The sequence below is a fragment of the Rhineura floridana genome, chromosome 3 (assembly GCF_030035675.1).
Source record: "Rhineura floridana isolate rRhiFlo1 chromosome 3, rRhiFlo1.hap2, whole genome shotgun sequence".
Taxonomy (NCBI): domain Eukaryota; kingdom Metazoa; phylum Chordata; class Lepidosauria; order Squamata; family Rhineuridae; genus Rhineura; species Rhineura floridana.
The window spans coordinates 7221009-7365187 of NC_084482.1; the positions used below are offsets into that span (position 1 = coordinate 7221009).

A 144179-nucleotide genomic window follows, 5' to 3' on the forward strand; every position below is an offset into this window, starting at 1 on the left:
TAATGGAAATGATGCACTCCCAAAGGATGTTTCAGACCACCCAGTGGATCAAAGTAACTGCAACCACACATGAATTGAACAATCTGTATGAGGATGTCCAGGGAGAATCTAGGATATTTCCTGTGCTCCTGGTTGTGTTGCAGCACTCCACTGGAGGCCTGGATAGAATTTCCAAGCTGAAACCCAAAGATTCCCCTTTTACCTTTAAATTCGCAGTTGAGGCAGTTGTTGGTTCTCCCATTCATTTTTTTACCTGTTCCTGCCATTTCTCTCTCTCTCCCCCTACCCCAATGCTTGGTGAAGAAGTTTGTGGATGACAGAACCAGAGGAAAAACAGGCAGGAGAAACCCAATTGTCAGATTTAAATGTTAAAGGGCAAAACACTGGATTGCAACCTGACAACCAAGTCAGCGTATGAATGTTCCCTAGCGTTCAGCAAAATGTTGAAACCAACCAGAGGCTGCCTAGGGTAAATGCCATGTATTTTTCTTATGTATAGTGCCATCAGTGTACATGGTGCTTTACAGAGTACAAAAGAACAAGTCCCTGTCCCCAAGGAGCTCACGATCTAATATTTATAACAAAGCAAGGGGAGTGAAGTGGAGACGGAGAGTAAACAGAGAAGCAATATGTTTATTGATTCAGTTGCATGTGCTTAGGCTTAGTTACCTACTAAGTTATAGAGTCTCCTGCTGTTAAGTTTTTACTTGCTCAGCACAATCCTGTTTACTCGGAGAAGTAAATCCCACTGCATTCAGTGGGGCTGACTCCTTAGTAATATGTGTTTAGGACTGCAGCCTAAGTCAGACCATTCATTCTAGCTGAATTTTGAACTAACACCCTCTAGTGGGGAACCATTTTAGAACACATTTCACAATTCTTTTCCATTATGGGCAAGCTGCAGAGCCTGGTTCTTCTCAGTGAGGTAGTAAACCTGTATTTGGACTACAGCTGAGCTAAAAATGTCTCAGGAGACTTGTGTGTGTGGGGAGGGGATTCTGAGGTCCCACCACCACCACATCCTCTAGAAAAATAAGTCCACTTTGCAAAATGTTTTCTAAATATTCTCCACCATTTTTTGTGTGTGTGGTGGCTGTCATTCCTTCCCCTACTCTTCACAATGCTTGGGATGGAGCAGTGCTAGGTCTGGGTCATTGTGGGGGATGCAAGATGGTGCCAGTGCTGCTGCCATTTGCAGTTTCCCAGTGGCCAACCAGATGCCTCTGGGAAGCCCACTAGCAGGGCATGAACAGAATAGCCCTCTCCCACATATGTTCCTAAGCAATTTTCATTCAGAGGCCTACTACTGCTGATTCTGGAAGTAGCATATATAACCATCATGAATAGTAGCCATTGATAGCTATGCCCTGCCCTATCCCCATCAAGGTAAGATTTTCAGTGGTTGCTCCCACTTGCGGAACACAGTCATTGCTGTATGTTTTTAGGCTGCAGGCAAAAACATTTTTAATTACCCAGGCCTATGTCTGTGGCCTCTTTTTGTGCATATCCTTTTAAGTGGGGTGGGAAGGGTTTGTTACTTTTACATATGTTTTTCGATGATCACATTAGGTCTTGTTTTATTGCTGTTTTATATTTGGCTTTAATTATTTGTTTTTATTATGTAAGCCTCTTTGAGAACGCTCCGTGTAAAAAGCAATAAATAATAATAGTTGTGAGTTTGGGCTACTTTATTTATATTATTTAGTTACTGAAATATTTATAGACCACACTTTCCTAAAAATACAGCAAGGTACTATACAGCATATAACCATTACAATAAAATAATTGGTAAATCAGTTGGTAAAAAGAAAGAGGCCTGTCTAAATAATACCGTTTTTAGGCGATCTCTAAGTTGCAGAAGAGGTTGCTGCGACGACCCTCCGACTTCATCCATCCAGTGTCAGACACAGTCATGAGGGGAGGAAAAGTCCCCTCCCAGATGAGGGAGGAGAAAGGGAAGGAGGAGAGGCGGGCCAGAGGAAGAGAGAAACAGAGAAGGGTGATAGAGAGACGGAGAAGGAAAGAAAGGAAAAGCGTGCACTAGGCGATGGGGGGGAGGAGGGGAGCCCCAGAAAGCACCGGGGGGGGGGTTAAAGAGAAAGTCCTGAGGGAGGAGCCCGATTAAAGCGCGGGGTTTTTCCTGTGCTGGAAACGAAGGGACAGAAAGCCTTTCTTTAGGAATGGCGGAAACGGAGCTTCTGGTAAACCTCTCCGCGTAGATAGAAGAAAGCACTCCTCAGCTGCAGCGTGCGCCACTCAAGGCTCTGCCAGGTTTCACGTGATGCGCCGCTGGGCCGCTCAGCACACCGCGCTCGCTCCCTGGTTGCACAGCCCCCTCAGTTGGCTCTCCTTCGGCAGGGCAGGACGCGCCGGGGCTGCCTTTGGCCTCCCTCCTCCTGGCGCAGCTTCAGCGCTTGCCCGGGCCGAGCGCTGCACGGCCGGCAGCTAGTTTCCTGGCTAGCTGGCTTTCTCGAGTGGAGCTGCGGGTGGCTCACGGAGGCGAGCGAGAAGACCGGGTGGGTGGCTGCGTAGACTGGGATGAGGAATGAGGGCGGCCGGGGAATAATCCGGCGGGGGAGGCTGCTCCTTGCCCTTCCGCTCCTGGGGTCCGCTGCCTCCTTATCTGTGAGGCTCCCAGGGCGGGATGAGCATCGGTGTGCAATGATGTCACCGGGCCTCTGGCCCTGGAAAGTGATTGCGGTAAACAGTGACCTTACGGACTCTGCTGCGTAAGGCCCGCAACTCTGGAAATACGTGTACTTGTTATAGAGACTGTACTGCCATAACTCTGGGACAGGCATGGTGTGCCCCCCTTTAGGCCTGGACTACAACTCTCATTATCACTGACCATTGCACATACTGGCTGGGACTGATGGCAGTTGGAGACCAATAACATTTAGGGGGCCACCTCCAGCTCTGTCTTAAACAGTTATGGCATAACTAATTGATGGGCACTGATTCTGAGTGTGCACGCTTTCCAGACAGCTGGAAAAGGAAAATGTAACCTGTACTAGCGGTGGGAAACTCCCTCAGCCACCCTTCAGAGCTGGATTCTTTTGGAGGTAACCTGTCGGGCTGAATGTTGCCAAGTGGGTAGGCCAGTGTTCTGATCCCTCCCCCAGTAAGAGAGGCATGCCCCATCCCCCCCTACATACAGAGGCATCATCAGGGTGGAGGAAGGACAGGTTTAACCCTTCCCCCTTCCGAAATCCCAATAATCATTACTCTCATACACTGTTATTAGCTGTTCCAAAGCATAAAAGCAGTGTGGGAGATGGGGCAGTTCTCATTGGATGGGGAAGAGAAAGGTTAAAATTCCCCTACCCCAGCAATCCTGGTGAACATTGCACACATAACCTGCCTCGGCTGACCTGTGAGGAACAGCTGTGGAGGGATGAGTTGCAGATGAAGGTTTCCGTGTTCTCAGATATTTGTTGGGCTGTGGTGGAAGGAGAAGGTATGGGGTCTTAGCAGAGGTGCTGTGGGCAAGATCTGTCCTGTAGTCTAGTGGTTCCCCATGCCTGGCCTTCTCTGATGTATGTATTTTATTACTTAGGGTCGGGAAGCATAAAGTGTTGTATTACCATATGCTAGGAACAATCATGTTCTTGAAGTGTGGCATCACAGGAGTGATGGGGCATTACAAGGTTGGGATGCTGTTTCCATTTAACCCTGGCTTTGTTATGCCACAACTGCAGTGAGTTATAGTGTTGAATGCCATGTGTCTCCTCCTGACAGGAGTTATAACAGTGCTGTAGCTCCTGCCAAAACAACCTAATTTATAGGGGTTTTTTTGGGGGGGGGCGAATATGGACTTTCTTCATATCTGTCTTTAATTCTGTGCATTGTGAGCATGCAGCTCTTGCTAGACTTCCACGGCCTTGGGGTGGAAGGAGGCAGGGGCAGCTAGTAGCTGAGTTTTGGTCAAAGAAATGGGACCAAAGAGAGATAACTGAGGAGCATTCTACAGGAATTGTGGAAGAAGAGCCCTGCTTGTATTAGGAGCAATGGGGGTTGCCTAGCCAAAGTGAGTTTTCTGAAATGAGTTTTAAGTTCTTTTTTGCTCCTGCAGATGCGTTAGAATACATCAACATTCATGGATTCTCCTGGGTTGCAGGAGGCCAGTCAGGCATCTGTGTATGCCAGAACACACTTCAAAGTCTGCAGGTTCATCATGGAGGCAGGTGAGAGGGAGCCTAGACTTCTCATTTTGGTACATCTGAGGAACCCTTGGCCAGTAATGCCCCAAATCCTGTGAGAAAGGAGGATTTTGTTGGTAGGGGAAGGGCATGACTTGAGGAGACATGGGACCGGGTGTACCAATCTGTGAGGGATTTGGAGGGTAAAGGGTCCTTCCTAATGGGTTGGAGGTGGGCCAAGAGCCACAGAATGTGCAGTGGGAAGATATGGAAGAGGCTGGTGGGTATCAGTGAAAGTCAATGGGAAACAGCAAAATTTTAAATTCAACAGTCCACTCTTTTTAAATTAGTTTTCAGATTGTTAGCTTACTGTAATATTTTAATTTCAGTAACATTTTGTTTTTAAAAATAAATGACTCTCTCAGTGCATTTGCATTTACTGATGAGAATACTAGAAAGCAGGAACATGTTAGGGTAAAAAAATACCTGTATAGTTTTTCTTGTAACTCTGAAAGGAAAAGGCTAGAGTAGCCTTCTGTGTCCTGGTGCCTTACATACATTTTGGACTACAACTCTCATAATCCCTGACTATTGGCATTGCAGGCTGCAGCTGATGGGGATGATGGTTTAGCAGAATCTGGAGGGCACCAGGATGGGGAAGGCTGGGCCAGGGGTTCCTTTTGGAATAGAAGCTGAAAATTCTAGGGGTAGCCATGGGATATCTCTTTGGAGGAGAGCCTCCTTCAGCCCCCCTTGACTGGCTGAAGGGGGACCCATGGGAATGATGAGGACAACAGTGACACTTAAGTGTCCAAAAGCCCCTCATTTCCGTTAATTAACATGGGACACCGTTTGCTGGAAACTTTCCTGCACAGGCATCCTTGAAATGAATGGGATCTGTGCAAGAGCCCATGCTCTTGTGCAGCTCCCATTCATTTCAGTGAGGTTTGCTTAGGAGAACTTCCCAGGGGTCTTATCAACCCTGTTGGTCATCCCTCATCATATCTCATTCTCCTGCACCCTGCTTTCCTGGTCAAGCCACCTCTGAGCCAAGGGGGATTGCATCTTGCTTTCCCGCTCCCCACTCACCACCTTGTTGCATCTCCTTTCCACTGACAGGTGTGAAACTAGGCTTGCGCTCCATCCCCATTGCTACAGCATGCACTATTTATCACCGCTTCTTTACGGAGGTGCCTCTGGAACCTTATGATCCCTACCTGGTAGCTATGGCTTCCCTTTACCTGGCTGGGAAAGTGGAAGAGCAGCATCTGCGAACAAGGGACATCATCAATGTGAGCCACAGGTAATGGGGATTGGGTTTGTGGGTGTGAATCCTGGACTGGATGTATTAGAAGCGTAGACGTAGACACAGAATAAGGCATACAGTTCAATTTCTTTAATTTTTTACTTGATTCCATCCCAGAGGATTTTTGAACACTTGAGCCTTTGGTTGTAACGGGGACATGCCCCCCTTAATTTCAAAGGCACTTTCTTCTAAGGTTCAAGAACTTAAAAATAGCTCTGCTGAGTGAGAACCAAGAGTCCATCCAGTCCATTATTTTGCCAGATGCTTCTAGGAAGGCAACCACATTCCCTTCATTTGCTCACCCCCCACCCCGGGGCAATAACTTTTGGAGTTGTTAAAGAGTGTGATAATTTATTAGGTGTGGTTAGGAAAGGGCATTTGTTTATTTATTTTCATTCTCTATTATAGCAGGCAACCTAGAGCCAAAACAGTAAAAAAGAGAAACAAGTCTGCTCTACCAATTGCACGTTCTCCTTGCTGATTACAAGTGGCCCCCACCAGTGAATCAACCAACACCTTTAGTTGGTGAATCTAGTGATTACAGTGATCAAAGATTGCAGTCCTATTCAAATTTCTAGGCAGGGAATTTGGCTTCTCCTTAAGATGGCCACAGAAAATTGTGAGGTCGCTGTTTAGGCTTGGATTGAATAGCAGCCTGTATAAGACCTGCACATGACTGTTTTTGCACGTTCAGAGAAAGAGCCAAGTCAGTTTAGTTGTAACCTGCAAGAAGGAACACTGTAAACATCCAGCATTTTTCTCTTGCTCACACACAGGTACTTGCACCCACGGAGTGACCCCCTGGAGCTGGACACGCACTTCTGGGAGCTTAGAGACAGCATTGTCCAGTGTGAGCTGCTCATGCTGCGGGTGCTCTGCTTCCGCGTCTCCTTCCAGCACCCCCATAAGGTCCAGGCTGCACAGCATGGGGGCTCAGGGTGAAAACAGGATGCATGATTTGCTTGGGAGGCAAAGGGTTAAGCCTTCACTACTCGTCTTGCAGCCTACAGGGACTGGTACTTGCATCCCAAGCCTCTGGTTCTACTTCTACCTTCCAGATGGAAATAGACTCCAGAGGGTTAGAATAGTGGCAACAGAATAAAAGTCAAGATTTTAGCCCAGAAAGGAAGATGCACAGGAAGAAAAGACAGAACCCAGGAGCAAGTCCTCATGTGGTGGTGGAATAAACCCAGGCAGGCTGGGAGCCAGCACTCCTGCTGTTTGATTCTTTGTTCTTGGTGGAGACTGGGTACAGTAGGATTGGATGGCTAGGGCAGCAAGATCTAGGAATGTAAAAGCTAGTGTGGTGGAGGTGGTGGAGTGGCTAAAGTACCGAGTTTGCTTGTGGGAGGCCTGAGTTCAAATCTCTGAAAAGCCATGCTGTTCACTGGTCATGTTACTCTGTCAACTTCTACTTTCCATTGTTGTTGTGAAAGTAAATGTAATACCCCTTACTCATTGAAGAGTTGTATAGAGATTGTTCCACTGCCGAGTGGCTAGGTAGTTTTCGGCAAGGCTGGAGAGCCTGAGGCCCACCACGTGTTGTTGGACTGCAAACTCCCTTCATTCTTGACCATTGATCATACTGGATTGGGGCTGATGGGAACTGCAGTCGAGCAACATCTGGAGGGCCACAGCTTCCTCACCTCACCCTCATCTTTAGGATTCATCAGGGCTTTTTTTTCCAAACCAAGGTGACCTCATGCTGGAGAGCCATGTGCATTCTGCTCTTGCAAGTGTTCCAATACATTTCCACGCTGTCAGAGAGTGTAGTGTAGGGGCTGCAGAGTGTTAGACTTGGACCAGAGACATCTGGGTTCAGAACCTCTGTCAGCCATGAAATACAGTAGGTGGCCTTGGTCAAGTCAGACTGACCTACCTTGCAGGGTTGTTGTGAGGATAAATGGGGTAGGGGTTAGGAAGGAAGAAAATAGATGTGAGATTCTGTCATCAGCTCCAAGGGGTCGGAACAATTGACAGGAACCTGGAGGCCCTTTGAAGACCATCTGCTATGGACTTGCCACGAGCCCTTTTTGATATAAATGGGATTTGTGCAAGATACGTTGCTAAGAAATTGTGCCCCCCCCCATGTTTTGAACCATGCTGATGGCTGCTGTCTTCTTTATGCAGTATCTTCTCCACTACTTGTTGTCCCTGAAACACTGGATGAACCGGCACAGTTGGGATCGGACTCCAGTGGCAGTAGCAGCATGGGCCCTGTTGCGGGACAGCTACCACGGGCCACTGTGCCTGCAACACACCCCACAGCATATTGCTGTGACTGTCCTTTACCTTGCTCTCCAATGTTATGGGGTGGAGGTGCCGGCCGATGCTGAAGCTGAGCGGCCTTGGTGGCAGGTAAGGATGTGGTAGTGAGAAGTGGGCAGGCCACTGGCTGGGGGCAATGAATTATGCATCCCTTTTCAGCCTGAATTGGACCAGGACTTTTCCTTGGAGTAGGTCCATTCCTACATTGTTAATGCACAGCCTTGGCATTGAATTAGAAGTATGGAAATGCCATACCTGAGCTGTTAAGCCACTGTGGATGCATGGACTACATGCTCCACACGAGCCATGGGGCTATTTTGCTGCCTGATACGCAGGGACATGCTAGGTAGCCACACAGGGGCAGGCTGCAGGTCTCTACCTATTACTCATCAGACCATCCTTCAAATCTGGACATGCCTGTAAGGGATGCTCAAAATTCAGAGGCCAAATGAGACATGATGTGGGAGGTCTGCGTTGGGGGTCTCCCTTTTTATTTTAAATTTAAAAAAGAAAAAGGCAAATGCAGATGAAGGGCCATTGAACTGGTTTGGGACTGTGGCACTGGGGAGGATTTTTAAAAAATCTTTTCCCACACATTGTGCCCTTGGTTGAAGGGTCTCCAGCTGCTATTTAAATTGTGGGTTTGCGGGCAGAGGGCATCCCTTGTTTGTAGTGATATGTAAGACACCTTGGGAACCTTTTTTAAAAAAACTGAACGGGAATAAAAATCTTTGAATAAATAAATAAAATCTGACCCACCTAGCAAAACTTTCAAGTATTATATGAGGGGCTGGGGAATAGCATGGCAATTTCAACTGGGAAAATCACATTGGAGGGGGAGGTTAATTTCCCCTCGCAGTCCAATGGAACTACCCCATGCATTTGCCGTTTCGAGAACCCATGAGAGACTCAAACACAGATCTCCTGCCATTTCATCTAGTTGCATGTCCTTACTCCTTTGGTGATAGGAATGGTTGTCTCAGCTCCTCACTTGGGCCTTTTATTAGAGTCCAACGTGTAGAACACAAGAATCCTGTCTCCTGGTTTTCCTTAAAGGGGAAACATCACTGATACTCATCACCCTAACAGGGAACAGGACCTGCTGCTTGTTCAGCTTTCCCTATTTGGATGAGGATTTCCATAGCACTGGCATAGCTATTAGGGTGGAAAGGATACTCTCAACTTCCAAGTTTTGAAGGACTGGTTTGCCACCTGTCAGACCTTAGGAGGGACTTCTCAAGAGCCACAGATGTAGGAAATGTACTCGGATAAAGATCTGCTGGCATTTTAACATGCCTTTAACTTGGTTGATGCCATTAAGTGACTTCTCTTGGAGTTGGGACTCCTTTCCTATTCAGGAACTGGAGTCTCTGTGAATTCAGGGAGATGGAGCACAGTAGGCCAGGCCCAGGAGCCAGCACTCTGGTTGATGATCCAGGCTGGTGACAGAAAATAATTTACAAGGCAGCTGAAAGAGGATTGGGAGAGGCTTTGCTTTCCCATGGTATGCACACATTTGTTTTGTCCCTTTGTCGCCTGTGGTCAAAACAGGTTGTTTCCAAATCCTCCAAGGCCTGTTTCAGAGAGGAAAATAGGAGGAATGCACACACCACAAGCAGTAACACCTCTTTCCAATCACTGTAAGGTGCCTGGAAGAAACCCCCCCCACCTGTTTCCACCTTATTTACGTCCTTGCTCTGCAGATCCTTTTTCCTCCTTCCTGTTTTTCTGTCCTTTTAGGTGTTCAGTGAAGATCTCTCCAAGAGTGTCATTGACCAGATTGTCTTGGACTTAATACAGATCTACACGTTGGATACAGAAATCTCTTAAGTGCACCTGGGCAGTAAGGAGAAAGCTTCATGCCCTGTGTCCCTAGTGGTCTGGCCACTTCAAATGGGGTTGAAGTGATAGTAGTGCCCCCCCCCCATCTAAAGGACAAGGCACCAGATTTATATCCTCTCCCTTTGAGCCAGAACTGGATTAGCATCAGTGCCTTGACGGATGAGGAAAGTTTGTGATTGTGCCCTGTGGTCCCTCTGAATTGCTTTATAGCCTGAAGTTAAACTGCAGCCTTCCATCTCATGCAAAAGGAGGTTTTCTATCCCATCAAACTTGGTGCTAGATCAGAATTCATGAGAGAAGAAATAAGTGGGGAAAGGCCCTGTTCCCCACCTGTTGACCCCTAGTACAACTAAAGTGTGCTGCAAAGATATTTCCCCCACACGTGTTTCCGGTATGATTCCCCAAAGCCTCAACATGCTTTGCTCTGACTCCATTGTGGAACCAGTTGGCTGTTAGTTGGGAGTGTGACATACCAGTCTTCAGTCTTGGATGTTGTACTGTGTATCTGTGGGGTTTCTGACAAAAAACCACTGCTCCACAGTGACAGCTCCACAGCTGTGAATTCCTGAGTTCTAGAGTAAAAAATGGAACCATGAACCAGGCTTTTCGTTTCGCTGGGATATGGTGGTTGTTCCTTAGGAGTTTCTAGTGGTGCTACATATACAGAGGAATGTTTGGGTTGTTTCAAGGGGGTGTGAATGGATAAAACTCCTGAATTTGGGCTTCTTTCTGATCTAAGATTATAGAAATGCTTCTTCAAAAATTAGACTGGGGGAGGGGGCAGGGGCAGTCATAGACCTGGAGTCAAAAAAGTAGGTGAGGAAGGGAAAAAAAGGAGGGGAGAAAAGGGATGGCACAGAGAGAGAGAGAGAGAAGGGGGTGCCCACTCATGTTTAGCTTTGTCTCTGCTGGCGTGCAGCCCCCAACAAATTACCCCTGAGGGAATGCAGTCCTCAACAGAGAAAAAGATTTCCCCCCCACCCTGGCTTAGACTGTTAGTTTCTATTGTCCATTCTACAAAAAAGATGATGTAGCCAACTCCGCCTCATCTTGCCTCTTGACTTCCCAATTGCTGTGTGCCTACTTTGTTAGCTCATCCCTACCAGTAGGTCAGGTTTCCTTTTAAAGTTGTGCCCACCAGTACCATCTGATGTTTCTAAATGGTTAAAATAGAAACTGTCCTCATGCTTTCCTTTGTAATCATGGGGGCTGCTAGAAACATATTCTTTTCCCAGATACTCATGATTCCATGGGAGCTATTGTACAGAAACTCCTGAATAGCTGTACACCTCTGTGACTGGAATAAAATTGGATAAATGTACTCCCACCCAGAAATGTATTTCACTTGCATGGATTAAACCATTGCTATGGCTTGGGTTGAGGTCTGTTTTTCCATGTAAAGTTTGGAATGTTGTATGTGTTTTTCATGTTTCAGGGAGTAGGGCTGAGACTAGGGAAGGAAGGCTTTCAGCTTGAAGGATGGAAAAAATGTATGGGGAAGAACTGCAGGGGGCATGATGAAGTTTGGAACATTGTTCTGAGTGATGTCATTTCCTCTACTCTTTGGAAGTCATGCCAAGACTCTTACTTCCTAAAATGTAATGTGTGGATGAGGCAAATGTGTGTCACCGATAGTCTTATCGGAGAATCAGGATAGATTGCCACTTCCCATTAAATGGACACTTGGTGGTAAACCTGGGTAATGTGTGGAATGGCCTTGGGCTTTTACCAGAGCAGTCAATGTATTTTCAAATGTCTAATCACAAGAGGTAGATCAAACACTCTCAATATTTTTGGAATACCTTGCAATGTCCTGGACACTGCACAAGAGATTACGGTTTCAATCTGCTATGCGATAAAGCTTGCCTGTGCCTGGTAAACTTGTGACACTAATACATGTTCCTCAGAGTTAAACCCAGGGTTGTGTGTACTTCGTGCTAAAGAAATGAAAGTTAGACACCCAAGCAATCCTAATTCTGTGCCAAGGAAAGGACTGCACAACTTGTAGAACATTTCTGAACCTTGTAGAAATATGCAAATTGAGCAAAAAAAATGGAAATTGACTGCCTTCAAGTTGATTGTGACTTATGGGTGCCCTATGAATCGGGTTTTCATGGTAAGCAGTATTCAGAGGTGGTTTACCGTTGCCTGAGGCTGAGGGGCAGTGGCTTGCCCAAGGTCACCCAGTGAGCTTCATGGCTGTGTGGGAATTCGAACCCTGGTTACTTTGTATAGCTAGTTAAGGGAAGGGGGTCAATGAGATATACATGGCACTGAAGCCATAACCTCAGTCATCTTAGGGCCAAATTAGATATAACATGAAGTTAAATGTTTCTTTGAATTTAAAGAAAGCATATTAAAAATGGAAATAGCTGTGTGTGTGAGAGAGAGAATTAACGGGAACAATAAAAAACCTGTATACGTTGTGTCTACGCTGGCCTTTATTCAGCAATCCTTGTGGCTTCTGAAATTATCAGGTATCCGCCACATTTTTAAAGTGTTTCTTTATAACTACAAGGTCTAGCAATGTCCTTTGTCATAAACCATATTTTCTCCATGTTTCTGTGGAATTTGGCACACACATAGCCCCAATTTTCCAAATACATTCCTAACTCTGGTGACAACTGCCAACAGTGGTCAGGGGTTGGACTTGATGGCCTTATAGGCTTCTTCCAACTGCTATTCTGTGATTCTACCAGCTGACTTGAGCTCCTTGGACCTAGTTCCAGTACAGAAGTTTCAGCTCAGGATCTTGGCTGCCCCTGGTCAGGGAGCTGAATTTACTCACCTTTCCCTCCTCTAGTCTGTGTCCAAAGGAGATGCAGAGTGTATTAAAAAGATCCACTAAGATGATCAGGGAGTTGGAGCATTTTCTTCCGGCAGTGATGGAGTAACTTAGGAAGTCCTTTATTGCACTATAAAAGTACCAACTTCCTAAGTTACTCCATCACTGCCTGAAGAAAATGCTCCAACTCCTTGATCATGTTAGTGGATCTTTTTAATCCTGAGGGTCTTGGTGAACTACTTAATGATTTTTCTGCCTGCTGTAGCAATTATAATGCCTTGTATTAGGTGCTGTATGATTTTAATTGTATTTGTATTGCTTCTGTTATTTCTTATTTTCATTGTCTTACAATTTGCATTCCATAGCATTCAAATTGTAATGCGGGATAAGAAATAAAATAAAAATACAATTAAAGATCAATGTGAATATTTAATGTAGACATGCTGTGGACCACCTGAATGAAGTTTGTGGACCACCCACAGACCAGTTTGGGAACCCATGAGCTACATTCCCCAGGCACTTCTGGATTGACCTGTTGAGGCCAGGCATTTGCAATTTAGCTCTTGCATGCCTGCCCCATTTGGAAAGAAGCTGAGCTGTGCGCAGCCTGAACTTCTAGTGAAGATTGAAAGCAGCCATTGGCCTCATTCTCTGTGGATGCAAAAATGGTATTTCTCTATTTCTTGGGATCTCTGTGGTGAAAATCCTTTGTACTTTGTATTAGAAGTCAGAATGGAAAACCAGTTCAGTTTTAAGAACAGAAATGTAAATAAGAACTGTGATGATGTGTGACTCTAGTCTTTCCCTCTCTCTCAATGGTGTGTCCCCTCCCTTTTCCAGATCTGGCAATATGGCTAGCCTGCATAATCCCCTAGAGATGCTCATCATGGGCCTCTTTCATGATTTAATCCACCTAAGACACCATCCATAGACTATGTCAAGTGGAGAGGATGCTGGTAGAGCTGTGATAAAAGAAGAAGGTGTGTGCTATTAGTCAAAACAAGTTGGACCAGCAACAAAATATTGTAGCATAGAGCACTCCTGCTCAGGAGGGCAAGCCATGCACTCTTCCATCCCCTCTTCCTGCCATAGTCAGTCAGCATTCTGTACCCACTGGGCATGCTTAGGTTTCATTAGGGTGTTTGTGGGCGCCCTCGTCCTTTTCAGCTTTTTTCTCCATTTTTTTTAAACTGATGTAAATCTCTGGTTTCCCTCAAGTAGGCTAATACCTCATTTTTGTGTGTGGATGATGCTGGATGCATTCATCAGCGCCGGGTGAATGAGTTCACTATTAGTATATATTTCAGGATGGAGGAGAGTGTGATAAAAAGGTTACAAAACCTGTCCAAAGTGCAAGTCCCTTAGGGATGGTCCCTAATGTGGTCCATTTGCCACTAATACAGTTTTGGTAGCACACCAAAGAAAAGGAGGGTGGGGGAGGAAGAAACTTCATGTACTACAAAATATTTATTATAAGCCTAACGCATTTTGGAAAGATTCCTTTATCAAGGGCACTGTAAATGTATGAAACAAATAAGAAAAAAGATAATTTGTACAAAATATAATAGAAAATTATTTATTACCCGCCCTTTACCCTGAGGTTCCAGGGTGAGTTAAAACAACTGTATGTCCTCATAAACATTAACAGACCAATCCAACTCGGGGGTAGCCAGCAGAAGGGGTGCTGGTGGAGGAGGAGCTGGCAGGAAGTTCCACGGCATCCATTTGCCATTCAGGAGCTGCCGGGCTGGCAGAACATTGGCTCAGCTGGCAGCTGCGCATATGAACGGAAAAGCAAAAGGCAGCTCTCACGAATAGCCCTACCGGCAAGTAAGCACTCCCCATTGACTTCCATTAAAATTATTTCTTAGACCGACCTTTTTCTGGGTATAACATTGGCCCAGATTGGGACCTGCAGGAGTGCTACAAATGTGAGTTGGATGTTGCGTAAGCTCCAACTTGGCCCCTCCTCCAACATGCCCCTGGAACAGCCCCCCTCTTTGGTCCTTATGCTGGCTTCTGCGGGGCTGGGCTTCCCTGATGGACTCCTGGCTGAGCCAGGTCCCTGCTGGTTCAGCTGGGGATCTGCCACATCCAACTCCCCTAAGCCCAGCGTAAATACAAGTTGGATTGCACTCTAAACCAATAATATTTACCCAGTGTTTGTATCTATATTATATGTACCGTTACTGTGCCTTTGATAAAAGGATTCTTCCAAAATGCATTAAGCTTAAAATAAACAATATTTATTTACTTATTTTCAGAGGAAGGCAAGTGTAAACCATCTCTGAATACTGCTTACCATGAAAACCCTATTCATAGGGTCGCCATAAGTCAGAATTGACTTGGAAGGCAGTCCATTTCCTTATTTAATTTATTTATTAAATTTATATCCCAACCTTCCTCCCAGTAGGAGCTCAGGGTGGCATTTTGTAGCACCTGAAGTTTCTCCCCTCCACTTTTTTTTTTTTTGCTTGATAGTTGTGCTACCACCGTGGTTCTGTGACTGGTTTTCTGCTTTTGCTTTGGGTAGCAGCCTGGTCTTGTATTAATAACTGAGTCCAACTCAGTAAAGCAATTTAGTAGTTCTGGATGCTTTTTAGCTTGATGGTTTTGTGACTTCTGGATGATCCCTTCCATTTGGACAAATGTACAAGCAGTTTTTTTACTTATTTATTATTTTCTTTAGAAAACCCTTCTCCCCTTTTTACTATGGTTTAGGGGAAAAAATGTCCCCAGTAAGAACGGAATCTTCCCACTCTCCCTTAGAAGGAATGCCCGTACCTTCCCCCAGTTGTGAAATAGCAGAACTCACTGATAAATGGCTGGCAAATTGTACAGCAGCAAAGTAACCTTTTGTTGTTGTTGTCTGAATGTGTTTTTTTTTAATATATATATATATATAAGATAGTTTTGAAAGCAACAAACAGAACTTCACTCAAGCTTGCTCTGGATCCCTATAAGGATTCCGTTAATCACCTAAAATATATATATGAACGTAATTGTGATTAACCAAACAGAGGTTTTTATTATATTAACAAAACGTTTCAGCTTCCGCCTTCATCAGCTGCCAACATACAAAATTAATGTTTTGTTAATATAATAAAAACCTCTGTTTGGTTAATCACAATTACGTTCATATATATATATTATTTCTTTCTATCAATAATATCTACAATGAAAAGAAGCCCAGGCTGGGACTAAAGCTTTCCTTTGGCCCATTCCCTTTACTTGAAAATTAAACACTTAAGATTTCCGATTTTATTTTTTTTCCTTTAAACACTCAGATGATGAAAAAGAAACTTTTTTGTTTTTGTTTTTCTTGGAAAGAAAAGATGGCAACAAAAAGATTTACAGATGGGTTTGGCATTTGCCCTTCCGAGGAAGGGATGGCTTTTCTGACAGTGCTGCAGCTGGTATTTTCAAGCAGGTTTGGCCTGGGAAAATGCAGAATATGTCCCACAGTTTATAAATATTATGGTTTTATATGTGGAGAAAGCTGAGACTGCAGGGGGTTGAGGGCAACTCATCTCTGCAGCTGAAGATAAACAGTCTGGTTAGGGACAGCATAGCACCCATGTATCCTGACTTCTGCCCCACCTAGGCCTAATCACTAAGTAGAACTCCCTTGTCATCATGTGTGACAGAACTGGGAATAGTTTCTTGTGTAGTCCCATATTTGGAAACTATCTGTGCAGGCCACAGCAGTAGAAACTTCTAGGGAACCGTTGGCAACCTTAAAAGGGCTTTGACCCCTCATTTAAGCTCATACACAATTACTGGTCCTGGTTGGGACAATGGCTTCACTCTTTGCCCAGGTCCATGTGAACTGCAATGGAGAGCCAGTAGCAGTTTAGACTTTTTGCTGGTTCTTTCTTACAGGAATGTTGTATAACCTGGTTAAGTTTGGAAGAAGATGAACACAAGCTTAATTTGGTGGAAGCCATTCTCCCCTCTGGGCAATAAAGGTGTTTTTGTAACCATATGTCATGAAATCCAGCCATAGGCTCTATCCTGAATTTCAGTAACTGTGTGGCCCAATTGGCCCTAGCTGCTGCTGTGCCATAAACTTCAATAAAGCTCTCTCTAGACTTTCTCTGCCCTGCTAGGTTGAAGGGCCTCAAAACATGTGGGCTGTATATAAGAGCCAAAATGGTGTTTCTATCCAATGGTGTTTCAGACTTAGACTAGGGAGTTCACACTTAGCCATGAAAGTTACGTGGTGGCCTCAGATAAATCATTCTCCATCTCCTTCTGCCCTGACAGGATTGTTGTTAGAATAACAACGAATAACCCATTGTAGGCTGCCCTAAACTACTGAGAGGAAGAGTGGGATATAAATGAATAAACATTACTTTTCCCCGGCCTCATGGCAGTTGTCTACTCATAAGATCGTGTAACGTGAGCCAGGAATACACACAGTTCAGCAGCAGCAATTCCTGTCAACTTCAAATTGTAATCTCGACAATTTTAGTGCATGAAGCAGAAATATGTACTCATGGTATACATTCTCCTGAGCAAGCTTAATGGAAATATACGGGTGCTGCACAAAAGGACAGTCGTGCTCTCTTTTTTCAGTGACAGCAATTTTCTAGTGGGTTGTGCCTCATGGGTCACATCTGTCTTATCTCCCACTCTTAAGCACACCCCAGTCCTCTGTAAAGTGGTTGCCTGATCTTAATCTCATAGTAGGACCTCCTCTGTCTCCAAGGTACATTTTGGATCTTCCCTGTTTGCAGGAATTGCTGAGGCTGAATTTCATGAGTTCATGACTCCCATGTTAATAGAACTGTGTGAAGGAAAAAATAGTTAAGTAGAATGTAAATGTGTGAAGGACTAGTCCCAAGGTAAATCTCCTTAAGGCAAAGTGGAATTCTTCCAGAGTCTTGTTCCTCCCAACCCAGAATGTGTGATTGGGTTGGGAGATACACAGTCCTCCAAATCAGTGTAAAAGGGGTTGTTTGAAGACATGATGACCATGACTGAACTCTGGAATAAAGCTGAATATAAATCAATATTAAGTTAAAATTAATGGAAGCCAGAACTACATGATGAATAGCCATTAACTGCTGGGCACTGAGCCTTTTGCAGACACTGCCTGCATGTTTTCAAATGTCTCTCCACAATCACGAGGGCTAGAAACCTATTCCTTCATTTTGGACATGAAAAATACAATTTTCAGAAATACAGTTCCTTTGCCAGACTGATCAGTGCTCTGATTAAGTAACCTTAAATGTTGGGAAAGTTGTTGCTCTCTTATTGGATTAAAAGAGAATAGTCCAATCTTTTATCTTTTTTTTACACAGTCTTTCTCGCTCATGTATTTCTTGGAAGCTGGTTAAAATGACCAGCTACAGGAAGCATTTGGATTGTGAAAACTTCTGGGGAGGTGAGAGGGCTTAGGGGCAGTGCCCCATTTAAATGAGACTCCACGTTTGGTCACTGTTTCTGCCTAACTGCCTGAAAAGGCCCAAATTTGTATCACTGCAACCAAACCATAATTTCAGTCACTCTGCATCTGTGCAGCACCGAGCCCAACAGATCTTCAATTTCTCTGTTTACTCAGCAACTGTCCCACAATTCATTCCCCCTCCCAACAGGAAATAATCCATTTTCTTTTCCCATCAAACCCTATATAAAATACAAGCTACAGCGAGCAATGATTTTTAAAAAACAAAACAAAAAACAAAAACAAATTTGCCCCAGTCTGAAATTCCATTGGGAGAGGGGGGAAGGAGAAAAGAGGGTTTGATAACAGGCATGCGTTATGGTCAGAAGATCCGTTAATACATCTGTCGGTTGGTATCATATATATATATATTTAGGATAATAGATGTCTAGATTATTCCTCTTTTCCCTTTTTTTGTTCTTTTTTTCGGTGCAAATATAGTTCCTTTTTTTAACTTTGAAAAAAAAACAAACCCTGAAAAGAGGTCCCAGAAATAAATCAAAGCAACCCCCAAATGGGGGATTATTGTGGGTTCGGTGAGTATGTTTTGTGTCCAAAGAGAAACTAAGAACAGACTAGAGAAATGGGTGGTTTTTTCTGTACACCCTCCGGGACTCAGCCCAAACCCCTCGTGGGTGACTGTGAAGAAAACTCATCTCCCCCTCCACAGTACGTCTTATCGCTTTCGTTGCACCAGTTCAGTTTCTTGTCTTCATTTGACTGAGCCATCCAGTGGCGGAAATCGTGTCCATTTCCACCCTGTTAAGAGAAAAAACCTCCAGTGTCAAGAGGAGAAACTCCATCTCCTGCCTGCTTTTCTTACTGACTCACTCAGCTAGTCCTTATCTCCTAGGAGGAACTGAACACCCCTGCTGTGTGCAAAGTCATTTTGACTGGTTGCATGGTGGGGTTGTGTTAGAGGGAAGTTTCCATGCTGTGGAGTGGGCTAACTGGGCTGGACGAGGAGGTAGGTGTCTTGCTGACATCGGTGCTTAGGTAGATGCCGCTGTCAATGGCGTTGTTGTTCTTGTTGGGGGATGGTGGGGGGCTGGCCCGGAAGCGCCGTCTCAGGGGACCCTCACTCTCTTCCACGTCTGTGTCATCAATGAGGGGGATGTTGTGGATGTAGTCGTTGATCAAGAACTCTGGCGTCGTCATGAAGTTATGGATGGAAGTCTTCGTATCTGGCTTCTCCAGCCCTTCGTAGAGGGAGCTACGGAACGCTTTCACTACGCGGATCTGCAGAGAAGGCCAAAAGGAAGGAGAAGAGAGAGAATGAGAGCTTGACTCTTGATAGATGAACCCAATGCCAGGCCACACTTTTGGTTCTTGCTAACTATCTTCTGTCATCCTAGCCTGGTCAAGGGGAGATAGGACCTCATTCCAGCCCACTGGATATATATGTCTGTGCTTACCAGGCGCTGATAGTGGCTCTCCAGGGGTTTCATAAATATCTCCAGTGAATTAGTTTCTAGACCTGCTAACTAATGAAGGGTACACCAATATACCAGTTTAACTGTCATGGTTTCCCCCAGGGAATTATTTATTTATTTGATTTATATCCCGCCCTTCCAGTAGGAGCCCAGGGCTGCAAACAAAGCACTAAAAACACTTTAAAACATCATAAAAACAGACTTTAAAATATATTAAAACAAAACATCTTTAAAAACATTTTTTTTAAAAAGGTTTAAAAGCATCTTTTAAAAAAAGGTTTAAAAACATCTATTTTTTTTAAAAAGGGTTAAAAACATTAAAAAGCAATTGCAACTTAGTAGGAGGGGAGGGGCTAAGAATTTGCTGGATGTCCCTAGTCCTGATTAAAGAGCTACAACTTATGGACAGGGAATGACTATTAACCCCTATAACTGATGTCAGTATATTTTAAGGCGATAGTAAAGTCTGAACCTAGACCTCATCTATACAAATGTTGTGTGCTAGCTATAAGCTCTGCTCTAACTCACCAACCCAAGGATTATAAACAGAAGCCAGGTTGCTGGGACATGCTGGACCCAGCAGCTGGGCCCGGTTCTTGATATCTGTTACTCCCTGCACCCCCTTTTGAGTTTAAGAGCACAAAAGAGCTGCCCCCACTTCATTAGCTCTGGATTTAAATCCCAAGACCCTGTCAAAGCTGGTGGAAAGGGTCCCCCAGTGCTGACAACCAACTATCCCCTCTCATTTCTCTGCCATCCACTGTTCTCATGTGATTGGTGAGGCAAATGGGCTTTGTTTTCCCATTCCTTGCTGTACTTGGGATATCTATGATTCCTGGTGGACACTCATGAACAGGTGATTGGGGAGGGGTTGGGGGCTAAAGGAGCCTTCAGCAGCAGCAAAGAATTAAATCAAAAAGGAATGAGAAGAGCAATCAATAGAAAGGATGACAAGTGTGAATGGTTTGAACAGGAATGGGGAATGTTATGTGGCCAACATTTTTACATTTAGTAGAACAATAGTGGCTTTGTCAGGAATGGAGGGTGGAAATGAGTTTAAAGAAAGTGAAAGAATGGAAAAGATGTGACTATATGTGTGCATGTATATAGTTTTTCCCCTTCAGAAAGATTGATTTTTTGGTTTTGAGGAACAGCATTTCATACCTGCCATGTGTCTGCTGTTTGTTTTCCCCATCTTGCTGCCTCCCCCCCTTGCCCTGGTCTGGTAATTGACATTGACATTTAAAATTCAGCTGGGCTCCCCTGAATTTCATCACAGTTGAGAAAGTAGCAACTAATTTATCAAAAGGTAACAGTCATTTTCCCAGCTTCATAGAAAGCTTAAAATATTCTCAGGCTGTCTTGTTTCAGGAATGGAATGAACCTGCTGCCTCATTCAAGGAAGGGTCAGGGAAATTAGTTCAAAAACTAACAAGCAGTGTTCTTGCTGCCACTTCTATCTTAATCAGTTCTGCAGTGATTAGTGTGTAAAATTCCAGGAGATTTGGCTCTTTGCTTAAAATTTCTGGTGGATTTTGGTGTAGAATAAGAAGGGATTTCTGTCGCACATCTCTCCATGAGAGAGAGAAGTAACTCATCTTGAGTGCTCAGAAAGCTGCTGGTGGACAAGAGATAAATAATGTCTGCATGCTCAGTGAGTAAAAGAGGGATTGAAGTGCAAGATTCTAAGCAGCCACATGCAGCTGGATGCCTTCATGCCACATCATGCTTTGGGAGCCCAGAATCCAGTTCCTTTACCCGGGAGATGGGGGTGGAAGGATCAATCTGATGAGAAGGCCTAAAAGAGAAAGACAAAAAGCAAAACAAAACAAAAACCCATAACCCCAACATAATTCAGAAGCATGCAGGAATGGCATAAATACTGGGTCAGATCCCCAAAGCTTGCTAAGCAAGTAAGAATGGAGCTTAGAGGGAACATGGCATTTGAGAATCTTGGGCTCTTAAGTAATCTTCCTTGCTCTGATGAGAAGAGAACCATTCTGGGTTCTATCTACAGCCAGCAATGAGAAAAACGTGGATCTGTTGCTGTTCATGGTAAAACAAGGAGTCCTGCCACTGATCTTCAGCTTTGGGCAGAAAGCAAAAAACAGAACCAGAGCCCAGCCTTTTAATGTAGCAGTTCTGAGTAAACAGTCGTCGTACACCCACACTTGTCAGGTGGTAAGGTACTATACTGTGCATATAACCACTTAATAAGCCCATAGTCTATTGTCCTGTCAAATTGTGAGGAAAGTTTTCATATTCCTGCATCTGATCAGGAATTCAGGGAAGGGGTAAAAGTCCCGTAAGCACATGGTAAAACACTACAAATGAAAAGCTTACCAAGTGGTTACATATGCTGTGGTAAGTTACCGGTTAGTAAACAGACAGCTATATGAAAGGCAAGGGGGCAATTTCCTAGGGGGTGCTTGGGACACAACAGAGGCTCCCTGGGACTAGGAGCTGAAAGATTTATCTCAGCATCGTATAAGGAATGAAGGAATGGGAAGAATTTGTCAGTCTATTCTCCACCAAATTGTGAATGTCCTTTTGCCTCCAACCCAGGACTCTGATTAGTCAAAGGATATTTGAACATCCTGGGTCATGTCCGGTTTCAATTCTAGGATTCTTGCTAGCTGCATTACCTATTTAACGATGTTATCTTTTTGCCTTAGCACAACATTGTGCCACTGCCATCAGGCAAAATGAGGCAGCTATCTCAGATGGATTTTGTGTTCCATTAAAGGCAGCAGAGTTAGAGAAGAATCTGGCCCATGAGGCACAATCCACCAGGAGATTCTGCTACACAACTCCCACTAAAAGAGTTTTTCTCAACTTTTTATAACTCATGCTTCCTTTTAGCAAACATTAACAATCCCATGCCCTGCTTCAAAACTGGCTCCCTTAATGGTTGTCTTTTTATTTTAAAAAAGATTGAAATACTGTGGCTTTTCATTATAATTTTGGGTTTAATAAAAACAAATCAAAGTACTTACATTTTTTAAAAAATATATGCATTCAAATTTTACTTGCATTGTACATTTTTGGGAAACACACTCCTCCCCCTCCCAAGATCTTCATATGCTCCCCTGAGGGGCCACGCCCCACTGGCTGAGAAACACTGCACTAAAACTTCAAGCCTATCCAGGCACAGATGTTGATCTATTTTAATTGTTTTAGTTAGTAGCCGTTTTAATTGTTTTAAATCTGTTTTTAATTACTTGTTTTTAACTGTTTTATTGATACTTTTAATGTTTTTTGTAAACCACTTGGTCTTTACATTCAGGTGGTATATAACTTTTATTAAAATAAATAAAATGAACAGCAGCTACATTGTAGCATGATGGTTCATTTCAACAGAAGCATCTGGTATTAATTTGTTGGAAGGCCATTTTATTTTTCTGCCTCAGGCACCAAAATGTCTTGGGTCAGCCTTGTATGCCTTAATTATTGCTGTCCTTTTTGGTTCCTTGACTCTTTTTTACTCCCTGAACTGCTGGCATTGACTGTCATGGGCCAGCACTTTCATGTGGCCTCTCATTATAGCTGTATCTACAGGGCATGTTTTAAACTGGTGATTAGGGCTCCCTGCCAAAGAGCCTATAAATGGCAGAGATCACTTGGAAATACCTAAATTGCTCATAAAACTTACATTTCACAGGGTAGTATCCCACAAGGGGCAAAAAGGTTTTTGGAGGGCATGATTTCTTATTAATTGAAAAAAAGCTAGAGAGCAAAGGCTAAAAAACAAAAATCCTATACGCAACATGTCTCTTTGTGTAGTTTGGTTGTAAAACTCGAGGGCAGGGCAAGCATGTATTTTATCTGCCCACTTCATGTCTTCATGAATGAGCATGGTAATCACAGTATATATAGCTGGCTGGAGTGTTCCAAGAATGAACTAAATATGACCTACATAATTTATCTTTCACTAAGGTTAATTCATAGGCCAGCCCACCATCCTTGTGTTTTTGGAATTTGCCTCTCTGTGTCAAACTGTCAAGTATCTGACACAATACATACTTGGTGAGCTATATACAACTTTGTGGGCTCAAAGTTGTGCAGGACTATATAAAATGATCCCATAGTGCTTTCCCCTCTCTTAAAAAGTGGCTGGAAGGACGAAAGGATTGTTGGGGGTGGTGTCTAAACAAATCAGGATATCAGTTTGTTTTTTAAAAAATAATGCTGGTGGTCCCATCAGACTTGATTCCCAGCTAAGCCATGGACCCTCCATGGTGAGATAGCCTCTTGGAAAAAGCATGCAGTGTTGTGCTATGCAAATGGAAATGCAAGACATCGGGTGGTATGCAGCTGCTGGCACATATAGCAACACCCCACCCCCAAAAACACACCAAGTTTCAGATGGCAGAAGTGGAGATGAGGAGGGAGGGGTTGCTTTCATGCTACAAGAAAGCTGGGACAGGAAACCCCAAACTGACCTCAGAAATGCAAGACAGCACAAACAGATAGTGAAAGATGCCTTCAATCACAGCCTCAGGAAAGGAAGTAAGACCCATGCATTGCTGCAACAGTACGGTAAACTTTCGAGTATTGAGGCCCATCCTTGCTGTTGGGGGGAGGAGATGAGGAAAGGGGAGGGTGATGAGTTCATGCTGTGCCCTGAAGTCTCTTTGTCCATGCCTCACAGGCTTCCCTCCTGCCCCTGCCCTGACCAAAAGCAGATGATAAGACACAGGAAAGAAAGATGAGCCAGCAGGTTGAGAAGCATGGGAGGAGCACCCTTTCTGAATACGAGGTCTCAAGGCACTGGGTCTGAAGTGGAAATATGTCACTCAGTATTAGTCTGCAATAGCAGCTCAGCAAAGGCTGCAAAACCTTGTGTCTCCACTACAAGCAGTAGTCATTTCCTCTCCCTGGGAAACCACAGGTTTGTAAGGGGACCTATGCATCTATAATGGAGAATTCTCTCATTAAACTACAATTCCCAGGATTCCTAAGGGAGAATTAACGCCCAAGAGGACTACCTGGGGCTGTTCTACTACTGGGCTGAAGTTTTAACAGTCGTGTCCCAGATTTCAGAAGTTATCTTGTATTCTAGAACTCAGGTGAAACCACTAATTACAGAAACTGGCTGCCACTCCTTAAACTAGCCACTTCTTAATCTTTCACTTCTTTGCCATGTTGGGACATGGGATGGGGAACACATGTTCCTCTAGAAGTTGTGAAACTCCAACTCCCATCAACCCCAACTCAGCATAGTCAATAGTCAAGGATAATGGGAGTCCCAGCTTGCAGTTTCTCCAGCCCTGTGTCTGATAGAACTATTGGCTTTTGTAGGGAGCTGAAATGTAGATGCCTGCTCTTCACAAGGAAGGAGGAGCATAGCTCAGCAACAGAGTCCCACAGTGATTTGAATCCAGATCTAAACTTCAGCCCTCTTGTCTTAAGCCTTGGTGCACCCACTGAGCTTTTGCAGGGATTGATCCCTTGCAAGATCCTTCTCATATTAGTGGGGACTGGGTAAGTACAAGTTCTGCTTTATTTCCCCTTCCCCTTGAAATGGCAGCCATACACTTACATGGGTGAAAGTAAAGGCATGTAATCAGGAATACCACTTGTGCAGGTGAACCCAGTAGGTTTTCTCCTTTTCAACAGTAATCTGGATTTTAGAATTTTCTTTGCTCTAAATTCTGATTAGGCAGGCTGCAGCAATTTTAAATTACTGCACCAGATTTTCTGGCCAGCCAGATCTTGGTACATGGGGCCTCTGGTTTTCAGATTTGCTTTCTTCCTCAAGAGGCCCAAATGTTTGTGAGCCTCACTCAGTTTTCCAAAATACCCTCTACAGGGATTTCAGATCAAAACAATTGTGTAAAACTGATGTTGCTAGTATGGCAGGCATGTATGCGTCTCTCTTCTCTGACCCTAAAGTAGTAGCCATGATAGTAAACCTTGACCTTGCATAGTTGAGGACCGTGCAAAAATAGCTGAGAGCCTTTCTTTCTTCCCTTAGGTGGCAAGGTTTTCTAGGGAGGCAGGCTGCATTCTATACCTGCATGTGATGCCAAAGTCCCCATGAGTAAGCAGAAAGCAGCAGTGATGGGATGAGAATGGTGGGTAAGGAGAAAATAAGGAAAGGAAGTGGGGGGGGAGAAGGAGCACTTTGGCGGCTTTATTGTTTGTGGGTTTTTAATGTCTTTTTTAATTAAAAAAAAAAAAACACGACAGGAAATCCCCGGCTGACACTGAGGTGGTTCCATCCAGGATACTTGGCGGCTGCAAAGGGGAGAGAAAAGGAAGGGAAAGTTTGTAAGGGAAAGGTGTAGTATGGGATAGGGCAGGGAATTCATTTCAGGCTCCAGTGAAAAGGGATTCAGAGAAGTCTAGTGTGGCCTTGTCCAGCCTGGTGCCCTCTGCCTGTTTTGAACGACAGCCCCAGTCAGCCCCAACCAGCACGGCTGCGTTGGCTGGGGCTGAAGGAAGCTGTAACCCGGAGCAGGTAGAGAGCACCAGGTTAGGGAAGGGCTGGCCCAGTGAATATGGGGCAGCAGCTATGCTTGTGGAAGGCTACAAACTAGACTTATATATCTGTGGTTGTTTTTTATTTTTTAGTATGCATATGTGTGTTTTGTGAATATAGTATAAGCTCAGCCTCCCTAACAGTTGGTAATGGACTTGGGAGCTTCTCCCTGATCCTTCCTATTATTACTTCCAACAACCAATACATACATTAATACAGAATTTGACTGCCACACTCCAGTTCGAGACTCAGAAACATAAATTAGAACCTAAAGACTAAAGGTCTTATGGTCAGGGATGGGGTGGGAGTCTTTAGAATCTATGGCAATGTATTTTACTTCAGAATGTGGTAAGTCTGCCCTATTCTGTTTGGGGACCCTCCTAAATGGTCTGCTGAGTAGGGACCTGGACATTTGCCCCAGACCATCTGAATGGTAAGCGCTGAAGGTTGCTTCCAGCAAGGGCAATTTTCCATATTCACTACTAATCCAGCCATCTGGTAGGAATGGTTTGATTTGGATTCCTGCATTGAGCAGGGGGTTGGACTTGATGGCCTTGTAGGCCCCTTGCAACTCTACTGTTCTATGATTCTATGATTCAGGTGTATAATATCTATGCACACTTGCGTCCAGATGGGATCTTATGTGGGTGTATCTTTAAGAGTATATCAAAAGAGATGAGAACTTCAGCAGGCAAAGCTTTTCTAAACATGCAGCTGCAGCCTTGACTCACTTCTGCTGTTAAAAGGCACAGATGCCCTGCCAAGAACTCTGCTTGGCCCATTCTGTGTCCAGCTTCAACTCAGCTGTTGCTAAAGTTGCAACAGCAATTTTCTGAGAGTCTATCAGGCTTTATTGTGAGAGGCAAGATGAGGTGGCAGTCTTGGGCAGTGATTGTGGATGATATTAAAGGTTATAATCATTAAAGATATAATCCACTTCTCTTACAGAAGACATTTTGAAATGAACTCTTCAGCACAGGTTCACTTGCTTCATTATGGCTTGATCAGGAAAGCCACTCAGTATTTTGTGCCCTACGTTAATTAGGGGCAGGGAAGAGGATGGGTGGAGAGGTACAGTTTGGATTTTCTGTTTTGCGCACCAAAATGTTTCAGGTTGTCCCTGTTTATTCTGTGAGCCTGAAATGACAAACTCCCCTTTGGAAAATTTAGGGTGGAGAAACCCATTTGCCATCCACAACATGGTTCCTAAAAAAGAAATATAATCATCATCAAAACAAAAGAAAACAAAAAAACAGACACAGCACTTCCAAGATGCAAGAGGTGAGGAAAGACCAAAGGCTATTAATGGATATCAGTTTCCCAAGGAGCGACAGCAGCTCGCTGGAAGGGAGGAAGAAAGTTTAATATAAAAGCAGCATTTAGAGAGAGAGAGAGAGAGAGAGAGAGAGAGAGAGAGAGAACTGCTAAAATTGCAGCAAAGATTACAAGGCCATACTCGAAGGTTTACACAGTAGGGTGCATACCCATTGAAAAGCAAGGCCAGTGCATGTCATATCAAAAGGTACCATGAGACTGCCACACTACAGTGCTGGCATGACCACCAGCATGGCTTTGATTGGTGAAAAGAAAAGAAACTGTTGAAATATTCTAAACAAACCAACTTGCTGGAAAGAAACAGAGATCTAAACCAAGAGTTGGAGACTGGGGAATGGATAGCTTACCTCTGGTTCTTTCACTGTTGTGCGAAAAATGAGAAATAAAGAGGGTTTTTGTTGCCCCACCCCCACCCCCCAGAAGGCATTGGCATGGTTTCTGGACGGGTGGGTGAGGCACAGGATGGAGACTGAGGAGGAAAAAAGGAGCAGAGGAACCACTTAGGAGATACCTTCAAGAGACATGTTCTCACCTTTTGCTTCTGAGCAAAGTGATAGACTCTCCTTTCCTACAACAAATCAGACTCCACTACAGAAATCTTTATCTCTACTTGTCCCGGGGTTTCAATCTTTTCCATAAACATATTTTTCACTCTTTTAATGTCCATCCAATGGGGCATGTCAAGCTTCAGAGCAAGGATTCTTTTTTCTCAAGACATATTCTCCAAGGTATTTGTTTTTTCAGAGGCTTTCTACAATAAGTCCACTCTATGAGTAGTGGAGGAACAGGAACTCCTCTGACAACTTGTCCACCCCTTATGCTATCCACTACAAATTTAAACCACTTTCAAGCTCATTTCACCGTTATGGCTCCTAACAGACAGGGCATATCTACAGGTACAAACTTGTACGGTATTGGTTTTATACTGTCATGGCTTCTCCCAAGGAATCCTGGGAATTATAGTTTGGTGAGGGTGCTAAGAATTCTGTTAGAGATCCCTTCCCTGTTCCTTCACACAGAACTGCAGTTCCCGGGGAAGAAGGAGCAACTGTTAAAAGCAGTTTGTCTCTAGGGCAGATGTGCCTGGAATCAGTTTTATGACAGCTTTCTTACACAAACAAATCTTCTCAACGCCCTGGGGAGGGGGCAAGCTTAACACTAAACATGTTCACACTGGTTTAAATGTGAAGTGTAGGTGGGAGATGATACTTGGAATCATGGAGCTGTGAGTGAAGATGTTGTCAACAATGCATCAGCATCTGCTGTTGAGCAGTGTCCATTTATTCCAATGTGGATTGCAGTACACAAGTGCTTAGTGGCCTGACTCAGTCTCATCAGGTGTGTTAGAGCCTTAGAGGTGATAATATGAATCTGACCTGCCAGCTCATTTTTTGTGTCAGATGATTTTTGTGTCTGGGGCATGAAGTCATGCTTAGCAGGAAAAACCTCTGGCTGTGTTGATGGACCGGTTTTATGCAAACAACTGCACTTTTTTTTTGGTGCTGTCTTCCTCCAAACTAGATTTGCCTTGATCCTCACTATAGTCAACAGATGACTTCATATTTAGCCCAGGAGTGGTGATATAAGAAGCTGTCCTTGTCCAAAGGTTTCATGTTGTTGGGTCTGGAACTCAATCTTTTGCTCTATACAGTGCCCATCCACCACCACCCCAGCAACCTCTGATGTGCAACAGTGAATGACACACACCAAACACCACAATAGACACCAATCACCATCAAGATGTGTGGCTAGGCAGAGAAATGGGGCTGGATCCCCAGCTGGTATTGCTCTACCTTGCTTCAGTTCCTTTGACTGAAACACATACCCAACTCCATGCAAGCCCCCGCCCCTGCTGCCTTCAACCTCGCCAGCTGGGGATCTGACTCCAGTCCATTAAAAACCAAGAGCCACTGACAGAGAAGGTGAAAGAGGCGAGCAAACGAAGGAGAAACGGGGTGCAGGTGGCCAAAGAAAGACGGGCAAAGCGCAGGAATTGTATGGCTTTATAGAGGTTGTAAATCCGGCGTGACTGAAACCGGACAGAGAAAAAACTGAAATAAATAATATTGCAACAGTGATTGCAGGAACAAGGAACCAAGGGGGTGGAGGGGTGGGAGATAGAAGAGAAGGAAGGGGATACTGGAGGAGGGCAGAAAAAGGATGTGGGTTTTGTCTTTGTTTTTGTTTGTTTGTTTTAAAATCACAAGCAGTAAGAGGAAATCAAGACTCACTCCCGGCACCGGCGCTGGCATTTGCGGCGGAGAGAATTACGTGAGTGGGGGTAGAAATATTGGTTACATCGTGCAGTTGGCTGAGGACGGAAGAGCGGCGTCGAACAGCCCCCTGAAAGGAGCCGCTTCTCTTGAAGGTGCTAACTACCTCCATCTGCAGGAGAGAAAATGAGATAGAAAATTTGGATGGCAGCGGCTGCAGTGGAACAGTGCGTGCCAGCCAGAATTGGCCATGCTGGGGGTTCGGCCTCCTGCCACAGTCTATGAAGCATTATGTACCAGATGCCAGCTAAGGGGAATTGGCACCACACCAATATTCTTTTATGGAAAGAGCACATTGCACCAGAAGTTCGAGGGAAGTGGTCACACCTGAAGGATCCTTTTCTAAATAATTTACACAAAGTACAAACCCTTGGCATGTTATACCAGAATTGTTGGAGGGAATCCAGTAAGACAACAAATGGCTGTGGCACATCCATAAACAGCACAGTGCAAGGCACAACTGGCCTGTGGAACTCATTTGTTACAAGAAGTTGCGAAGACCAGCATTACAGCTTTGTTGGGGAAAATAATAAAATAATTAAAAGACAAAAATCATGGACAATAGGTTCATCAGTAGCTATCACCTAGGGGCAAAGAGTCCAGCCTCAAACAAGAGGAGGATAATAAAACATTTACACATTTTGAATTGTTATATCACTGAACACATAATAATATCAATCTCTCACTCTGTAAAAGCCTGTTCCTTCCCAACATCTGGCCACATTCTAGCATGATGAACTGAACCCAAGATAGGGTTTTACACATGAAGGGGTGGAGGCTTTGTGGATAAGAGCTGGCTGGATTCTCCATGCTTGGGGTGACCAGGGCCAGGAAGCAGTGTTAGGTCAACCCTAATTGTGTCCCAGAGTGTACCATTTCACTTTTTCTCATATAAGTGACTAGCTGGCATTAATTCTTAAGGGGAGAAGTAGAGTGTTGCCCTTGAGGACACCCTATGTGGTCCGTCTCTCTCTCTCTCTCTCTCTCATTCCTCTGTTCAGAATTGTGGGGGATTTTATGTGTGTTTTGAACATGGTTGGCCTGTATCCAAGCACAAACCACTGCATGAGAAGTTGCCCTAAGAATATACACATGGTGCTTTCCCCATCTGTGGAAACCCACCTTTTCCGGTTGTAGGCCCCCTTGTGCTATGTCAACCGCTTTGAGATCATGTTGATAAGTAGCATATAAATATTTTCTACATAAATCTGAGGCAAGCGCTACAAACAGCTACTTCAGACATTCATGAGGAGATTCTAATTCTTTTAAGCTGTGATGTTTCCAAAGAATCTGGATTCTCCGTTTCTGATTTGTAGAAACAATATGAACACAGCAGTTCTAAACTGGCTTGCTCAGAAGTAAGGGCTGTTAAGTTCAATGGGTTTTACTTCCTGCTAATGTATTTAGGTTTGCAGCCTAAATCATATGAAGGAGTCCATCAAGAAATATTAAATATTTGAACATTAGAAAGTTCCTATTTCCTGCTGAAGGCTGCTTATGAGTAATTTTTCATTTTGTAGCCTACCTCAGTGTTGGAGACTGTCTATGAATTTATTTTATCTTGTTTAATTTTACTTACAAAAATAAAAAAGTATTAACAAAAGAAAAAATTGTGCTGGCTATGCCATTTTAAAGGCTGAGGGGTAAAATAAAAATGGCACGCCTGCTTTCCTGTCCCACTTATTAACATGGGGCATAATCTGTAGCACATGCCTCATTGGAATGAATGGGTTTCAGTCTGCTCTTGTGCAGTTAGCTGAATGAGCACTCCAGTAATGGTTTTATATAGAAAGGGAACACTCAGCCCCCGAAGAGATAAATAAAAGAAACAAAAATAGCAGAAAATTATCACTAAACTTTTCCAACTCTTGAAACTGTTTTGTTTTAAAATTGTGCTTCCCTGCATTACATGGAGGCATGGCAAGTTCAGATATATGCTTCTTAAGTAATGAATATGAGAAATAATACTAGCAAATGAATAACCTATTTATTATACTAAAGTCTTACTCTGCAGAAAGACCATCTATTTAGACAGAAATCATAGAACTGAAAGGAAGTCTGAGGCCTAGCTTCCTTCCTCCACTCTGAGGCATTTCTTTTCCAACCTTGCCCAAGCCATTCCCCACCATATATCCCTCTTAAAGCCCACCACAACACCGAAGAGTGTGAAGACAAACAGGCCAAGCTATTTATAGAAGACTCAAGCAAGTAAGCCACCATCACACACCACAAGGGTAGGAAGACACACAGATCTAACATGGATGTGGGGAATTCCCCTGCTCAGATATAGCAGTTGTATTTAGTTCTTACACATGTAGGTCATGCATGCAGCACGTTATGGAAGCGAGCTATGGGTTCTTGTACAATACCCCATATACACAGAAACTCAGGTGGTGGTGTTAGTCTATCTGTGTAAAGGTCTAAGAGAATAAATGTTGCTCGCATTTGCCCACAGAGAAAAAGGAGTGCATGGATCCTGTCAGCAATGCCTGTTCCCATGTTTGTAGATTCTTGTTCACGGCTATTGAGAGAGGGTAAACACACAGGCTTAACTTGCACATCTGGGGTATGTGTAAACCAGCCCTTGCACAAAGCAACACTCATCTTCTGTGTCTTTTTCCATCTTGCCTCCCCAAATATATGTTTATGTATTAACATATTCAGTAGAGTTAACTGGTAAAGCTTTCCCTAGTAATTCTGGGAATGCATCCCAGAAATAAACTTCTGCAAGTAGAAAACTAGCATGTCAAGGAGAACGTTTCCATCATTTTTCTATATGTAGGGAGGTTTAATTTTTAAAAAGATTTTTTTGAAAGGGGAATTATTTCAATGTATAAACACCACCTGTAGTAGGAAATGGTGTGGTCTAGAAAAGGCTCTACCACTTGAATTGACCTTAATGTCCAAACAAGGCACATTACATCCACCCAACTGTGTAACCTATTTCTAAGGGTGCTTTGTGATGTTGCATAGGAAAGGGCTAGTGGGGAAGAGAAAGAACCTTTTCTGACTTCTGTGACCCATCCTGAATGACCAGAATAAATAATAAAAATCTGACTGAGGTTGTAGTTCTCAAATAGAGGTAACTGTATGAAACATGTGATGAATTTCTTCTGTTACAGATATCACTCTCATAATACTCAGGCTTGTAGATTATTTCACTCACATTGCATGCTGGCCATTTATAAATTACTCATTCATGACTACCCACAGTGTATGAGCAGTGGCACAAACCGGTATGGCCCTGTGGGGAAAAGAGACTGGATTGCAAGTTCTAGCTCAGACAAAGAATCAATGAGGTGCCCTTTAGTAAGTCACTGTCTTGGCCATATTACCCCGAACTATATAACGGGGAACTTATCCTCACTAGGTTGCAATGGTTGTGTATACAAGATCAAGAGCGAGTGTGACTGGACAGATTACTATAGTTCCAAATGATCTGGCTGAAAAGGAGAGAATATGGATATATTTGCTAGGCTATGGACCAGTTTGGAACTCCTGCTGGTGCAAATGGGATTAGCAACCAGATGCAGAAGAGTCTTCATTCTGACACCAGTCAGGTTTTTATGCAAGGCATTCTGAACCACAGGAAGCACCCAGCTCCCCTCTTCCTAGGCTGGCCACTTATGCACCACCAAAAACCAGCAAATACATCAGCCAAAAAGGAGGACAAAACAGGGAACAGATTTGCATACTATTTGTATATGCTAATTTATATGTATTGATGCAAATTTGGAAATAATTACTATAATTTAACTAGAAATACAGTACATCTCACCATAAGAGTGTGATTATGTGAGCTTGTGCCTGCTCATTAGTCTGCTGTCCAGGTGCAAACTGTTGATGGGCAACCTTCAAGGCCCCCTCCCTGCTCTTCCATCTCAAGATTCTTTAAAACTGGGCTGGCTGGACAAGGCAGTCCTTCAAATTCAGGACTGTCTTCTATAAAAGAGGACACATGGTCACCCTGCCTCTTCACCAGCTAGTCAGCCTCTTGGAGATGTTTCCATTTTGTGAGATGATGCAGACTGGTGTTGCACCAGGTGGCTGCCACGCTCTGCTCCCATCCCAAGGGATAAAGGCAGTTTAGTGTGCTGGGAATGAGGAATAAAGCTTAAGTATTTAAAAGAAGGGCTGGTGCTTGAGCTTTCCTGGAAGCTTTACTCTCCATCTCAGAAGCCATGCTCCTTCACCCCTGTGGCAGAAAACCTGGTCATGTTTACCATACAGAAGGAAGGCAGGGTCCCTGGGTTGCAATTGCATTGCTGATATAAATCGGGGTATGTATGTGTACGTGTGTTGCTCTTGTCTTAGAAAAGAGAAATAGAGGACGGGGGCACTTGGGCACTTTCCTTCACTTTGGGATGGTTTGCAATCTGCCATATTTGAGTGGGATGGAGATGGTGTAGAAGAGGAGCTGGGATTCCTGGGTTCTATTCATTTCATTTCATCCATTAAGTAGCAATTTTGATATGCAGCATGCCATCGGTCATTTCTCCTCATGCTCCAGGCCTGAGTACTTCTGAAGTCCCTTGAGTATCAACTCTTAAGGCAAGAACAAACCACCTTTTGTTTGACTTGCTAAAGGGAAAAAAAGAATTAAGTCACATATCCCACCCCCTCTTGAAGGCAGTCTGAGGGAGTGGGGAGGAGGGGCTGGGAAGGGCTGCAATCAGAAAGCACATTGTTAGAAGAACATAGAAGTCTTGGGATAATCCCTCTCAAGTGGATCTAGTTTGAGGTACTTGGCACTGAAGACCTACACAATGGCTAAAGGTGGCAGAACTTGCCCCCAGGCGGGTTCTCTCCTGGGTTTTGGGTCCAACTATAATCTTGCATCACTTATTGGAGAGCTGTGATTGTGCTGTGAACTACAACATGAACTGTGGTACTTGATTTTCAGTGATGACATCAGATAGCAGATAATCCTAGCTTCAATTTGCCATTTTAAAAGAAAAGAGACAAGTTTCTGGTCCTCATAGACAAGCTTAATGAGGTAAAAGTGGCTGTCTGAGGGTGCTTCCAGACTTCAGGCTTTTAGAGCTACCCAGATATGGCTCTTCTGCTATAAGCTACATGTGGGGCTGAAATGGATTTTCCACACCTCAGTAGGTATTTTATTTATTTATTTAACAAAATTTATATACCGCTTGAATGAAAAGACCTCTAAGCGGTTTACAAAATATCAAAATGATCAGTTAAAAACAGTAGGTACAGCACTTTTTGAGTATGTACATCTTACTCTATTCTGTCTATACCAGTGATTCCCAACCTGGGGACCGTGAACCCCAGGGGGGCCGCAAAGCAATCCAGGGGGGCCGCAAACAGTAAAGCAATGACTTATTTATTATTATTATTTTTAAAAGGCTTCAGTACCTGGACGCTGTCTGCTCCCCAATGCTGCTGCAGATGACACCTCCCCCTTGCTCCAAACGAGAGGGGAGGACTTGCTGAAGTGGCAAAGTGTCTTGTGCTGAGGACAGGCATCTGCCTATAAAACATGTGGCAGATGCCAAAGGAGGCTGGGGGTGGAGCTACTAGGAAAAAGAGGGGATTACTATTGCTGACTTCCATCTCCTCACTGTTGACAATGCCCTTGCTCAGAATGAGAGGAGAGGGCTTTTTGTGAAGCAAGGCTGCAAGGAAAGGCTGCTTTTCCCCTTTCTGGCAGCCAACCTGTCTGCCTTTCTTGGCTCCTGCTTGGCTGCCACCTCCTTTTAAAAATTATTTTTATTTGTGAGGCTGCCCAAATCTCATCTTTGGCCCAGATGGAGCCAAGGAGCAGTGACGAAACTCAGGACCTGCTCACCCCCATCTCTGAGACTAAATATGTGTGCCAGCATCCCCCTTTTCTTCCACCTACACTCCACCCCCTCCCTCCCTCTCTCTCCAAGATGTTGCAGCAGTTTAGGACTTTCCCCCTCCCATGTGTCTGAATGCATGCACACTTGTAGATGCTTGCAGGAGGGGCAAGTGTGTTTGTGTGTGTGTGCACGCGCTGATCTGCCTTCTGCTCCACTCTCATTCCCCAAGTGCACGCTAACCAGGTTATCAGTTCTGATGATCATCCCAAGGCCTAAAAGCACTAACCCCCCTCCTCAACCTATCCACCCTTAAGGTCTTCACAGTGTAGCATCCTCACCATGACCACATTGCTGCTTCTTGATTATTATGATTTTTAAAAAGCTCAGCAGATTGGCTGAGGCTGGGGTCCACATACAGCAGCTGAAATGTATTTATTTATTAATTATTGCATTTATACCCCACCTTTCCTCCAAGGTGCTCAAGGTGGTGCACATGGTTCACTCCACCTTTCCATTTTATCCTTGCACCAATCCTGTGAAATAGGTCAGACTGAGAGACTGTGTATGGTCCAAGGTCACCCAGTGGGCTTCATGGCTGGGTGGGGATTTGAACCTGGTTCTTAGTCCAACACAGTAACCCACTGGTGTCTGGAGACAGGACTGTACATCTTCAGACTGTGTGGGGAGGGGTTAGGGGATACCAATTTGATTGGACCTTTGCATTAAGAAAGGAAAGCAACACAATTTTTTTTCAATTAACAGAAACTAAAATTACAATTAGCATGGGGGGGGTCACAACAATTTTTGAGCTTACAAAGGGGGTCCCGTACTCATAAAGGTTGGGAAGCACTGGTCTATACTAAAGGATGTAATATAGCAGCTTGGATGAGAGCGTAAGGCAGTTTACTGTGGACTTGGGGTAGAAACACACTCACTGTTCTGCCAGTTTCAGTGTGTCTCCACCTCTCTCTTCTGAAAACAGGGGCACATATCCCACCCCTTTTCACTGTAAAACCTGGTGGGAACAGCTTGAGTGCATTTTTTTAAAAAAATCGCTTTTAAGAGATTTTGCAACCCCTCCAGGTATAGCTAATGAAAAGGCTTTGATCTGGCAACTAGTGTGTTTACAGCCTTGGTTCTGCTCATGCATGCAAGTTTTTCACAGTGTCCACACAATGATGTAATCAGCAAAAAGATGTCCCATATTCCACCCACCCACCCTCATTTAATCCAGATTTACCATTTCCACAGGGTTTTTTTACTCATTAGATTTTCCATGGAAATGGTAAATCCAGTTTAAACAGGAAAATGATCTGGGATGCTATTTTGATGAGGATGACATTTGTGGATGCTGCACAAAGTTTGCATGCATGAGTAGCACCGAGTCCACAATAAACTGCCATGCTTGTAAACCGCCCAGAGAGCTTCGGCTATGGGGCGGTATACAAATGCAATAAATAAATAAATGCAGAAGCATCCTAAAAATGCATCTCAGCAGCATGTTTATTTTATTTATTAATTTTAAAGTTCTCCGTGGAATGCCTTTTCACTGAATTGTTATTGTGTTAATATTTTACTATTTTTTTTAAAAAATGTGAAAAAACATTTTAGCACCAATTCAAAAATAAATATAAAAAATCAACCCACTGCCCACTGACTGGATAGATAATAATGGTGTGGCAATAGAGCTCAGTTGCCCCAAATATCACTATGCACATCAAAACCACATCTCTTTTAAAGAGTTACTGTGATTGTGCTGCTTGCTGTTCTTCCTTTCAAAAAGGTCAGAGTTTGTGAGCTCTCAAAAGAACATGAAAAAAGCACAGGGAAAACACAGGAGAACAGCAATTTGTAGATGTGCCGTAAAAGAGTAAATTAACAAAAAGTGGCAATTCCGAAGTAAACTCCTAGTGTGGAAGCACCCTGAGACTTGAAGAAGAATTGCTAGGTTTCCAGCAACAATGGAAGGGTTCTTTTCTATACTCCATAGTACCATGTCTTTTTTCTTGGACTCTAGGCCCACTTTCCTACTAACCTTAACTATTTTCTGCCAATACCACTGCGTCAGATAAGTTGCAAATGGTAAATGAAGCTTGTGTCTAATAAACCACATTTGATTGATATATAGATAAGGTATAGTCAATGTGCAGATGTTTGATCTCCATAGTTTATCCTTCTTGTGGCAAAACCTGGCTTTTAGGAAAGCAGGGGTTTGTCTTGCAGGTAAAACAAGGTGCAGGCCTTGAGGCCCTTGGTGCTAATCCACGTGGTGGCCACCATGTAGGGGACTGTTGCTATCATAAAAGAAAACATATGTAGGAAGATTTTTTTTTTCTGCTGCTAGTATGGTTCGATACTTCAGGGATGTTACATGAAAATGAATTGAAGGGCTAAATTCCTCAGGAAGTCAGGGTACAGCCATAAATGTTCACGCACGCCCCAATGTCCACTTGACCTCAACTTGAAAAACATCATTTCCCACAAACGTATCTTCCATTTGCACACTACCCACTACAAGTATTTCACTTCCTAAAATATATTCCAGGCAGGAAAAAAAGGAGGCTTTGAAAGAGGGCCCATGATCAAATCCCACCTCCAGGGATCTGTTTGCTGCATCTCCCCAGTGCAAGGAACAAAGACTTTTTGTAAATATGTCTTAAATACTTATGGCAAATTTAAATGGCAAGCTTAAGCCATTTCCAACTGTGGATCAGCTTGAGAGTAAGTACACCAGCCTGCTATTTGTGACTTCTTGGCCTTGTGAATGATCAAGCTGTGCGGACTGTAACAGGGTGAAAAAGCTGCAGGATCTTATGCTTGATGCTGCAGCTCTAATATATATATTACATAGAGCATTTGGAAGAAGCTCCCTGAAAAACAGGAGCACATGGCATGTGAAGGGGCATCACACTTTGGGTGATTCAGGCAGGGCATGCTATACTAGCCTTGCAGTGGTCGCCTTCTGCCCTGGCAGTGGGGCAAAAGCACAGTAGACTTCTGAAAACGATATTGATCCAGAGAGCCTTTGGGAGGGATTGAAGGTAGAGCCTGACACTGATTTTATGTCTTCTACATTAAATTTTTCCTTTGTAGTCCCTTTAGTACCAATCCCTATATATTATTTTATGTATTTTAATTGTATTTTATGTATTTTAATTTATTTTAATGTTTTTGTGATTTTACTGCTTGCAATTTTATTATGTACATGTCTGATTTTATTTTTGTAAGCTGCCCTGAGTGCCCTATTATAGGGTAGAAGGGTGGGATAGAAATATTTTACATACATAAATAAAAATATATAGGCTCAGCGCAGGGCATATGTGGTTTGCAGAGATCCTTATACTATCAAAAAGGTCAGGTCTGAGTCTGTCTTTAGCCACAGGCATGCTGGATGCCTTTGGACATCATCCCACATCCTCTACTGCCCATCTATAATACGGGAATTAGTATGACCTATCTGATGACTACAGAAATTACTCCTCCTCCTCTACAGCTACGACTTCTTCCACACCACTGCTACTACTACCATCTTAGCCATAGATTTTGCTCTCATTTTTCTGGGCATTTCCAAGTAGCCCAGCAGCCGACTTGCCATTCCATTCCTGCTTCTGTAGGCTGCCTCTGTTCATCCATCCAAGCACTGCATTCATGAGCTCTTTCTATTGAAACAAGGCAGTGGGAAAATGTAGTGCCTAGATCATCATTATAGGTGTCTCTCCCCCCCACCAGGCATGAGCATCAGGGTGAAACCACCATGTCTTGGGAAGGGGTAGTGATAACCAGACGAAAGGTTTATCTTCAAGTCACTGCTAAAGCAAAGGAAGGGTTGGGTGTGTGTGTGGGGGAGCACTGGTGGGAGGAGACAGGTGCTAACAGGCTCCTCCCCATTCTTTCATACCTGGGTCTGGATGCGATTGAGGCCACGGAACCAAAGAATCTGGCCACGGCGCAGTTCCCGCTCAGCATGGTCAATTTCCTCTTCATCCTCTGCCATCTCTTCATCGGTGATCTCATCCTTCCCAGGGCCATGCCCTGCTTCCTTCAAGCATTTTAGTTGGCTAGTGGGGATGGTGGCAATGACCTACAGGAAGGAGTAGATTTCTATTGTCCATTTCAGAATTTCCTCTGTAGAATAGGAGCCCTTATGACCAAGGGCTACCTGTATTGCACAACTTCAGCACACAAGAGTAGAATCTGGTGGGCTAATCACATGTCACTCATAAATGCTTGTTATTCAACCCCAATGCCACTGCCATTTATTAAATTACATTAAATGAAAAGTCGCTTTGGGAGTAGGGAATTTAGCAAGGGAGTGAGGTGACACTCAGGATAGAAACACACTTACTGTTCTGTCGGTTCCTGTGTGTCTCCACCTCTCTTTTCTGAAAACACTAGTCAAACCCCGCCCCTTTTTACAGTAAAACCTGGTGGGAGCAGCTTGAGTGTTTTTTTTTTTTTTTTTACATTCAGCTTCAAAGAGATTTTGCAACTGATCAGCAGATTAACCTGTTCCCCCTCCAGGTGTGGCCAATGGAAACACTTTGATATGGCAGACTAGTGGGTTTACAGCCTCAATAATTTCTCCATGTGCCATTTCACTGCTCTGTATTACTCCCTGTGGTTTTTCTCCCTCAAAAAGTTTCCCAAAATCTACCCAAATCCCCACCATCATCACCTCTGGAAGCAGTAAAAACTGTGGGGGTGTCTTGTCAATAAAAACTGGCTCAGTTATATGCATTTGTGTCCAATGTATGGTACAGCTCCTGAGATTTTTTAAAAAATTATAGCTCTCAAGATTGAGGCCATAGGTTTCAGAAAGTAGTGGTCGGTTGGGAGAGATGGTGGCACTTACTAGACCTCATGGCACTGGAGGGACATTTATCCAGAGGAAGAGGGGTGGGGGCAGGGTTGGCATGGTGCAATCATGCTAGTGGGAATGCCGGATTGACTCCACCAATGCGTTTGCACCTTGCCAACCTTGCTGCCACTTCACCTCAGGTAAACTGCAACGACTCCGGTGCCACCAGGTTTACCCTGCTCTGCTCCACCTACAGCTACTGATTTTAGCCTGTATAGTTCAGAGGTGGCTAACCGTTTCCAGCCTGAGGGCTACATTGCACTCTGAGGACCCCATCGAGGGCCAAATGCCAGTGCCCCAAAAGTGGCACATGCATACACACACAATGTTGGGAGTGGGATTTGAACTCATGGCCTCAGATGGCTATCTCAGGACAATTTTCCCCACATCCTCTCCACTTCTCCTGATCCCCCGGTAGCAGAAACTCATGTGGGATATTCCACCATGTGACAGCAAAGCCCCAATACAGTTGGTGGAGGGAAAATAGTTTTGTTCTACTGCTGACACCAAGACTTTGGGGGGCTATAGGAAATCATTTGTGGGCAGATTAGACGCTTGGGCATAGCCACCTCTGGTACAGGTAAAGATGATGGAAACATCAGAAGCCAGGGCAGTGAGGGATGAGCAGGATGCTAACAGTGAAGCTTCAGGGGGGGCCCATACTTCTTTGCACTTCTCTGTGATTAGAAGAAGCAGAAGGTATTATGAAGAGTAAGTAAATATGTACACATTTCTCAGTTTGCATGATGTGTACAGATCACTTACTGGAGGGGGAAAGGAATTTTGACTTTACTGTATTATTATTTTTTAAAGCACAGAGTGCTTACAACACGGATTACAGGAAAGTCAGTCCATTAACTAGGCATACTAAAGCCAAACAGGTTATTGCTTGGCGTTTATGTTTTATGAGTTATGTTTTCAAGAGAATGTCTCATGTCAGTCTTCAGAATCTGACTAAATTGTGTATTCTGATAACTCACAATCAACTAGAAGATAAAAGAAACTTTTTAGCAGCAGTATCTGTGTGGAAAAATGGAAATGGACTGCTTCCAAGTCGATCCCGACTTATGGCGACTCTACGAATAGGGTTTTCATGGTAAGCGGTGTTCAGAGGGGGTTGACCGTTGCCTCCCTCTGAGGCTGAGAGGCAGTGACTGGCCCAAGGTCACCCAGTGAGCTTCATGGCTATGAGGGGATTCGAAGCCTGGTCTCCCAGGTCGTAGTCCAGCACTCAACCCACTACACCACACTGGCTCTCCGTATCTGTGTGATCCTTCTGACATTTGTAGGCAAACCCTGATTTTTAAACCCTATGTGGTAGCTGTGCAACTGGACAGAATTCAGTGGCCTGCAATTTGTTAGGACACTCAGTGAGGGAGGACGAAGAGGGTTGGGCCAAGCAGGACTGAACCTTCTGCATATGCTGCACCTGTATTTTTAAATTTTTAATTTGTTAATTGCCTCATGCCTAGTGATCTCTAGGTGACTTACAACACATTTTAAAAAATATATAGTATAAAACAAAATTAAAAATATACAATATACAACATTTAAAACCCAAACAAAAAGGTCTAAGACAGCATACCAAAGGTCTGAGTGAAAACGAAGGTCTTTGCCTGGTGCCTAAAGATGGATAGAGAAGGCGCCAAGCGTGCCTTCCTGGAGAGAGCATTCCACAGCTGGGGGGCCACCACTGAAAAGGCCTGTTCTTGTGTTGCCACCCTCCGAGCTTCTTAAGCATAAGTCAGCCAGATCAAAATTCTGCACCCAAGGCAACCGAAATTCTGTGCAAAGAAAAGCTAGAATATGCAACCCGTATACATTACGCAAATTAAGCATTTTTTCATATATTTATGCTTCATTTGCAAAATGTATTCTGCTTCTCCCATTCCTAGGAAAGAGGCAAGCAGGGCACTGAAACCACACCCTTGACCTCTGAGATTTTATTATGCATTTTCTACACTTTCAGTGCTATCTTCACAACCACAAGAGCTAGAATGTTTTTGTTTTTTTTAAATTAAAACTAAGCTTCTTAGGAAGCTGAATTCTGTGCTCATCGTATCTTGCAGTTTTTCTGGACTTATTTTCAATAATGGGGTGTATATATCCCAGAGTACAATCTGCTTCACATTTTGGAGGGCAGGTGACTCTTGTTGAAAACAGGTTCCCAGGTTGCTGGGATGTTTAAATCCAACACTGGTGTAGATGGAGAGGTCAAAAGAAGGATTTTCTTACCTGTCCCCAGACAAGTTCCCCAAAGCCCACAAAGAGACACCAGAGCCATTGTTGTGAGTTCAGTGGGGAACAGCTGAATGGTTTCCCCCCAAACTGCACAATCATGATCTGTGTGGGATGGAAAAAGAGGCATAGTGAGTCAAGCAAGTGGGAGACCCATAATCCTTAATTAATTAAGCTTGCACATACACTACTGAGAATGAGTGGGCCCATGGGAGCTGGTGGCCAAATGATTATAACATCAGAGCCTAAGAGGAGCCTTGGCAGAACTGAATGTAGACCCAGGCTTGCACAGGAGGGAAATCAGGATCAGCTTCAAGTCGTAGGAGATAAAGGACTGGATCCAGAAAACTGGAATGGAAGGCAGGCATACAGGCAAGACTGCGAATAGAAACTGAGAGCGCTACCAAGGATACTTGACATTGTAAATGGGTCACTGGCAACAAAGGGTTTTTTTTAAACATTGGATTTCTCTTGGAAAAGGTATATCCAGATTAAATAGGGAAAAACTATGGGCTGGCATTTTGATGACAACAGCTTTGTGTGGACACTACCAAAAAGTCCGTGCATGCTTATTTATTTCTTTATTTATTAGGTTTATATCCCGCCTCTTCCTCTCAGTAGGAGCCCAGGGTGGCAAACAAAAGCACTAAATATACTCTAAAACATCATAAAAGCAGACGTTAAAATATATTAAAACAAAACATCCATAAAAACATATTAAAAGAAAACATCTTTAAAAACATTTTTAAGAAAGGTTTAAAAACATCTTTTAAAAAACTCTTTAAAAACACATTAAAAAGCAATTCTAACACATACGCAAACTGGGATAAGGTCTCTACTTAAAAGGCTTGTTGAAAGAGGAAGGTCTTCAGTAGGCGCCAAAAAGATATCATAGATGGCGTCTAATATTTAAGGGGAGGGAATTCCAAAGGGTAGGTGCTGCCACACTAAAGGTCCGTTTCCTATGTTGTGCAGAATGTACCTCCTGATAAGATGGTATCTGCAGGAGGCCCTCACCTGCAGAGCACAGTGATCAACTGGGTATGTAAGGAATAAGACAGTCTTTCAGGTATCCTGGTCCCAAGCTGTATAGGGCTTTGTACACCAAAACTAGAACCTTGAACTTGGCCTGGTAGCAAATGCGCAGCCAGTGCAATTCTTTCAGTAGCGGGGTGACATGTTGATGATATCCTGCCCTAGTGAGCAGTCTCGCCACCACATTTGGCACCAGCTGCAGCTTCCGAACCAACCTTGAGGGCAGCCCCACATAGAGCAAATTACAATAATCCAGCCTGGAGGTTACCAGTGCATGGACAACAGTGGTCAGGCTATCCCGGTCCAGAAACCGCCGCAGCTGAAGCTGGTAAAAAGGCACTCCTAGCCACTAAGGTCATTTGGGCCTCTAGGGACAAAGATACAGACCTGCTCTTTCAGAGGGAGTACGACCCCATCCAAAGCAGGCAACTGACCAATTATCTGAACATGAGAACCACCAACCCGCAGTGCCTCTGTCTTGTTAGGATTCAGAGTCAGTTTATCGGCCCTCATCAAGGCAACGGTCCAGGACTTGCACGGCCTCTCCTGATTCAGATGTTACAGAGAAATAGAACTGGGTATCATCAGAATACTGCTGACACTTCACCCCAAATCTCCCAAGGGCTTCATATAGATGTTAAACAGCATGGAGAATAAGATGGTACCCTGCAGCACCCCACCGCATAACTGCCAGGGGGCTGAAAGACAATCACTCAATGCTATTCTCTGAAAACAACCCTGGAGATAGGATCAGCACCACTGTAAAACATTGCCTCTGATACCCATCTCACCAAGTCAGCCCAGAAGGATACCATGGTCAATAGTATCAAAGCCGCTGAGAGATCAAGTAAAAATAACGGTCGCACTCCCCCTGTCCTTCTCCCAATAACGGTCATCCATCAGGGTGACCAAGTCCGGTTCAGTCCCATAACCAGGCCTGAACCCAGACTGGAATGCATCAAGATAATCTGTTTTGTCCAAGAGTACTTGCAATTGCTGCGCCACAACCCTCTCAATCACCTTCCCTAAGAAGGCGGTATTTGTGACAGGGCAGTAGTTGTCACAAACCGATGGATCCAGGGTGGGCTTTTTCAGGATCTGTTAGATCACCGCCTCTTTCAGGTCAGCTGGAACCACTCCCTCCCACAATGAAGCACTGACCACACCCTGGATCCACTCAGTCAACCCCCCTTGGCAAGCTTTAATAAGCCAAGAAGGGCAATGGTCAAGAGGACATGTTGCTGGCCGCATCGTTGCAAGCACTTTGTGCACATCATCAGGTCACATCAACTGAAACTTATACCAAGAAGTTACAGCAGATGTTGCACTGGACTATAGTAGATGTGGATGGGGCATCAAGATTGCCATGCAGGTGAGCAACTTTACCCTCAAAGTGCCTTGCAAGCAATTCACAGTGGGCCTCCAAAGGGTCTAAAACTCCATTTCCTGGAGTTGATGTCAACAGACCTGATGGCTACTTGATGCAATGGTGGCAGAGAAGTGGGCCTTCTTTGCTGCCCTCACCACTGCGCAGTAGGCATGGTTATGATGTCTTGCTCATGCCCAATCAGCCTCACAGCATGTCTTTTGCCATTTATGCTCTAGCTGATGTCCAGCCTGGTTCATTGCCCTTAGCTCACTCGTGTACCGAGGTGCAAACTGGGATCCACAATGCCGGAGATGGTGATCAGGGGCCACTGTGTCTGTTCCACAGTGTTATAAGGGCTTCAACAGGGTCACCTGCTCTATGTACTGGGAACTTCTCCAGGGCATTCAGGAATCCTATGGATTCCATTAGTCTCTGGGGGTGGACCATCTTAATCTGTCCACCACCCCTGCAGGGGAGGATTGGAGCCGTAAGTCTAAACTTCATGGTCTGACCATGACAATGGGGTGACATCCACCACCCCTTCTTCCATCTGGAGCAAAAACCAAGTCAAGGGTGTGCCCTGCCCTATGTGTCAGGCTGGTGACAACTTGAGACAGCCCTGTGGTTGTTATGGATGCCATGAAGTCCTGAGCCAGAACACCAGAGGCAGCCTCAGCATGGACACTGAAATCACCCAGGATTATGGTTCTGGGCTCCTCCAATACCATAGCCGAGACAGCCTCCGCCAGCCCAGTCAGAGAAACTTGTGGAGAGCAGGGTGGATGGCACACCAGCAACAACCCTAGTTTACTGTCTCCTTGGTCCGACACCAGGTGCAGGCCCTCACAGCCAGCTCCAAGACAGAGTGGTTTCTTGGTTGAAGTTCTGTAGACCACAGCTATTCCCCCCCATCCCTGCAGCCTGTGCTGGTGTTGCACCCAGATGAGCAAAGCTGGGTCAGATCAACTCCTCCCAGCTCACCCACCCACATCTTGGTAATGCACACCAATTCGGCACTTCATCCATGATCAGATCATGGATGAGTGTGGTCTTATTGTGTACTGATCTGGCATTAATCAACAACAACATACAGGCCAATGGGCACAGCAGATGAGCAACAAGGAACCTATCCATGAGAGGAAGGGGAGAGAGGGACTTCCGGGAAGGGTGACTTAGCCTGTGCCTGCTTTTGAGACGGGCTCCTGCCTCAAAAGAAGCTTATTCAGATATATCAGTCAGTTTTTTCTTTTTTTTTGACTGATTAAACTTCTCCCGGGTAGGGAGAAACGAAGAGATTAACCTCAAAGCCTATTTTTGTTGGGACGACCAGATCTCATTAATTTATGGGACGAGGTCCAGCCGACGAAGGTGGGACGGATTTTCAACAGCAAGCTCTATCTGATAAAGCGAACGTTCACCTTATCTTCTAAGAGAGAACGCACTAACAGGCAAGCACCCTTCTTTCTATATTTTTCTTTTACTTGACTTAAATTGTTGCTGTTTAAAAGAGATTTGCCAGATTGATCGGTTTTTGACATCTCACTGGGGAGCCGTAACTTCTCTCTGCTACGCACTAATTAATAGCTTATCTCTGTTTTTGTTGCAAAAAGCTGTCCTGGATTTGCATTCTAAAGATACACACAGAAGAGGGATTTCTATTCCAGATTTTTATTTTGAAAAATATTATACTGTTTTGAGACTACTCTCTTTTTGGTCTATTTTATTTTGACGAATCTGTTTCTTGACGATTGCCATTAATTGTTTCGATCCTGGGAACTGCATTTTGTTTACTTAACTATTGGAGAGATAAGGCTGTCTGCTCTGTTTATACTGTGATGTCACCAAGTCTGGAGTATTAACCCAATTGTTGCTGAAATAAGAAGTGGTTTCCCTATATTTTTCTTTTAAAATGGCAATTAAGAAAGTGGCTGAGAATCTGGAAATAACTATGTTTCAGAAAATAATGGATGAGATTGAGATAACGAAAATTGAATTGAGTAAAATGAAGCAGGAGATTAAAGATATAAGGGTCCCTGTGAGAGAGGTGACCCTGGAAGGGGTCCCTGTGAGAGAGGAGACCCCGGAGATTGGAACAGGGGTCCCTGTGAGAGAGGAGACCCTGGAGACTGGAATAGGGGTCCCTGTGAGAGAGGAGATCCCGGAGATTGGAACAAACGTGGAACAGGAACAAGATTTGGAGTCTATGGACTTTAGAAATAAAATCTATTGTTTGGAACTCAATGTTATCTCTGAAGAAATTAATGAAGATTCTAGAGATAAAGTTATCAATGGCATGGATTATCTTTTGGACTGGAATGATGTGATGGAGCCCAATATAGAGAAAATCTATGGAATTAACTGCAGCCATGTGACAATGGAAAAACTTTTAAGAGATGACCCAGTGTATTTTGAAAAAAAGAACAGAGATATGATTTTACAGCAGTATTTCAGCAACCTATTCAGAATGGATGGCAAGAAAATATTTGGGATAGAGGTAATTCCCATCAGACTCTTACTATATGACTATGGCTTTGACAGCAAGATTATTATGGAATACTGATAATGGAAGATTGGATATTGAAATTACTGGACTTAACAAGACTACTGAAGATGGAAGATGGAAAATGGAACTAATAGAGATAATAGAACAATGGCTACTGAAATTACTGAACCTAACAGATTCTGATGTGATGGATTAATTGAAATGTTTATTTTGACTATGGTTATGACAATAAGATTATCATAATTAGTAATGAGATGGATTAATCGATATGCTTATCTGGAAAAAAAAAATTGATAGATATATTTCTTAAAGAATTGAAATCTCTCTTTGACTTTTTGTGGAAAGAATAAAGTAATGTTTATGAGATTTGATGATTAAGTAAGATAACTACTGGAGGAAAGTGATTTTATAATATGACTTAAGAGACAGGATTGCTATATATTATAGACTTATAACTGATTTGATCTTTGACAAATGGGAAGTCAATATTTTACTCTTTATTTTTTATTTTTGTTTTTTTTTTTTTTTCTTTCTTTCTTTTTGTTTAACTATTTTTGATTTTGTTTTTTGTCTTTGAATGTTTTATGATTTTGTCTTGTATGTTTTATGAAAATTTGAATAAAAATTATTGAAAAAAAAAAAAGAGAGGAAGGGGAGAGAGGAACAAGGCATAGATAGCCTTGCTCTCATCGTCTATGGTAATTCACCACCTCCCCATGGCCACACCTCCCTCTACCCATGGTCACTGAAATTGGGGTGGCATCACCTATGTTCCTCCTTACTAAGACTCCTCTTAAACACCTGATATGGACCCAACAAGAGCCCACCAACAAAGCCTGCTTGAACCAGTTATCCCAGTAGGCCTCTGAGAGAATTGGGAACAGTCAGACCCACTCAATAACTTTCATACAGGGCATATCTACTTCCCCCGTCTCACACCCAGGGAGGGCCCTCCTTCTGCCAGTTGCAGCCTCTCACTCTGAAGGCATCTGGTGACTTTCTCCCACAGGGTCACCTGTAGGTACTCACTCCCAGGTACTCACTCCAGGGCAGGTCTTCTCCAGTCCCCCAGTGCTATAGCTGTTCCCCCCGCCCAGTGCAAGAGCTGCTGGGAAATGGGATCAAAGAGCAATGGACATTTACTCTAGCTGTGCCTCATTCCTCATCCTTCAAGAGAAAATAAACCTAAATACATATATCTTCACTTGCACATATCTATCTCGTGTTAACCTTGCCTGTCTCCCTTTCCTTCCCTCTCATTTTCCTCACTTTCAGCAGTGGGCTGTAAGCTCCTTGAGGCTGGGACCTGCCTATGTTCATTGTTACACAGTAAGATGTCTCACATATTGAAATAACAACAGCATAGATTCGTTGAGGGCAGGGGCCCGTGGAATTTCTTCAGGCACACTGTGCACTGACAGCACTGTATAATAAAAACTGTGATTAACATAAGAGTGTAAGAAGAGGCTAATGTCATTAAAAAAAACACCTAGCCACCCACTCATTCATCCTTTCACAGATACATATTTCCAGCCATGTATTCATCCCTCTTCCCTTCCCATCCATCCAGCTCGGCTCATCCATTTACTCCATGGCTGTACCTGTATGCCAAAGGTGCCCAGCACAATGGTGCAAAAGATGGGGTTGCCAAAAATGCCATCAAATACATTGCGCTCGCCATGAATTTTGCGGGCGTTGATCTCATTGAAGAGCTGCATCATGACAAAGGTGTTGAAGATGATGGTGTAGTGCTCCGAGGGTGGGGAGTGCAGGGGGGCATTGCGGCCGCTGTCGATGTCAAAGAAAATCTCGCCTGTGGGTGGGGAAAGGTAGTAAAGCAAGTGTATCACAGAGAGAATACCAGATCAGAAAACCAGACCTCTCCCTCCACCCTCTTGGTTTTAAACAATGGGCCCACCCCCACCCCCTCCAATTCCAGTATCATTAAAAACCCACCCACAAAGAGGAGGGTGAAAATGATAATGAGCTGGTAGACAGCATGGCCCAAAATATTCTTCATCATGGTGCGGGAAATGAGGGGTTTGTTGCGTCCATATGGCTTGCGTAGCAGCAGGGCCTCAGTGGGGGGTTCGGTGGCAAGAGCCAGGGAGGCAAAAGTGTCCATAATCAGGTTCACCCACAGCATCTGTACTGCTTTGAGCGGAGAGTCCTACAAGAGAAGTTGAGATGAAGGGGCCTTATAGCATCAGAACATCAGATAAATAATAGACAAGGGTGGCATTTTGATGACAATGATGTTAAGTAGATGTGAAAAACATGCATGCATCAATTCCACAATAAATTACTCTCTGGAAACATCCAGTGCCATGAAGCGAGCAGGAACTCCATGTTTGCTGTGAAATTCGTAGTTTTGTCCTGAGAGTCTGGAGAGCTGTGGAAAGTCAGGGTAGAGACAAACTTGCAGTTCTGCTGGCTTCAGAGCGTCTCTACCTCAGTTTTCTGAACACGAGGACACACAGTGCTAGTCAGACTCCTCCCTCTTTTACTCCAAAACCTCATAAGTTGCAGCTCTAGCACATTTTACCTTGAAGTCAACTCAACGCAGACGTTAAAACTGATTGGTTATCAACCCTGTTGCTACTCCAGGTGTGTCCAGTGAAAACATTTTGCTGTAGGCTCAGGCAGACACAATGATTGACTCAATGCTTTGCTGTAGGTGGTCCTAATCCGCAGTGAGGAAGGGAGATGTGTCCAGCCGTGGGCAGAGTTGTTTCAAGATGGAGCCAGAGAAAATGGTCTGGCTGCTTTTAAAGCAACTAGTTCAGCCTTTCCCAACCAGTGTGCCTCCAGATGGTGTTGGACCACAACTCCCATCAGCCACAGCTAGCATTGCCAATGGTCAGGAAAGATGGGAATTGTGGTCCAACAACATCTGGAGGCACACTGGTTGGGAAAGGCTGAACTAGTGTGTCTGCAGCCTCAGAGGATGGGCAGAGAATATTTATTTTGGTTCAATCCATTTTGCAAAAATTTGTTAGGGCATGCCAAACAAGAGACTGGTATTAAAATCATTCACAAGACTGGTTCAATACCCCAAAATACACAGGAAAATACTTTCATGTTGACTTCAGTGTTTATGTAATCCCTCAGTCACCACGTAATGAGATCTTTCCCTTCTGATCTTGTAGGTTGCCAATACTTGTTTTCAGAGCTTGGAAAAGTTACTTTTTTGAACTACAACTCCCATCAGCCCAATCCAGTGGCCATGCTGGCTGGGGCTGATGGGAGTTGTAGTTTTAAAAAGTAACTTTTCCAAGCTCTGCTTGTTTTTCCCTAGCTGTGAGGGAAACAGTCAATTAAAGGGCTCTCAAGATTATTTTCTTCCCTTTCTCCCCACTGTTGGAACTGTGGGAAATGCAACTCAAATTGGGTGGGTTTGCATGTCTGAGGGGAGATAGAGAGGAGTCGTCCAGGTTGCTAGGCTGCACCTGTCCTTTGCTCATCTGCTAATCTTCCTTCCTGCAAACTGATACCTGTTAGGGATGCTGACCAGACCTTCCAACTCTCCTTCCTGTTTCTTCTCCATCTCTTGGAGAGAGACAAAATCTTTGCTTTGTCTCTTCAGATGTAGCATGAGGTCAAAGACCATGACTGCTCTTTGTGACTCCAGCTTAGCTAGTTAGATAGAACTGGAATCCTTTTCCTATTGTGTATTTATTCTAATAAAGTAAGCTTTTCTTATTTTACCAAAGTCTGAAGTCTCAGTGATATTAGCAGAGTAAAAGTCTGCTACTTTAGAGGTAAAGTTAAATGCACACACGCAGACTCTGCTCTGCTGCTGCTGATCTAAAACCTGACTCTGCTAACACCCACAACCTTCTCAAGACACAGCTCCACAGAGAAATTAATTCAGTTCAACTATCAAGAAAACACACACACACACACATATCACACATGCTTCAATGTTCAGTCAATGAGTCAACTTAATTAATTGATTTTTAAAAAATTAATCAGCTAAAAAGATGCTGTCATCAATTGGGCTGCAGAAGTTTTTTTAAAAATATTAATTTCACTTATATTATTCAAATTATTATTTTCACACTTTAGAGCTGGGTCAACTTGTAGGTGTTCATACTTTGCTCATGTGCTGAAAAGTCCAGTTTTAAGGGTGCTGGAATGTTTTTGTTTTTGTTTTGTTTTGTCTCTGGAGTGTCTAATCCAAAATAGCAAAGGAGATGTTCTCTTTTCCTCTTTCCTTCAAGACATCCAGGCGCTACCTCACAGGTTCTCTTTGGAGTCTGGTAGGCAACTACTCCTGAAGGGCTAAGTTATCATCCCTCAGAATTCTCTTCACTTCCCCAACATTTTCCTCAGAACATGGAGCTGGGCCTCAGATCGGCTTCCTGACTGACTCTCAGGCATGCTCCTATAAGAGAGCCTGCCTTGTCATCCTCCAGGAGCCACATATGATATAGCAGCTAGATTTAGCATTTATCTAATGTCTGCTCTGCAAACATTTATTTTCCATGCACCCGGCCATGATTATCCCCATATGCCTGCTCTTTTCCACAAAGGTGATGAGAAGTACCCTATAACTCCCAAAGGCCCCATATGTGACTTCCAGTTTCCAGGCAACGAACTGCTTTCAGCAGGCTTTCACTTGAACATGCAAGGTCTTATAACAGGGATGGGGAATGCACACAAGTCCCACCCCCAATGTCCCAAGACAGGCTGCTCTTCAGACCTTTGTGCATGTATTTAGTATTAGTATTAGTATTCCACCCTTCCTCCACAGGAGCCTAGGGCAGCAAACATATCAGTACTAAAAAAAAAACTAAAACTGCTAAGAAAAGTTAAAAACAACCTCCTAAAAGCAATCACCTACTCTCAACACTAATAAGATATTGCCAAGGTCTGAAGAGGATTTACGTGCATTCAGCTGAACAGGTTCAAAAACTCTCTCTGCAATCAGAAACCCTAATAAGGGCTCCCACTTGTGGGAAAGTTTCTAAGCACATTCAATCAAACACACTTAGAAATCCTCTTCAGACTTTTGGGCTAAATGCAAGAAGGTCTAGACAGGAGCCCACGTGCCCAGGGAAGCTGGGGCAGGACTTGTGTGTGTGCCCCCATGCCTATTTTCAGACCCTGCATGTGTAAACCTCACGTGTCAACACACAGCTCCTGTTTCCATAATTTCCTGTTCTGATCTTGCCAGTGATGGCTAGTGCCCATTGGGATTGGTAGGGTAGAAGGCAGGACGTCCAACAGTAGGTGGAGCCAGAGCCAATGACAGACAGAGTCATTCCCTGACTGGTTGTAAGTAAGAAGGCAAGCAGATGGGTGCTGGCTGAGGGCAGACTGAGGTTGGTGGGGCTGTGCTCCATTTGCCCTAACAGACCAACCTCCACCGGGTTTTGCCTGTGGCCTGCCACTCCTGCACAGTGATGAAGCCTACCTGTGTGATGCAGGCTCCAGTGAAGGCCACAATGACTGCCACGACGTTGACTGTAAGCTGGAACTGCAGAAATTTGGAGATGCTGTCATAAACGTTGCGGCCCCACATTACTGCCTTGACAATGCTGGAGAAGTTGTCATCTGTCAAGATGATGTCAGAGGCCTCCTTTGCCACGTCAGTGCCTGCTATGCCCTGGAGATGTCACAAAAGTACATAGTAGGTACTTTTTAGCAAGAATCCTCTGCTTTCTCCCTCCCATGGGCTCAGTAGGTGAACATTTTAATAGCACTTTAGTCTCATTGATGCACAAAGACTGAGCCAGCAGTTCAGAGTGGGCCTCCTTCTGCAAGAGTTTGCATGGATTCTGCCTTCGTCATCCCTTGTCAGAAAGGATGGGCAGCTAAGACATTGTTCTACTGACAACCTGACATTAATTTCATGACTTTCTCCTCTGCTTCCTTTCCTTTTGGCTGGCATGATTTTCCTTGCCAGAAAAATTCTGAACACTTTTCTGTTGGGAACTAGACAGGTAAGTTAGTTGCACTTTTCCCCAATGAAATCAATGAGACTTACGTTTAGGGATGGGGAATCTGTCTATTTTAGTTTTTCTCAGTTTTTCATTTTTCAGATCTTAAGTTCACTTCACATTTCCACATTAGTTTGTGATTTTTTAAAAAAAGTAATTTTCATTAATATATGCATATTTTACCTTAGCATAATACATTTTTGTATACATTATTTGGCTGGAGAACTGCATTGCAAAATTAAGTGAAGCATGAATTCCAAGGATGGCTGTGTTTTAGTTCACATATTGTTTCAGAAAGTGTGAATTAGGTAGGATCTCCTTTAAATGCGACCTGGATCAAATTTCTCCCCATTCCTTTTTAATTTATGACAGGACTAACATGTCCTGTTGATTTCAATAGGGCCTACATTCAACCAATGGATTAGTCTGCATCCAACCCTATGAAAACAGAAGCATGTTGATTTATTTACTTTATGTAATTTATTATGATTGCACAACTTGTGTTTTCTTGGATAGATTTATTTTAACTGTTTATTCAATATTAAGTCTTCATTTACGTGTATCACACGCCTAACAAAACATATCAATAGACTTAAGAGATAGCAGCGGAAAAATAAGTATTTGAAACATATTGGAACCCCTCCTTTCCCCTTTGCAGTCCACTTAACCATCACCCTCACTTCCTTTTACATCTCACATTTTTTCCTCATCTACATTATTCCCATAAGTAGGTATATTATCTTGGATTGCTCTGTTTTAAATTTTAAACAACAAATACAGTAAAATAATTTTAGAATAAAGGGGCAGGGGAATAATCCACCTAATGGGATAGTTTTGAAAGATTTCATCAGATTTCACTGAAGCATTCAAGATTTCCAAATATTTTCTAAATGTTTCAAGATTCGCTTTTAAAAAAAAAACCCATGGTTGTGATGGTTGTGAGCTCACAAAATTCTGTTAGCCATGAAGACACCATGTTATTTAGAGGATTTCCAGTGAAAATGTATGATTTATCTGGCAATTATACAAGCTCTCCTGTGCCTAGCTTCTTCTGATTCACTCAGTGTCCAAATTGCCGGGGCATGATAAAATATTTGGCAAGTATAAAGGTGAAATTGCTCACTGCACTGATAACCAACTTGTAATATTGAAATTATCCCTCAAAGGAGCAACGTTTGAACAAGTCCCAGAATATCATCTAGCAGCCATTCCATCAGGTTGAAGCAGAGGGAGAGATGAGACTGCAGAGTCACACCATCTTAACTAGTCATCATAAGAACTTTGCAACTATAAGAGCTGGTGATTGAGTTTGCTTGTTTTCCTCTTCCCTCCTCATCCTTTTTTTGTCATGTCTTTTAGATTGAGGGCAGGGGCTGTCTTGTTGGTTATTGATTTTATGTAAGCCTTTTCAGCTGAAGAGCAGAGTAAAAAAATGCTTCAATTAAATAATTAAATAAGTTGCCCACTGCATTTTTTTTGCATCTTCAGCAGAAGTCCTAACTAGGGATTCACCTTTTTCCCCAGTCTATGTGGAACCCAGCAGGCTCTTAGACATCTTCTGCAGGACAAAAATGCACATGGATACCTAGTGAGATTTCTTTAATGTGTTTAAGTAATTTGGAAAATTTGGGTAGCCTGACTCTTATGTTTTAGGCTTGTGAAGTGAATCCAGCATCAGAGTTTCAAATTTTGAAAACTAATATTATATCTTTATTAAGATTGTTTGCTGTTTGCAGGATCATATTTATGGAGCAGCTGAAATGGCACAAATATTAAATAAAAAATATCATTTGAATATATTGCCAGGATGCAAATGTAGGCAGTAAACATTTTTTATTGCAGCTTTAGAAACAAAAGGAGAGTTTCTTCAGGAATGAAAATATTACATATAGACTGTGAGCACACTAGTCACCTACAGCAAAGTTTTTCCATTGGCCACACTTGGAAAGGCAACAGGTTGATCTGCCAATCAGTTGCAAAATCTGTCTAAAGCGAATTTTTAAAAAAATCCACTCAAGCTGATCCCACCAGGTTTTATAGTAAAAAGGGGTAGGGTTTGACTAGTGTTGTGTGCCCCCATTTTCAGAAAAGGGAGGTTGAGATGCACTGGAACCGGCAGAACAGTGAGTGAGTCTCTACCCATAATGTCATTACACTGGTATCCTTACAGGATTCCCAAATAAAGGTTTTTCTACCAGTCCTTAAATCCTGAGATATTTCCATATAGGAGCCAGTATATGTGGATGTTAATAAAACAGCTTTTTAGCTAAAACTAATTCATTTTAGTAATTTTAAAATCAAAGGACTTTCAGTGTGCAAGATAGATTTGTGCTTTGCAGGCAGTGCAGCTAGTCCTTTAAACAGGGCCATGTAGTGCTGATTAAATCTTACCCAATTACTGCACAATCTGACTGAGTCCACTTCATTGGTTTTCAATGCTCTCCTATGCATTTCTGAGATACTGAGCTCAATAGGACTTTCATCCAAGGAAGTGTGTATAGGATTGCAGCCTATGCCGTATGATAAAGTTGAAGATCAACAAGCTTAAAACTAGAGCTGTGCTGAATTTTCATAGGTGAACTTTTTTTGCTGTAAAAATAGAGCTTTTAGGTGCTGAAATAACCCTTGGCCTAAACCCCCAGCTTACTGCTTTATGTTTCTCCCATGTCTGAGCACTGTTCACTTTCCAATCAGCAGTTTCTTTGGCACCATTAAAAACTAAAAAAAAGAAAAAGAGGGGGCTTCTTCCTGGCTGAGATTCCAACCAATCAGAGAGCAAAGAGCTAACATGACAATGTCAAAACATCAACATGTAGCCAATCAGATTGGCTATGTGATGATGTTATGATGCCAATTCAAAATGAGGGCAGGAAAACTGCTTCACTTTACCTGGACAAGCACTTTCATCCCAGTTTGCAGACCCCACAGATGAAGGACATATTACAAGCACTGTTTTATATTATGCTTGTCTTCACCCTAATTCCCTGTGAAGTAAATTTCCCTATGGATACAGGGTTGGGGATTCAGTTCAGCTTCTCTTACCATAGCAAAGCCCACATCGGCCTTCTTGAGGGCTGGTCCGTCATTTGTCCCATCACCAGTGACCGCAACCACCTGACGCTGGTCCCCAATAGTGCTGTCAATGATGCCTTTAAGGTCAAAAATGCCTGTTAGTAGTGAGTGAGCTATACATCCAAATAATAACTAGTGACTTTACGAAGATGTTTGTGTGCATATATTGGTAGACTTGCATAGATAATTTGGTTTGCATATCTGGAGTTTGCTTACAAGAAATGACATGCAGAACCCAGGAGTCCTGACTCTCACCACCCCATGTTGCTTTCTCTCCTGTTCTGACTAAGGGCAAGGAGGCTGGCAATCTCTTACCTTTCACCAGGGTGTGTTTGTCAGTGGGCGATGATCGAGCCAGAACCCTCAGTTTTGGCCAAATTTTATCAAGGCGTTCTTGTTCTATCTGCAGGGCAGGGAGACAGAGAGATGAAAGAACTACTGGGTAACACAACAGAGCACAGGAAGCTTCCTTATACTGACTGCACTGACTAGTAGTTTCAAACAGGAGCTTTCCCCAGTGCTAGATGGAGATGCTAGAGACGGAACCTGGGACCTTTTTCATGCACAGCATGTGCTGCACCACTGAGTTCTGGCCCTTCCCCAAATATGGACCACACATATAATGTCCCCCAAATACTAAGGGACTGGTTCAAACATGCATAGCCATCTGTTAATGACTGGCAGCACAATGCTAACCTCGATGACTGGCAACACAATCAGCAAAGTGGGGTTAAGACTGCAACCTGGAACATCAAGTGATTATTTGCATGTGTTAATGTGCCATCACAGGCAGAGCTTTCATAACACCTCAAGCGCAGTGCTATTCAGTGGAGTAACTGCACACTTGTTGCAGAATGAGGCAGAAGTGAGGTGGCAGAATGGACTGCACTGTTGCATACACGTATTTTATGTATTAACTTGAAGATTTATACCCCATCCTTAGGTATGAATACTATCGGGATAGCTAATTATAAAACCAACAAACAAAAAACAACCTACAGACTTCAGAAGAGGAATCCCATTTTTAAAATGATCCTCCATGTAAAAAAAGGGGGGGAAGGAATCCTCCCTGTGGTTTTTTAAAAATTGAAAGTAAAAGCTACCAGACCCCTCCGCTGGTGCGCAAAAAAGGGGGAGAGAAAACAGCAACACAGGAAGCTGCCTTATACCCGGTCAGGCCATTGGTCCATCTAGCTCATGATATTCCACACTGCCTGGCAGCAAGTCCCTATGGCTTCATACCTGGAGATGCTGGGGATTGAACCTGGGGCCTTCTGCGCAGAGCTTGGAAGATTACTTTTAAAAAGTAATAAATTACTGTTACAATTACATGGCCCCAAAAGTAGTAATTACCGTTACAATTACAATTGCTCTGAAAGTAACTGATTACTTTACTTTTTCTCAAAAGTAATCACTACAATTACATTTCAGTTACTTTTAAAAAAAAACACCTACAAGGTGCTGGCCTTAGCTGCTGCACATCTAAGTAGCCTAAAACAACATTAAAAATAAAAACACACATACAGAGGTAGTAGAATAATTCTTTTTATCCATAAGATAGCAATGGTGGTCTCTCCGCTGGTAAGGGAGGTGGGGAGGGAGGCAGAGGCCATTACTCAGATCTTTGCACATCAAACCAAGTGCAACCCCCTCCCCCCAGCCAGCAAGCATAATCTCTCTCACTTAACCACCTCCGGACCCTGCCCTGCCACCAACTCAGGGACACTCACCCAATCAAACATTTTCCCCTGAGATACAAAAAAGTTAAAATACTGCAAATGCAGCACAGTAGCCAGAGAGGGTGGTGGAGGCCACTTTGTGTGCCAAGTGCAAACACAGTATTCACTCTCTCTCACACACACACACAAGTTGTCATCTTTCACCACTATCTCCATTCTGCTGCTGTCTTCTCCTCCTCCTTTATCCATGTTCTTGCCCTCCGGCTCCTTTTTCCCTTCACTCAATTCTTCACTGCCACCATCCATTTGTTTAAACAATTGTTTTCTCCACTCCACCCCATCTCACTCTCCACCTCTTCCCTCATCACCTCCTACCCACCCACAGAGCATGAGGGAAGAGCAACGCTGCACAGAAGCCCGGTTTCAGGCACATGATTTTCATCTACAAATCAGAGGAGCAGAAGACTTCCCCTGCTTCCCCCCCCCAAGTAATGTCCAAAGGTACTGCTGGAAACATTACTATTACTCCGCAAAAGTAATAAAATTACTCCTAGTTCTATTACAATCAAAATGTAAAGGAATTCCCCACTCGTAATGAATTACAAGTAATTTGTTACTTTTAACAAATTACTTCCAAGCTCTGCTTCTGCATGCAAAGCTTCAGCATACTTGTTCATGTAGTGGGGAATCCATGACTTCCCATTACAAATCTGCTATCATTTTGCACTGCTGTCAATATGAGTGTATGTGTATGTGTGTTTAGGAGAAACCTCTTCTGATCCTCAAAACAACTGCAATCTAGACAAGCTATAGAAACAGAAAAGCCACTAACCAGAATGGTCTCCGCCATCCTGGAATTCTAGGAGCAGCACCAACCATCCCAGACACTTAAAATAATTTATCCAGTCACCTCTCCCTTTTCATTGCGGATCCGCCGGTTGAACTCCTTTCCCTCTAGGCACAGGAAGTCCTCCCCTGGCTGGATGATGCCACATTTGGCAGCAATAGCTCGGGCTGTGTTGATGTTGTCTCCTGTCACCATGCGGACAGTGATGCCAGCACGCTGGCATTTGCGGATGGCCTCTGGCACCTGCAAAGGAGGCACAGGGCTCATATAACCAGAGTCATTTATTTTCTTCAGTCCAACATGTCTGCCAAGTAATCCCTCCCCCGTATGAAATCTGCTAGCTGGTGTACACTGGGTTTGGATTCCTGGGAATCTCAGCTTCACATTTGTAACATCCACTTCTTCTGGGTCAGGGTTCAGTACCAGTTTCCTGCCCAAAATCACCAGGACCTCCGCTGACGTTTCTCTCTGAAAGGGATTTTTTGACAGGAAATCAGTATGGGGCCCCAATACAGATTGGGAATGCAATCTGGATCAGGGATGTGTTGCTTTTTCCTACAAAATAAGAGTAGCCAGCTTAAGCATGCCTTTTTTTTTCTTTTTAAAAAACAATTCAACATAACATGCAGTTGGGCTCTTGCTGTCGTCATGGTTGTCAAGATTTGTCTGAGAATAGGCACTGATGTTGAAATGAAGCCAGGACTCAGTTGTTGTTGTTTTTAAAAAGGACCCTACCATGACACAAGCCTGCCTGGGAGTCACACTCTTCATTTTAGAAGCCCTGCCTTCCCCAAATCCACTGGTGGCTCATAAGGGTGGTGTGGCTGGGGGCAGAGGCAGGGTCATCTTCCTAGAGGTGATGCTGCCCTTGTCAAGATGAGCATGTGGCAGAGCAGGGCAGGGCAGGGCAGGGCAGGGCAGCACTTAGGTTGGGGGTGCTTTGAGCCTGCTGCTGCCAGCTGGAGCTTTCCCAGCCTTGCTATCACCTTGCCCCATTCTGTCGCTGTCCTGACAAGTTGAGTGGCACTGCCACCAGGAGGATACCAAGATCCACCACTGCCCTAATCCCAGATATGTAGAGTCTAGTTGCAGTTACACTGACTGATGACAAGTACTTTTGCATATGTTTAGGGGGATCCTCTTCTTTCACATATTTCAGAACTTCTATTGCAAATAGAGAGCCAGTGTGGTGTAGGTTAAGGTGTTGGACTATGACCTGGGAGACCAGGGTTCGAAGCCCCACACAGCCATGAAGCTCACTGGGTGACCTCGGGCCAGTCACTGCCTCTCAGCCTCAGAGGAAGGCAATGGTAAAACCCCCTCTGAATACCGCTTACCATGAAAACCCTCTTCATAGGGTCACCATAAGTCGGAATCGACTTGAAGGCAGCCCATTTTTCCCCCCATTGCAAATAAATTCTGGGGCTATAAGCACAGGAGCACCCTGGCTCAAATCAAGACCTGGACGGAGCTGCAGTGGTCTGCATGAGCACAGCCTCAAATCATGTTCTCCAGTCCATAAATCCTACTGCAGCAAGAAAGCATCTATCAGTGCAATGAACTTTATTACTTTTTCCCAAATGAATCAATGGAAGTTGTTGGCTGAGAAGGATCTTTACATTTAGGTCAGAGCTGTTAGTTCTTTGTCCTAAAAAAAAAAATCCATATTCTGAGCCAAAGTAATCCAAATTCTGTGTTGCTTAAAGCTGACCTCTATAAATTAATCAAATGAAGGAAACATTACTACATTTTCTTACGTTTACAACAGCTATTCTGATTTTGCTCATCATGGAGAAGGGCAAAGAGCTATACAAAGTACAGAAATCCCTGGTCTGACCACTACAAATCTTTTGTTAGCCATTTCTCAGGCTTCTAAAAATGTAATTTATTTATTGAACTATTTACAGGTGCCAGATCAGGCACTGGCCGAGGGCCCTTGCAGCCCAGAAGGGCCCCTCCTTAGGCTGGGAGGGTAAAGCTCTTGCTCCACAATCCACACCAGCATTGGGTTGCAGGGTCCTGTGACCCAACCCTGCCACAGATTGCCACAGGTTGCAGAGTAGGCCCGCCCGTCCCACCTACCTTCCAGTTTAGCTCACTAGTGCGCTGCGTACACATGCCTACCATCACCCAAGATTATGATGGGGGTGTCCTTAAGGGGTTGACGCCTCTGGTGCCATCTTTGATTATGGCAGGTGTATGCACACAGTGCATTGATGTGGAAACATGGGATAGGTGGGGCGGGCGGGCCTATTTAAGCCCATGCTGCCTGCATCAGGAAGGGGTATTGGGGAGCATGATGACACATTGTTATAAGTAGGCAGGGCAGAATCTAGGTGTCCCATCTGTCTGAAATCTTAAATCTGAGATCAAGTCCCTTCCACCAGGAAACACTCAGGGAGAGCCAGTAGTCCCAAGGAACAGATGCTGCTTTATTCATAGAAAAGCCAGCCTAGTTCAGCTGTTACCTCTGGCCGCACGGGGTCCTCAATCCCCACCACAGCAATGCAGGTCAAGTCTATCACAATATCATTCTCGTTGTCCCATTCGGGCTCCTTCCCGGCTGGGAAATCACGGTAGGCTATGCAGATAGTCCGCAGTCCATCACATGCCATGGGCTCTATCACCTTCTTCACCATTTCATCTCGGTCACGGGGCCGGAAGCTGCGCAATTCCCCGTTACTGTTTAGAATGTTTGTGCACCTGGAAAGCGTTAGAAGAAGACCAGTTGATAGAGGATTCCTTCCTCTTAAGATGCAACTTTGCTATACAAGATATGCAGTGGTGCAGTCTGCCAGGCTTTTTATTACTTGTTGAGCCTGAAACAACTTTTTTGGACAGGGATAGATTTGGTAAAGAGATTCTGTGCTCAATGCTGTAACAGCTGAAGGTAGTTATTAGGGCATTTGTGACACCTCCTTTTTTCTCTTTCAGAGCTTGATTTCATGTTACCACATGAAAAGTAGCCAGATTCTGACCTTGGAATATTCTCAATAGTCTCACTGACTCCTGAAGAGAGGTGAGTGGTGACCTGAGGCCTTTTCAGTACTGGCACCCTGTCTTGGGGTTGAGAGAGTGATTCCAAATGGGAGTGTAATACGTAAACAAGTCATTCAGATATTGCAAACGGGTTGTCGGGGACAGCTTTTTAAATAAAAATTTAACAGATTTTTCCCAAAAAGGGTAAATCAAGACACCAATCCCACAATAAATACCCAACTGTGAGCTGTCTGTAGAGAACTTATATAAAGTTGGCTATTTATTGAGCATTCATTCTGATTCACTTGTGGGGAGTATCAAGCAAGTGTTTTCCCGCACTTTCCAGTGCATTTTCTCATCACTTTCCTTATCACAAAAAGTCTGTTTTGGGGGGGAGTGGGATTGCTGTACAAGAGCAATAGTCATGTTTAATTTTGCAATGTGAATATGCTAGTATGTGATTGAATCCTACACCAAAATAGAGACAGTCTGGAAACAGCCAAAGTGTCCTGAAATTCTCCTCCCCCAGATGAAGCCCTTTTTATTTGCTCAATTTTTAAAAAGAGATTTGACACTACTTTATCTGACTAGTGTGGCTTTTAAGTGGCTTAAAATAACCACGGTTAGTATCATATATATTTCTGTTTTTGTTTTAATGAAAACTTGTTGTTTTCATTGGTTTTTCATTACCAGCTGCTCTGAAAGCTTTTTAGAATTGAAGAGCAGAGTAGAAATGCTGTCAAATAAATGAACGATACAGCCTTCTCACTGGAGGCATCTGCATTAGCAAGCGTGAGGCACCTGCTCCACCAAGCTTAGTCTGTCAGCCAGCCCTTACCTGCCTACCTCCTTCCTTACAACTAGGGATGGAATGATCTGTCAATTTTGGTTTTTTCAGTTTCTCATTTCACTAATTTTAAATTCAGTTCTCCACAGTTCTACAGCAGCTTACGATTTTTTTAAAAAAAGAATCCTCATGAAGATTCTTCAGCATTTTATTAACCTAATAAACACATTTTATGCAGATTTGACCAACATACACATTTTTGCTAGCAATTTCTGCCAATATAATGCATATTTTCACTAATATGTTCATTTTAATGTACACTTTTCCCTAGGGTATGCATTTCTATACAAACTGGTTGGTTGGAGACCTGCATCACAAAATTTGGATAAGTGCGAATTTCAAAGGATGGCCATGTTTCAATTTTCAAATTGTTTTGGAAAGTGCAAATTTGACAGATCCAGCTTGAAATGTGAACTGAATTGAATTTCTCCCCCATCTCTACTTACTACTAATCCCAGGGGTGCCACTGACTTTTAGTCTCCTCCTCCTCGGTCTCAGGGTTGCCTTTGTAGGACAACCCTATAGGAGGATAGGGACAAAACCAAATTACAGCCATGGACAGCCATCTGTTGAATAGATGTGGGATAGATGCATAATACCCATTCCCTGTTCCGGGTCTGCCCAAAACCAGAAGTCAACTGGGGGAAGCAGGACTCCTACCGACCTTCGACTGCTGCTGTGTAATGCCAGGTCTGTGACACAAAAAACATCTGTCATCCATGATATGATACTGGATGAGTGCGCAGACCTGGTGTGTATTACGGAGACCTGGCTGGACGAGGCCTCAGCTCCCATTCTTGAGGCCATGTGTCCGCCAGGTTTCCATTATGCGCAGCAACCGAGGGTAGGAAGGTGGGGAGGGGGAGTGGCAGTCATCTATCGGGAGTCCTTGATTTTCACCAGGCCTCCGCTCCCAAGGACCAAGTTTGTTGATTGCATGTACTGGAGGTTGGGCCCGAAGGGCAGTTTGGGGATCCTGCTTGTGTACCGCCCGCCCCGCTGCACAGCAGACTCCCTGACCGAGGTGCTGGAGGTGGTCTCGGATGTGCGAACATTGACCCCAGAACTATTAGTGTTGGGGGACTTTAACATAAATGCTGAGACCACTCTCATCGGAGCCCCTCGGGATTTCCTGGAAACCATGGCTTCCTGGGAACTGCACCTTAGTAACACTGAGCCCACCCATGTAGCCGGTCATGCCCTCGACCTTGTATTTGTCCTGGGAGGGATGGGGAGTGTTCTAAAGTTGGTGGCTATTTCTTTCACCCCTGTGTCATGGTCAGATCACTATCTGGTGAACTTTGACTTCTCGATGCCACACACCCTCCGCAGGGGTAAAGGACCTATTAGAATGGTCCGCCCCAGGCGCCTGATGGATCCGGATGGATTCCTGACTGCGCTGGGGGAATTGGAACCTGCTGTAGGTTGCCCAGTCGAAACCCTGGTGATGGAGTGGAATGAGGGAATCACCAGGGCATTAGATCAGGTGGCTCCGAAATGTCCTCTCCCCCTGAACAGAACTCAGACAGCACTGTGGTATACACCCCAGTTGTGAAGTCTGAGACAGGAGGTGAGACGACTAGAACGCCGGTGGCAGAAATCCCGCTCTGAAGATGCTCGGACACAGGTTAGAGCAGCAATAGCTGCCTCCCAGGTGGCAATAAAGGCAACAAAGAAAGATTTCTTTGCTGCCTCTATTGCATCCGCAGAGTGCTGTCCCAGGAAGCTGTTCCAAGTGGTCTGAAGCCTGGTCGGTCCAGTCGCTCAGGAACCCTTGGAGCATTCTAAGGCTTCCTGTGACAAATTGGCAAGGCACTTTGCCGATAAAGTTGAACACCTGAAGAGCTCGATTCCGTACACTGTGGATGCAGTAGAGGATCCAGAGTTGACCAGTTGCAATCCGGTTCAGTGGGATCGGTTTCGGCCTCTTCCTTCTGAGGATGTGGACAAGGTACTTACAACGGTGAAGCCTACCACCTGCCTGATTGATCCTTGCCCATCATGGTTCCTTATGAACTGCAAGGAGAAATTGGGCGAAGGGATCAGGGCAGTGGTAAATGCATCCTTGAAGGAGGGTGTAATGCCACCGGTCCTCAAGGAGGCAATTATAAAACCCATCTTAAAAAAGTCCTCCTTGGATCCCCAAGTCTTGAACAACTTTCGCCCCATTTCGAACTTGCCATTTTTGGGCATTTTTGGGCATTTTTGGCCGCTGCATTCTGTACCAGCTGGAGTTTCTGGACCGTTTTCAAGGGTAACCCCACGTAGAGCGCATTACAATAGTCTAAGCGAGAGGAGACCAGGGCATGTATCACTCGTGGGAGCAGTTGTACAGGAAGGTAGGGTCGCAGCCTCTGTATCAGATGTAATTGATACCAAGCTGCCCGGCTCACTGCCGAGACCTGAGCCTCCATGGACAGCTGGGAGTCAAGAATGACCCCTAGGCTGCGGACCTGGTCCTTCAGGGTTAATCTCATCCCGTTAAACACCAAGTCGATGTCTCCCAACCTTCTCTTATCACCCACGAGTAACACCTCGGTCTTGTCGGGATTTAGCTTCAGCTTGTTCTCGCCCATCCATCCACTTTTTAGAAGCATAATAGCAGGCTCGTGCGATGGTAGTGGTGCAGTCATTTTCAACAGAACTGCAACACAGGAGGGGAGGTTTAACCTTTCCCTCCCCAACCATGATCCTGACAAAAATGCCCCCCTCCCATTTTATTCTTGGTCTGGGGCGGGTGTAGGAGGGGAAAGCTCCTATTCATACCAACGGGACCCTTTTTCCAGGGCTAGAAGCAGTGTGGGGGTTTTTTTTTGCTAGGATGGTGGCTGGGGATGGAAGGGTTAAACCTTCCTCTCCTGTGTGCTTTCACACCTGCTGTTAATTAGAAAAGCAACTGACCTGCTTTCCAGTGTCACATTGAGCATCACATCTAGTTTGCCACTAGTTGCCCTTCCTTCTCCTCCTCTGAACACTGGGGGACCTTATTTCTCCTTTCATAGCTACTTTTTCCTTTTTAAAAATAAATACTACTGTTCGGGAAGGGTTGTAGCTCAATGGAAGAGCACCTGGTGCATTTCCAGTCTCCAGGGGCTGATGAACTGCATTCTAGAGTAATGAAGGAACTGCCTAAAGAGCTCTTTGTGAAATCATGGAAAATGGGTGAAGTGTCAGATGACTGGAGGAGGGCTAATGTTGTCTCTATCTTCAAAAGGGGTTAAAAGGAAGAACCAGGGAACTACAGACCAGTCAGCCTGACATCAATTCCTGGGAATATTCTGGAGCAGACTATAAAGTGGTCAATCTGCAAGCACCTTGAAAACAATGCAGTGATTACTAGAAACCAACATGGATTTATCAAAAACAAATCCTGCCAGTCTAATCTTATCTCATTTTTGATTGGGTAACCTCCCTGGTAGACTGTGGGAATGCTGTGGACATAATATATCTCAACTTCAGCAAAACTTTTGTCAAAGTGCCCATGGTATTCTGATTAGCAAACTAACCAAATGTGGGCTGGATGGAACAACTATCAGGTGGATCCACAGGTGGCTACACAATCATACTCAAAGAGTGCTTAACAATGATTCTTGCTCAAACTGGTGGGGAGATAACAAGCGGGGTACCACAGGGCTCGGTCCTGGGTTCAGTGGTCTTTAACATTTTTATTAATGACTTGGATGAAGAGGTGCAGGGAATGCTTATCAAATTTGCAGATGATACAAAATTGGGAGGGCTAGCTAATACCCTGGAAGACAGAAACAAAATTCAAAGGGACCTAGATAGGCTGAAGCATTGGGCTGAAAACAACAAAATTCATTTAACAGAGATAAGTGCAAAGTTCTACACCTGGGTAAAAGAAACCAAATGCACAGTTATAAATCTTGGCTCATCAATACTATATGCAAGAAGGAGCTTGGAATTGTTGTTGATCACAAGCTGAATATGAGCCAACAGTGCAATGTGGCTGCAAAAAAGGCATATGCTATTTTAGGCTGCATTAGCAGAAGTATTGTTTCCAAATCACATGAAGTACTGGTTCCCCTCTATTCGACACTGGTTAGGCCTCATCTTGAGTACTAGGTCCAGTTCTCGACACTGCACTTTAGGAAGGATGCAGACCAACTGGAACAGGTTCAGAGGAGGGCAACAGGATGTTCAGGGGACTGGAAACAAAGCCCTATGAGAAGAGACTGAAAGAACTGGGCATGTTTAGCCTTGAGAAGAAAAGACTGAGGGGAGATATGATAGCACTCTTCAAGTACTCGAAACATTGTCACACAGAGAAGGGCCAGGATCTCTTCTCTATCATTCCAGAGTGCAGGACATGGAATAATGGGCTCAAGTTACAGGAAGCCATATTTCAGCTGAACATCAGGAAAAACGTCCTAACTATTAGAGCAGTATGACAATGGAACCAATTACCTAGGGAGGTGGGCTCTCCGACATTGGAGGCATTCAAGAGGACAGCCACCTGGACAGCTACCTGTCGGGTATACTTTAACTTGGATTCCTGCATTGAGCAGGTGGTTGGATTCGATGGCCCCTTCCAACTCTCCAGTTCTATGATTCTAGGATACTATGATTCTGCCTTGCATGCAGAAGGTCCCAGGTTCAATCCCCAGCATCTTCAGGTAGCGCTAGGAGAGACTGCTGCCTGAAATCCTGGAGAGCCACTGACAGTCTGTGTAGACAGTACTGAGCTAGATAGACCAATGGTCTAACGCAGTATAAGGCGCTCCCTGTGTTCTTATGCACTGCTGACAGGGGAATATGCTGGTGGGAGCTGCTGTTGCCCTGAGGCTAGGAGTGTAAGCAAGGAGCTGGGGAGTTCCCAGTTCAAATCTCATCTCAGCTATTATTTCCCTAGAAAGTCTAAGGCAAGCTGTCTCAGCTTTAGCCACCCCCACCCCACCCCAGCCTGGACATTTTTCGCCTGCTTTTCAATTTAAAACTCTTATCTGGACATTGGTATTAATGGGGATAATAATGCTGACTAATCTAACAAGAATTGTTGTTAAGAATCACTGAGATATGTATGCATAATCATTCTGATTTCTCTCATGCACTCTGTAAATGCTAAGGGTTATTATGCTGGTGCAAGTTTCAGAGTGAACTCTACTAATTCTGGGGCAACAGCACTAGCTTGTACAGGGATCCTTTTACCTTACATGAGGGAGAGCAGCATACTCACTTTTTGAGGACGATTTCAGAAGCGCCTTTGCTGAAGAGGCGGTAGCCACCATCGGGCATACAAGTGACAGTGCTCATGGACTTGCGGACAGAATTAAAGGTGTAAACCTTGTAGAGCTTCTCCTCGGGGATCTGTTCTCGCACAGGCTGGTAGTCACGCCGCAGGTCAAGCACAAAGCCCAGCAGTGCACACTCCGTCTTGTTGCCGACCTGGCGTGGCAGGCCCCCTTCTTTCTCTGGAGGCTGAAGGAAGCAGAGGAAAAGCAAGAAGAGTCCTATTCTTCAGTTCTCCAAATCATGTCCATTTCCTCTGACAAAGTAAGGGGTCTGTAGGCTGAACTAAAATGGTGGAGTTCCATAAACTCAGCCCTGCAACATGCTTTGAACCCAGGGCACATGTACACACACTACAGACTGGTCCAATAGTTGTCCCCTCTCCACAAGGGCTTCTGGGAATTGTAGTTCTCTCTGAGGTGGATTAGAACTTTCTAACAGAAAGTTCTTAGGGTCCTCAAACTGCAATTTCCATGATTATTTGGGGAGTGGAACAACAGTTACACAGATATAAAACCAATGGGAGGGTAGAGACACACTTACTGTTGTGCCGGTTCCAGTGCGGGAGCACACGGTGCTAGTCAAGCCCCACCCCTATTTACTGTAAAACCTATTTGGATCAGCTCCAGTGTTGTTTTTTTAAATTCATCTTCAGACAGATTTGGCAACTGGTTGGTAGATCAACCTGTTGCCCCTCCAGGTGTGGCCAATGGAAATGCTTTGCTGTAGGCTCAGCCAGAGACAGTGATTGGCCCAACACTTTGCTACAGGCGATCCTGAAAGGTCTGAAGTCAGTAGTGGAGAAAAGAGGTTTAACCAGCCAAGGGCAGACTTGCTTTAAAACGCAGCCAGAAAATCAATTTTCACTGCTTTTGAAGTGACTAGTGTGTCCGTAGCCTGAGAACACAGACCTGGAGTAGCCCAATGTGGTGCCCTCCAGATGTGGAATTCCAACTTCCATTAGCATTAGACAAAATGGCCAATACTTTGGGATGATGGAAACTGTAATCCAACAACATCTGGAGGGCATCCTGTTCACTATGCCTGATGCTGAGTGTAGGTGAGGGGAATTCAGTTCTCCCCAAGACCTCTGCCTATTTCCCTGCAGTCCCTTTCTCCTGGGCACTTTTCTTCCGTTTGGGCTCATGTCCTGTTTTGGAGCCTGAGAAGCAGACTACAGAGAGGTAAATGCCAGGAATCAGGTGGGTTCAGCACTTCTCTCTCCCATATGCCACACTGACTCTTAAAAATGATCCCTCCCTTGCTTTATATATGACTGGGACAGATTGTCACTTAAAAAGATGGCTCTGCTGCCATCACATGAAGTTTGGTCCTTAGCTGGTACTCACTACATCTCAAAAGGAAGCACAAACCATGAGTCCTTCAAGGGCGAGCAGAATCCCCCCACCAACGGATTGGCCAGTAACACTTACAGCAGACCAGGAGAATATGCCATGGTCCCCCACAACCTTTATGTTCCATCCCTTTGAGCTCCCTCCCATTGTCCTGATATTCAAAATGGCAGCCACAGACAGTGTTGCAGCCCTGGTCTGAGGATGCAGTGGAATGAAGGGCTCATCAAAAGACAGAGGGTCTCCACTCACTAGTATCTTGGTGGTGTAGGCACTGTTGATAGCAATGGCGTGCACAAGCAGATCCAGTGTCTTGGGTGTAAGGTTGCTGGGGTCAGGGGTCTCCTTGTAGTGGGTGTCACCCATGTAGGACTGCACAACGGTCATGCGATTGGTGGTGAGGGTACCTGTCTTGTCAGAGCAGATGGCTGTGGCATTGCCCATGGTCTCACAGGCATCCAGGTGTCGAACCAGATTATTGTCCTTCATCATTTTCTGCAGTCAAACAATGAGATCTAGGTGTTTAGTTGCATCCAGGTGTCCTCCTATAACTTGACGAGGGATGTATGTTGAACAGGTCCCTTCAGCAACCAGCTGTTGCTGCCTTATCTCCTGTTGCACCAGCACTCTGGGCCAGTGAGACTATATTCTATAAGGTGAGAGCACCCTCCAGGTTGCAGTGCTGGCCTGAATGCTGTGAGCTGACCCCACAGCTTAAAGGTGGTCAGCTGACCTTCCAAAATATGGAGATGCACCAAGCCCTATAGAGCCCTCCCTTCTAAGCTTGTCAGGCAATTTAAGTAACTCTTCCCATCAGGTAACAATGCAGACTCTCTTTTGCTTTGCCTAAGCTTATATTAGCCCTGTCCCACCTCCCACTGGATTTTGTCATATATCCATATATTTGATCTCCAGCCTGTCCATGACTATATCTCCTGTCTCTGTGTCAGGGTTCAGGGCTACTCAGACCTTGAACCTGAGGTCTCCTCAGATAAGGAGCAAAGGGAGCAGGACTCTCCAGCAGATCTGGATGTATTTGCTCAAAAACTGGAGGTCCCCACACCAACCGGCTCTCAGACCCCTCACCCCTTCTTCCCCCACTCCCAGGGCTAAGGAGCAGAGGAGAGAGAGAGCTGGCCAGGAACTTCAGAGCTGCTGCCCAGCTAGGTGTACATGAGGCTAGAGGAAGGGGAAGCACAGGGAAATAACTCCTTAGGTCAGGGCCTGACTGAGAGCCAGGAAGGAGAGGAGCCTACAGCTCCTATAGAAGTTCCCAGTCTAAGCTGCTCCGTTGCTGAAGCAACAACTCTCCTCCAAGCTCCAGTCTTCCAGGCCGGGGGAAATTGCACACTCTGGTTCTTGTTTTCTATTTTCCTAACCTCCAGCCTGTTCATGTCTATGTCTCCTACCTCTAGCTCTCATGCCCATTACCTTATCTGGGCCAGACTCAGATTCCTTGGCACCTGTCACAAGCTAGGCCTCAGGCTTGACACTCTCCTTGACTGCAGCTAGTGAATATTGTGCTGAGGCTACAGCAGGAACTGAACATGGATGAACCTAAAAATCCATCTAGCTAACTCCCCCTTGGGGTCTATTAGATCAACACATTACCTTAATAATAGGGTTCCCTCGTATGCCCTCTCTGCACCACCACCTCAAACATAGGTCAAAACAAAACAAAACACCCCACCCCTTCCAGCTGCATCTTCTTACTAGCCTGCACTGGAGCTTCAAAAGGGGAGAGAGATGAGAGGAGAGAATTTATAGGAGAGGACTATATTAGACAGTCCTACTTTTGCCAACCAGGTATTTCAGAGATAACCTCTCTAACAGGAAAGGTACAAAGCCCACAATGTGTGCCAGGCACAGAAAATGTGACTCTCACCTTGACAGAATAGGCTAAGGAGATAGTGACGGCCAATGGGAGGCCTTCAGGAACAGCCACCACCAGAACAGTGACACCGATAATGAAGAACTTGACAAAATATTGCACATAGACGGGGGTGCACTCAGCCAACCATGTCTTCCCATCAATAACAAATGTCTCAATAACAAAATACAAGACCAGGATGATGACAGTGATGGCCGACATCACCAGCCCTGGCAGGGGTGAGAGAAGAGAGAAACATTTAGGCCTGACATGTGACCTCACCCCCCCCCGAACAAAGTCCCATGCTTTGAGAATATTATGAATCTAAACCCAGAATGTGAGGAATTGGAACCAAGTCTTCCCGTAAGGCTGCTTTGCCCATTACTCAAAACCCTTGTTGGGTAGGGTATTTTCTCTTAAGCTGAGGGTTGATAGGAGCTTGCTATCTAGAAAGGCAAAGGAGCTAAAATGTTCATAACCTTGCAAGGGTGGATGGCAGTGGAGAAATAAGATCAACAGGCAATTCCTCTAATATTGTTTCTTACATAAATTGGGGCAGCCTTCATAGTTTATAATTATGTTTGGAAAGCAGAGCACTGGAGACTTGTTTCTTTACAAATATGCAAGGTGGGTAAGAATTATGGCGGTGCAGGAGCAAGCACACAGGTGGACAGTGCAGCCCCTGTACAACTGTCCAACAACCTGACTTTCTCAACCAGCTTTCTGCCACCCAAACCAGTCACTATGTAGTTCTCTTTGTACATACACTTTGTTTGCCCTTTCCCAGACTAGAAAAACTCATTTTCAACCTTCACCTTAACACGTTGGGTGTGACTCATATTCTGGATAACTGGGACACCCAAGTGCCTATTGTCCCCGACTACGCAAGGCTTAGGGAGAGAACAATTTCTCTGCAGAGCAGCGTGGGGACTGGGTCACAACATTACCAATTAACAGAGTTCCCAAAAATAGGACAGGCCATGGCCCTTTGGCATCACTGCTTCCAGTCTTTACGGGAAAAGGCTTTGTGTATATGTGCAGAATTCAGCTGCCTGAGAATCTCCGTTTCTAGCCCTTATTATAGTTACAAAGATATGCCTGAAAGTGTGTGGGCAATGCCTGATGAAATCTCAGAAGCCAGGGGTAGTGGAGGGGGCTGAATATAGTGGTCCTGGCTGGACTTTAAGTGCCCAGGACAGCTCCTTGTTCCTCCCTAAAAGTAGAAGAATAAATTGTTCAAAATAAAAAAGACACATATGCTATATTCATTCAGGTTGTAGAATTTGGATTTTTACTTTTGACAGAAGATTTAATTTTTTTTAGGGCACAGTACACAGTCCTGTTTCCTATCCCCTGAATAAGTCCATCCTGGATCTGGACCACCTTTCTTCTCGCAACATGGGAAGTACCATGTAGTCCTATGACATGGCGTCCTGACTTACCTGCTTTCCCGATCTGCACGGCCAGTTTGGTGAGCTTCCCTTGCAGAACAGATTTCTCTTTTTTCGGCACACTGGCTTTCTTCTTCTCCCGCTCTTCCATCTCGCCACCCTCTGCACTTTTCAGGGGTTGCATCTCCATGGCAACTGCCCCATCCTGCTTTTTGGCTGCAGAGAGAGGGAGCAAACACTGGTTCACCCATAAGTGGAGCATGCCTGCTTCACTCTATATTCATATTCATCCTACAGCTAGGAGTGCTACTTAAAAAAAAATATCTGGCCTTGTATCTTTAAACAGCATCATGATGCACTGGGAATAAAGTACCTAAGCAGGCACTAGGTGGGCATCTGGTAGGGAAGCTGTAGTGGCATGATTCATGCATTCAGCAAAGGATTGGACTAGATGACCTCCAAGGCCACTTCCAACTCTACATCTTACGACAGGTGAAGCTTTCCACATACCTCTCTCCCAAGGAAACCTCCACCAGATTAATTTCTGTGTGCTGAGCTGTCAAAAAGACACAGGAGTTGGGCTAGAGAAAAAGGTGGTAACGCCACCTACTGACTGTGCCCTTAGTGGGGCTCCTTGCTCTGCAGTGCATCTGGTGCCATCTTGTACATTGGAGCAGGGAACCTTTTCCTGTGTGGGCAATCTTCTGGAGGCTACATACCAATGGTGGGCAGGGCCAAAGGCAGAAGTGAGCAAGGCAAAGGACGTGACTCTTCTGTTGGCACAATATGCCCCAGTCAAGCCATGTAAGGAACAGAGGTTTCTTCACACACCTCCACCAAGGCATGCAAGAGGCATTAGCACAGTGCAAAGACCCATTCTAGCCAGTCAAACACACTCGAGGAGGGCATGGGGCAGGGCCAGCAAGGGCTGTGGCCTAAGGAGAGTCCCAAGGGTCAGACAACGAGGCCCTGAGGGCCGCATTTGGCCTCTGGTTCCCTACCCTCTGCCTAAATGCTTCCTTGGAGTAAAGTTGAATTTGACTCTTGCTAAGGTGGAGTTGATTGGAGAGCTGTTTTCCTCGAGGACCAGTTTCAGATCTGTTCAGCAGAAGGCAGCATATGTGGAAACAGGCATTCAAATGCAACATACTGTCTCTTTCCCATTTTACCTTTTCTCCGATCCATTGAATCAGTTGTCCAAAAGTGATATACAACCACTGTCATGTAATCTTCTCACAGAAATACTCACGTAGAGATAATATAACACATTCGTCACAACTAAACATGGTTTGATTGACATAGCCTCTCCCAGTGAACTCTGGGAATTGTAGTTTTCTGAGGGAGATATTTTTGACTAAAATCTCAGCAACTTCATGCAAAACTGCAATTCCTAGAGTCCCTTAGGGGAAAGCCTTTCTGGTGCACAATTCTGGTGAACAATTCTTCTTTACAAAGTAGGTTCCAAAAAGCTTGCACTCAGAGATAGACACCCGTCTCTGACACTTACACTGTGAGACACATATAGATGTTGAACCTAGAGAAACACAGGTGTACATACATGCACACGCACGCACACACACACACAGAGAACATTCTTATCCCCTTTTATTCTACATGCCCAACACCACCTGATATTCCAACATGGATATTGAGAACACTCTCCCACTGGCCTTTGTACTTATTTCCTATGAACCATCACTCACATTTTATTCTAGCTGCAGCAGGAGGTTCCTGAGAGTTAGGCTGAATACCAGAGGTACAAAATCCCTGCATTCAAACACCAGCTGTATAACTGTCTAGGCCTTGGTACCTCCACCTGTAAAAAGTGAGGATTTCTATTTTTTTTTGCCAAGACTGCAGGGAATTTTCTGGTTGTGATGGCTCTGCTCATTCTGAATAGCACATGGTGAACCAAGAAACCTCTTCAGGTGACCAGAGGCAAAAGGAGGACATCAGTTCTCTTGCTTCATAATTGCACAGAAGGAAGAATTTGGAAAGGTGCTGCTTGGCATGCAGAAGTGAGAAAAAAACATACCTGCTTGCCAACTGACCATGACAAATACAGCCTGGCTACCTTTTATACTTTCATGCCAGTTGCCTAAAAAACAAGGGCAAGGCCACCACCACCCTGCCCTCATCCGCATGTTTGCTTTTAGCAGCACATTTCAGATGAATACAAAGATTTTATGCCAGGCACAATCCAGACTTGGCATTTGAAGAGCTCCAAAATAAGGAACACATTGTGAGACTGTAAAAAAAACAACACCACATGTGTCAGAACATTTTAACAGTGCTTTGAATATACCATCCTCATAATGTATTAAAGTTGCTTTTTGCTGTTATGGTGCATGTCACAAATCAATGAGGTTCATAAATCAGTAACCATGCCTTGACATAAGGAACATGTGGGAAGCCTAGGTTCATTCCCTTGACCTGCTCAGACCCATTGGCCCCTGGCCCCAAGTTACCCACCAATACTCACAAAAACCCCACTGGGCTTGGCCCTAGCCTCCAATTCAGGCTCTCTCTGGGCTTTGTACCCTGAGTTAGCAAGCTCAGTGCCCAGTTCCAGCTGAGTACAACAACTTTCATATTTTAAGAGACAGCGGCCCTAAGGAAAACTCTGTATGATTTTGCCTCTGGTCACCCAAGACCCTGTTTTTGTTTTATTTTGTTAAAACAGGCCGGTATTCTGAATGGAATACAGATCATACATATGGTATCGAAATCTGGATCCAGGCTTTTAAGGTCTAGAGAAGGTTAACAGTTTCTCCTACAGCTGCTACCCCAACTAAATGCAGAACTAAAGAAGAGGCACCCAAAATGTGTTGGGGGAGCATCCCAAATTTTGTTTACCTTTGTTCTGATTATTCTCCACTGCCCCATCCTGCTGCTTCCCTACAACAGAAGAAGGGAATGACAAACACAGGACGCTTGAGAACAGGACAACACGGCACCAGCATGGAACACACACTATGGAGAGCACTATGGGTCTTGACAAATAGGACATCCCATCCCACCTTGCCCCACGGAAGGTCCTGGCTAGGAGGTTTCAGAACGACACAGTTGCAGGCAGAGCATATCTATGGAGCTGGAAGGAAATGGATTTAATCTGGTGGGTTTCTGAGTCAGCAAGCAGTTCTCCTGTTCCACCCTCTACACTCACCCCTCCACTTAGCCAAAGCTAGGTGTGAGAAGGAAGGATAGCTCATTGACTGTAGAAGTGCAGAATGTGGGAAATTCTTATGGCTAATAATAATGCATGCTGTTAGTGAGATATATACAGTGCTCAAAGTGGGAAATTTTCATTTCAGATTAGGCTGGATGCTTGAATTGCATCTGTCCAAAATAAGTGGGATAGTTTTAGAACCCCTTGAAAAAAGATGAATGGTATCTCACTCTATCCCACCCCACATCAAGCTCTAGAGGTACATACTAGCTAAGTGAATACAGAGTTCAAAATGTGCAGAGCTGGATGAAATGAAGTGTGCATTAATACAGCAATGGATATGGAGATCTTTCTTTAAGTGAAATGCACTGAAAACCAGCATGTTTCCTATAGAACAGGAGTTCCCAAACTGTGGTCTGTGAGTTTCATCCAGGTGGTCTGCAGCATGTCTGCATTAAATATTCATATTGATTTTAATTGCTTCTTTTATTTCTTACATTGTATTTTATTCTATTACCATTTGAATTCTGGGGAATTGTAATACAATAAAATGCAATGGAAGAAATAAAGCAACAATAAAAATACAGTTAAAATCATATAGCATCTAGCACACCACATTACAAATAGCTACTAGGCCAAAAAAAAAAATGAAGTGGTCCACTAAGACAATTGCAACTTTTCAGTCAACTTAAAAAGGTCCAAAACAGTGCATCTAGCATCATGAAACAATGGTACACAATAAATAATTATTTCTAGTCCATCAATGGGTCTTTACTTAGGTTCAGTTAAGGTGATTCACTTGTGAGCCCGCTGGTGGCTATAAAATGCTGGATCACAGCCCATTGATATGGAGCCAGCTGGTGACCTCTGGGAGTAACACAAAGGAATACTTAATAAATCTATGATAGATCATTAATGGCATTGAGTCAAGGTGTATTGATGGGAAGTCAGTCTGGCACAGCGTACTTTCTACTGACAGCTAGTAACAAATGATTAATCTGCTGGTCACTGGTCATTGTGCTGGAGCAACATCCATTAACAAAAATAAAATTAGGGTATGTCTAGTTTTACACACATACTGCTACAGATAATTGTCCCAGGTAGTAGAGCAGTCTGCAATCTGCATAGCATCCCACAACGATTGACCTGTAGGACCTCATTAGATCTTCATTTTGGGTTCTTCTGCAAAACCTTGGACCTCGCCAAAGACGTGCATTTTGTTTAGTTGGTTTAGATAAGAAGTTGTGCACTGCTGCCCTTCCTCTCTCTCTGTCCTTTTATGGCCTCTTCCACTATTGAAATGTAGAGCATGAGCTCCTTGAGCAGGGATTTTGTAAATCTCCATGGACAATGGTGGCTGCATACAAGTCAGGATAATACTAGTCATCTCAACCACATTATTCTCCTTCATTATCAGAGCCCATTTCTCACACTGAAACACTTGAACTTGAGACGCAGTGATCTTACAATGCTGTCTCTAGGCTTCTTTGCCCTCTTTGATGGGGTCATATTGTTTTGTCATGTTTTGTCATGCTGCATTTCATTTATTGGAATGCTTATGAATGAATGGGTACAGTTGTGCACATTTAGCATTATTTGAGGGAAAAGATATTTAAACCAAGCCTGCAAGTCTAGGAAGAGGCTGTGTATGTGAATGGGAAATGCACAAAAGGTAAAGACAGATGCTAGATTTTAGGAACAACCGCAGCAGGTCTTCATTTGTGGTGCAAAGCGAGCCCAGCTTTGCAACTTGCACTACAGAAATTGTACATATGTACAGTATTGAATAGATTCATATGCTGCCTCTCCAAAAGTTTGGTCAAGATGGCTCACAGAAAACAACATAAAAACATAAAATACAAAACAAAACAAACTAAACCAAAAACTAAAATAGCACAGCACTCATAAAAAGTCCAATAAAGTCCAATTAACCCAAACTAAACCAAGCAGCAATACAATTCAATAAACTAACTAAAATACTAAATTATATTTCCCAGAGAAATAAAAATGTTTTTACCTGCTGACAAAAAAGGCAAAAGTGTAGGTACTAGGCAAATGGAACAAGGGAGGGCATTCCACAAATTGGGGGCTACCACTGAGAAGGCCCATGGTCACCATCCACCTTACCTGAGCAGGTGGGGAAGACCAGAGAAGGGCATCATATCAGCTAGCTGAATACTGAATCAGCCCTCAGTTTTCCTTCTGCATCAGGCAGGCCCTCTGCCTTTAAAAACATTTTTAAGTGTCATGTACATTTTACTTATATACACAGTTATGCTTCACGTTATCCCCCTCCCTCTACCAAATCAGATACATTTTAAAAATAGCTGAAAAATTGCTCTAGGATGGCTGATTATGTCGCCCGTATCATAGACAATTAGCCAATACATGCTTTTCTTTCAAACTGAACCACTCCGAAACTCCAAATAACTTTTTATTATTATTTATTACATTTATAACCTGCCTTTCTTTTCTTGAAACCCAAGGTGGCTTACATATGGTTCCCAGGCAGTCTCCCATCCAGTCACTCATCAGACTTGACCCTGGAGCTGACCTTACCTGCCTTCAGACCATAACCTGGGACCATTATATATTGATTAATTTTTACTTTACTTGAAGAACTGTTTTTTTTCCAGAGCTTGGCCCAAGAGATGGAGCTGGGGTGGGGGAAAGGAATGTATGTTTGTTTACAGAGCAGTGTGGAGAAGTTATTAAGCCATCTCTTAAAATGTTACTTTGGTCTTCAACCATAATGGAACACAGAGGGCAGAAATCTTGATCACTGAATTTCATTTAATGTATCTGGATGTGCATGGAGTAAAAATCAATGAAGAAAAACAGAAGGAAGCTGGAGAAATGTCAAATGAAATAAGACTACAAGACTAGTTGAGGTGTTGAGTCAATGCCAATTAGTTATGCTATTGATTGAAATTTTTTTACAATTAGTTCACAGTGGCACTGAGTCATCAGCAGTTGACAATCACTCATTTACAGTGTATGGTCAGTACTCAACGACAATGAATAATCTGACTCTAACCTTGGAAATATTTTATCTTGGAAGGCCAGATATAAATGAATAATATAAAATTATTCAGGTTAGAAGATGGCGGCAGAGTAGGAGGATGTTTGTTTGGAGCTCCGCTGCTTTTATCCTTTTATCCTTTTAACATCTTTTAAAACATCTCTTGGGCTTGCATGGAACTTTGGGTGAGCAAGTGTCCTCTTCCCCTCTCCCCCGGCGTCATTTGCAGGGGTTCCCCTCCCCAGTTTTTTACCTTTTCCTCCGGCGGCGGTTCGTGGGTGTTCCTGTGGCGTTTTCCTCTGCCTTTTCGGGCGGAGAGGCTTGTTTTTCTCCTGGGCGGCCTCGTTCTTGTCCTGCTGGAGAGGGGGAGTGGCGGGTCTGGTCGGCGGAGGAGAGAGGCTGCGGCGCGGCTGCCCTTCGCTGGTGGCTCCGGAGGATGGGAGGGAGAAGGTCGTGCCGTACTTTCCTTGGCTTGTGACATTGGCGACGCGCCCTCTCGGCCCGTGGTGTCGGCGGCGCGGTGTGGTACACTTTCTTTGGCCCACGACATCGGCGCCGCGCCCTCCTCGGCTCTCCTTGTCCCGCGGTATTGGCGATACAATATGGCGCGGTTCGGCGCGCCCTTTTCTCGGCCCGTGGTGTCGGTGGCGCGGCGCGGCACATTCTCTTTCGGCCCACGACATCGGCGGCGCAGTACGATGTGCCTTCCTCGGCCCGTGGCATCGACGGCGGGGTGCAACGCACCCTTTTGGCCTGTGACATCGGCGGTGCAGTACGACGCACCTTCCTTGGCCCACGATATTGACGGTGGGGTGCGAAGCAGCGACATTGACGGCGACATCGACGGCGGGGCGCAGCACGACACGCCCTTCCTGGCCCACAGCATTGGCGGCACGTGTGTTTGGTGCGTTTGGTGTGAATGAATGTGTGGTGTGTATATGTGCTTATGTTTGATGGTGAGTGAGTGTGTGAGTCTGTATATATAAGTTTTATTATGTGTCTAGGGAAGAGTCTTTTGCAACAAACGGGAGGACTTGAGGGGGCCCCAATTAATGTAGTGACGGGCAGAGGGAGGTATGGCGCTGTGAGAAGGACGTGCCAGGTAAGGGGAATGCGGCCCAGACAAGTAGTGGCTGTGCCTTGTTCCGGTCCTTCTCACATCCGTAGGGTTGTTGGTTGTCCTCTCAGCCAACTCTCGGACCTCCAGCTGCTGCTTTTAAATGCCAGATCGGTACACAATAAAATCTCCCTCGTCCATGATTTGATTGTGGATGAGGCAGCCGATCTGGCATGCATTACTGAGACCTGGGTGGGTGAGCAGGGAGGGGCTAGTCTTTCCCAGCTCTGCCCACCGGGTTATTCGGTTCAGCATCATGGTAGATCTGAGGGTCGGGGAGGTGGGGTTGCTGTGGTCTATCGGAGTTCCATCTCTCTCATCAAGCACCATGTCCATGTAGCAACTGGTCTGGAGTGTCTGTACCTTGTGATGGGTCAAAGGGACAGACTGGGAATATTGTTGGTGTACCGCCCACCTTGCTGCCCAATGACTTCCCTAACTGAGCTGATGGAAGTGGTCTCGGAGGTATTGCTGAGATCCCCCAGACTATTGGTACTGGGGGATGTCAACATCCATGCCCAGGCTACTTTATCTGGGGCGGCTCAGGACTTCATGGCCTCCATGACAACCATGGGGCTGTCCCAATATGTTATTGGCCCAACACATGTGTCGGGACATACTCTAGATTTTATTTTTGCTACTGGACATGGGGATGGTGATCTGGATGTGGGGAGTTTTACATCTCTCCCTTTGTCATGGACAGATCACCGCTTGTTGAAGTTCAGACTTACAGCGGCTTTTCCCCTCCGCAAGGGTGGGGGACCTATTAAATTGGTCCGCCCCCGGAGACTAATGAATCCTGAAGGTTTTCAAAGGGCTCTGGGGGAGTTTCCGGCTGATAAGACTGGCGCTCCTGTCGAAGCCCTGGTTGAACTGTGGAATACGGAGATGACCCGGGCTGTTGACACGATTGCTCCTGCGCGCCCTCTCCTGTGTAGAGCTCATACAGCTCCATGGTACACTCCGGAGCTGAGAGCGATGAAACAGGATAGGAGGCGGCTTGAGCGGAGGTGGAGGCGAGCTCCTGATGGATGTAATTATGCACTGGTGAGTGCCTCTACTAACCTGTATTTAGGAGCGGTGAGGGTGGCGAAAAAACAATACTTTGCTGCCACTATTAAGTCATCTCTTTGCCGCCCAGCGGAGCTTTTTAGAGTTGTCCGAGGGCTACTTCATTCTGGCCCTGAGTACATGATAGTGCAATCGGTAGCCCGCTGTAATGAATTTGCTGGGCACTTCCAGAATAAGATCTTATGCATCCGCCGGGACTTGGACTCCCAGTTTACAGCAGTTGATCCTAATGAGGTGTCCGGAGCACAGTCTTGTCATGTTTTATTGGATAAGTTTCAGTTGGCTCAGCTCGTGGACAAGGTACTTGGACAGGTGCGTGCAACAACTACACTAGATCCTTACCCCTCCTGGCTAATAAAAACTAGCAGGGATGGAACAGCTGGTTGGGCCAGGGAAGTGATAAACGCCTCTTTACGAGACGGAGTGGTCCCTAGCTGTCTGAAAGAGGCAGTAGTGAGACCACTTCTGAAAAAACCTTCCTTGGACCCAGAAGACCTTAATAGCTACAGACCAGTAGTGAATGTCCCATTCCTGGGCAAGATCTTGGAACGAGTGTTTGCTGCCCAGCTCCAGGCGCTATTGGATGAAACCGATTATCTAGATCCATTTCAATTGGGTTTTGGACAGGGAGGACCTCACCTCAGTTGTCCATGCTCTGGTAACCTCTTGATTGGATTACTGCAATGCGCTCTACGTAGGGCTGCCTTTGAAGACGGTTCGGAAACTACAGCTTGTGCAAAACACGGCGGCCAGGCTGATAACAAGGACCAGGCGGTCCGAACATATAACACCTGTTCTGGCCCACTTGCACTGGCTACCTATATGTTTCCGGGCCAGATTCAAAGTGTTGGTTTTAACCTATAAAGCCTTATACGGCGCGAAACCACAATACCTCCTGGAACGCCTCTCCCGATATGAACCTGCCCGTACACTACGTTCAACATCGAAGGCCCTCCTCCGAGTTCCGACTCATAGAGAGGCTCGGAGGATGGTTACAAGAACCGGGGCCTTCTCAGTGGTGGCCCCTGAATTGTGGAATAGTCTTCCCGTTGAGGTGCGCTTGGCACCGACATTGCTATCTTTTCGGCGCCAAGTTAAAACCTTTCTCTTTGCTCAGGCATTTTAGTTTAATATGTTCAAATTGGTTTTAGATTTGTGGATTTTTATATATATGTTTTTGTACCGATGTATGTGATTTTATTGTATATACTTTCTGTTGTACACCGCCCAGAGAGCTATGCTAGTGGGGCAGTATAAAAACTTAACAAATAAATAAATAAATAAAATAAACAAATAAATAAATTTGGTGCTAGTTAAATGTGCATTATCACTGTGGCATTTAATATTCTTCAGTGCTGACATCAACAACTGATGGTACTGCACCACTGTGGTTTCACAGAGTCACTTAGCAATGGGCTGAGTTCCTATGCCATAAGAGTGAACCAGTTGGCAATTGTATTCTGTATTGGCCTGTGGGCAAGCTCAGCAGCTATACCAGCAGAATAGCTGCCTGTAGGTAGCAAATGTTCCATTCCTGGACAAGGTCCTGGAACAAGTGGTTGCAGGCCAGCTCCAGACACTCTTGGATGAAACCGATTATCTGGATCCATTTCAGTCGGGTTTCAGGCCTGGTTTTGGCATGGAAACAGCCTTGGTCGCCCTGTATGATGACCTTTGTCGGGAGAGAGACAGGAGGAGTGTGACTCTGTTGATTCTCCTTGATCTCTCAGCGGCTTTCGATACCATCGACCATGGTATCCTTCTGGGGAGACTAGCTGAGTTGGGAGTGGGAGGTACTGCATTGCGGTGGTTCCGCTCCTACTTGGCAGGTCGCCTCCAGAAGGTGGTGCTTGAGGAACATTGCTTGGGACCCTGGACTCTACAGTAGAGGGTTGCGCAGGGGTCAGTTCTGTCCCCCATGCTGTTCAACATCTACATGAAACCATTGGGTGCGGTCATCCGGAGCTTTGGAGTGCGTTGCCATCAGTATGCTGATGACACGCAGCTCTATTTCTCCTTTTCATCTTCTTCAGGTGAGGCTGTCAATGTGCTGAACCGGTGCCTGGCTGCGACAATGGACTGGATGAGGGCTAATAAACTGAGGCTCAATCCAGACAAGACTGAGATGCTGCTAGTGGGTGGTTCTTCTGACCAGATGGTGGATGTCCAACCTGTTCTGGATGGGGTTGCATTCCCCCTGAAGGAGCAGGTTCGTAGCTTGGGGGTTCTCCTAGAACCATCTCTGTCACTTGAGGCTCAGGTAGCCTCGGTGGCACAGAGTGCCTTCTACCAACTTCGGTTGGTGGCCCAACCACATCCCTATCTGGACAGGGATAACTTGGCTTCAGTTGTCCATGCTCTGGTAACCTCCAGATTAGTTTACTGCAATGCACTCTACGTGGGGCTGCCTTTGAAGACGGTTCGGAAACTGCAGCTTGTGCAAAATGCAGCGGCCAGATTGGTAACAGGGACCAGACGGTCCGAACATATAAATTCTGGCCTGCTTGCATTGGCTGCCTGTATGTTTCTGAGCTCGATTCAAGGTGCTGGTTTTGACCTATAAAGCCTTACACGGCTTGGGACCACAATACCTGATGGAACACCTCTCCCAATACGAACCCACCTGTATACTACGTTCAAGGTCAAAGGCTCTCCTCATGGTGCCTACTCCAAGGGAAGCTCGGAGGGTGGCAACAAGGGAGAGGGCCTTCTCAGTGGTGGCCCCCAAATTATGGAATGTTATTTTTGATGAGGTGTGCCTGGCGCCAACACTGTTATCTTTTCGGTGCCAGGTCAAGACTTTCCTCTTCTCCCAGGCATTTTAGCATGTGTTTTAAATTGTTTTCATATTGTTTTGAATTTTAAAATTGTGTTTTAAATTGTTTTAAAAATATATGTTTTTAAATTGTGTATTTGTTTTAATGTTTTTGATTGCTGTAAACTGCCCAGAGAGCTTTGGCTATGGGGCGGTATACAAGTGCAATAAATAAATAATAAATAAATAAATAAGGGGGGCTTGTATTCCCCCGCTCAGCCTTAGTTCTCTCTAGTTTAGCATTCAGCATCTAAGCATGCAGTTCGATGGGTCAAGGAATGGTCAATGTATACCTCAGAGCCATCTGGGGTCTAATCTGGGGTTCCTAACAGGCACAGCTCTGATGCTATGCCAAGAGTGCTGTGGGATGCTGGGAAGGTGCTTTGTTAACCAGATAGTGTAGACCTTGGAGTAGTTATTGCCTCGCTAGGCAATTAGAGGCTTTGTTTATCAGCTATTGTGATGCTGTATGATCCTGGGAAAGAGCCCCATCATTGAAGGGCTATGCTGGGGAAGCTATGACATAATCCTTGTAGTAATTAGTTGCTTATGACTGTGTTGTAAATATGTTTCCTATAAAAGGGTTCTTGGCTGCCCGGTTCAGTGTTCAGTCTGATCCATGTTCGTGCAGAGCCTGGCAGCCTGTCCCATTGTGTATTGGGCACACCTGTGGGTTGAAAGTTGCTCAATAAACACGCACTCTCCTTTTAAGTAAACCTGCGTCTCAGTCTGCCTTACTCATCTCTCTGGTACCTTGGAAACCTGAATGCCCAGGAAGGGGGCATACATATTCAAATTGACTGTAACTGACACACAACAGCAATCACTGATGGCATCCTTCAGTAGGCCAGCTACAGATGTTTCAGGCCAATGCCAGTTTCCTTCCATCGGTTCATCTTAAAAATGTATTTATTGAGTATATCTCCCATCTTTCATCCATGGAGCTCAAGCTGTAAAAAGGACTCACAAGCAGTCTTCCATCCAAGTGCTGACTGGATTCAAACCTGTTTAGTTGTAGCAAAGTTACTATACCGTGTGTTTGCAGACCATGCCCTAGAATCTGGGCACTATATATAATGGAGCTATTTGGAGTCAATTATAGGTGGCATCAATTCACAGTTGATCAAGGGCAAAGCAACAGTTCTGACTGGGTGAATTTATTGGTGGCTTTTTGTTGACATAGATTGGTTGACACTTTGGCTTTTGGTTGATATGTTGGCAATGAGTCATACTGACAGACAGATTCTTGTCAATAAAGGATAGCGTGCAACAACTGTCACTGGCAGTGAATCAGTTAATGATTGGTTCAATGTCCATTGGCTGTGACAAATTTAGGCCAATGCCCCTTGACCACAATTCCTTTAGCAGAGGTATTTATTAGTATCCATTAATCAGGAATCAGTTAGGGGTGGGGCAGTAGATGCTGTGGATTAAGATATTTTTTGGACAAAACTGTCTTGAGCAAGTATTGAATTAAGTTGGTGGTTGTTTGGAAGCAATAGAAAGAAGAAATCTGTATGAGTTAAAATATTTTGTCCTATAGTTATCTTCCTTGAAAACTGGCTCCTTTAGGTGCAGGGAGTGAGTGAGTGGAGTTGCTATAGTTTTTCTACAGTTATGTGGGTTTGCGGTAGATAATGACTTGAACCCTTCTTGTATGGAAGACCCAACAGTAAAGAGACAAATGCCAAAGGCTTTGAGTCATGACCAGTCTCTTTTCTGAGTCATACTCCAAAAATGATAAGCCATAATTCAGCAAGCTGAATCAACAATGTCGAGCCAAGAGTACCAAGTCAAATGAAATTACACGGTGATGCCCTTTAGATGTTCTCCCAGCTGTGTGGGAATCACTTATCCATGTGCAATTCAAAGAACATTTACATGACACAATCACATGGGTTTTCCCCATGGAACTGGCACACCCCCTTCCTATTCTGTGGGAGAGATCCTTGTGATTGGCCCCTGCACACATCTTTGGGTTATTTAAATGATCTTGCAGCTTCATGGGGAGCTGCTTATTCATTATTCATAAGCAGTTCCCTTGCAGCTGCAACAACATCCAAAGGGCACTTGTGTCATGTGCCCAAGGGTAGTTGGGTACAATTGTTGTACCTCCAATGAGGAGAGATGACCTGCAAACTTCCAAATGCAATCAAGGCTTCTGGATCAAGAGGACAATAGGGATGATGGTAAGTTGAGAGGCAGACCGGAGTTAAGCAAGTGTGAATAGGAATGGGCAAATCTGTCAGTTTTGTTTTCTCTCAGTTTCTTATTTTTCCAATCTTAAGTTCAGTTCTGCACATTTCCACATAGGTTTGCAATTTTTTTTTTAAAAAAGTAGTCCTCATGAAAATTCAGCAGTATTTAAGCGTGAATTTCTTCTAATATACACATTTTTGTCGAGCATAAACAGTTCTGCTAAGCAATTTTTCCTAATATAATGCATTTTTGCATGTTATTTTCACTAATATATGCATTTTTATACACGTTACTTGGCTGGAGAACTGCATTGCAAAATTCAGAGTGCAAATTTCAACAGATGGCTGTGTTTCAGTTTGTATATTGTTTCAGAAACTGCAGATTAGGTAGGTTTACTTTTAAATGTGAATGGGATCCAATTTCTCCTCCATCCCTAAGTGTGATAGGTAACTGGTGAAACTGGGTAAACTGAAGAGAAGCTCACACTGCCAAGAAGTAAAGCATGATGGGCAAAATCAGGAAAGATGAGCAAGGTCAGTAACCTGCACAGCTGTGAATGATGGACTTTACGGATGGAGACGGAGACTGGAAAGGAGAGGGACTGAAAGAGGCAGCAGCCAATCCATACAGGGAAGATGACTGAGTGAGGAAAAGAGCCAGTAAAGCAAGCAGGTCTAGGAGGTTTTTCTGAGCCCATCAGAGGTTCTGTTTCAGTCCCCAGAATGTCATGTTTGAGTCTGCTCTCCACCACTGTTTTTGACACACTGTGAGAAACCCCCTAAATAGCTATTCACACTCTAACAAATGGAATGCAGGATAAACATATATAGCCCACCAAATGCTTATTTGGTATCCAGTGCTGTTGAGCTCTTACCAATGACACTGAGATATGAGTACAGTATAAAAAAAATACTGTAAGGTAAAAAGAGGGTTCAGGGAAGAATCTGGCCAGTACTGTAGTAGGGTGTGAGATAAAGAATATCAATAGGCTGAAGGCATAGCTCTACTTGTTTAACCAAGGACTTCAGGGTGATGCTGTACAAGACGGAACCTGAATGAATTTAATGACCTCAAAGGCAATATCTAGCAGTGTTGTAACCATGATTATGTGTGTTGACTTAATACAGTCATGCAGAGACATTGTGGACAAAAGCTGGCCAATTCTGAAAACATTGCTGAGAGATGGACCCGACAGAGACTGATTATGTTGCCCTTGCATTGTCAAACAAAATGGTTGACCTGAGCATGAAGACTTGAAATGCATAACAAAGGCTACTAATGTAGACTAAGGAAAGGCTTACCTAGGCCAGAGGGAAGACCTTACCTTTCTTATCTTTCTTTTCCTCCTCTTCTCCACCAGCACCCAGCAAAGTGAAGATAATCCCAGTCTGTGAGTTGACCCCGACAGCTGTGATAACCATTCGCCCAGATCCTTCCATGACATGGGTGCCTAGGAAACCAAAGGGAGAGTCAGTAGGACATCAGAGGGAAGTGTCATTCCTACAAGTTGGAAACCAAGCAGAAGCAGAAGGGTCAGATCCCTTGGATTCATTACAAGATCATGTAGATCAGTGGCTATCAAATGGTGCCTTGGGGAACACTGTGGTTCCTTGGAAGCTTAATGTGAGTTTCTTGATGAGAAGACCAGTAATGGCAGACAACTTCCCTCAAAAACAATTTGCTCACTACTACCAGTCTTCCTCAGTGACCGGCAACCATAGGAAAGTGTTGGGTGATTTTTAGGTACATTGTGTTCATGTGGGGCATCGGTGAAGCCCCAAAAACCTGTACAACAGCCCCACCTGTGCCCCCTAGAACACTCTCCAAGATCCTTTCTAGTATGCACAAGTTTCTTGGCAGGCAAACTGATGTACTAAAGGTTACCCAAAGGTAGAAAGTTTTAAAATAATGACTATGTAAAGGATCACTTGTGTAGCCCCACTTTCTTGAGCTGCAACCCCTTGTTGTGGAGGGAACTATGGTACTTGGGTACAACCTTAGTGAGGTAATTGAGGAGGAAGGCCATGCCCCCAAAATAACATGTGGTGTCTCCAGCCCCATATTTCCTGAAAGGAAGTGCGTGTGGAGGGGAATCAATGAACAATTTATTTGAATAGTAAAAACTATGGAGAGGGTAGGCCCAATCTACCTATTTATTTATTTTAAATGGTGGACCCAGACTACCTAGTTATTATTATCTTGGGGTCTCAGTACTGAACCTTTTCCTTGTGTTAGGTTGGAAGAAAACAATAGAAATATTTAGAAAATAAGTTTTTATTTAATTTTTTAATTTTATTTTAATGAAATACACACACCCCATTAAATAGTCTTCAGCAGACTCCAAAATTCCTGTTTGTCTGTTTGTTTTTGCTTTTGTCTGTTTTTTTTTTCTGTCGTTTGATTGGCTTGCCTCTTGGCCTGGTTGCTTAACATTGTGTAGTGGTCTGCAAGAAGTCACAATTTGATGTAACATATTGGTTGCCTCATAACATCTGTGGGGGCCTCCCATCATCTTCAATTAGAATTCCAGCCCTGCTCTCAGCCCGCCTCAGGCCATACAGCCCTGGAATGCAGGTGTAGGCCTCAGGCTCTGTCACATGCCCAGGCAGCGGAGCTGCTGCTTACTAAGTGTTGCTATGTGAGGCAAGAAGGCAGACTTTGCTCTCTCCTCCATGGCCTTCCCTGAATGGCTCCTTCTCAGTCCATTCCTCTCTGTTATTCTTTAGTCTCTCTGTTCTCTCTCCAGCCTTCAACTGTTCTCAGAATCTTCTCAATCTCTCTCCCAGTCTCCACAGAATCTCCTTAGAACCATTCAGTCTCCAGTAGCAGCTCCGAAGGTGCTTTAGGCATCTGACAGCAAACTGAATGGTGTTAAGGTCAGCAGAGGTGGCCCTCTTCAAAGATCCACCACCCTCATAAGTTTGAGGGATGACAGCCCAGGAGAAGGCATTCTCTCCCCACAGGACATAATGCCCAGGAATTCACTCCCCACAGAAATGTGCATGGCACCTTCGTTGTATAGCTTTCACTCCTCTTTACCCTGGACTTTGACACCTGAGATATAAGTTTTAGGACCCATTCTACAATTATGAATGTAAACTGTTCTAACTGATCTTAATATTGTATTTTTAAAATGGCTGTGACCCGCCCTAGGACTTTATGTTGAAGGGTGGGTAATGAATCTAACAACTAATACAAATAATATATTGCACAGTGTTGCACTTGGGATTATGATGTAGAACAGGGATTGCCAACATGACTCCCATGGGCCCTGATTTGCCCACAGAGCCTTCTCTAGTCCCCACAAGGTCCCCTTTCTCACTGAAATTAGGCTTGAAATAGGTTGCGATGTGGGCTTGGTTGCCATATGTGAGTGGTTTCCACAACAGTTTCTCCAGTTTGCAAATGCACCTACAGGCCCCCAAAGGTTGGTAGCCCATGTTTAGTATGTGTAGGTGAGGTGAGTACTTAGATTCATTTCCAAGCTCAACCCCAGAAGCTGTATTTAATGCCAGGACTCCAGCCCCAGAACATGAAAAATAATAATAAATATTAGAGAGACTGCCTCTGAGAATACACAGAATGCCTTGCCTTCAAGTAGATACATAAATCAGGACAATGTACCTTCTTTTGTAGTGCACAAAGAAATTCTTCTGCAAAAGGGCATCACTTGAAACTCACTGAGTTTCATCACCATAATAAAGTGTATCTACAGCTATTTTAATTGTGTTTGTTCTGTGCATCATCCAGAGAACTTATGTTATGGGTTAGCTATATAAATGTAGAAAATAATCAGTCAATCAATCACCCTGGGAATCCATCCTTATTTTTTGGAACTCAACCCTTGGACTTTTCCTCTAGTTAGCTCGACAAAAGGATCTGTCTATTTCAGTTCTTTCGGGTTTTCATTTTTCCAATCTTAAATTCAGTTCCCCACATTTCTGCAGCAATTTGCGGATTGTTTTAAACAATTCCTCATGAAAATTGTTCAGCATTTTATTGTGAATTTCTCCTGATAAACACATTTTTGCATGCAGTTTTGACTCATGTACACATTTTTGCAAGCAATTCCACCTAATATAATTCATTTTTGTATGTTATTTTCACTAATATATTCATTTGTATGCAAACAGATGCATTTTTGTAAACATGGGTTTGGACAAGTGTGAATCCCGAAGGATAGTTGTGTTTCAGTTCTTATATTGTTTTAGAAAGTGCATATTTGATATATTCCACTTGAAATGTGAACTGAATCAAATTTCTCCCCAAGTAAGTAATAAATGCCTGCCTTCACAAAACTGAGGTTTTGGGGGCAGACTTCTGGATCAGAGGATGTGCATCTCAGGCATGTTTGAGCTCATCCAGTATCTCCCTTTAAAAATTTCATTTTTGCAAGCAATGTTCACACTTTCTAAATTTGGGGTGGCTTGGTTATGGCACAGTGGCACAGGTGAGACCTAGAGGGCGGAGAACTTGTGGCCCTTCGGATGTTGTTTGATTACAACTCCCATCATCTCTGACCATTGGCCATTTTGGCTGGAGCTGATGGAAGTTGGAGTCCAACAATGTCTGGGGGCTGCAGGTTCCCCAGCCCTGCCCCAGGGCCTATGGCCCACCAGATCTGTGCACTGTTATGGTTCACTAGAAGTGAGAACTTGTTTCTGTTGATGTTTGGCTGTCACGCTTATTGTGAATGAGTTCATAGAATCATAGAATCATAGAGTTGGAAGGGGCCTTGTAGGCCATCGAGTCCAACCCCCTGCTCACAGCAGGAAATCCACAGCTAGAGCATCTCCCGCAGATAGCTGTCCAGCCTCTGCTTGAAGACATCCAGCGAAGGGGATCCCACCACCTCCCTAGGCAGTCGGTTCCATTGCCGAACCGCCCTTACTGTCAAGAAGTTCCTTCTAATGTCCAATCTGAATCTACGCTCCTGCAACTTAAAACCATTAGACCTAGTCCTACCCTCTGGGGCAGCAGAGAACAAATCTGTACCCTCCTCTATGTGACAGCCCTTCAGGTACTTAAAGAGTGCAATCATGTCACCTCTCAGCCTTCTCTTCACCAGACTGAACATGCCAAGTTCCTTCAACCTTTCCTCATAAGACTTGTTCTCCATACCGGCTATCATCCTCGTCGCCCTCTTCTGAACCCGCTCTAACTTGTCTATATCTTTCTTGAGGCGCCGAGAACTGAACGCAGTATTCCAGATGAGGCCTGACCAATGCAGAATATAGTGGGACTATTACTTCCCTCGACCTGGAAACTATAGCTCTGTTTATGCAGCCCAAAACCGTGTTTGCCTTTTTTGCCGCAGCATCACACTGCTGGGTCATGTTCAACTTGCGATCCACTACAATTCCAAGGTCCTTCTCACACGCACTACTGCTAAGCCGGGTATTTCCCATCCTGTACCCGTGCATTTTGTTTTTGTGGCCTAAATGAAGAATCCTGCATTTGTCTTTATTGAATGTCATTTTATTAATTTCAGCCCAATTTTCTAGTCTATCCAGGTCCCTTTGGATTTTATTCCTGTCTTCCATTGTGTTAGCTATCCCTCCCAGTTTCGTATCATCCGCAAACTTCATAAGGCTTCCCTCCACCCCATCGTCTAAGTCATTGATAAAAATGTTGAAGAGTATCGGCCCCAGGACAGAACCCTGTGGCACTCCACTTGAGACCTCCTTCCAGTCGGAAGCAGAGCCACCGATGACCACTCTTTGAGTACGGTTTTCCAACCAGTTGTGAATCCACCTGACAGTATTTCCATGTAGTCCGCATTTGACTAGTTTGCTAATCAAAAGGTCGTGGGGGACTTTGTCAAACACTTTGCTGAAATCTAGATAGATGACATCTACAGCATTTCCACTATCTACTAAGCTAGTGACCCGATGAAAAAAAGAGATGAGATTAGTTTGACAGGATTTTTTCTTGACAAACCCATGCTGGCTCCTTCTAATCACAACATTGTCATCTAGATAGTTGCCAATGGACTCTTTTATTATCCGTTCTAATATCTTTCCCGGTATTGAAGTCAGACTGACCGACCTGTAATTCCCCGGATCTTCTTTTTTACCCTTTTTAAAGAGCGGAACGCTCTACCGGACCCCTTTGTTCGCTCTCTTGGATTTCCATAGAGGTGTATTTGTCTTTGACGTATAATGCTACTCTCCCTCCTTTTCTGTTGCTTCTATTCTTTCTGTAGAGTTTATATCCTTGAATGGCTATATTCCAATCATGGGAGTCATCCCACCAAGTTTCTGTTATCCCTATGAAGTCATATTTGCCTTGATGCACTAAGACTTCAAGCTCCCCTTGCTTGTTTCCCAAGCTCCGCGCGTTGGTATATAGACAGCAGAAGTCTCTTTTGTCCCGATTGGATTCCTCCGTTAATATACCGTGAGCTTTGCCGTGCCTCCCTTTCTCCCTCCCAGTGTCTCCTGTACCCTTCAAATCGTTGCGTTTACAACCCGCTGTCTTTGGATCGGTATTTAAGCTATCATCTCCATCCCCCAGAGGCTTTAGTTTAAAGCCCTCTTGATGAGTTTTGCCCTACTTCTGCCCAAGAGATTCTTCCCAGTCCTCGTGAGGTGCAGCCCATCTCCTGCCAACAGTCTGCCAACATCTGGCTTTGCCCTGCTGGAACCTGATGGCAGACAGTAAGAGAGCTGACTTGGTTACCCAGGAAATGGGGACATACCCCTATTCCTTACACCTGTTCCTGCATTCTTTGCCTCTTGTTTGAGTGCATCTGCAAAGAATGCTAGAAAGCGGAGTGCTTTTCACATGGTGAAAAGTGAGGTGTGAAAAATGCTCTCCCTCTGTTTTGGCTCAGTCCTGTGTCTGATCCAGTCACTCAAAGTTGCTTCCTGGTAAGGCTGGAACTGTCATTGGACTGCGTACACCAACATCACCATGGATGTCATAGCAGCATTAGGAATGGCTCTCCTAGAACAATGGCTTTCAAGTTGTGATCCAGGGAACTCTTAGGTTCCTTGGAAGTTTATCAGGGACGTCTCAAAGAGAAGATCAGTAATGGTGACAGCAGCTACAGGTGAACTGGTGAGTGTGCTTTAGTTCAATTCAATGTTTACTCAGTTCAATATGGGGCAACACTTCATGTGAACTGCCTGTGTATCCCAAGTATAGCCCCAGCATCTTTTGCAAAGCACAGGGGATTCTATAGTGGCCACATGGGTTCCTCGCAGACATTTCACAGTGGCAAAGGGTTTCTTGAAGCTAGGACATTTGGAAGCCATTGTCCTCTAGGATCAAGTGCCCAGGGACCAAATCAACACATGGTCTTTCAGGCTTTCCTGAGCTGCAGCCCTTTCTTTTTGTGTCCCTCACCTGACAGCAGCATGGGATCCTTGTCCACTGATTTGCGCACATGATCTGACTCCCCCGTCAAGGAGCTCTCGTCGATCTTGAGATCATTCCCCTGGATAAGCACCCCATCAGCAGGAAGGAGGTCACCTGGGGAAAGAAGCAGGTCAGAGCAATGGACTCATATAGTGCAACTATAGTTAGGCTACAATACTATATACACTCAGCAAGGAGGAATAAGTCCCACAGGACTCAATGGGGCATACATCTCAAGAGACACATATAGAATTGTGCTGTTAAGGTTCCAAATACAGTTTTCTGTCCTACATCCCATCACAATTTTTAGAGCTACCAACATTGCCCATTTAATTACCCCATCATTATACTATATATGGAAAGCATGATCTGGTAGAGGGGGTGTTATCTGTGTTTGTTCCACCACTCCAGTGTTCTCCAACCCTGGAAACTCACTAAATTACATGGTTGCCTCCACCTCATATGCCCCATTGCAAGCTCTATGACTGTGCATCCATACACCACATCTTCAAGAGAATCTCACATAGAGAATCAGCCCCATCTGACACCATAGACACTATTAATCCAGCAAAGATCTCAAGGATTCCTCAGCAGATGATAGGTCTCAGGGTTGTCACAGATCAAATCTCAAAGGTTTTTCTTGATCTTACCCAGGCATTTCCCCTAACAGTCATGCCTTTGATAGGCTCAGAGTAATAAATCCAGCCCAGCCGATCACCCAGCCGATCACCCAGCCCCTTCCTTGTCCCTTACCATATTTAATTTGGGCAATGTCCCCCACAACCAGTTCAGCCACAGGGATCTGGACCTGTTGCCCATTGCGGATGACGGTAAACTTCTGCTCCTGCTCTATGCGGCTCTGCAGACCTCGGAACTGCTTCTCCTTGCTCCAGTCATTGAAGGCTGTGACCAACACCACACAGATCACCGAGAGCAAGATGGCAGCACCCTCAATCCAGCCAGCTTCTGCCTCACCCTCATCCTCTGCACCAGCTGACACATTCCCGCAGGCTGGGAAATAGGGAACAAAAAGAAAGTGTTGGGGAGGGAGGGGGCCCTATAATTGTGTCCATATCATCCCTCAGTCACAGATGGGAAATCAGGGGCCCTCCAGATGTGACTGGATGACAACTCTCATCTTTCTTGGTGATTGGCCATGCTGGGTGGAGATGATGGGAACTGGACTCCAACAACATATGGAAGACCAGGGGTTCCACTACCTGACTTAAGTTCTTCGACTAAGCTTCTAACCTCACTGGTTGCTACCAGGGCAGGACTTGAAGGCAGAAGTCTAGGGCCCTCCTCAACAGAGTGAATGAGCAAATCAAGGCTTTATAAAATATTGCAAGAAGAAGTGCTGAAGGGGCAGTGCCCAAAGGAACCCAATTATACTCTGTTGCCCCAAAGCCCAAAAAACCTTGTGCCAGCCCTGCACATTACCATCTAACGCATGGGTGGGAGGGTGGACAGTAAGATCAAGTACAGAGTCTAAAATTACCTAAATGCACTATTGCCTAGCCTTTCTTTCAGAACTTCAGTTCCAAGGGTTTCCTGAGAGTGAGACAATTTAATTTTCTAGTGTTGATATGTCCTGAATGTCGCACAACTTTCAAGTATGTTCTATACATATAAACAGTGGATTATCTTTGTGAATTTGCTCGTCATATCACCTACCAGCTGGTTCAATTCTGCATAGCTCTGAATAATTTCCCTAGCCTGCCCTGAGTATATTGTTGGATAGGTGTGTTTTTGAAATGTGGAAGGCTCAGCTGTGGACGAGTAAATGGACAGTAAAGCCTGGTTCAGAAATGGACTCACAAGGGAGGGGATGTGTCTGGTGTAAAGTGGGAATAGCAATCCTCTCCCTCAGAGGTTGTTATGCAGATGAAAGAGATAGGGCTCTGTGCGTTAGGAAGCACTACATAGGAAAGCGAAAGGAATGAATGAATCAGCAGTATAGACAAATAAATCAGTCAGAGGGAAGTGATGGAGGACTTGGTAAATTTGAGTAGGCTGGCTTGCAGAAATAATGGTTAATTCAATGGACATTCCAAGAAGGCAGACTGATCTTCTGTCTCAAGATGGATCTTAGTTTTGAGCTCAAGAGTTGTGAAGCCAGATGCAGTCTGAATGGGTCTTGGATCAGGATTCCTGATGGGGCAGGCACTGATTCCCTGCTCCAGCATACTAACACCACAGACACAGCCTCTTGAGTCCTGTGAATCAGGTGATTTTGGAGAGTCAATCCTGTGCCACTGAATGTTCTGTAGCTCTAATACCCAGGCAACTGGTTGCTGAGGGAACCAGCTCTGTTCTCTCTGTGTGTGTGTACTGGGCTGTCCACTTGCCCCCCCCCAAAGGAACAGCACGCTCTAGGTGCCTGCTGCCTCTCCAACCATGGAGGACATAGGATTTACCAGGGCTTGGAATTAGATACTAGCCTGGGACACAGGCTGGTTAGAGATGACTTTTTTATCACATACATGCACCTTCTTGGTGGTAAAAATCTCCTTACCACTTGGTAGGACAATACCAATCATCATCTGTGTCATCGCCACCTGGGAAGGAAGAGCTCACCTCAAGAGTAAATGTGTCATATGCAGGTCCAGCATCAGCATCTGACATCTTCAGGTGGGGATGGGCAAATCTGTCAGTTTTTGTTTTTCTCAATTTCTCATTTTTCCAATCTCAAATTCACATTTCTGCATTGCGATTTTTAAAAAAGTCCTCATAAAACTTTTAGTACAAATTTCTCCTAAGGTACATATTCTTACAAAGCAATTTCCCCTAATATAGCACATCCTTGTATGCTATTTTCACAAATATACACATTTGTATGCACATTTTACCCTAATATATGCATTTTTGTACACATGACTTGGCTGGAATACTGCATTGCAGAATTCAGAGAAGTGCAAATTTTGAAGCATAGTTGTGTTTTGCTTTGCATATTGTTTCAGAAAGTGCAAATTAAGTAGTTTCTCCTTTAAATGCGTACTGGATCAAATTTCTTCGATTTCCCGATCCTTAGGTAGCTGTCAGGCCTGTAGTACTCTGCAGTGTACCTGCTGACACCTGTCCTGGGCCACTCCTTAAACAATATTTTCCCCGGTACCAGACTGCCATTTTCATTTCCTACAATGGCCTAACGCAGCTTCACTCCATGGCACTGTGAGAAATTTAAAGGGTGGGCCCTGGTGGGGGTCTAGAGGAATTGTCATTTTAATTTCCCACAATACTCTGGAGTAAAGCTTTGTCAGGGAACCCCATTCCTGTAGTGCTTCTGCTAATACTACAGCTAGGGTAAACTGGCCAGGGGATTTCACTGATAGGCATGCCATCAGAGGGCACCTGATCAAGGGCCCCCTCAATCCTGGAGCTATGGACCTCCCTCTCTTTGTAACTTATGGGCTTGTAGCAATGCAGTCTGATCATGTGCACTCTTTATCCTTGCCCATCTTGAAATAATGAAAACTAGCAGAGAGGGCATTAGATGGGTTCAGAATATAGTATAGACCTTGTTGGAGGGTGGCGAAATTGGGAATGAAGAGAGTGGGTGAGCCTTTATGTGGCCTTTATGTGTGTTTGAATCTTTACACCTTCCTGCAAATTAGTCAGACAGAGACTTTAAGCTTTAAAATAAGAAATAACTACTTTATTCTGGAAATACATACTTGATAGGAAAGAGTTCTACATCTAGCTGACTAGCTAAGTTGGAGATGCAAACACTAAGCCTAGTGTTTGCCCTCATGCTTGGAGGAGAGGGAGAGACAAAGAGAATATGTCTGCTCTCCCTCTCAAGAGAAAGAAGAAGGAAGGAGGAAGGAGATGTGGTCAACATCCTAAGCATATCAGTCTAGCAGGAAGGGAGAGACAGCAGGAGATCAAAGGATAGGCATTAGCCTAGCCATCTGGAAGTCTCCTCTCTAGCTACCCTTTTTCACCCCATGCAGCCTCAACCCACAAGTTGGAGTTGAACCACATATTCCAACAGACCTTTCCTGGTCTGGGTTCAACCCTGGTATGGGACTGAATCAGCCTTGGTGGCCCTGATAAATTAAATTTATGAAGAGTGGTACACAGGATGTGTGACCATGCTCCTTCTTCTTGATCTCTCTGAGACTTTTGATACCACTGACTATGGTGTCTGTGAGATGGGCATTGGAGGCACTGAAGTGCAGTGGTTCCAATCTTACCTGCAGGGTCAAGTCCAGAGAGTGACACTGGAAGAGTGCTCATTGGCCCCTTGGTGTTTACAGTGTGGTGTACCAGAAGGCAAATTTTATCACCAAAGCTTTTTAACATCTTCATGAAGCCACTGGGACTGGCCATTAGAGTTTGGGAGTGGGATGTCATCAGTGTGCTGATGGCATTCAGCTCTTCTTCTCTATTACATCTAAATCAGGTGAGGCTGGGCAAACCCGGAGCAGTGCCTTGATACAGTGATGGGCTGGATGAGGGGCAAAGAAACTGAGCTATGAGTTAGTGGTTCCCATGTCTAGAAGACAAGCAAACTGCTTGTTCTGGATGTGGTTGCACTCCTTCTGGTGGAAGTTTGCATCCTTGGAGTGCTCCTGGATCCATCTTTATCATTAGAGTCCCAAGTGGTCTTGGTGGCTAGGACCTCCTTCTATAAACTTCACCTGACAGGACAACTGCAGCCATTCGTGGATGAGGATAGCTTGTGATTCAGGCATTGATAACCTCAAAATTAGGCTGCTATAATACACTCTATGTGAAGCTTCCCTTGTGTTTGCAACTAGTTGCAACTAGTACAGAATGCACTGCTTAGAAACTTTGGTATATCTAGTATATAAGCTCCAATAAATAAATAAATAATGGAGCCACCTAGCTACTGATGGGGGTTTCCCATCAACAGCATATAGCACTTCTGTTTAAGGATCAGCACTGGCTGCTTCTATGCTACCAAGACAGAGGGCATTCAGTGTGTCTACACCTAGGTCACATGCCTGCTTAAGACCTTTCTGTTTACACAGGCCTTTTCTGATTTATAGCTCACTGTCTAGATGTTAACTAAGTATTTTTATGCTGTTCTAGGGATTTATGTTCACCGCTGAGGTACCTTGTTTACTGTGAGGTTTGTAAGCCTATAAACAAACAAACATACATAGCGAGAGTGCTTTTGCTGCTGGCTGTGACATTTTATTACAAATTTGTGGTTTTAATTATGATTTACCAATTGTTTGTATTGCTTTTTTATGACTGTTAGGTGCCCTGGGCCTATGTGGTGGATAGATAGATAGATAGATAGATAGATAGATAGATAGATAGATAGATAGATAGATAGATAGATAGATAGATAGATAGATAGATAGATAGATAGATAGAAAATAAAGTTCTGTCTATAAAGTTCTATCTATCTGACACAGATGGGGAGCCTGTGGCCCTCTACATGTTGTTGGACTACCAACTCCCATGAGCCCAAGCCCACATGGCCAATGGTCAGGAACAATGGGAGGTGGAGTCCAACAACATCTAGAGGGCCACAGACTCCCCACTCCTGCTCTAGGGCCTTATGGGAAAGGCAATATCCTAGATAAGCTGGCCCAGAACCAGCCTCCTTCCTTTATGTCCAAGACTAGTCGGCCATGACCACCTTGAGGTGGGAGCACTACCTACTTTTAGAGCGAATGTCAGAGTCTATAAGGAGCACATCTCACCTTCGCTTTCTTCGCCTGGTGGAGCATAAAAAGACAGCCCCAGGGAGATGATGGCAGCAATTTCAAGAATGATCAGTGTCACATCCTGGAGTGCCTCCCATACTAACTGCAGGAAGGTCTTTGGCTTCTTTGGGGGGATGAAATTCTGTCCATAGATCTGCCTTCTCTTTTCCAGGTCAGCTGTGTTGTCTGAAAGGCCTGTGGACAGAAGAAAGACCAGGATGACAAGATGATAAGGGACCCACAGAAACACTTGCAGGTTTATGGTGGGCTGTTGTCTGCTCTACCATACAAATGCTCTAAGTGGTGTGTAAACTTCAAATGTACTAGAAAAATGCATTTAAAAAAATCTCTCTCTCTGGCCGAGGCTAAAACGCCCCGATATGTCACTCTTCTATATGCAAGGTATTTCTTTTTAGGATGGAGGAAGATTTATCGTAATTGATGAAGGTATGTTTGTTTTGTTGTCATTTGTGGATGTCTTGATAACATGATAATATGTTATGTGAAATGGATCTCTGAATTTTGCCAATTGTTTATTTTTAGTTATATTTTGAATTATTACATGATTACAGTGTTTTTTGGTATATTTTGTCATTTGTAAACCACCTTGAGTACAATAGTATAGAAATGCAGTATACAAATTAAAAATGAAATGAAATTCAGGCATGTGAGTACCCCCCTTCTAGTTTGAAACTGTATGGTCCAGACACAAGTTTACTACCTCAGTGAGAAATTCTTGACCACAGGTGCCTAGACCAGGGATGGGGAACCTGTGGTCCTACAGATATTGCTGAACTCCAACTCCCATCATTCCTGACCATCAGCCATGCTGACTGAGACTAATAGGAGTTGGAGTCCAACAACAGGTTCCCTATCCCTGACCTAGACCATGCAATGTAATTGGTGGAATCAGGAGTTTCCTATTGCTGATTTATTTTTGTTTAAGAGAAACAGATGGCCCTTGCAAACTATTTTGCTTTCAGGTGGGAATCAATCACATATCAGCAAATACAGGTTGAACAATTATTAGTTGATTAGGAGGTATTGGAACCTGCTTCTCCAAAGATTGGATTTTTGTGATATGTAAAGTGATGGGGGAATGCCCTGGAACTCAAATATCATCTATCTTCTCTACAAACAAATCAGAATGGATGCTCATCAAATAGCCATTATCATCAAACCTCCTTGCAAACAAATCAGGAAGAATGCTCATTAAACAGGCCATCTGAAAGCACCCAAAGAGAGATGATTAAAGACGTCTAGGGTGGGTTATAACACTAGGGCTCTTTCCTGAGGCCCTGCATACCAATGGCCTTTGCTGGTTAGAACAAGAGGGGTGGGTTCCAAGACCCCTGGATCTCCTCCCTTGCCTTTGGGAATGGAGTGGCAGCCCGTCAGAGGTACTAAGGGGTGCTGTGATCTGCTGGTCAATCTCTCCCATGGCCAGCTGCAGAGGGGATCTCACAAAAGACCCTGAGTTGTGATTCCTGCTGGCTGCCTGGGTCTCTGACATTTTTAATATTTCACAAAGCCCTCCCACCCTGAGTCCAAAGCTGAGCAAAGGAAGAGAAGATGACTGCAGTGCCACCCTGGGGCCCTTTCATCTCATAGGAGTGGGATCCGGGCCTGGGGCGAAGGCCTCCTCCATCACCACAGGCATTAACTCTTTGAAATGCCTCTATACTACAGATGTACATCAGTTCAGGACTGATTTTGCTGCACAACAACAATACGTTTGGCATTGCTGTCTGTTTCCAGAGAATACTCAGGGTAGACACATTCTCTGGAACATTTTTGTAGGTGAAAATAGGGGTACTCTTGTAAGAAAAAAAACCCTCATATCATGAGCAAAGATCACTGCCTGACAACCCTACCAACCTATCCTGATTACACATTGCTAAAGTCTCTTCTTCACCTGCTCCATGTGATTAAATTGACCAGAGCAGTTTACTTAAAACAAAAGAAAATACAACTTTAGAATGTTTTCAATGGATGTTTAATCTCACAGTGAATCTGGTGAGAGAACAACTGCAAGCTCAGACACATTCAGTACATTCTATCCTCTGCATAGAGGAAAGAATGGAACAGGGTTGCCACGCACTGGCATTTTGTGACCGATGTGTGTGCATTGACATTCATGTGCAATACAGTCCAGATGCATCTGCCCCCACTCAGATATTTAGCTGACCCTCCCAACATTTCCCTGCAAAAGGCAAGAAGAGGGACAATGCTTCAGCAGGGACAGATATCAGAAAAACAGGGACTGCCCTTGCTAAAAAGAGAGAGAGAATAGGAGTGCATGGATGGCCAGGGGTATGTGTATCCCCAACCTTCTGATGCTTCCGATATTCTCCAATATGCTTCAGGAACTGTCTATTAACAAGGGACAGTTCTTATTTTCAAGTACAGGAGTAGCCAATGTGGTGCCCTCCTGCTGTTTCTGGACTACGGCTCTCATCATCTCTGACTCTAAGAGGAGTCCAAAAACATCTGGAGGATCCAGGTGCCCACTCCTGCTCTATAGTATCCAGTATCATCTTTTTCTCTTATAAAGCAGTGCAATCTCATCCCCATCTATCCTGAAGCACTGCACAGATAGGTTCTTTCTACAGTTCATACAAGCAGCTGTCTCTTTGCCATCTATGCTTAACCAGAAAAAAGCCCAGCCTTTAAAAGTGGTTTGTCCACTGCATGAAGATAAACATTATCACCTGCTAATGTCTGGAGAGAACAGGCTGCTTTTCAAATATAAAGGCTCAGGAGCTGGTGCCACTAAAAAAGATTGGCAACCCTACCCTCTCAACACACAAACCACACACAATTCCACGTTCTGTTAAAATAAAGTGCCAAACATGCACATATTGTGACAATTAATCTATTCCAGTTGCAGAATTTGCAGCTGCAGAATTTGGCTCTCTAGCCATTAGGAGCAGGAAAGCAGATTCCCCCTCCCCTCAATTTGCCTCAATTAAAAATAAAAATAAAATCAGGACAAATAACAAATAAATAAGTCACAAAATGGCACGGGGACAAGGTTAAAACAGCATCTCCTCTCCCCCACCCCATGCTGCAGTCTCTATCAGGAAGGACTGCTTTTTGTAAAGACGAAGTTATGCCAGTCTAAGCACATAGGTGCTTAAAGTCACATCTACTTTGACAAGTAGGGCAAATATTGCCGTAGGGCAAATATTGCCTTAGGGCAAAAATGGCAGTGCCCCCGCCAACCTCATACTGTGTTCAGCCAGTGCTCACTTGCTTGGCTTCTTACTTACCCCTAGTCCAGGGGGTGGCACTTCCTATCAGCTTCCTCCTCCTTAGTGTCAGTGTTGTCCCTTGTAAAAGTCAGCAGGGAGGAAGATGGGGCAGAACTAGAATGAGTTGGCTCCACCTGTCATTGGCTCTGGCTCCACCTCTTGTTGGGCTCTGTGCCTTCTGCCTCACCAGTCCCAATGGGCACCAGCCGCCACTGACTTTGACCCTTAAACTGATTTAATTGCTTTCAGCACCTTGGACAGCGGCTTGAAAGTTCAGACTAAAACCCGGAGCAGATTCCACTGTCCCACTGACATGGAGCTACCAGCCGTCACTGGGAGTAGGTGACCTCTAAGATTCCTTTCCACTTTAAAACTAGATGATTCTGTAACTAACAGAAAAATCAGTACCCTCACCAAATAACAATTCCCAGCATCCTTTGAGGGAAGCAATGCCAATTATACTGCTATAAACTCTCTATAAGTTTGTAGTGTAGCCTCTGTAATCGTCTCCATCTGTAAGATGGATATAAGAACTATCCCTGTTTCCTAAGGGTGTTGTGCTGATAAAAATGAAGATAATAAGGTACATTAAAAAGCCCTTGATTAAACTCCAGTCTCCCTGTCTACAAAAAAAGTCTATTATTACCTTGTCATTGAGATGGTAAGCTTGTGTATGGGCTGCCTCACCTCAGACTGCAGGTGAGGGCTCATAGTGCTGGATGCTCCTCTATACCAAAAACAAACAAAACTAGCACGTCAGGGGAAATGATAGGCTAGAACCCTTTCCCCTGACATCTAATTTTCTATGTGAAAGGAATATTTTTGCACTCCATCATCCCAGTCACAGGTTCTCCTCCTCAGTGGGAAGAAGGCCTAAATAAATATAAGTCTGGGATGCCATTGAGATGGATGCTACTGACTGAGAAAGAGGACTGATTTGCTATGCCTGAGTCAAGAGGACTAAGGATTTCCATGTGGGGAGTAGGATTCACAGACGTGCTGTTAAATATAGTCAAAATTAAATTACCCAGCCTTTGAATGTGTATTGTGGTTACCTTGTGACTGCATAATAACAAGAGCAACAGTATCAATGTAGGTCAGGTGGTCACTTCCATTTTGTAAAGAAATTTGGCATGCATATCGAGTATGTAAGCCCATCTGATTGCTTACAATAATTGCTCCTTGGTGTGTTGAGTTAGTGAGATATTAATGCTCTTAGCAAATAACCACATGGGATCTGAACCACGGGGAGAACTATCCACAGCCACTTTCCTTCTCTCCCTGGTGCCCATGTGTGGGAATGAATGGGAAAGGGTAGAAAAAAGGGAGGGGGGTTCCCATACATTTTACATTTTTTTACATCTTATTTTAGGTTTGGGTTTTGTGGCTTCCAATTTGTTCAAAACCTCTGGCACTGGAAGGGCTAAAATTCCAAACCAACCAACCAATTGCATTTGCTCACATTCTTTTCCTGTGACATCTCTCTGTCTCTGCCTCTGTCTGTCTCTCTCTCTCTCTCTTTCCTCTTCCAGACTGTTGCTATTTTGGGGTGGGATTCAATCACACACCGGCAAATTCAGGTTGTGAAATTAAAAGGTGATTTGCCGCTCTAGTGCAACAAGCCCATTTTCTTTCCCCGAAACTGGACTTTCCTCCCCAAATTTCTCTGGAAAGAGTTAGATGATACTTGCTTGATGCAATGTTATATAATCTCGCTGCAAACAAATAATTATGAATGCTCAATAAACTCCCGCATCATCTATCCTCCCTGCAAACTTTGTGCAAACAGGATGAATGCTCAATAAAGAGGTAGTCTGGAAGTGACCTCTCTCTGAGACTTGCCCTTGATGAAAGCAGGGGACGGTCTTCCTTCCTTAGGTTAGGCTGCAAAATGCCATAGACACTGATGGTGCTATATAATAAGGCTGCAATTACTTCTTATGCACTTGCTAGGGAGTATGCTCAACTGTACACAGTTGGACTTACTTCTGAGTAAGCATGCAGAGAAATGTGCTACAAATTAATAATAGTCATGATTTCATACACAATCTCCAATGGATTCTGCCTGTAGTATTTTGGTATCCCCCCCCCTCCCCGGCAAATTGTTTGTGTACTTTCACACTTTTTCCCTCCACTTTGCGAAACCCCAAGTATAGGACAGCTATTTCTCCTTGGTGAAAAAGGAAGAAGGCATTTTCAGCCACCTTGAGGCTTAAAGCTTCAGCCAATATAGTATTGCGCTTCTGGCAGTGAACAGGGCTGGCATAGAGTGAGAAAGCTGTGACACACAGTTGATTGTGGGCGTCACGAAAGGACAGCACGCTGTTGCTTTTAAATTTTCTATTATTATTATTATTATTATTATTATTATTATTATTATTATCACCAATAGTGCAGTAGCAAATTCAGAAGTGCAGGATTCCCTCATGATAGTCACAGCCATGCCCCCCCTTTTTGCTGCTGGGTTGAGAATTAGATCCTTCTTAATGCTTCTCTCACAACAGCAGACATCCCTAGAAGCCAATAAGTATGAAAGGGGGGATGTTTGTTGTTGTTGTTATGTGCCTCCAAGTCGACTACGACTTATGGCGACCCTATGAATCAGTGACCTCCAAGAGCATCTGTCATGAACCACCCTGTTCAGATCTTGTAAGTTCAGGTCTGTGGCTTCTTTATGGAATCAATCCATCTCTTGTTTGGCCTTCCTCTTTTTCTACTCCCTTCTGTTTTCCCCAGCATCTTTTCTAATGAATCATGTCTTCTCATGATGTGTCCAAAGTAGGATAACCTCAGTTTCATCATTTTAGCTTCTAGTGATAGTTCTGGTTTAATTTGTTCTAACACCCAATCATTGGTCTTTTTTGCAGTCCATGGTATCCGCAAAGCTCTCCTCCAATACCACATTTCAAATGAGTTGATTTTTCTCTTGTCCGCTTTTTTCACTGTCCAACTTTCACATCCGTACATAGAGATTGGAAATACCATGGTCTGAATCATCAACCTTTTCTAGTTCTCTCACAACTGCTCTCCCTAGTCCTAACCTTCTTCTGATTTCTTGATTATTGTCTCCATTTTGGTTAATGACTGTGCCAAGGTATTGATAATCCTTGACAAGGACTCATTTCCTTTTCCTCTGATTGGCTTGTAGGATGCTGGAGACATTGGGACCCTGCTCCCAAAAAAAGTAAGAAGTCTAAGACTCCCGAGGCCCCAGACGACTACACCCTAGATTTTCATTGCCAGAGAAGAGGCGCTTTTAAGATGTTCTATCTCAAGTGCAAGAAGGAATTGTCTAGCTTCAGGATTATGCATTTATGCATATTATGGGGGAGTAGCATTTGCAGCAAAATGTCAGGAACTGGTAGAATACAGAATACCTGGCAGAATACAGAATACAGAATACCTCTAATACAGAGCTGGGGTGACCATAAATTACTTGGGCCTTTGACTTTGCTATTCTATTTAACTGGGTATTAGATCTGGAGGATTTTGCATACAAATAACAATACTTAGACTTTGTATACAATATGTCAAGTTCAAAGCACTGTTGATACATTATCTCAGGAATCCTTACACCAGCAGCCCTGGTAGGACAGCATAATAACACCTCTCATAAGAGATTTAAGCCTCATATATGAACAGTCTTCTGATCTTTTTCTTCTTCCCTGAAACGCACTCACAAGGGATGGGTGAGTGGATTTGACTGGAGCAGCTGTAGGGAAAGGGGGAAAGAGGGGTGCTTAACCCTTTCCCCTAAGGCCATTTTTCTAATCAAAATCCCCCTGCCAAAGTTGTATTCCCACTCCTATCTTTTCCTCCTGTGGAAATAACAGGGTTTTTTTGGAGAGGGTGGTGGATTTTGGTTAGAAAAACAGCTGAGTGGCCAGAGGCAGAGAAAGACAGCACTTCCAGACTACCTGTTTATTGAACATTCATCCTGATTTCTTTGCAGGGAGATTAAATGATGTTGGCTATTTAATGAACATTCACTCTTTATTTTCCCATCACTTTCCTTGCTGCAAAAAGTGTGATCTTTTGGGGAAGCGGGTTTGCTGCACAAGATCAACTACAATAGCACAATCTGAATTTGTTGGTATGCAATTGAATGCCACCTGAAAACAGAGACAGCCTAGAAGTGCTCAGAGACAGGACTCCTGTTATCTGTGATAGTTGTATAGATGAGGAAATGTCAGCAGGTGCTGCTTGTCACATGGGATGGAAACAAAATGACACCATCCAAATTTCAACCCAACCAGCAAAGGTGCAGGAGCTCTGGAGCCTTCCTTTGCATCTGCTCAGACAGTCATCGCATTTGGACTGCTCTCTGCTTTACCTGCTTCTCTCCCCTTCTCCTCTTCCTCCTCCCAGCAGCCTTGCTCAGCGCTCCCTTGTCTACCCTTGCTTCCTCCCTCCGCACAGTGGCCTCCCCAGCTCCCTCTCCGGCGCTGTCACCCGCTGCCCTCCTCACTTGCCTGATTCCCCCCTCCCTCCCCCACTGTGTGATGGGAAAGGAGATGCAGCTCCCTGCAGCAGAGAGCCAGTACCGGCTTCTGCTGCCGCAACCTCAAGGACAATTCAAGGGGAAAGCAGCAAAGGGAGGGATGGAAGCAAGCAGGCAGGCGGCTGGACCGGTCTGCTTCAAATCTGCTGGCAGTTTCCAAAGGTCTTGTCATCATCAGACATCACTGCCTCCCTCCACTCCTGAAAGGAAGAAGCTTTGTGGGGAGGGTGCCCACTGGAGCAGAGCAAGTCCCCCTCCCCACTCTTTTCTCAGAAAGGGAAGAGGGAAGCAAGCAAGGGCATATCAAGACATGAACCCATAGTGGATGCTGGTCATAAACCATTGCCAGGGGGCAGGCCTTTAAAAACAAGTAAGATTTTTGCCCGAACTCCTCCACTCCAGGGAGAAATGCCTTATCTAGACTGGAAGTCCTGTCCCCTAATCCCAAGTGTGTGTGGGCTGGCTTTGGTTTAGTTAACTAAACTAAATATACTCTGCACGTTCTCAGAGGTGCCTCTTCTTTATTATTGCTTCACTGTGCTGAAGCCTGACATTCAGACACATCTGGAGCTGAATATTGGCAGCAGATGACTTGCCTTGTATTAAACTCTGCCATGCTCTAAATCAAGCCTGGCAAGGCAGCAAAGTCTCTGCTGATGCAGGAGTGGGGAACCCGTGGCCCTTCAGTTGGCATGGCTATTGGTCAGGGATGATGGGAGCTGTTGTCTGGCAACATCTGGAGGGCCACAGGGTTCCTCAGCCTTTTATTAAAACTACAAAAGCAAAATCATCCTCCCCACCCCCAGTGTTCTCCCCAAAATCATGCAAATATTTTACTATACCCAATGCAGCTAAGTCTCAAAGTTTTACGGGAGGGTGTTCAAAGAAGCTGCAGCAGCAACTGAGCATGTGTAGAGGACCTCATCACTAAATAACCATATCCCACACCCAGAGATCTGGGATTAGGGGATGTAGGTCCCACTGGCAAGAAATATAACAGACTGCAGCAGACAAAAAGCTGGGAAGGGGGATCACTCCACTGAGAGAAAAGCAACGTTTGGCTCCTCTTCTCCTTGAACTGTTCCCATCCTTGCTGTCCAAATAAGAATGCTGGTCTTGGAGAGTGCTCAAATGGGGTGGAAGTGGGGAATAGGGGGCTTTTAATGAAATCCACAAGCCCTGATTTCCTCCCCACCTCCCAATATTAGCTAAATCAGGTCCCTTAATCTTGTAAAAACAATAGGTAAAGGGCTGTCTGAAAAGGTATGGCATTGGCCTCTCCTCCCCACCCCCAATAATTTGAGCACTGCTCTGGGGGAAAAATTGGAGAAAGCAATTCTTTGTTGTTTTACCCCTCCTAACATCTGGTAAGTAGAGGTGTGATTTCTTGAGAGACGGAGGAAGTATATGGAATCACGTGCCAAGGTGGTGCTGGAGGACAATTTGAGGAGTCCCCAATTCTAAGAGCTTTCTCCACCGTATTTCCAGTTCTGGAGATTGGAACTGGTAGCGAAATCTTCCTGTCTTCTTCTGGAATGACATTAGTGGGCCAATCCACCTGGGCGCCCGTGCAGTCATGGTGACAAGAAAGAGGGAAGACTGAATGCTGGTCTGAGAGCACTTTACAAAACCACTGGATGACATGGAATCAGGGAGGAATCTGCATCTGCGGTTATCTTCAAGGAGCCCTGGGTAGTTCTTTGAGTGCCACGGTTTTAGTGAAGCAAGCCAAAAATCACAGGAATCATAGGAAGCTGCCTTATACTGAGTCAGACCATTGGTCAATCTAGCTCAGTACTGTCCACACTGTCCACAGTCCACCCCTCTCTGGGGTTTCAGGCAGGGACTCTTTCCCAGCCCTACCTGGAGATGCCAGGGATTGAACGTGGGACCTCCTGCCTGCAAGGCAGATACTCTGCCACTGAACTACATGGTCTCCTCTCTGCCATTGTCATGGAGTCAGAACTGAACAGATGGTGGAGCAGGAGGGGATCTGTTTCTGACATCAGAGCTTTTAAATATTAATGTTCAAACAGGGAAAGCCAAAGCTCTGAGTACACTGCTGCCTCCCCCCTTTGATGAACTGGGGCCTAGGCAAAGAAACTGGTTGATTCAACAATCCGGGTAGAGACACACTTGTGGTTGTGCTGGCTTCAGTACATCTCCACCTCCATTTTCTGAATGCGGGGAGACACGATGCCAGTCAAACTCGTGTCCTTTTTACTCCAAAACCTCAGAAGGTGGAGCTCAAGTGTTTTACCTTGAAGTCAGCTTCACACAGACTTCAGAACTGATTGGTCATCAGCCCAGTTGCCACTCCAGGTATGTCTATTGAAAACACTTTGCTGTAGGCTCAGGCAGACACAGCAATTGGCCCAACGCTTTGCTATGTGTGGTCCTAATCAGCAATGGGGAAGGGAGACGTGTCCAGCTGTGGGCAAATACGTTTGAAACTACAGCCAGACAAAACAGTCTCGCTGCTTTTGAAATAACTAGTGTGCATGTACCCTCAGAGGAGGGTAGTAAACAATGGGTCAAACTGCCTGCAGAAGGGGTGGGCCACCTTCCTTTCAAGGACTACCAATTGAACTGGGTGGCCTTCTAAGGTCTTGTTAGCGCCTGTACTCTATCCTCTCCCCCATGCTATTCAACATCTATGTAAAGCCGCTGGGGGCCATCATCAGGAGATTTGGGCTGTGGTGCCACCAATATGTGGATGACACTCAGCTCTATCTCTCGTTTAAGTCCTCACCAGAGTTGGCAGTGGACACCATTTCCAAGTGCCTGGAATCCGTAAGTGAATGGATGGGAAGGAATAGGCTGAAACTAAATCCCGACAAGACTGAGGTGTTACTCGTGGGAGACAGGGGCAGGTTGGGGGATATAGACCTGGTGTTCAATGGGGTAAAATTGCCCCTAAAAGACCAGGTCCGCAGCCTCGGGGTCATTCTTGATTCCCAGCTGTCCATGGAGGCTCAGGTCTCGGCAGTGAGCCGGGCAGCTTGGTATCAATTACGTCTGATAAGGAGACTGCAACCCTACCTTCCTGCCCATCTGCTCCCACGGGTGATACATGCCCTGGTCTTCTCCCGCTTAGACTACTGTAATGCGCTCTACGTGGGGTTACCCCTGAAAACAGTCCGGAAATTGCATCTGATACAGAATGCAGCGGCACGTTTGATTAAGAACAGCCGTCGCCGTGATCATATCACTCCGGTGTTAGTAGATCTACACTGGCTACCAGTTGTTTACCGGGCCCAATTCAAGGTGTTGGTGTTGACCTTCAAAGCCCTATACGGTTTCGGCCCAGTTTATCTGAAGGAGCGCCTCCAGCATCACCAATTATGCCGCCTGACGAGATCAGCCGCACAAGACCTTCTCTCGGTCCCACCAGTTAGGACAGTGAGGCTGGTGCGGACCAGAGAGAGGGCATTTTCGATTGTGGCCCCCACCCTCTGGAATTCCCTTCCTTTTGATCTTCGCCATGCCCCTTCCCTGATAGGTTTCCGCCGGGCCTTGAAGACCTGGCTGTTCAGGCAGGCCTACGGGATCTCTGGGGTAGGTTGCTTTTAATATTGGTACATTAATTACTGTTTTGGTTTTCATTGGTTTTTATTGTATTTTACTATGTAAATGTACATCGCCTAGAGTGACCGTTAATTCGGCCAGATAGGCGACTCATAAATAACATTTTATTATTATTATTATTATTATATGTACGTATAAACCTTTGATTGCCAACCAATCAGCCAAATTCCCACTTCTTTCCTTGTCAAGGGAAGTAAGAGCAGAAAGTTAAACGTAAAGCAGGTGGACCCTGCTCCACTTGTATCCATTTATAAAAAGGTAAAGGTGTCCCCACACTTATAGTGCCAGTCGTTTCCGACTCTTAGGGTGACGTCTTGCGATGTTTACTAGGCAGACCGTACATATGGGGTGGGATTGCCAGTTCCTTCCCCGGTCTTTCTTTACCCCCCAGCATATGTCGGGTACTCATTTTACCGACCACGGATGGATGGAAGGCTGAGTGGACCTCGACCCCTTTTTACCGGAGATTCGACTTCCTCCTTCCGTTGGAATCGAACTCCGGCCGTGAGCACAGCTTCGGCTGCGTTACCACCACTTACCACTCTGCGCCACAGAGGACTGCAATTGGAGAATCTTGGTCAGCTTTCCCCTTATTTCCCTTAATACATCCCAAACACATTTATTAGGAAGTAAACCCCATCTGCTCAAAAGCTAAAGTGGTACAGTCCATTCTACTGCCTCATGACTCAACCACTTCATCCCCACCTCATTCTGGTACCTATAGACCAGGCCTCAGACTGAGTTTTCAATCTGACTCTTTCCAAGTGCATGCAGAGGATGAAATCACAAAGTCTCTTTGTTTTTCAGCAGTACCTTGACCCTGACCCTATTATCTTCACAACTCTGCTAAAGGAAACAACACTTCCAAAGGTCTTAACAGAAATCTGCAAAACATGAATAAATCCTCAATGTTTATGCCTCCAGCAATCCATTCATCAGGTTTACTTCTGAGTTGCAAATGCAGCAGCAGAATTGACTAAGCAGATGAGCATCAATTAGATTACAAACAACAACAACAATAATGCCAAAGTGATTCACTATAATTAAACCCAGAAATTGCCATGAAGATGTGCCCATCATTCTAAGATGTGGCTATGGCTTAGAATCATAGGCTCATAGAGTTGGAAGGAACCTATAAGGCCATTGAGTCCAACCCCCTGCTCAATGCAGGAATCCAAATCAAAGCATTCCTGACAGATGGCTGTCCAGCTGCCTCTTGAATGCCTCCAGTGTTGGAGAGCCCACCACCTCCCTAGGTAATTGGTTCCATCGTCGTACCTCTCTAACACTTAGAAAGTTTTTCCTGATATTCAGTTGAAATCTGGCTTCCTGTAACTTGAGCCCATTATTCCGTGTCCTGCAGTCTGGAATGACCAAGACGAGATCCTGGCCCTCCTCTGTGTGGCAACCTTTCAAGTACTTGAAGATGCTAGAATAGACAGATGATGCTGTTCCACATTCTAGAGGTAGCTGCATCTCAATATAAGAAGAATCCTGCTGGATCAGACCAAAATAGCCAGCCGCATGCCTATGGGAAGGCCACATGCAGAACATCAGGACAATAGCCTTCTCCTGCTGCTGTTCCCTAGTGACTGATATTCATAGGCATCCTGCCTGATTCAGGAGGTAATATATGGCCATCGTGGCAAGTAGCTATTGATACTCTTATCCTCCATGAATTTGTCAAACTCCCTTTAAAAGCTGTATTACGTGGTGGCCATTACTACATCTTGCGGTAGCAAAATTCCATAGTTTTAACTATGCACTGTATGAAGTAGTATTCTCTTTTTCTGTTCTGAATCTCTCATGATTCAGCTTCATTGTATGACCCCAGGTTCTAGTATTATGAGGGGAGTAGGACTTCTGTATATTCACTTTTTCACACCATGCATGTTTTTATGTACTTCTGTCATGGTCCCCTTACTCTCCTTTTTTCTAAACTAAAGAGTCCAAACTTTGTAACTTTTCCCTGCGGGGGGGTTGTTCTAGCCCCTAATACAGCCATCATAAGAATGATCCTGTTATAGACAATTGTCTCATTGTCCTGAGAAGCAAGCAGAGTTCAAAGGCTCTGAATATGGCCTGATGTTTGACACCCTTGGCTTAAATAGTTGCCACATTCCAGAGCTGGCTCCATCTCAGCCATGAGTGAGGCACCATATCATAGAAGGGCCCTGCCATTGAACAAGGTAGACATTTATCCACAGAATCATCTTGAAAGGGGTGCCATAGGGCCAGATGATAGCTGCAACTGTTAGCAACAACATGCTATATATGACAAGTGAATTCCCATGGCTCCTTGACTGAGGGTCCTGACAGTGGGACAGGTTTGAAACTGGCTTTTAGTTGTAAACCAGGCATACCTTTAAAGTGACAGAAGGAAGACCAGGATGGTGCAGTCCATCATACAAAGCCCCACAGCAGACACACCCCAGCACAGTGCCCATTTTGTTCCATAACAGGGTTTCAGGGAGCACAGAGTAGATATACCTAATATATAACCATGCCACTTCAAATACTTTCGGAAACTTCAAACTCCTGCCCTATCACTACATCCTCTTCCTGCCGCCAAAAAAAGACTTCCTGGAGACTCTTGCTTGTACTGATGACAAGTGAGTGACCCATACAAACACTTCTCCGTGTGAAATACTTTCCCATAATTCTATGGAAGGGATAACTTGGAGGAGACAGAAAGGGGGGGGAGAAAGAGAATGTACCCCAGCCACGTCTTTTTAAAAGGGTTGCAACCCAGTTAGAAATGTCCAGAGGGGTAGCCATGTTAATCTCTTGCAACAAAAATAATCAGAGTCTTGTGGCACCTTAAATATTAACAATTTATTATGGCATAAGCTTTCGTGAACTCAAATGCACTTTGTCAGATGCATTAAGTGTCAAAGATTAAAGGTGTGCCTATCTAACGTATATTCAAGCTCTAATGACCACTGACTACAATTTTTGCAATGAAATGGGCTTGCATCCACAAAAGCTTATGTCATAATAAATACGTTAGGTCACTTCCACACTATCACTGTTTTGTGGAAGGGACTCAGTTGCATGTATTGTGCAATTAAAGCGGGTTAAGTGCTCTGGCACAACAAATCCATGGACTTTTTGCAGTTAGGAAAGTGATGGGGAAATGTACTAAAAAGTCTGGGATAATGATCTATTTGATGTATAACTTTCTTACAAACTAATCAGAATTAATGTTCAATAAAGAGCGGATATTGTATAATTTCCACGCAAGTTTTGTTTAAGCAAATCAGGATGCATTATCATTAAACAAGTTGTCTGGAGGAGCCCTTAGTCTTGAAAGTGCCACAAAATCCAATTAAAGACAATTGTAATGTGTATTTCAGTAGATTAATTTATTGATTAAATTTGCATATGTTTGCATGTAATTAAAAATTGCAGCAAGAATCATACTTTGTTTTCAAATGATGTATGAATATGTCATAGCAACAGGGCCGGCGGCCAGGTGGGGCCCTGGCCAAGGGCCCACAACTTAACAGGGGCCCGCTATTCCAAGCTGGCCTGATACTACTGCATATACTGTCACTGCCGCCCTACACCTCCCCATTTGAGAAAAAAAAAAATCTCCTGCCTGCTCAACACACTGCTTGCTTTCTAGGCTTCTAGATTTCTTTACCATCCTCCTTACTGCTCACAGGAGCTGAGTCACTCCCACTGAGTTGAGGCTGCATGTTGGAAACTGAAGGCTACCAATCTTCCCTTGCTTCCAGCCCTGCTCGGAAGGAAGCCCTTTGAGCGGGAAGCTTTGCACTTTCTTGGAATTTGCATAAGTAAGTAGTAAACATTATGCAAGTAAACAAGCAACCCCGCAAAGCCCCTTTACACAGTAAGCTAAGGAGAACTTATAGAAAAGGGGAAGGAGAGACAAAGCTCACTCTACACAGTATTTCACTGTGACTTATTGTCTTGGTTTTACACAAGGTTGCTTGTCTGCCATGTTGGCACTTTAAAATAAATAAAAATATTTACAAAAAAACCCTTCACCAATTTTTGATGCTACTGCATCAAATTTGTGAATGAGGTAATGTTTGGATATGTGTTCTTTGCTTTTTGTCAAAGATTTTTTGAACCCAAGTCTGCAGCATGCGTTTGCCCCCCCCCCCGCTCAAAAAAGCTGTACTAGAAACTCCAGATGTCCTTTCCAAAGTGTCTTCCCTATTCTTGAGTTCTGGTAGTGATATCTTTCATATGGGAAGGATTTGTAGATAATATGAAACTGGCTTTTACCAAATCCAGCCATTGGCATACCTAACCCAGTGCTGTCCACTCCCCAGTCTTACTTTTAAATTTGTTCACAAATGACCTGGAGTTAGAAGTGAACACTGAGGTGGCCAAGTTTACTGCTGATGACACTCAGTTGTTCAGGGTGGTTAAAACTAAAAGGGGTCATGAAGAACTCTAAAAGCATCTCTCGAAACTGGGTGAATGAGCATTAAAATGGCAAATCTGGTTCAATGTAAGCAAGTGTAACGTGATGTCCATTGGGACAAAAATCCTAATTTCACCTATAAACTAATGGTACTTTTAAAAATAAATAAGTGGTTGTCACATCGGTCAAAATTTGTTTTAGTTTAAAAAGAAGGAGCCAAGATGGGGGTGTGGTATAAAAAGGAAAGGAGGGGGCCAAAGGGCCCTCTGGTATCCTGTGCCCAGGGGCCCCAAGAAACCCAGGGGCCCTGCATAGCAGGCATTATCACAGAAGAGGCATTCCTTCCTCTGCAAATGAAAAGGGAGAATTGCTCTTTTAAGGATGGTGCTTGCTATCTGCATTTTTTATAAGTACTAGCACACACAAATTAAAATCTGTTGTCCTACTAATCAAGGAGTGAATTTAAAGTTTGTAAACAAATCTAATCAGTCTAAATGATTAATTAAATGATTAATAATTAAACATTGCAGCCATCATATTTCCTCTCCTTAGACCTAGGTTGGAAATGTATTTATTTATTTATTTATTACATTTATATACTGCCACAGAGCCGAAGCTCTCTGGGTGGTTTACAGCAACTAAAAGAGAGATTCAGTTCTGGGAGGGCTTGTAGGTTAGGGTAGAGCAGGGATGGGGTACCTGTGGCCTTCCAGATGTTGCTGGACTCTGACTCCCACCAGCCCCAGCCAGCATAGCTAAAGGTCAAGGATGCTGAGAGTCAAAGTCCAACAACTTCTGGAGAACTTCAAGCTCTCCACCTTTGAACTATGTGGAACTAGGAGCCAAGATTCCTGGCATCTGTTAGTTCTGGGATAAAAAAAAGATGTGCAGGTGGTAAAAATTATTATTATTATTATTATTATTATTATTAATTACCCACAGTTCTTCCCAAAGGAGCCCAAGGTGGCAAACATCAAAGTAGTAGAACAATATAATATAATATAATATAATATAATATAATATAATATAATATAATATAATATAATATAATATAATATAATATAATATAATATAATATAATATAATATAATATAATAAATGTGAAATTAGTTTGACCAGCAAAAAGGCTAGCCTGGACACTTTTGTTCCTTTAACAAAAGTGTGAAATTCAGAAATCAGCAGATGAAGATTTTTCAAGGCATTGGAGGTAAATATGGTCATCTGTTTAATTGCTACAGAGCCTGTTGCAAAAGGCACAGGGGCAGGTGCAAAAGCTGGTAGCCTCAAAAATTGGTAACCTTAGAGCAAGCGCTCCTGGGTTCTGTTCTCAGCTCTCACCAGGCAGGAGGGGCTATCTAGTCACAGCTAGAGCGATCTGGACACTCTGGGGCTGTCTCCCCAACTCCAAAGATGGCAGGCGTGGGGGGGGGGGAGAAAAGCCATTTTTCAATGGGTAAGAGAGCAGGCATTTTAAGATGTGGGATTTACGTGTAAACTGAGTGGGTCCCAAAGTCCAAAAAGCTAAATGTGGGTAATCTAAATAAAAGGGCTAGAAACCTAAAATGAAATAAAATTATGTAGCTGAAAATTCAAGAAAGCAGCCTGCTATAACACTCTGAGAGCACCAGAACTTTTCCAACTACCACTGAACCTGTGGCTTTGGACTAGGGGAGTCCAAAGAGTTCCTGCACTGTGTTAGTTAGGGAGACTGTCCAGTCCCCCACACCAAAAAAATCTGGTACCTTCAGTGGGGGAGGTCTTGAGTCTCCTGCAGAGCCCGTTGACATCAGTGTAGGTCTCCTGGACTTTCTGGAGCGCCTCGGCCCCACGCAGCTCCATGAGGGAGCGCAACTCCGCCAGGGTGCAGCCAAAGCCACCTGCATGGTTCAACTCTCGCCGCTGGCTTTTGGGGTAGAAATCCACTGAACTGTTGGCCATGTCTCCCATGGTGAAGGTGAAGCCGCAGCTTGGCTGGGCAACACTGGGTGAAGGTGCAGGGTAGGGTGGGGTGGGGAGATGAAGAGTTGCCTTGGGCTAGGTCAGCCTGGTAGACAGAAGGAGAGACCTGTGGGGGTGGAATGGTAGAAGGTGTTCACTGGAGGACAAGGAAGGAACTGCAGGAAATAATCATAATTTTGATTCCCTTCTGTGCCCTGGATGGTGGCTGTTTTCTGCTTACCTGCTCAGACCCAGATGTGTCCTGTGTTCATTCTACAGAGCCCAGGGGGAGGAGCCACAAGGTATTGTAAAGGCCAGCCAGGGGACCAAGCCATGGAAGAGGCAGAGAAGGCGTCCTTGTCAGAGCCTGGTGCAGCAGGTCTCCCTACTGCAGAAAGAGAACCTGTCAGAAAGGCAACAAAAGCGTTAACAGAAAGTAAAGAGGACAGCCTTGCCACATCCATCCATTCATGTCAGCATAACCTGAATCTCTCTCTCTCTCTCTCTCTCTCTCTCTCATCCCCTTTCACTTATTGATCATTTATTTATTTATTTTAATTCCAGTATTGGCCTCTTACATCCCAAGAGCTCAAGTAAATTTTGATACATTCTAGAATGTAACATGATGAAGCCAGCAAGACAGACATTCATTTATAATGATGGCTATCAAACAAATAAAGATTATTTAATTGATTAATCAAGGGGTTATGTTTATATGAATTTTTGATATTACTCCAAACACTCATTAGAACTTATATTCGAGTCTATTCTGTGATCATTTAGGCCATGCTTAGTACTGTAACACACTTGCCTGCAATCTCTTGCTCTAACTGGTAAAACACAGACATGTTCCCCCCCCTTCCTTATTTTACTCATGACATACCCACTCACTAAAGATGAGGACTTTCTGCATCTGACAAAGTGGACTGTGGCCCACAAAGCTTCTGTCAGAAAGAAAGTTAGTCTTTACAGTACTGCAAAACTCTTTGTTGTTCTCCTTACAGTATATAAGGAAGGGTCCTAATACTTCTCAAAATGCTGCTTTTCTGCATGCAGGGTGTTACACAAAAACATGAAAACACAAACATATGCTCTATAGCTGAAGTGATGCACGCCATGAAAATTATCACTAGCTTCTACTGAATGTATAAACTGGCCCTCATCAGATCCTGAATGTAAAGCGAGCTGAACTGAGTATTCTTTTCCCACAAACGGGAAGGGATAAGTGTTCATTTCTGGCTCTGAGGGAGAAACGCTATATAGTGTTTCGAGCAGGATGGGGAAGCAGCTGCAAGGACCCAGGACTTGGCTCTGTCCCCAGCTAGGACAGCAAGCCTCCTGCAAGGTATTATGCATATATGGGTGCATGCTGGACTGGAGTAGATTTCATGCACATATCTAGGGAGCGGGATCTAATGGGCACATGCAGCAAGTGGAGCTCCAGGTGTGTGGGAACTATGTGAGGCTGATATATTTGCACAGGTAAGTGTGAATATGCCTGGACATCAGAAACTCAGTGTGATATGGAGTGTTGGGTATGGGTGTAGGAGCCTAGTTTCAAAATCCAGCTTGGCCAGGAAGCTCACCGATTGCCACTGGGCAAATCTGACTCTTTCTGTCTCTCTCTCTCTCACTCCCTCTCTCCCATCTCTCACTTAAACTGAGCCTACCTCTCTCAGCCCTTGGAGGAGGGATGGAATAGGAATGTCCCATAATAATACCACCAAGCAGGCCTATCAAACTTTGGCCCAAAATAAACTCCAACCAGGAACACAGAACCCATGTTGAAGACCACCCTCAAAGACTCAAGCTTACACCAACTTTTAAAAATGAAGTTTCTGATAATTAATTGTGTTAGATTCTTGACTTCCTACATTTCTCAGGGTTTTTTGGGAGTAACCCATAATGACAATAAAGCCTCTGTAGGACAGGAATGCCTTCAGAGACTGGAATCACCTGCTGATCCTTTCGTAATTGAGAAATACATATTTTATTAAGTTGCAGACAGAAAAATGCTAATCTTCATCAAAGAATGGATGTGTAGCATACACTTATTTATTAGATTTGTATCCTCCCTTTCCTCCAGGAAGCTCAGGATGGCATTAATGAAGTCTTCCTCTGCCATCTTCACTTCAGCTTTGTGAGGTACACCAGCCTGAGGTATACAGCAGTAGTAGCCAATTTGGTGCTGCCCGGATGTTTTAGATGACAATTCCCATCATTTATGGCCATTGTCCATGCTGGGTAGGGCTGATGGGAGCTGGAGTCCAGCAACAACTGCAGGGCCACAGTTTTCCCATCCTTTAAGAGGTATATTGTGACATTCAACATTAAGGGTTTTATGCACCGAATGACTAAGGAATATATTGTATGGGTGCTTGCTGAGTACATGTATGAATGTGTATTTTAACAGGTGGATAACTGAATTCCTGAATTAAAATCCTGGCCTGGTAATTTTGGGCCACCAAACAATTCTCCCTCCCTTATGTACCAACTTCTGAAGCTACAAGCAAGATGTGCACTGCCTGGGCCCTGCCAATCCAATTCTACTGCCAGAATGTGATATACAAATAGAATGAATCAGCATCTATTAACTTCTGTTACATAATTTGCTTCACTTCCAAGATTCTGAATGTCACAGTAAGCTACTGGAAGGGAGAAGGAGCTGTCCAGGGTCCTGAAGTAGGCACGTTGGCCTATGGCCTTGCTTGGTGTTGAGTCTCTAGGGAATTTAGACAAACAATCTTATGTGGTGACTGCACAAGGAATCTCACCATGGATTGGTGCCTTTTGCCATGATTCATGTGATTGTGATAACATGTCACAAACAGTGAAATCCCAGCACACCTCTTCCTGGAATTCCTTTGGTAATTTTGCATGTATACCGCTTGTCTATAATACATTGGTTAGCCTCTGCTTTAAGAAGGCTGTCTTTGAAAAAGCCTGGAGAAGCCAGATCTACTGCTTAGATTTTGCTTTCTTTGTTGTTAACACATCAATCATTTACAACTTGTTTGTTGTTAATGAGAAAAGATAATTTGAGCCTTTCCCCTAAAATGCTATTCTATTATGTACAGAGGGTCCCCCTCCCCCTGCCAAGACAGCATCCAAACATATAATCTCTCACCTGGAGTCTGAAGCAGTCCAGTCCAGGAAATGTTTTACGGATTCTGCTGATTGCATAAACTGAGTCTCATCAGTCATCACACAGTCATAAACCTGGCATCTCCACTGGTTCTCCCATTACTACCTGGCCCTGTTTTCACTACTGCTTGAACAAAATATTCTTGTCTCATTTGAGCAAGGAGAACCCCTGAACTCAGCAAGAATCTGTCAAAATGCTCTGCAAGGTCTGATGCATGAAGACGTTCCCTTTTGTAGGAGATGAGCAGTCAGCATTGGCCCTGTAACCAAGAATAGTTACAAACTGCTCTGAAGACCACAGGACTAGCCAATCCTTCCTAAAATAAATTGTGTTTGAGGAAAATATGTTGCTGAACATCTTGTGTCAAGTGATTCAAGGGTTTTTTTTTTCAAAAGGGACACTTTTCCATCTACCTTCCCCACCTCCCAGAACTGACCTTATCTCTGCTTTTGTGTTCATAATCATCAACCAGGAGCCAAAGAACTGAGTGTCAGGTTATGCATCCCCAATAGGGTATTGGACTCGTGTTTGTTGAGCAAGAGTACCATCAGCAATGTCACACAGCAAACTGCTTTAAAACTGAAGGAAACTTCAATAGCAGCTGGTGACATGGGATGGGAGAAAGTTTCCACTGTTTAAAGAAAAAAAAGGTGACAAATCCCACATGATATGCCCAAACTCTCGGGTATGCCTAAAGCAGATCTTTTGATCCAAGCAGTAAACTGGGGTGGGGGAAACCTAATCCCTGCTTATTTTCCCAAACTGTATGGCAACTAAGTCCCCTCCACACACACCACCCAGTCATGTGTGAGCTTGTTCCTTAAGGTGTGCAGTTGTGCTATGTGTGTGAACAGCTGAAATCACTTGAACGAGGCTGCCCACATGGGTCTTTCACATGCACCTCCCATATGGCTGGGTGAGTGGGTGAAGGAGGCCTGATGCAGAGGCTTATTGACAGATTCCAAAGCTATGCCCAGGGCTGTGTCACCCCTGCTATTTTGCATAAAGAGAAGAAGGTGCAGAGTGTGCTACTGCAGACAGAATTCAGCTTCCAGAGAAACTCAAAGCAAGCATGTAGTCCTTATGGTGGTGAAGTTACGCCCAAAGGGATATGAGCAGAGGACTGGCTGAATAAGCTCTTCAGTGGCCAGCTGGTGGGGCTTCAGTTTCCCATGCTTCCACTGCCAGGGATGCTGGATCGGCTTCACCAGTGCTTCTGTGCAGCCCTCACCTTGCTGCCACCCTACCCTGCCACATCCCCATCCCGGAAAGCTGCAGCAATGCTGGTGATGGGAGGGCTCTGCCCCACCACACAGGCTACGACAGCTCTCCCCCATGATTTCCAGAAGTAAATATACAAATGATGCATAATAAAAGAAATCATGTACATGTGCTTAATTTCTACAGATTTCAGAAACCAGCTTTTCTTGGCACAGAATTGGGGTTACCTGGATGCAGAATTTTGGTTATTTTAGCACACACAGCCCTGGTCATGCTTGCACTTGGATCTCCTCCCTTCTCTTGCTTCTGGTTGGTGGAGTTGACTGAGTGGGAATTCGGATCTTTAAACAAAGTCCTTTGCAGCTGCCTAGTAATTGGATGACATGCTCCTTAAGCACTTCCAGATCAGCCCCAAATAGGTGGGAGTGCATCCTGCCGTTGCTAAGAAACCATACAAGGCTTCTCCCCTAGTGTTGCAGTTTCTGCCAGAGATAGAAAAACAGCAATTGCTTATTGGCATGTATGCAAATCTCCTCAAACCCTAGCACTGAGCCAAGGCTCAGTAAGCTAATCAACCAGGAATCAAAAAATGCTTAAATGAACAATCATCCTGCTAGCCACCAATGGTGAGTAAGAATTACCTCCAAAGGCAAGGAAGTTTTTTTAAAATAATATTTAAGATATACCTTTAATGTGATTGTATCACATTAACAATTGCACAGTTACAGTGAAAAGAAAAATACAAATTGCTTTATGTTTATGAGTTTAGGGATGAGGAACCTCTAGTCCAGCAGATGTTGGTGGACTACAGTTCCCATCATCTGTGACCATTGGCCATGCTGGCTGGGGCTGATGGGAGAGGGAGTCCAAAACATCTAGAGGGACCCAGATTCCCCATCCCTGCAATAAGCCATAAACAGTGATCAGTTTTGAATGAATTTAGCGTACGGTTGTCTACCTTACATTACATGCAACCTGCTATTGCTCAGGTTTTTAAGTACCAATCATATTATTACCTACATATCACTTTTTCTGAAGGTGGGTGATACTCATTTTAGCTGCTGTGATTGAGCAAAAACACAAACTCCAAATCTACTTTTTCATTTAAACCCCCGAAGTGCTATCAGGGATATAAAGGGATTTGATAACCGGACATTTCTGGAATATTTAAGATCTTCTTTCAGTATTGTATATTTGGGGTTTTTTGAGACATTGCCAACAAATATTAATTTGTTTTTGAGACATTGCTGCCTGGGCTTCTTTGGGAGGAAGGACAGGATATAAATTTAATAAGTAAACAAATAATGAAACTGTATTTTTTCTTCGTTACATCATCACCGGGGGTTATGTTGTAGTCTCCCACGTATTTTCTAAATTTTGTATGGGTTCAGCCACTATTGATACTGAATTTCAAAGATATTTTGTGACTAAACAAATGATGAGGAACTGTATTCCAGGCTGTAGCCAGCCAGAGTGCTGTAGAGGACAGGATGCTGAATTTGGATTTGGCACAACTGTTTCAAATCTGTCCTTAGACCTGAATCTCACGCAGTTATCTTGGGCCAGTCATCATCTTCTCAGTCTAGCCTATCTCAAAGGATTGTTGTGAGGATCAGGGCTGGCCCAAGACATTTTGCTACCTGGGGGAGAATAGCAAATGATGCCTCCCCCCCAAGTCAGGTGCAGAGTACCGAAGACTGGCCATGTTATTTTGGCACCTGCAGCAGAAAATTCCGTAAGTGCCATTCCCTGGAAGTAAAAATAGAACAATAAATTTAAAAGTAACAATTTGCTGGTCTTTTATGGCACCCAAACTTAGCTGCCTGAGGCAGCCACCTCACTCTGACTAATGGTAAGGCTGGCCTTGGGGATAAAATGAACTAAATCCCATTTAAGCTGCCCTGAGCTTCTTGGAGGAAGGGATAAAAATGTACTGAATAATAATATCTCACTTTCCCTATTATAAAAGCAGGGAAACTTTTGTAATTAGGAGGAGAGTTGGGGTTACCCTTTTTTTCCCAGGCTACCTTTCAGCCACTCTGGAAACCTTGATGAAGACTCGGCTATAAATGTTTAAAATAAAATAAATATTGACAGAATTACTAACAACAGCACACATGGGGCAAGAGGGTGTAGAATATTTTTTGTGGACTAGTAACTTTTTGCAAACTTATTTACAAGGCTGAACAAAATGAGAAACATGTAGCAGCCAGCCAGGAGCAATTAGGGGTAATGGAGAGAATATGGACCTTCAAGGCCTCTGAACTGGAGCGGAAACCTCACTCTGTTACAAGAATACAAGAAAAAGCATCAAATCATAAAGTGCCCCCTGCAGTGACAGTATATATAGACACTTCAGTCCACTGGGTGTCCATTGCTTTAATATTTGGTCCCATTGCATAACATTAACAAAGCATCCACTTGAAAACTGTCACACCAGAATAATTGTAAATAATGAGCAACCATCTACAAGCAACTAAATTTTTGCTGTACAAATGTCAGGAAATCCTGAATTCCTGGACAGACATAACCTTGACACAGTATCCCTTTTCGTGGCAGCGCCCCCCTCCCGGATTACTGTAATGTGCTCTACAGGGGGCTGCCCGTGAAGATGGTCTTGAAGCTTCAACTGGTGCAGAATGTGACTAACAGATTGTTAACTGGTTCAGCTAGCTGGAAACATTCTGGAAGACTTGTACTGGTTACCTATATGTTTCTAGGCCAAATTCAAGGTGTTAGTGATGACTTATAAAGCCCTTAATGACTTGGAACCTAGATTCTTGAAGGAGCACCTCTCCTAGAACTAGCCTGCCCATGTTTTAAGATCTTCAGAGGACATCTTTCTCAGTGTTTCACTGCTGGGAGAAACACATTGTGCTGTGATGTGGGAACAGATCTTCTCTGTGGTTATTCCCTATTTATGTAATGTCCCCCATTTATGTAATGGCACTGAATTCTGCTTTAATTTGTTCCAACTTAAATTGTATCTGTGTACCCTGGCTTCTTAATTCAGTTAGCCTTACAGCAGAAGGAAGGAGATGTTCTATAACAGAGATAGGAAACCTGTGGCTCTCCAGATGATGCTAGACTTCAGCTCCCATCATTAGCTCTGCTGGCTGGAGCTAATGGGAGTTGGAGTCCAACAACATCTGGTAGAGCACACATTCCCCATCCCTATTCTACAGTGTTAAAGGTCTGTTTTTATATATATATTTTCTGCCCTGTTGTGTTGTGAAATGGATTGCTGTTGGTATTAATCTGTGATTTTTCTAAAAAAAAATCTGTCTTTAACTATACATTAAAATGTATTTAAATATGTATTTTATGACAAAATATTTATTTAAATGTGGATTTTGTGTCAATGTTCACATTTCTAAGTGTGTTTTCCCCTTAAAAATGTACCTTTTTAATGCATTTTATACATTATTTGAGCTGAGAACTGTATATTACAAAATTCAGAGAAGTGAAAAATCTGAAGAACAATTATGTTCTGGTCCATATATTGGACTGGGAAGAACAAATTAGCTCAGTTTGTTTAAAAATGCAGATCACACAAAAGTATCCTCCATCCCTACATGTGAAGAAGCCACTAGTTGCTAACCATACCTGTGGAACAATGGTTTCAACCTGGGGACTGTGACCCCCTGGGGGGCCGTGAAGTAATCCAGAGGGGCCTCTGAGCAGTAAAGAAATGATTTTTTTAAAAATCATTCCCTGGACACTGTCTACTCCCAATTGCTGCTGCAGATGACACCTCCCCCTTGGTCCAAATGAGAGGGGAGGACTTTTGCTGAAGTGCCAGAGTGTCTTTCAGGCACGCTGAAGGCAGGTATCTGCCTATACAACACGTGACAGATGCCAAAGGAGGCTGAGGGTGGAGCTACCAGGAAGAGGGGATTACTATTACCGACTCCCATCTCCTCACACTACCACTGCTGCTGATGCCCTTACTCAGAACGAGAGGAGAGGGCTTTTCATGAAGCAAAAAGAAGCAAGACTGCTTATTCTTATTTGCGAGGCTGCCCACATCTTGCCTTCGGCCCAAATGGAGCCAAGGAGCAGTGAGGAAGCTCAGGACTAGCTCAACCCCCATCTCTGAGGCTACGTGTGTATGTGCCAGCATCCTCCATTTCTTCCACCTACACTGTGCCCCCCATCTCTCTCTCCAAGATACTGCGGCAGTTGAGGGCTTCCCCCCTCCCACATGCCCAAATGCCCAAATGCCTGCAGATGCTTGCAGGAGGGGGCAGCTGTGTTTGTGTGTGTGCATGTGCTGATCTGTCTTCTGCTCCACTCTCATTCCCCAAATGCACGCTAACCAAATCATCAGTTCTGATTATCATCCCAAGGCCTAAAAGGACTAACCCCCCTCCTCAACCTATCCACCCTTTGGTCTTCACAATCTAGGATCCCCACCATGACTACATTGCTGCTTCTTTTATTGTTAATATTATTTTTTAAGATCAGTAGGTTGGGTGAGGCTGAGATCCACTTACTGCAGCTGAAATGTGTTGATTTATTATTGCATTTACAGTATATCCCACCTTTCTGCCAAGTTGCTCAAGGTGGTGCACATATTCCCCCCCTTTTCATTTTATCTTTACACAACCCTGTTAGATAGGTCAGGTTGAGAGACTGTGTCTGGCTCAAGATCACCCAGTGGGCTTCATGGCTGGGTCTTAGTCCAACACTGTAGCCCACCGGTGTTGGGAGACAGGACTGTACATCTTCAGACTATGTATGTGTGTAGGAGGGGGATACCAATTTGATGGACCTTTGCATTAAGAAAAGAAAGCTCCCTGTCTGCAGAGAGCTTTTAATGAAAGGGATATTTGGAGATGTAATTTTGCAATGCACCATTTTTTCAATTAACAGAGGTTAAAATTACAATTAGCGTGGGGGGGGGGTCATGAAATTTTTTGAGCTTAAAAAGGGAGTCCCGTACTCATAAAGGTTGGGAACCACTGCTGTAGGACATTTGTTTCTAGATATCCAATCTAGATCTCTGTTGCAACCTCAGACCATGGTTTCTTTCTCCTTTTGTTGAAGGGAAAATTCTTTGCCACCCTAAAGAGTCAATCTTACACTCATGAAAACTCCCATGCACAGTCAGACCAGTGGCTCAGTTAGCACTCTCTCAATTGACAGGGGCCACACAGGGAGATTCTCAAGCAGCACAAGGTTCTCAAGCTGGACCCCTCCCCTGTATTCAGATGTATACTATTTCAGAAAAAACATTAGTAAGCTTACCCTCCATCTAGTTATCAAATCCACTTATAAACCATCACAGCATCATGTGGCTCCAGTTCCATAGGACAATTAGACAAATTAAGCATTGTGTAAAATATTTAGCCATCTTCATATCTACGAAATCATTTATTTTTATCTTATTTATTTATGTTAAAAAGTGTATACTGCAATTTCATTAAAAATATCAAAGGGGTTTACAATAATTATATATGCACAATAAAACCCACATAAAAATGTGAAACAGATCACCAACTAATGATTATAGAAAGTGTTTATCTGAATTGTCTGCATAAGCCTGACATCAAAGAAAATTTGTTGTTGTTGCTGCTGCTGCTGCTGCTGCTGCTGCTGCTGTTAGCCTGCTGAATCTATATTAGAAGGACATTCCTCAGGACTGGGTCCATGAACCTAAAGGCTTGGTTTTGTGTGGATGTTAAATGAGCCTCACTAATTCAGGGGACAACCAGCGACACTCCTACAGATGATCTCAGTAACTGAGCTGGGATATTAGAGTTCAGATGATCCTAAGGTACCCTGGATGTAAGTTGTTCAGGGCTTTGAAAAGTAATACTGCGACAATACTGGCTGCGACAATGGACTGGATGAGAACTAACAAACTGAGACTTAATCCTGACAAGACTGAGATGCTGTTGGTGGATGGTTTCTCTGATCAGATGGTGGATATACCCTGTCCTGGATGGGGTTACACTCCCCCTAAAGGAACAGGTGCGTAGTCTGGGAGTCATCTTAGACTCTTCCCTCACACTTGAGGCTCATGTAGCCTCGGTGGCCCGGAATGCGTTCTACCAACTTCGGTTGGTAGCCCAGCTACGTCCCTATCTGAGTAAGGAGGACCTCACATCAGTGGTACATGCTATGGTAACCTCGCGTCTGGACTACTGCAATGCGCTTTACATAGGGCTACCTTTGAAGACGATTCGGAAGCTACAGCTAGTGCAAAATGCGGCGGCCAGACTGCTAACAAGAACTAAGTGGTCTGAGCATATAACACCTGTGCTAGCCCATTTGCACTGGCTTCCAATATGCTTCCGGGCCAGATTCAAAGTGTTGGTACTTACCTATAAAGCCTTATACGGCGCGGGACCACAATATCTGTCGGAACGCCTCTCCCGATATGAACCGGCCCGTACACTACGGTCTACTACGAAGGCCCTCCTCCGGGTTCCGACTCATAGGGAAGCCCGGAGAGTGGTGACAAGATCTAGGGCCTTCTCAGTGGTGGCCCCCGAACTATGGAATGGTCTCCCCGAGGAGGTGCGCCTGGCGCCGACACTATCATCTTTTCGGCGCCAGGTTAAAACCTTTCTCTTCTCTGAGGCATTTTAATTCCTGTTAATTCTAAATTATTGTATTTTGATTTTAGACTGTACAGTTTTTTGTACAGTTTTGTGTTATTTTTATTGTATTTTTAATGTTCACCGCCCAGAGAGCTGTTGCTAGTCGGGCGGTATATAAGCTTAATAAAATAAATAAATAAATAAATAATACAAGGATCTTGAACCTGGCTCCATAGTAGATGGGCACCCGGTGCAGATGTTTTAACACTGGTGTCTCATATTGTCAGCCATGTGCCCCCATCAGCAGTCTGTTTATAGAGTGCTCAATATAAGGGCAGCATGCATAATAATGAACTATTACAAGTTTACTAGTAATAATAATCAACAACAACATATTATTATTATTATTAATAGTAGCAACAGAAGCAACAGCAGTAATAGCAAGGCAAATTAGAAGGTAAAGGTAAAGGTGTCCCCACACCTATAGTGCAAGTGGTTTCCGACTCTTAGGATGATGTCTTGCGACATTTACTAGGCAGACCGTATATATGGGGTAGGATTGCCAGTTCCTTCCCCGGCCTTTCTTTACCCCCCCAGCATATGCCGGGTACTCATTTTGCCGACCACGGATGGATGGAAAGCTGAGTGGACCTCGACCCCTTTTTACCGGAGATTCGATTTCCTCCTTCCGTTGGAATCGAACTCCGGCCGTGAGCGCAGCTTCAGCTGTGTTACCGCCACTTACCACTCTGCACCATGGAGGGTCTTGAAATTAGAAGACACAACCATAAAATGAATGCAGTAATTTTGGGGAAGTTGCATCCAAAAGTGTAGAGCTTCATGGCTCAAACTTTCGACACACAAAAACAGATACCCTGATAGCATTTATTGGACCAAGTTGCATACTCATGCACCAGATGAAGTTTGTCTGGCAAAACAAATTTATTTTTATTATTTATTTCCTTAGAACCAGTAGATCAATAACCTCTGTCACCTGCTAACAGGAGGGAACAAGTGGCATTCCATTGGAGTGCCCCATGGTGTTCACCATTCCTTAATGACTAGAATGAAGGAAACTCATCTGATTTTCAAATGATAAGAAATTGCTGGGAGTTGTAACCACTACAGAGGACATGATTTAATTTTTTAAAAAATGGTTTTGCTCTATATTAGAGTACCAGACTGAAAGCAATAAAATGGAATTGAGCACAGTAAAACTATTATGTACTGGAAATAAAAGCAAAATGAGTGATAATTATCTTGGCTTAGGAAGTGCTGCAAAATATCATACGTAAGTTAGAAGGGAATGTCTCCAGTTAGGGCTTTGCTGGAACATCGTATCTATTTTGGTCAACATAATTTAAGGAGGAAACAAGCAAATAGCAGCAAGGAATTATAGATGGTTTGAATATGTGACATATGAGATATTATGTACATGTACCCATCCCTATTTTCAGGTGAACTGTTCTAAATTATCTAGCAGGGACTCTTTAGGGCACCCCGATTAGCAAAGGCTGTTCTAGGGTTTCAATAGGAAACAGGAGTGGTGGGTATTGATCCTGGGACCTTTTGCATGCAAATCATTTGCTCTGCCACTGAGCGATGGTTCTTCCCAGGTTGCAACCACGGGGGATTTATCTAGAGAACAAAATGTATGTGTGTGAATTTGCATAGACTAAATGCTGAACAATGTTTTGCACATTATCTTGAAAAACAGTTCCAATTAAAGATAAATAAATGTTGGTCCCATGGCTGAAAGAACAGTGCCTTGCCTAAAGCCACCTGCTGGAGTTCAAGGGAGAGGGGACCTTTCAACTGGGTTTCCCAGCCTGGTTTAGGGACAGTTTATTTGCCTTTAACAGTTTAATGTAAAAGATTCTGGCAGATGCAAAGGGGAAACTGTGCCTTATTAAAATACTCTCTCTCACACTACACTTAAAAAAGCCTTAAGAAAGAAAGCTCGTTTCATAATCACATTGTCGTATTTGTGTCTAAGGTTGCCAGCTTCTGAACAAGTCCTTTTAGCTGCACTTTTTAAACAGCCATTTGATTTATTTTTCTAACATTTATCAGTGTGGTTAGACTGAGTATGGATTTACACCACAAAGACCTAGGTTCAAATCCCAGCTCAGGCAGGCATTACATTTGCTGGGTAGTCTTGTGCCAGTGATTCACGCTCATTCTAACCTTCTTGAAACGGTTGTTGTGATAATAAAAGGAGAGGGGGCACGTATGCTCCCCTGAGTGCTTTGGGGGAAGGGCAGAATTAATACGAAATTTAATATTATCTTTCATCTCCACGCTGGGGAAAAAAAGCATTGGTTGCTAATTCCTGCGTATCAAGTGCTCTTAATGGCACAAGAGCAGGCCAGGCTGTTACCCACTTCACTCCTTTCTGGCCAGGTGGCAACCTTATTTGTATCTGGCAGTTTAGGTGGTAGTACACATAGGCGCCCCACCACCACCACCATTATATCCTCACAACAGCCCTGTAAAGTAGATGAAGTTGAGACACGGTGACTGCTCAAGCTAACCCAGCAAGCTTCATGGCTGAGTGGGGATGTGAATCAGGGTCTCAGATCTGACTCTCTGCTATCCGCCATTCTGCGCTGGGTCTGGGTTCATTGCCTTCTGCTGGGGGCTTTTGAAAATTAAATTTGGCAATCCTAGCTAAATCTGTCTTCTTATCCTGCATTTCTATCCACATTAAGGTGTGGGCAAGCACTCACATTTCTAAAGTTCAAATGTGAATGTGGATCCAAAACAGCACTGTCCATGCACTAGAGGGAGTTACCAGCAGGCTTGGATGAACCCCAACTACAAAAAATATTTAAAAAGTGACCCAGCATGGACTGAGTATGCTCAGTGGCCACAGAATGATGACTATCGGGGGGAAGGATGGAAAACTGGAATGAGGGTGGAATGGAATACTTTGAATAGGGGACGTGGCTGGCTGACTGACTGAAATATGGAACAGGAGCACTCAACACTGCAGCATTTTGTTGCAGGTCCCATTTGTTTCATTCCCTAAAAAAATGGAATTCTATGACTGGGACACGGGGCAGAGTTAAGGTTATTTCTACAGTTCCTTTCCACACATTTTGTTAGATGTCCAACCTAATTGCTCTTCCAGAGAAGGGAGATGGTTGTTCATTCATTCTCTTTCACTCTCACAAGATGTTCAACTAATAATAGCTCAGTTCAGGATTAAAAGTATCTCAGTCAAAGTTGGCTTTGTCACTGTGCGACAAAGGTTGGCTTTGTTATCTTCTGTCTCAGCATCTCACTTTACCCTAGCTGTAAAGGAAAAGGAGCAGCCCACCGGTACTGAACTGCACAGCAGGGCCTGGAAAACTCTACTGGGTCCTTTGAATCCAACCAGCCCATTATTAAAAGCAGCTTAGTCCTTGCATACCTTACAGACAACTTTCTATTATGTGCCCCCCTCCCCATTATGACTGATCTGTGAAATCCACCAAAGATCAAACTAGAGAGATTGCTCACACGTACATGCCACATTCTTCTGGCTTCAATTTTCCTTAATGCAGAGTAGCCTTGGGAGGTTGCAGTCTTGACTGAGGAGTGACAGGGCTGGAGCCCTAAGAGCAGAGCTTAAACTGCGGTGTGTTTTTCCTCTCAAAGCCACCATCCCTCCTGGTGTTTTTCCCCTCCTGGGGCTGCTAGGGCTTTTTTGTTTTGTTTTTTAAGTTTGGAAAAAACATTACACCCTTGGGCCCCTTACCCATGTGTTGGGTTTAGACAGCAGAAAAAGAGTTGATCTTGGTGGTAGCTGCTCAACTAGTGGTACTGCTTACCTCTGCAGATTCAGCCAAGTTCAATTTTGATTGCCTTTCAAAGGACATACAAAGCCTGCTGGTTGGGCTAGGCAGGCTTTTGAGGCTCAGAGTTGTGTTTACACAAATTGGGTTAAACGTTAAGTCTGACTTGGGGCGGGGGTACATGCTTTTGATTCTGTGATAAATTCAGGATAGGCAAAATGATAGGTAAGTAGGTAGGTAGGTAGATAAACAAACCTGCATCTGGATTGTACCAGTTGGATTGAAGGTAGAGGCTCACATGTTGGAAGGCTTCTCCCAACAAGCATGTCAAGGAGAAGAGGATATGTTTGTATGAAGAAGCACTCTGTTGTGTGAACCTGCAATCTGATGTGACACAGCACAGATGCAGTTTTACCACCTCTTTGGGGATTAGGCATACATTTTAACTATCAAGGCTGGGGGCTCTTAGGCAGCTATTTTGAGAGGTTTTAAGTACGGGCACTTTATCTTTCAGTTGAAAGGGTTATACAAGGGAATCTTAGCTTGGCTTCCCTGTCCTTCCTTCCACAATACAACCCATACCATTGAAATGGAAATGGACTGCCTTCAAGTTGATCCCAACTTATAGCAACTTATAGCAACCCTATGAATAGGGATTTCATGGTAAGCTGTATTCAGAGGAGGTTTACCATTGCCTCCCTCTGAGGCTAGTCCTCCCCAGCTGGCTAGGGCCTGCTCAGCTTGCCACAGATGCACAAGCCCGCCCCTTCCTTGTCCGCCACTGCCAGCTGGGGGGCAACTGGACTCCTTGGGACTATGCAGCTTGCCCACGGCTGCACAGGTGGCAGGGCATGTAACCCCTGAGCCACTCACTGTGGGGTGATCTTTAGCTGGCCCTTGACACCCAGGAGACACAAGCGGGGATTTGAACTCGCAGACTCTGGACTCCCAGCCAGGCTCTCCTCCTCACTGTGCTATACCAGCTGTCACCCATACCATTAGCAGAGCCATTAACAAGCCATTAACAGCAAGGGCTGTTTCTTTCAAACATCTTATGACAGTTGGAAAGTCAAGAAGTTGTTGGACTGCACCTCTCATCATCCCTGACCATTGTCTGTGCTGGCTTGGGCTGATGGGAGTTGTAGTCCAACAATACATCTGGAGGGCGCCACATTGGTTACCAATGTGCTTTGTTTGTTACTCCCAAAACGCATTGGGCTGCAATAAAAAAATCTCATATTCTCTACTCTGTGCTGTTTGCTGGTTTGGCACCTTAAGGGTCTTCCTTTTCTTGGCCAGACTTCAGGCTGGCAGGGTCTATTTTGTGTTTTACTAGAACCCCAAGCCCTCCAACTGAAGCCAGGTTCAGAAAACAGGCATTTAGAATGAAAGAACATGGCACCTCTGAACAGCTACTAAGTACAGGGCTTTGTTCTGAGTAGCAGAAATAAGCTGATTTCACAATCCCTTCTCCATACAAAAAATCTATTCCTAGTTACCCCACACTGTCTTCATTTTAGTAGTCTAATTTGGGATGGTGGGTGGGAGACAGAGTCATTTTGATGTTGCTATTGTTAAAACAATCAGGAGACAGAAAACCCTATAGAGCTGCTGCAAACCACCCAGAGATCTACCAGAAGATCCTGCTTGATCTTTTGCCCACCGCTGTTCTGTATGAGCAGGAGAACTCCCTAATAATGAGGCCAGGTGGTGGGGAGGAGCCATGATACCTGTGAATGGCAAGCTCCTCTCATCCTCTCCATCCACCCCTTAAGATGATGCCTTCTCCTCTGGCTGGACCAATTTGACAGGTACAATGTCTGATCTCTTATTAGGAGCAGGGTCTTCTGACTGGGCGCTCTGATATATTAATGCAGCAAATGTAGCCTCCTAAACAGCAACTGCACAGGATCTTCCCTCTAGGGCATTAGGCAAACCAGAGGAATTGTGGAATCAACATTGATGGCATAACCCACACAAGATTTTTTTAAATTGTTATTATTATTATGGCAGCTTATGGAGATGGGAGATAGCCCGATCAGTCCTATTCTGCAGGTGGTGTACATGAAGTACATGGTTTTCTCTAAGTACATTGCTTTTCTCTAAGTGCAAAGATAAAGTCAATGAATAAAAAATTTGGGGAAATGGAGTAGATCTGAACAAGAAGGAGACCACTGAAGTGGTAACCCATCTCTTAAGAGCAGTAGCCTCTTCTGCAGGTGTAGAGAGAGTTTTTTTCATCCTTTGGACTAATTCATTCTAAACTGAGAAATAAGTTGGGAACTTTCTTTTCCAGACTATGAACAAGGAACACAAAGGTGAAGAAGAGGAAGAAGAAGAAGAAGAAGAAGAAGAAGACTGAGTTAACTGTACCACCCAATATTTTAGGTTTCTTATGTTGACTTGGTTGAAATCGGCTTAATTTTATCTTTTTAAAGAACTCTACATTTATCTAAAAACTGAAATAGTTAACCATTCAAAATTTAATGTGCATGTTTTGTTAATGTTGTTGTTTGTTGAAGAAGAATACTAACCAGAAGAATGAACAATCTTATTAATTCAATTGAAAAGCCTGTTTGGTGGTGATGATTCTGGCACATCACGACAAAAATATCATGATTAATTGAACAGTTGCAGCTGGTTCATCTCCTGAATGACTTCACAAATTCATTCTGCTTTAGTACTAAAATGACCAAATTATCATCCCATTTTTTGATGAAAATTAATCTGAAAAAAAATCAGAATAATTGATTAGTGTATACCTATCTTCTAATGAAACCTACATCTCTGAATATATATTAACGATGATTAAATATAATCTTCCTTATTAAAAGTGAATCCTTCAGAGCAATGATTTAAATCATTATTTAAATCAAATCAATCCTGTGGGTATCACATTAACAAAAACTGGACAGAAATTCTCAGTTATCAGGAAAACATCTATAGTTAGCTTCCACTGATGAAGCATGATCATTAGTAAGTGGTAAAGCATGTGCCCCCCTCTAGGATGCACACCTTAACATGGTGAGGGGGTTTGAGAGTGTTGAAGAAGCTAAGAGCAATGCTGTCAGGAGTCTAGACCAAGAGGCTAGACTCCTAGCAGGGGCACCCAAGGCGGAATGGTCAAAGCTGAAACACCAGACTAAGATGCATCCAAACTCAGAGGAAGGCAATGGTAAACCACCTCTGAATACCTCTTACCACAAAAACTCTATGAACAGAGTATCCAAAATGCAATATGAGATAGTGCTGGAAGATGAGACCCCCAGGTCAGAAGGCACTCAGTGAGCTACTGGGGAAGAACAAAGGACAAGTACGAGTAGCGCTGTGACTAATGACGCAGCTGGATCAAAGCCAGGCGGAAGCCCAGAGGCTGATGCACAAGGATGCGAAAGGAGAGTCCGGAGTTGTACGATGCACACAATAGGAATGTGAGAAGCATGAGCCAGGGAAAGTTAGAAATTGTCAAGCAAGAAATGGAACATATCAACATTACAATACTTGACATGAGAGAATTAAAATGGATGGGAATAGGACATTTTCAACAAAATATTTTATGCAGGAAATGAGAAATTAAGAAGAAATGGGGTTGTTTTAATAGTGAGAAGTGACGTAGCAAAAGCAATTAGGAGCTATAACACAAGGTCTGAGCGAGTTATATCAATGAGATTAAATGGGAAACCTATTAACACAAACATCATCCAAGTCTACACTCCAACAGCAAATGCAGAAGAAGAGGAACTGGAGAGATTTTAAGCAGAAGTACAAGAAGAAATTGATCACACACCAAAAGATGTGCTGATAAACATGGGTGACTGGAATGCAAAAGTAGAGAACAGAGAAGAACCAGGAATTGTGGGGAAATGGGGCCTAGGAGACAGAAACGAAGCAGGAGAAAGACTTATTGAATTCTGTGAAGCCAATAATTTGTTTCTTGCGAACACATTTTTTGAGCAACAGAAAAGACGACTGTACACATGGACATCACCAAATGGTCAATATAGGAATCAAATTGATTATATAATTGGTAGCAGAAGATGGAGAAGTTCCATACTTTCTGCAAAAACAAGACCAGGAGCAGACTGCGGTACAGATCATGAACTGGTTGTATCAAAAATCAGAGTAAAGCTAAAGAAGAACAACAAAGCAATCATAATGCCAAAATACAATTTAAATAATATCCCAGAAGCATATAAAGATCAAATAAGAAACAGGTTTGATGCCTTAAATTTAGTTGACAGAGAACCAGAAGAACTATGGAATGAAGTCAGATATTTTATCAGGGAAGAATGCAAAAAGACAATACCTCTAGTTAAAAAGAGAGAAAGACCTCAATGGATGACAGAAGAAACTCTTAAAATGGTTAAAGAGAGAAGGAAAGCAAAAGCAAAAGGAGAAAGAAACATGGTTAGAACCCTAAATGCAACAATACAGCGACTAGTACGTAGGGACAAAGAGAACTATTACAATAGTTACTGTATAGAAATAGAAGAGGACAACAAAAAGGGTAGAACAAGAGCCCTGTTCCAAAAGATTAGAGAAATGAAAGGGAAATTTAAACCAAGAGTAGGGATGTTGAATAATCAACAGGGGAACACACTGACTGACCGAGATGAAATAAAAGGAAGATGGAAGCAATACACTGAAGAACTCTATAAAAGAGATGCCAGGATGACAGATTCATTCACGGAAAAAATGTATGATGAAGAACCAGAAATTTTAGAATGCAAGGTGAAAGCTGCTCTTAAAATGCTTGGAATAAACAAATCACCAGGAATAGATGGCATACCAATAGAGTTGCTACAAGCTACTGAGACTGTATTAGTCCAAATTAGTCCAAGAAATATGGAAAACTAAACAACGGCCCACAGACTGGAAGCGTTCAATATACATCCCAATTCCAAACAAGGGGATCCCAGGGAATGCAGTAATTATCGAACTATTGCCTTAATATCCCATGCAAGTAAAGTAATGCTCAAGTTTCTACAATAAAGGCTCTTACCATATATGGAGCGAGAAATGCCAGATGTTCAAGCTCGATTTAGAAAGGGAAGAGGCACCAGAGATCATATCGCAAACATACGTTGGATAATGGAACGGAGCAAGGAATTTCAGAAGAAAATCACCCTGTGTTTTATAGATTACAGCAAAGCCTTTGATTGTGTACATCACGAAAAACTATGGAATGCTTTAAAAGAAATGGGGGTGCCACAGCATCTGATTGTCCTGATGCGCAACCTATACTCTGGACAAGAGGTTACTGTAAGGACAGAATATGGAGAAACCAATTGGTTCCCCATCAGAAAGGATGTGAGACAGGGGTGTATTTTATCACCCTATTTATTTAATCTATACACAGAACATATCATACGGAAAGCAGGATTGGACCAAGATGAAGAAGGTGTGAAAATTGGAGGGAGAAATATCAATAATTTAAGATATGCAGACGATACCATACTACTAGCAGAAACCAGTAATGATTTGAAAAGAATGCTGATGAAAGTGAAAGAGGAAAGCACAAAAGCAGGACTACAGCTCAACGTGAAAAAGACTAAAGTAATGACAACAGAAGATTTATTCAACTTTTCAGTTGACAATGAGGGCATTGAACTTGTCAAGGATTATCAATACCTTGGCACAGTCATTAACCAAAATGGAGACAATAGCCAAGAAATCAGAAGAAGGCTAGGACTGGGATGGCAGCTGTGAGAGAACTAGAAAAGGTCCTCAAATGCAAAGATGTATCACTGAACACCAAAGTCAGGATCATTCAGACCATGGTATTCCCGATCTCTATGTACGGATGTGAAAGTTGGACAGTGAAAAAGGCGGATAAGAGAAAAATCAACTCATTTGAAATGTGGTGCTGGAGGAGAGCTTTGCGCATATCCTGGACTGCGAAAAAGACAAATAATTGGGTGTTAGAACAAATTAAACCAGAACTGTCACTAGAAGCTAAAATGTTGAAACTAAGGTTATCATACTTTGGACACATAATGAGAAGACATGATTCACTAGAAAAGACAATAATGCTGGGAAAAACAGAATGGAGTAGGAAAAGAGGAAGGCCAAACAAGAGATGGATTGATTCCATAAAGGAAGCCACAGACCTGAACTTACAAGATCTGAGCAGGGTGGTTCATGACAGATGCTCTTGGAGGTCACTGATTCATAGGGTCGCCATAAGTCGTAATCGACTTGGAGGCACATAACAACAACAACAACAGCAAAGCATGGCCAGCCGGACTGCAAAAGCTGGCAGAGCTGAGATCTGTACGAGCTCCCTATTCACCCTGCGGTTGCTTCCTTTGTTCTCAGATCACAGCCAGGTATAACCATCTGCCAGGCCAAGCAAGGAGATATATCCTTGCTTATTTTTGCTCTGAACACCAACTATGCCTGAAGAAGAAGAATGTGTGTAATCCAAAAGCTTTTAAAATTTTCTAAAATGTTAATGCCCACTGCTCAACCTTGGTTTCAGGCCATGGGTGATTTATTTATTCCTTAGGAGCACTGCTAGTCCTCGGCAACTCACTGGTTCTTCCAGAGGGCAGAGGTTCTTTAAACAAGATTTAAGCAATGAAATTAGATCTGCAAGGGTTTTTTCCTCTTATAGAATAAACTCTTAGCTTTCACCCCATTAGCTTGCTTATCATTTCTGAATCCTAAAAGAACCTTTGTATTTGGCAAAACACCTATTCTAGAGAACAATGAAATGGGCCAATGCACGAGGTATGCAGGCAAAAGGCACAAATCCCTCTGCTTGAGCGGTGCAAATAATATTGCTATCTGTCTGTCCGTCTGTGTAACATATGTATTACCACAATACGTACTGTTAAAATAAACTGAACTTTCCCCCTTTTTATCTTGAGTATCTTCAAGTGTGGACCTTTAATTTTTCTCTGAGAATCTCCCCACATCACCTTTGCTCCTGCTGAAATCTAAACTGGCAGATCTGCAAGCAGGTATTCCAATCAAATATGCTCACACAGCAGTAAGACCCCATTTATCTGGTAACCATGGTGAACAGGCTGAAAGAGATTCAAAGGAAAGGTTGAAGAGGAAAAATATAAAACAAGAAAAAGCTAAAGCATGCCTTCATCACTTGTGACCCACAAGTCAAGCATGGCCCACCAGGGGTTTGATAAACTTCCTGGTTCTGCTTCTTGCAGCATGAGACTGCAAAAACTGTGAGTGTGACAATACCTAGCAAATCCTGATATGTGGCCAGCCGTGGACTGTATTTAGCTTAGAGGAGGTTTGCCAAGTCTTCACTATGACACAGTGGGTGAAGCCTAGTGCGGCAGGGGTGGGGCCTAGTGGCATCTGTTAAGGGCACAATCTAGGGTTGGGGAACCTTTTTGGCCTGAGAGGCCAGATCTTTATCTCTTCTCAATCCTGCGGACCAACTCTGACAGATGGGTGTCTGGTGTCATAATGAACTCCTGGGCTCAGGGTGGCCCGCCTCACAATAGCAAGACACTGGAACGATTTACATGGTGCCACAATCCAATACTGGTACCATAAGGTTTGGTTCATTGCCTTCATGGAGAAATTGACATAGAAATTAAGGGCAGCATGCGGCATTCTCAAAACAGACAAGTTTATATTGGTGTGGTTTTCGTTTTTATCATATGCTTACATAAAAGAGAACAATCAGGGTCCACCGCCCCATTATGCCAACATTTGGAATGAGGGACTTTCTTTATGTTCAATCTTAATTGTTATTTGATTATATGGTATCCACACTTCATGGGCCTAAGCAGCCATGGATAATAATGGTAATATATTTGTTTTTTTTAGTTGTACTAGCTTCTTGGGGGGGGGGAGGCAGAGTTTATTAAGGCTTCTTGCAGGGTGTTCTTTATGTTTTGCTCTTTATATGATGGGTGATATATTTGTAATTCTCTTTAAAAAGACACATCTACTTTGTCTGGCTCTGAACTGTACGTTGCTTGTCTCTGACAAAAGCATGTATCTTATTTTGAAAAACAATATAAATTATTTTGAAATAATGTTCATGATCCCCTGGAGAACCCACTGTCATACTCAGCTGATGGGTTGGGAGTTCAATCCTGCTTTTTGCAGGGACCAGGAGCACAAGCAGCTGATCCAGACACATTTCTGTCTGTCCCATACCTGACACCACATATGTTGTCCGCTGTGGGGCAGATGGGCATGGTCTGGGGAAAATGACCAGGTGGGCCAAATGGGGAGGCCTGGCAGGCCAAATTTCGCCCACAAGCAGGAGGTTACCCATCCCTGATCTATCTGGCCAGGGACAGTCTCATTTTTGTTATCTACGCTCTGGCAACCTCTAGGTTAGATTACTGCAATGCATGGTAAGTAGGGCTGCCCCTGAAGATGGTTTGGAAACTGCTGCTGCTGCAGAATTTGGCAGCGGTTGGTTAACTGGGGCAGGATGGTTCAAACATATAACACCAATTCTGTCACGACTGCACTGGCTACCAATTAGTTTCTGGGCTCAATTCAAAGTGCTGGGTTTTGACCTATAAAGCCTTATGGGGCTGTGGACCCTAATACGTTAAGGACCACCTCTCCTCACATGAACTGACCCAAACCCTACATTCATCTGAGGCCCTTCTCCTTGTGCCCCCTGTGAGGGAGGTGCGGAGGGTAACAGCACAAGAACAGGCCTTCTCAATGGTGGCTCCTCACTTGTGGAATGCTCTCCCCAGGGAGGCATGCCTGGTGCCATCGTTATCTATTTTTAGGCACCTGGCAAAACCCTTCCTTTTTTACACTGGCTTTTGGCCCTTAATTTGAAGGGTCAGGTATTGGTGAAAGGTTTTGTAAGACCTGTCTTTTATCTGTATTGAAGTGGGTATCTTTGTTTCTTTTTTAAAATTGGTTTGTTACAATTAGTTTTAGTGTTTTATTATTGTTATAAGTTGCATTGGGTCATATTAGCAAGGAAAATGACATCATCATCATCATCATCATCATGGCTCAAGATGTAGCTGTGCCTGGCGGCTCAGGGATAGTGTCTGAGTAACAAAGGGAGCTGGAGAGAAAATGGCCCAAACCTCTTTCTTTCTGGCCCTCTCACCCTTTTACTCTTTCTCTTAGAAATCCCAAATGGGGAAAAAACTAAAACTTTGAAGCGTCAGTCCTAGAGACCTAACAAAATCCTACTTGAGATATTAATGTAGCAGACCACTTACCATTTAATCAACAAATAAACTATTTATTATGCTTGCTCTGCATGCCAGCCAGCAAGTCCCAAACACACACACAGAGGCAACTCCCAAAAGAGCCCCCCACCCCCAGGCAACTCCCAAAATGGCCTCCTGGCACTTGCCACCATGCCATTTAGGTAGCTTACCGGCATCCTGCCTGCCCAGACTGCTGCTCCCACCGCCGTTCCGCCCCAGTCATTTGCCTGCCTCTGACGTTGTCGCTGCCACCCACTTGCCCACTCACCTGTCCCACCACCTGCTTACCCGCCCACCCCGCTGCCCACCAAGACCATCAGCAATGTTTAAGTAGTTCATGGGAAAAAATGTTGGGAACCACTGGCCCACAGGAAGTCCACCCAAGCAGGGCATGAGGGCAATAGCATTCTACTGTTGATGCTTTCTAGCAACCGGTATTCAGAGTCTCACTGGCTCTGATCCTGGAGCAGCATGTAGCTATTTCAATGGTGGCCCCCCGCTTATGGAATGCTCTCCCCAGAGAAGCACACCTGGTGCCATCATTATCTATCTTTAGGCATTAGGCAAAAACATTGCTCTTCTCCAAGGCATTTGGCTCTTAACTTTTTCAAGGGTTTTTGGAGAGCTTTTGACATTGTAGCCTCTTTTAGGGGGTGGGATGTTCCACCATCTTACCCATGTATTGTGTTTTTTAACTTTTTAGCTGTGTTAGGTTTATACTGGTTGTAATCTTTTTATTGTATGTTCCTTTGGGTTCATTTTTATGACGAGAAGGAGCTAATAAATTTAATAAATAAAAAAGGAAATAAATGACTAATAGCCATTGGTCCCAGAAGGGTTAGTTAATATTCTGTTTTTCATTCACCAAAGATTTAGCTGATTAAAGTATTGATTACACTGATTAAAGCTTGCAGCCCTAACTTTAATTCTTTTTGTGAAACATAGATTTTATTTTAGAGAGCTATGTATACAGCCCCATTAGTTATATCAGTCTCTGTTATTTGTGTTAACACTCTTTTAAAATAACTGTTAATGTTGCTGCTTTTGTCAGATTTGATTATGTTTAGGTTATTTGTATTTATTGTGCTTAAATGGTACTGTGAGCTGCCTTAGATGGGCTTTGCTCCAAAATATATTGTATAAATAATTGTATAAATAAATAAATATCCCTTGTAATATCACTTCTGGACTGTCACTATTTTTGGATTGGATTCAATCACCTATCAGCAAATTCAGGTTGCACAATTACAGTTGATTAGGACGTCTTGCACAACAAACCCACTTCTCCAAAAGACTGGACTTTTTGTGATCAAGATAGTGATGGGAAAATGCACTGGAAAGTGTGGGATAATGTTTGCTTTAACACAACATCATCTAACAGACAAATCAGAATGAATGCTAATTAAATAGCTAACACTAATCTCCCTACAAACAAAGTAGGATGAATGGCCAATATACAGTTCACCTGGAAATGTACACAGTCCTGAATAAGCCATGGCATAGACCAAAATATGCCTTAGCAAGAAAAGTTTTGAGATCACAAATCCCATGACTGAGTGTGACTAAGGTAAAATACACATCTGTGAGAATATGGAGCCTTAAGAATACAAATGTCATGCACATTACTACATTACACATGTAGGTGATTGTGATGGGCTGTCAGGGCACGCCAGTTCTGGCTGGTCCCTAAAGTAGGCCCCAACCCATATCAGCAGGCAACACACAGACAATGATTCCTGAGGCAGCATGGCCAACAAGAAAAATGTTTTCCCAACAGACCCACTTCCCCAATCCACCAAAATCTGCCCTTAACCCACTAGACACCACATTTGATATGTTTGTGTTATTGTGAAACACTGTTATGAGGAATTGCTTAACAAGGTGGAAAATAGATTTTAAAAGTGCTAGCAACCGTTGGTGAGGGGAAGGGGGAGGAACTACTGTGAAGAGAACAGGATGCTGGATTCGATGGGACTTTGGCCTGTTCCAACAGGCTTTTGCTGTGGTGATTAGAAGACGTACTATTTATCCAAAGGATATTGTTTTGGAATCATCTTTTTAAATACAAAAAGAGGTTCCTCATTGGTGAGGCAGGTGTACTCTGTGCATACTCATGCCACTTATTTCTAAGGCTTATAGTTCCTAATCATCATGTTACCTCTGCTCAATTCTGTGGGAGCTGGCTGTGATTTGTGAAGAGGAGTTGGTGGTGCTTAGGTTGCATCACACTTTGACTGGGTAGAATATTGCCTGCACATTTTCCTTCTCTATAAGCCAGTTGGAAAGAACCTCGTCTTTATAACTTTAAAAAACAAGCACACCAGAGGATCTGGAGACTTAACTGAAAAATCCTCGTCTCTGTCAGTGGCTCATTGTGTGGTGGTGGGTACATTACTCTGCATCTTCAATCAAAGGGGGAGCCAACTAACCATGGCTTACAGCTGAAATTAAGCAATAGTCAAGTAGCACTTTAGAGACAGTACATAGGAACAAAAATGCAAACAATGAAAAATACAAGAAAATGTCCAAAAGTAGAAAATTTTAAAAAGGCTAGACAGTTTTGTGAAATACATAATAGCGAAAAAAATAATGAAATTGAAATATTTGTAAAAACACCAGATTCTGACCATAAAACATTTGACATCCACTAGATTTCCCACTAGCTACTAGACAGGAAAATTCACCACCAGATGTGTGCCTAAAAACACAAGATTGGGAAAATCACTAAATTGGCAACAGTGTCCTGAGAAAACCTCATTTGGACACTGCCTGGAGACTCCACCCATGGGAGAAGGGTGGGGCCCTCTCCCTCAGCTGCCTGATGGTAGAGAAGGAGCCCAGCGGTTGTATTTAAGGCAGAAGGAAGTGAGGGTAGTCAGGGAAGATATAAAAGGCCTCAGAGAAGGGAAGATGGAGGGGAGTCCTGTGAAAACACAGGTGGAATTTGGGCCTTGCCTGAGGTTAGGAAAAGGTGGTTTTTACTTCCCTCATCAGGCTGTCCCCTGTAGATGTGTTGGATGGAATGCTTTGATTTGGATTCCTGCATTGAGCAGGGGGTTTATTTATTTATTTATTTATTTTATTTGTTTCATTTTTAAACCGCCCATAGCGAGTAGCTCTCTGGGCGGTGTACAAAAGATTAAAAATACAAAAATACAAAATATCACAATAAATAAACAGTAAACAAAGAGATTTAAAATTGTAACATTAAACGCATTAAAATGCCTGGGAGCATAGCCAGGTCTTAACCTGGCGCCGAAAAGATAGAAGCGTCGGCGCCAGACGTACTTCTTCGGGGAGGCTATTCCACAGTTCGGGGGCCACTACAGAAAAGTCCCTAGATCGAGTAACTGTCCTCCGGGCTTCCTGATGGGTTGGTACCCGGAGGAGGGCCTTAGATGCTGAGCGAAGTGACTGGGTCGGTTCATAGCGGGAGAGGCGTTCCACAAGATACTGCGGTCCCACGCCGTGTAAGGCTTTATAGGTCAAAACCAGCACCTTGAATCTGGCTCAGAAGCAAATGGGTAGCCAGTGCAAATGGGCCAGAACAGGTGTTATATGCGCTGACCGGCTGGTCCTCGTCAGCAGTCTGGCTGCTGCATTTTGCACTAGCTGAAGCTTCCGAACTGTCTTCAAGGGCAGCCCTACATAGAGCGCATTACAGTAATCCAACCTAGAAGTTACCAGAGCATGCACAACTGAGGCGAGGTCATCCCTGTCCAGATAGGGGCGTAGCTGGGCTACCAACCGAAGGTGGTAGAACGCATTCCTTGCCACCGTGGCCACTTGTGCCTCAAGAGACAAGGAAGGATCGAAAAGAACCCCAAGACTACGAACCTGT

General features: G+C 44.0%; 2 protein-coding genes and 1 long non-coding RNA gene across 23 annotated transcripts; 2 read left to right on the plus strand and 1 right to left on the minus strand.

Moving 5' to 3' along the window:
- The first annotated feature begins 2071 nt into the window (after nucleotides 1-2071).
- Nucleotides 2072-11981, plus strand: CCNQ (cyclin Q). 4 transcript variants are annotated; one of them, XM_061614218.1, is made up of 6 exons: nucleotides 2074-2516; nucleotides 4073-4184; nucleotides 5259-5442; nucleotides 6222-6354; nucleotides 7576-7803; nucleotides 9454-11981. In XM_061614218.1, exons 2-6 carry the CDS (start codon nucleotides 4097-4099, stop codon nucleotides 9541-9543), a joined length of 723 nt encoding a protein of 240 aa, XP_061470202.1. In that variant the 5' UTR covers nucleotides 2074-2516; nucleotides 4073-4096; the 3' UTR covers nucleotides 9544-11981. The 4 variants fall into 4 exon arrangements, with proteins under 4 accessions (XP_061470205.1, XP_061470202.1, XP_061470203.1 ...); XM_061614219.1 differs by having other exon boundaries at nucleotides 2074-2201; XM_061614220.1 differs by lacking the exon at nucleotides 2074-2516 and adding an exon at nucleotides 2841-3062.
- A 3707-nt stretch (nucleotides 11982-15688) lies between these two features.
- Nucleotides 15689-116478, minus strand: ATP2B3 (ATPase plasma membrane Ca2+ transporting 3). Of its 18 annotated transcripts, XM_061614225.1 has the most exons (22): nucleotides 116274-116478; nucleotides 98787-98984; nucleotides 93859-94116; nucleotides 93094-93219; nucleotides 87063-87193; nucleotides 79681-79695; nucleotides 75207-75243; nucleotides 72402-72566; nucleotides 70975-71189; nucleotides 69342-69584; nucleotides 67685-67926; nucleotides 61133-61367; nucleotides 58728-58907; nucleotides 56454-56541; nucleotides 56109-56215; nucleotides 52541-52732; nucleotides 49078-49291; nucleotides 48723-48934; nucleotides 42212-42319; nucleotides 39017-39199; nucleotides 29340-29426; nucleotides 15689-19028 (listed from the first exon to the last, which is right to left on the minus strand). In XM_061614225.1, exons 1-22 carry the CDS (start codon nucleotides 116476-116478, stop codon nucleotides 18705-18707), a joined length of 3765 nt encoding a protein of 1254 aa, XP_061470209.1. In that variant the 3' UTR covers nucleotides 15689-18704. The 18 variants fall into 18 exon arrangements, with proteins under 18 accessions (XP_061470209.1, XP_061470208.1, XP_061470207.1 ...); XM_061614224.1 differs by lacking the exon at nucleotides 79681-79695 and having other exon boundaries at nucleotides 75207-75248; nucleotides 87068-87193; XM_061614223.1 differs by lacking the exon at nucleotides 79681-79695 and having other exon boundaries at nucleotides 29313-29426; nucleotides 75207-75248; nucleotides 87068-87193.
- LOC133379276 (uncharacterized) lies at nucleotides 24090-29134 on the plus strand. The gene is made up of 3 exons (XR_009761146.1): nucleotides 24090-24706; nucleotides 25200-25299; nucleotides 26877-29134. It is a non-coding gene; the product is annotated as an uncharacterized LOC133379276 (long non-coding RNA).
- Nucleotides 116479-144179: the final 27701 nt, after the last annotated feature.

Coding starts and splice junctions, on each gene's coding strand:
- CCNQ (XM_061614218.1), top strand. CDS start 4,097: ATGGATTCTCCTGGGTTGCAGGAGGCCAGTCAGGCATCTGTGTATGCC. Junction 4,185..5,258: donor CAGGTTCATCATGGAGGCAG/GTGAGAGGGAGC, acceptor TTCCACTGACAG/GTGTGAAACTAGGCTTGCGC. Junction 7,804..9,453: donor CTGAGCGGCCTTGGTGGCAG/GTAAGGATGTGG, acceptor CTGTCCTTTTAG/GTGTTCAGTGAAGATCTCTC.
- ATP2B3 (XM_061614223.1), bottom strand. CDS start 116,478: ATGGGAGACATGGCCAACAGTTCAGTGGATTTCTACCCCAAAAGCCAG. Junction 49,292..52,540: donor CTGGAGCCTGCATCACACAG/GTAGGCTTCATC, acceptor CTTCTCTTGTAG/GACTCTCCGCTCAAAGCAGT. Junction 48,935..49,077: donor TTTCACCCTCCTCTTTGTGG/GTGGGTTTTTAA, acceptor CCCCACCCACAG/GCGAGATTTTCTTTGACATC.